The following is a 142,312-nucleotide window of genomic DNA, read 5'->3' as shown; positions in this document are numbered from 1 at the left end:
TCCTGAAGCTGTTCATCAGTTCGTGCGCAAGGCCTGGGAGCATTCTCAGACACGACCTACTCTTTTTCCAACATGCTCATGGAAACTCATCCAGAGATACCAATCTCTTTCTTAAATCAAAGCATCCTCCTTTGGATGGATCCCTTCCCAAAAGAAAGATACTGCGACCTTCTGCGGTTAGCTTTATAGGCGCTCTTTTGTCTTGTCAATCAGGTGGAGGGAGAGGGTCCATCAGAGCTCCTCTTCCACATGACCTGGAGAAGTCTTCCCTGTGGGTGTCCTAGCCCTTTGTTCCAGCTCCGTGTGGGTTAAGTCTCTGCTGTTGCAGTCACCTCTCCCATGTCAGTACTTACTGGACCATTGCCTGGTCTGGGAGCTGAGGTGCTTCCCTGAGACAAAGCTGACCATGATTCCAGCTCCCTTTCCGAACCTGTCAGGGCAAGGAGATGTAATCCAGCCAGTGGGTGTGGGGAAAGCCATTTTTCCAGAGGAAAAGATAATTTGTCTTACATGCCACGGGCCAGGTGGTGAATTTCAAGTTGGACACAAGAAGTATTTAACTGCTTTAGGGTCTGAACCATACCTCCCTTCTCCACATTTCTTGCTGGCTAGCTTAGGTTTAGATGGCTTTCTAGATCCCTCACTGAGTATTTAACCATTCATCTCCATTATGGCACTATGAAGGAACCTGTCTGCACGCCCTGGTCAGTACTGTGGATCTCCTGGCAGCAAAACACTGCCCACTTACTCTCCACCCCATAATAACACAAGCTACTTTAAGCCCAAATCCCAGTGCTTTTCACAGTGTTGAGCTCCAGTGTGATTACACACTGTAAATGGAGCCTAGCCTCCTACACCATTTAGACATACTTGAAAATATCCTCTCTGTTGCAGTGCTCCACCTCTAAAATGTCTCAGGTAGTTATGAGAAAGTCAATGAAATTATGAGGTGTGCAAATGCTGTGGTAAATAAATACATACCCAGTGAGGAGAAGAGCAAAAAAGTGTTTGAAATATACCAGGAACTTTGACATGTTTGAAGCCTGAGTAGCCCAGAGATGCCAGATGCCCTGATAAGACTGAGCAAGCAAACTGGTGTCCACCCATGGGTGGCATTTAGGGCAAAGCAGCTGTGGGTGTCTCCTGTAAACATCTACAATTTCCATGTGCCTGACCTTCCTGTGCGGTCTGAAGCTAAAAGCAAATCACTGGCACCTCACTGGACATTGGGAGTGTTTAAGTGAGTTTGTGCTCTTGCAGAGCCTTATATCAAACCCTGGTGGGGTCTGACATCCTCCCCAGCAGAGGTGTGCCCTGAGGGAGGCAGAGCAGGGTGATGCTGTGTGGCTGCTGTGGTCTGACATCTCAAGAGGTACCAGAGCCTGTGTGACACCCATCCCTGGGACTCGCGCTGGAGCAGTGGTGATGGCACTTCTCTCCATGAGCTGTTCATCCATGGAGGCTCAGCAATCACACTAATGCAACAGCCATGAGGTGATGCCATGAGCAATGCCAGTTAGGGGATAAATTTCAGAAATTAAATGGGATTTTACCAGTGGTTTCAAATGTAATTTAATAGGTTTGGGTGGGTTTTTTTCCTAAAATGTTTAATGCCAGACATTGTATCCCACTTCCTAGCAGTTTTCCCTTTCTTCCTACTGCAGGCAGCCAGCCTGCATACTCTCTCACCATAAACCTGTGACCTGAGGAAGGATCTGCTCTGCTCTGGCTGTTGGTTTATGGGCTCAGTCCTTAACAAACACAAGAGTTTAGCAGAACTTGGAGAGTATGAGTCTGATTTCCAGTCCTACCAAATCCATCTCTTGAGCACGTGCAACTATTGGCCTCAGAGTGGTGATTTTCAGAAACAGAGAGCAGTCTGTGGCTTCAAATTTGTTCCCTCGAAGCTGTATGTTATCCTGCAAAGGGCTGTCTCAGCTCCAGAGGTGCTTTGTGAAAATACACTTATGTTTTAACAGCTTGAAGCCATTAAGTAGGTAGTGTGAGCTGGGCTTTCATTGTTTTAAAGCAACACCTACACTGGGCCATTACTAAATCAGAAACTGGCACAGCGTGCTCCTCATCAAACCACCTAATTGGGACTCCTGCTACTGAGCTGGAAAGTAGGTTTTGACTTAGCCTAATGCTGGAAGGACATTCATGCCTGGATGTAAGGCAACAGGTTCTTCCAGTTTGTGTTCTGACAGAATAGATCCCTCAGCCGTTTATTGTTACTGGGATCCCTAGTGACCCTGTGAATAAGAACTGTGGGATCCTTTTTACAACAATCAAGTTCCATCACTGCTGAGATGAGATGTTGGTATGTTTTACAACTGTGTGGGTTTGGCACACTACATTAAAACCAGTGAAAAATCCTTTGAGCTTCAGCTTTAAGGACAGAGCTGTTTTCATGCCTTCTGGTCAGGTCTGTCACGTGAAGCTTCACTCAATAATTCCTGCATTCAGTTTGCCAATGCCAAAGTTTGGAAAAATTAACTTTACATAAAACCATCAACTGGTAGAGAATCCCTCATGTGAAAGTTAAACTGCTCCCACGATTAATCACTCTTACTGCCTTTTTTACAAGGAACCAGTATTTTACAGGCTTGCTGTATACTGTCCCTGCCTGGTGTTACTTTCTAAAGCTTTGGAGCAGAGTTCTTTCTCATATCTTGCAGGGTAGAGTCCAAGCTGTCTCCTTGAGAAGTGAAATCAAAAGTGTTCTCATCCAATATAAAAAAGCTGTGAGCAGCATAGGAAGCTTTTCAGTGAAAACAGCACGTAAAGGTGTCAGGCTCTTTTCTTCTGTAACCTCTTGAAGAAAGTACTGCTCTCAGGGGACTCTGGGCAATAGCTTTACCATTTCCTCTTCAAATGTCACTCTTGCTGTGTGCTTTTTGGTACTGTTTTCACTCCCTCTTCTGCATTACTTCACTGCTACTCAGAAAGGTGCCATGGATTTATTGCAGGAGTGAGGGTTAAGTATTGGGATTTGTTCCAGTCTTTGTCTCTGGAATGTTTTTGTACATTTTTATAGCACACCATCTCTGTTTGTTGCTGATGATAAACAGCCCCATATTTTGTCTATTCTAATCTCTCCTTGCCTTTTTCTCAGTCCCCTACTCTTAAAACGCTCAATAAACAAGCTGCCCAGCAGTTTGTGCTGCACTGTGTTCCACTGGTTTTGTGTTCCTAACCCGTGACCCACAGGCGCAATCTGAACTCCTGAACACATTAGTTTGGCCTGAAGTCTGTTCCTGGTTCTTCCATCCCAGGGGTGTTTTTGCTGCCCAGTGATCCCAGAGCAGGCGTCCTGTGTTACGTGATAAGAAATGTGAATGCTAATCACACAACAGAGCAGGCTTTGTGCGTTGCTGGGGCTGTTGTGGTGTAACCCTGTGATGAGGGTGCTGTCCTTGTCTGTCACATGGTAGACACGTGAAAATCGTGTGGCAGGGCATGGACTGTCTTGTACAGGCACCAGCTACAGAGTCTGCATGACCTAGCATGGGTGCAGGGTGAGGATGCATGTGCACAGTTGCTCTATTCCTCTGTGTAATAACCCAGCATGGTCTGTATCGTTCTCTGTCCACATTATGTGGCATCCCAGAATCACACCCTCCTGCCTTGCTGGCTCTGTTGCCTATTTTCATTAACAGTTTGGATGACAGAGTACAGAAAAGGCTTGACTACATTTGCAGAAGCATCAGAGGAGAGGATTAGGATTTGAAATGAACTGAAACCCAGAATGCTGGTCAGCAGTGATGAGCGCAAGGTGTGCTGGTCTTGAGCAAGGAAATAGAGCTGCAGCCCTGCGAGCCAGCACTGCTAGGGTGGGTGTGCTGGGAGGAACCTGGGGACTCAGGGAGATCACAAGCTGGATGTGAGCTTGTGTCATGCTGGGATGATGCACAGGAAGGTATGACCTGCAAGCAGAGGATACAATCTGCCTGCTCTACTGGCTCTAATGGGTCTCCTCTGTTTCTGGTCTTGGGCACTGCACTTTCAAAAACTGGGGAGTATTCAAAAGGTGAATGGAGCACGGTCTAAAAAGCATGACTTCTGAGAGAATTTAACCACCTTGAACTGTCTTTTCTTAGACAAAATGGGTGAGGTGTGTGCAAGGGTAATACATTTTTAAAATACCATAAGGCTAAGAGCAAAGGAGCAATCTTTTGCCGTTGTCCCTAGCACAAAGGTCAAAAGATTATTTCCTTTAAACTGCAGCTATAAATACTGAGATTAAGTGTCAGAAGTTTGTTCCCCACTCTTAACCATGCTAAGGCTAAAGGAGCATGGGACTGGGGAGACTTTCCTGGCAGGTAGGTATCTAAACTCCTCATGCTGACACAGGACCTGTGAAGCAGGAGGTCCCTACTAGTCCCATTCCTCACTCTTCATTCAGAATTCTTTATTCTTTGTCATCATTCAGACGGGGGGGATAATCTTGTGGACCCTCAATGTGCATCATCACATTTTCTGTTACACTTGACGTGTCAGATTAGCTCCTCACAGAGTATGAAAGGATACTGATGCTATGAGAATATACAGCTTCTGTGAGATACCATGGATACTGATGAACATCTTCATAGTTTGCATTTGTGCTTTCCTGATACATTTCATGTGAAGTCTTGTTTTCCTGACAACCAATTTATTAGTGAGTAAATTGAGGCTTGCATATTAAAAGACCTGCCAAGTATCACTTTGGGGCCAGAAAAGAGTCTAATAGAATTATAAAGTTGATTTAGCTATCTTATAAAGTAATTTTAATTATCCTCTAGGATGGAATCTTACAAGATCTATAACACTGAAATATCAAGAGAGTTTTACTAATTTATCTTCTGTCAAATTCTCTGTGACTCTACCATGGGGATGTAAGGATTTGTAAGACTCCTACCTGTTCTGATGTCTGTTGTGTTGAATCATACATTCAAACAATGTATTAGATGCTCAGCAATCCTGCTGTCCCTGATATTTTGAGCTGGGAAAAATCAGTTTCAGCCTCTTATCTATAAATCCAGGCTGTTGTATTGAAAGTGGTAGTATGTATGAGCTCTGACCTCTTTCTTTCTCTGAAGTCATTGTTATAAGCAGCTGTCAGTAACACTGTCCATACATACGCAAAAGCTGTTGTTTCAGACCTTTGTTGATAGCTAGGCAATTGCTTCCAATTCACCATTGGTCATTTCTGTGCTAAAGCAAAAATATTTTAGTGCATTTTAAATAGACTACACTGTCATTTGAGGTGATATTTGTATAGAGAATTAATGAGCACCACGCACTATGTATAGCAGTGTGTGCGGTGCAGTTCGTCCGTTGACTTTGCTTGGAAATCACAACTTCTTCAGCAGAAGAAACTTGGTGAAAATTGAGTGACCTTGTGACAATGAGTCTGCTGAGAATTATCCTAGCTTGCATACAACCTGCATAGGCATTGCAGTTGAGTACAACTGCGAGCAGTTTAGCTTAATTCTAAACTGATTTCTTTAAGTATTTCCTATGTAAAAGTTTAAAGTTTTAAATTACATTGCTTAATGGAAATCCTTTTGTTAAGAATATTTGAAAGGAGACTGGCACATGCTTGTACACTTAAAAGACCTTTTGGGGAGCTTTGGTTTTGGGGTTTTGGTTTTTAAAATCTATGAAACTGATCTCTACTAGTAAAAGTTAATTTCTATTTTAAACCTAAGTGCTCTGAAGTGGGAAGCCTGCACTGTCTTTTAGCATGTGAAACAGACAGTTTGATCGCCTACTTGAATTCTATTTTGCACAAAAATGGAGCTTTGGAAACACATCCGTGTGCTTTCGATTTCATAGAGCAGAAAAGTGGCTCAGAAGTGACTGTAACAGGGTTTGCGTTGACAGGAAGCTGGTCTTACTGTGAGTCATTCTGAAAGGGGGTTTCTGTGAATGAAATGACTGAATGTGTGTCTGTGTAACACAGAGAAAGAAATGATACAACACGTGCAGTGCAAGAGCTATCCAAATCTGTGCCTGTTAATGGGGTATGGCAAGTACTTCATTCAGTCCAGTGAACTCTGCCCATTTGCTAACAGAGTTTTTTCATCTCTAAGAGCACAAGATTGCGCAAATCAGAAATCTCATTTGGAAAGGTGCATTTCAACAGAAAATACCATCTGAACGGTGAGGGGTCTGAATGCTGCAGATGTGTGAAATGGAAAGTAACCACAGTGAGAAAAGCTTGTGGTGAAGGCGTGCATGAGAGCCACATCACCTCTGCATCCACTTGGCATTCCTCTGTGCTTTGGGATTGCTCGGTGAAAAGAATCATGCCTTTACAGGTAATATTTCAAGGTAGCTGTACATGAAGAATAGTGAAAGCAGTGTCATGAATCAGGTCATGCTTCCATTTGTGCTTCACTGTTTCTTAAAAACAAATTGTTATGTGGAGAGAATACTTGTCTCCTGCACATGGAAGGACAATTGGAAGACAGTCAGAAGTGGAAAACCATCTGGGTGCTTCCACCTCGCTAGGAAATGTGAGGCAGAAGAAAGGCATGTTGGGTTCGGAGGATTCAGAAAATCTCTGTTCTGCAGCTAGGCACAATAAGAAGGAGCTGGTAAGAGATTTAGCTGTGTGAGTGGTGCCAGACTGCTGGATAATGCTGAAAACATTCTTTCAAAAGTGTTCAGTACCTTTACTCCCATTTTAAAGAGAGAAAATAGGGAAATGACTATTAAAAACAGGAAAAAAAGCTGTGATTTCTTTCTTGCTTTAAAAAAACCCAAACCACCACCCACACATGTGAATGGTTTTGGAGTCTGCTGTGTTTGTGCTGAGTTTGAACATGTCTGTTGCAGTGGGATTCCTGTTCTCAACTGTTGCTTCTACAGTGACACAAGGACTCCACAACTGTGCTCTCTGCTTGTGTTTTGTATTAATTGCTTTGAATTACCGCTACATAAAAGCTGGCTTAAACCAATTAACACCCCCCCCCTCCCCGTAGAAAGTGCTCAGACCTGAGTTGTCTCCTCTTAAGCACTTGACAGTAAATGGAGAGGACAGCTCATCTGAAAGCAGGGCACCTTGGATGGTTGCTGTTCAACCTCCTTGGGGTACCGGGATGCGGGAGCTGCAGTGCGGGCTCAGGATGTGCCGGCAGATGGGAGCTGCCCGCAAGGCCCAGCTGGAAAGCTCTGGGAGCAGCTGAGGCGAATCTGTGCCTCTTTTCCCCTCCCATTCCCTCTCCGATATGTTTATTCTCCATGCTGGCAGCTGCTGCTTGAATCTGTGGCTTGACTCATTGCACATGCCTTGCCACTGGGATCTCCTCTACTTCTCCTGTGGGCTAAGGGACCTTTGCATCAATATTGTCTGTGTTTAATACTGGTATCGGGTATTGCAATGTGGTCCCCTTTGCTTTTGGAAGTGTGCAGGGAGCATCATGATGAGAAACAGCAATGTGTAAGCGTTTTGTTTTGTCTGTTCTTCTGCCAAAGGCAGCAGTTCCTTTGGTCCCCAGTACTTGCACAGTTCATACAGTGACTTGTGCAGAGTTATATGTGCTTTATGTTCCTGGAAGGACAGACATTCCTCTTCTAGGAAAAGAAGTAATCCTGACTAATGTGTACGCTTACTGCTACACCTTCATCCTAAACCATTTTTAAAAGATGATGTAAGCAAGATGAAAACTCAGATTTGATAATTAAGTTTCCATTCCAGACCTGCAGTCACCATCGGGGTCTCATGAATCAACACTGATCTGTAGTAATTCTTCATATATTTTTGTGCTCTTTTAAGCCAGAAACAAACCCTTTGCGTGTTCTGGTTTATGGATGAACTTTTCAGTATTACTGCCTGTGATGAATGTTCTTTTTAAGCAGATGTCTGAGTGATTACTTAACAAATTCAATGTCACCGCATTTTTAAGAGGCTAAGGAGAGATGCCTTCTGAGTTAGATATTGCTGAACTCAATCTGTGAAATCAGCTGCAGGGAATACAGACTTCAGTTGAGCCCCAGCTATTTGGCATTGAATTATGAAGGTATTTTGAAGTGAAACGGGAAAAGTTGTGCAACACCACAGGGAGGACGGTCTAAAGCAAGCTCCAGGTTTAAATTTTCTGGAATTTGATGTTTTGTTTGTTCTATATCCATGACTACGTAGCTGCTAGAAGCAGACTTTTTTCATCAGATGTGGCTCACATGGAACACTTGCAGTCGTCACAGTAATTCCTGGTCTGTTAGTCTCCCGGCCTGTGGATACCAGTCCTCTGGCCAGGCCTCCTTGCTTTCTAATGCTGCCCCACCAGTGTGCCTCGCCCTGTCCTTGAGGGAATCTCTTCAGCACAAGGCAGTGATTTGTCTTAGCTACAAAACAGTGAAGCCAGAGAATCAAGACTTGTTATTTTGGAATTCTGAAACGTGATGGATCATCAGACTCATTTCATAGGGCCGGAGAATGACCTTTTACTTTTGGAGTAATGAGCCCAATATGCTGAGGATACGGGTCACTCACCCAATTGCTTTCTGTAAGATTTTGTTTTAGAGGGTGCAAAACCCCTCCATAAAGTTACTCCTGTCACCATGTGTGTTCATTGCTTTTGCACCAAACTATACTTCTGATGTGTTTTGTATGTTTTACTTGATGTATGTGTGATAGCTTTAGGGAACCAACTTTCCTGCATTTTGGTGAAAACAGCGGTGCAAAACGACCTTCAGCATTATGCTAGAGTGTGTTGGATGTGGCTCCCGAATGGGAATGAAAAGTGGTGTTCAATCAGTTGTGAGTTATTTTGTGGAAGTGGAAGTGAACTTTAGGAAGGCATCAGTCTTGCTGAATTTGTGGCTTTCCTTGCCTGGTAATTCCCCAGAGCTTTCACACTGTCAGAGAGCATGGAGATGTCAGTCACTGTCTCTGCTGACCTGGTTCTCCTTTTTAACCTGGATACTCTGTGAACTCGAGTTGGTTTGGATGAGAAGTGACAGTTCAAACCTGAACTACACTTACACAGCAAGCCATTTGTGGATTAGGGGCATTTAATTTTGTGTAGGATGTGTTAGAGCAGAAATCTCACAGTGCTGTTGCAGGGATTTTTAGCGTTTTAAAGCCCTTGCAGTTGAAGGGCCGCAGTGTTTTGCATCCTGTTCCTCTGTGGGCTGGCTCAAGTTTGCTGGTTATGAAACAAGTGACATTGCTGGGTGATTTTCTCAGGAAATGGTGCTCCCTCTGTGCGCATACAGCATATTCTCTATTAGGCTGCAGCAGCTCTGGTGCTGGTGTCAGCTCAATTTCCTCCTCTTAACTGCACGCCAAGGGCTACATGCCAAAAGCTGGCAATGAAACAGCTCTGGGAAGAGCCTAGACCAGGAGCAAAAGAGGACGTGCGGAGGATGCCAAGGCTTACGGAAGCAAGAGACAGCAACTGCCAGGATGGCAACTGAGAAAGGACCCAGCACCGTTTTCCTTGGTCCAGTAGAGAGGGAAGAAGCTGTTAATGCTAGAGACAACTTTTAGTCTTTTTTTTCTGTAAATATTTCTGGGCTGTGTGCGTGTCTACCTGGGAAAAACCTAACCAAAACCCCAGACAAAACCCCTATGAAAACACCCTGTTCCACACATACTTTTAAGGGGAAAGAGACTGGGAAGATGAGTGGATACGAGAGGGTTGGTGGTGCAGTTCAGTGACTATAGAAGGGGTCTGTGTGTGTGTTTGTGACGATGTGGTGACATCCCACATAGCTCAGGTCCTACTACATGGGAGCAGGAGGCTTGAAACTTGTTTATGAAGAAAGAAGTGGTGGTTGAACAGGTCCTTCAGCCTATGACAGGAAAAGAGCTATATAAGTAGGTCTTTTTTTAAGTTATTTTAGAAACAGTGAGTGTGTGAGAGGATGGCAAAACCATCCTGAGCGCAGGTAAATCAGCACCTTGTGACAAGAAAGAAGTGTGGGCTTATATGTACGCCTTGGTTGACTTTTGATGTGTCATGCAGAAAGTCATACTGCATGCACTAGAAAAGCACGAGTTCTTAAAAACCAAGATGCTTCCTTCAGTGTAACGGCATTACAATTAAAATGACAGCAGCTCAAGATACTATTTGTCTTTCACATTGGAGCGTTTACTATGCTCCTGCATTGTACTTGTTAGGGTTTTTTGCTGCAGCTTTGGGGCAGGGGAACTTAATTAAAAACTGAAATGAAAGATTAATTTCTTATCACTGGCTGCCAAGGTCTGCCTCAGACTTGGTCCAGTGCTACCTGCTGCAGGTCACTGGGTCCCACTGTGCTTCCTAGCTGGTGCAGCATGAGGCTCCCCATTAGCTGTTGGTGAGGCTGCTGCGGAGTGCAGACTGGCCTGGCCTTGCAGCAAGGTTAACTCTGTGTACATCCCTTGTTTGATGCTTGCTGCCACGCAGTGACTCAGTTGGCAAGTGGATACCAAGTGCTCTCAGCCCCGTGTAGCGTGGAGCAGGGAGCCTGGGACCAGGTTTGGGCTCTGCTGGCAATGTGCTATGTGATTTCTAGTGAGTTTTGTGCCTTTGTTTCCTCAAACCTCAGCCTGTCCTGATTTTCATTTGTTTGGGACAGGAATATCAGGATTATCTCTTTCTCAACAACAAATGCCTCTTTGAAGTATACTAAGTTAATAAAAGAAAGAACTCTTCTCTCTTCGTTCCAGCCTTTACTTAAAATCAAAATCTTCCCAAAATGCTGCCTCTCACACAAATGATAATGCTGGCCTTGAATCCCTGTGAGCAAGCAGGCTGTGTTGTCATTTGTGTTACTGTTGAGGTTGCCAGTTAGATCTGACAGCAACATTTCGCACCGATTCTGGGCATATGGACAGCTGGCAGAGTGCTGGTGGATTCCTATTTTACACGGGTGTTTTACTCAGTCCCTCAGATTTTGGAGCTGTTGCATCCAGTGCACAACCCTGCAATGCCAGTGCTTTGTAACAGGGTTATGTCCTTACTGAAGAGAGATGTGTTTTTAAAGTGAGCATGAACTGGGGAAGATGGCTTTGCAGTGCTGTGAAATTCCATGTATACCATGTACTTCTTATTATCTTGTGACAAAATATCTTTTGTCCTGTTTTCTCCCTCAAGACATTAAGCGCCTATGGATCTGTATACATTTAAATAATAGCTAACGGATATACCACTGTCACTATAAAGCAGTTTTTTCATACTGCAGTGATTAGAGGAAGGTAGGAAAAGGCAGTATAGCAATATGATTGACATATGAGAAACCAGTGCCAAATCAGCACCAACACAGATTAGTGCAGCTTCTTCTCTGGAAAGCAGCCACAGCTATCCTGGGACATTCCTGGTCTTGTCTGAAAGGATTCACATGCACCTCCTTAGGTGGCACCACTTGAGGGACCGATCCAGCTCTGCTGGGGCAAAGCTGTGTCAGAGGACTGCGAGAACAGACCTGTGCTGCCAAACAAGCTGTTTCTCTGCCTACCTTCATGTTTCACAGGGCTGCAAAGGCAGCACAGTCAGTTGACACATGATGAGTTTAAAAAAAGGGAAAGAAGAAACCAAACATCAGGGTGTAACTGAACAACAGCGGGGCTGCTATTTTTGTCAGAACTTGCCTAGCCTTCCTGACCCAGTCCCACGCAGTTGCTGCAGCTCTAAGGAACACAGTGCTGCATCTTTGCATAGTGCAGCTCTCCAACTGGAGGAACCTGCTCAAATACAATTGCTTTTACTGCTGTTGTTAAAAATCCCTGCTCTCCTGGGTCTCCCTATTGTAAAAGCATCCCCAGCTTATCAATAGTGTATCTATTACGTGGCACTTGTCTTTGCTGTGAAGCTCTGCCAGCCACTGCCAGGCAGCCACTCATCACACAGTAATTCTGCTTTTAACTGTGTTGGAACAAAAGCCTAATGTAGTGTGCAAAATAGAAAGAGAGAGACAAAAGTGATAAAAGTCAAATTAGATTCACTATGCACACAATTTTCAAACCCGAAGCACAGTGATGCTGGCGGTAGAGGGAAGAAAACAGAGCTTTAACAACAAGGCAGAACAGCAGATTGCTGTCCTTGCTTCACTTCTGGAGTGGCTTTGCATTCCGCGAGCACAACCAGGGGACACCACAGCGGGGCTTAGGCAGATGTGCCCGCGGCTCATCAACTGTGGTGGTTTGGAATACAGCTGCCTCTCTTCACCAACTGCCTGTTCCCCTTCCCAAGGCAGGAACAGCATCCCCGTGGTGGTGAGCGCAGTGGGCTCTGTGAGCCCTGACCTATGCTATGCAGAGCCCTGCAGCTTGGCCTGAGCTGCAGCGTGTGTGAAGGTACCAGGATTTACAGTGAACTAAAAGGGGTCCTTGCAGCTGAGAGGGTCCGGTGGCCTTCTTCAGAGGGTGGTGCACATGGCTTGGTCTCGGTGACACCTTACAACCGCCCAGGCCCTACTGCAGACCCAGGAAGGGTGCCTGGCCAGTTCCAAGTGTGCTGATATAGCATCTATTAATAAGCAAAGTGCTGCTTTAGCCATTCCAGGAAAGCTGGATTTATGCTGCTACAGTAAATGGCCTTTCTTCTTGATGGGAAGGTGCATCTGCTGGGTTCAGGTTGTCCATTGGCAGGGCTGTACTTACAGGGCAGAGGAACAGAGCTAGCTGGCAGAAACAGTGCAGATTAGCCCTCTGCTTAAAGAGGGAGGATCAGGTGCTCTGGCCCCAAAGCAGCAGCTTTATTAGCACAAGAGAAGAAAACCTGTGCTTCTGCTTGCCCCAGTGCTTGTGGTGCAGTTTTTCTCGCCCTCCTTGTAGCCTGTTTTTGAAAGCAGCTGCCTTATCTGGTCAGAGCAGCAACTCTAACGCCGTTTAATTGTGAAGAAAACCTGTGTTCAGGTAACACTGAGGAGGGAAGAGCAGAGAGAACACAACTGAGAACTGCAGCGTCTCGCTGGGCTGTGGTCCAGGCTTGGCATGGATGCAGTTGCTGCCGCAGAGGCATTTCCTTGCTGGGCAGGAGCTCTCAGTAGCTATTACCTGTGAATGCTGTTTATTGTGGATGGAGGGAGAGTGCTCAGAAGTTTGCAGCTTGGTGGTGTGCTCAGAAAACACTCCTGGTCTTCTGAAGATCATGTTCTCCCCCTAGCAGGTTCGTCAGCTCCTGGTTGCACCTTCAGGATGTGCAGGTGTTAATGTCGGTCTGGTTTTGCTCCAGGGATGGAGTCACAGCCAAGTGGAAGGATTTGCAAAATGTGTTAAATGGGCCCAGTGTGAGAGTTCATAGTGAAATGCAAAGCGAGGGCTCTGGTACACCCTGGTTCCCTCCTCTTGCATGAGGGTGTGCTTGCTTGTGCCATGGCTGCAGGCTGGCACTGAGAGAGGCCATGCCTTCACCTGTGAATCAGGCCCGTGCCCACAGTGCAGTCAGTTACCTTCTGCCTTACCTCCGCCTCCCTTTTCTTCTTTCTTGCATTACTCCTCTACCCCTCTCCTTCTCCCCCCTTTCTCTTATCCATATTAAGCAAATCCAACACAAGGAGATTAATAGCTGTATAATAACAATAATGATTACCAGTGTTCTTCATCTTTTTTACCATGTCAAAATACAAGAGCATATGTACTGTTATATGTCTTGTACCAAGGGTTGGCTTTACCTTACCAAGCAACTCTGGGTGTAATTTGCACCTTAGCAGAAGGGAATGTCCAAGGAAACAAAACCTGCTGGAAACAACATGTAGTACTGGTGCAGACTAGACAGTTTTCTGCCTGCCTTTGCTGTAGAACCCCAGAGAGCCAGCCCATGAATACAGAGGCTGTTTCCCTCTTCATGCTGACACTTCAGCTCATATAGCTGGGATTATTTTAAGGTACTTTGCAGTCAACTGAGTTGGTGGAGGAAATCAGAAAATCCCTGTCTGATAAATTAATACTGAAGCCAAGATCTTGGGAAGCAACTTGTAATTGAAACTGTGTTAGTGCTTTCTTGTACGTGCTAGTCGCGGATAATCCATGGTATGAAACAGTCATAAATAACACACTGAACTGTGCCTAGCCTGAGTTCCTAAAACAAGCTCATTCCTCCAGGTGGGCTGTGACTAAGACCTCAGATACTACAATGAAACCTTCAGTCTCTTGGAGCTGCGGCAGTGCATGGGTTGGGCTGTTGGATCTCTGTGCCACCACGGTGCATGTTGGTGCTGCGGCTACTCACCGCCTGCACCCACATTGCCTGTTGAGCAAGCAGAGCTTGGGCAGTGGAGGAGAGAGCCTTTGCTGTGCAGAGCCATGTGTGAGAGGGGGAACTTCTGACTGGGCAGTGCGAGGAGCCTTAGTTTGCTCTAGCTGTGGGAAGAGTATTTCTCTGAGCACTGGGCTTGAGTGCATCTGTGCTGCAGAGGGGCACAGACAGGCTATCTGGGGCAATATTCACCTGACTGCAGCAGCAAAGACATTGACACAGGCTGCAAAACCTACCTGGGACTCAGCCAGACTTACTGGGGGTGGGGGAGGAGAGCTGTGGTTGTACCCTATTGGCATGACTGGAGCGATGGGAAGCTCTGGTGCAGCCCTTCCTTGAGGCCTTTCAGCTGCATCCTGCTCAGCATGCCAGCACCACTCATGGCCACGCTGCTCTGTGCGCACCGGGAGCTTAGTGCTGCATTGTGAATTGTGCAGAACAGCAGAGCTGCTGTGTCCTTTACTGTTTGGAACAACTTGCTTCCAAGCCTCTGGGACACATGAAGGTTTCCCGATTTGCTCTTGTTCCTGGATTCCGCTAACGCTGAGTTTTCTGCAGAAACTCCACTTGCACAAGCACATCTAGCAGCTCAGCATGGGGTTGTGTACAAAGAAGTGAATGCTGAAAGGATGAACACTTGTGTTCTGTTTCCTCAGTGTGCAATTGGCACAGTGTTTTAAATGGTGGCAGTCAGTAAAGATGTTTCCCTGATTGAAGACAGGAGGAGAAGCTGTCGCTCCCTTGGGAAGCAGCCAGAAGAGCCCCTTGCAGGATGTGGTGACAGGGTTAGCTCACCCTGGCAGGGAGCAGGCGGAGGCTGATAGGGAGGGTGCGGGATGCTGAAGCAGGATGTAGGATGGGAATATGGGATGTGGGATGCGAGCCCCCAGCCCTACCGCCCACTGAGCTCCTGTGTCAGCCCCGGGCTGGGCACCTGAAGTTCCTGTGCTGGGAGCCACTGCCTGCCTCCTCCTGGTTAAGACTCATTGCCATGCAGCGGCTCCACATGGCTTTGGCAGCCTCAGTGCTGGCTGACAGGGCAGTTTGAGGGGGACAGTATTCAGCCCTTGGACAAAGGGAGCAGATGCTGTGGAGGCAGGAGCACATCTGGTAACAGATGTGTGGCAGAGAGGTGAGAGCTTTATGTGAACTTGTGTGATTAGTTGTGCCAATGCAAGTGTGTTTACCCAACTTGTTATGGTGTTAGGTGGACAATAACACTGAAATTTCTCGTTTTGCTCTTCTCTTTGCTGCGCTTCTTTCTCATGTTTTCCTCTTTATCACTTTATCAGTGCTTTTCACTGTCCGAAGCAGCTCCGAAAACAAAACAAGAACATGGCCTCCTCTGTTTTAAGAGATGAAATTACTGTAATAATAATCAAACAGGTGAGCAAGATCCTCCGTGATTGTTCTTTCTCAAAAGCAGAAAACGCACTGACTGCTTTCCTGCCCGCTGCGCAGGTCTGGAGAGCTGTAAGGCTGAGCCATGAAGGAGGGGAAGGGCTTCCTCCTGAGGCATGTGTTCCTGAGAAGGGGTGCTTAGAAAAAACCCAAAACTTTCCACTCTGCTCCAGGAAATGACACTGTCGTGCTGGAATTTACAATGAAGTTGTGAATGTGGCTGAAGCCTGGGGCTTCTCCACGAGAAGGCCCCTTTGGCCAGCTGCATTCAGCTCTAATGAGAGGGCTAAATTCTCCCTGAAAGACGTGTTTTCCATTTGGCTCCTTTTCCTCCATCAATCGCTGTCACTTCAGACAGAAGGCCCCGCATGCAGCTTCCCTTCAGCCTGTGTGTGCCGCGCCGGGGCCGCGCTCGGAGGAGGACAGGCTGGCCTACTAAAACGCATCTCTGAGCCCCCCGAACAATAGCGCTTTGTGTGAGCAGCACAGTGCAGGCTCAGTTTCCCAGGCTTTTCCTTTTCTCCGCTCCCCTCTCCTGCTGGAAGCCCCCGGCGATGCGGGAGCGGGCTGAGGCTGCTCCCACCGGTAGCAAACAAAGAGGCGAGGGGCAGGGGAGTCCATGCATGGGACCGTTCCCTCCTCCCCACTGCCTGCTCCAACTGCAGGTACTTGCGGGTCATTTGCTTCAAGTACAACTGAGTCAGCAAGAGATGCAACCCGGGGTGCAAGCAGGGGCCAGCCATGCTCAAACATAGGCAGGCAGGGTGCTGTGCCCCAGGGACAGAGGGTGAAGGCAGCCTGGGGTCCCTTTGGAGAGGGCAGAGTGCTGCAGTGCCCTTATGGTCTGCTTCAGTGAGCTGCAGTGTGCTGGGCAGCTTGGTATCAGAGGCCTCTGTGGCTGCGGATATCCCTGCACTCCTGGTACAGGGACTTGCCACTCTGCAGCACTGTTCAGGATGGGTAAAGATGCTGGAGTGAGAAAAAACAGGGTGAAGTTTGAAAAACAACCTCTGCAGCAAGTTGATGTTGCTCATTAATACAGGCAGGCCAGCAGTGATATCTAGTCTGCACACAAGCTTTGCATCAACAGACATCGGAGGACACCGCAGAAGAAAGCAGGAATGCTAGCTCCATCTGAAAGCAAGGAAGCAGGGGTATGCTAAAGTTCCCTGTGCCCCAGATCAAACCCCATTTCTGTCCCAGTGGGCCCCCTGCCTGCCCTCCTCCTGCCAAATGATGGTTCTGTTTTGTTGCAGGGAGTTCAGGGACCATCACATCCAGACTGGGAAGGGGTCAGTGAAGGGGGTGTTTCACAGTAGCACACAGGCAGGCGTGCCCTGTCCCTGGGCAGAACTCCCATGACTGCCCTCTGACTGTGACCAAAGCAGGTCCAGGCTTCGGCCATCCTGCGCTTAAGAGTTCTGGATCTAAAAGTGCCTAAAAATGGGATCAGTGTGTTTCATGTTGCAGATGGAGAAACGGAGATCATGTGTGACTAAACTGATTGCAAACAATAAAGAGCAGTGACCCAAATGTCCAAAAGCCAGTCAGTGCACGACAGCCACTGGCACACTGCAACATTTCTTTGGCTTCAAATAGACCTGGCACACATGGCTCTGGAGGGGTCTGCTTGGGGAATGAGCCCCAGAACTGCCGCAGTCTGCAGCCCCATGCCAGTCCTCACCAGTTACCATATTGTCTGTGTTATCTGCAAAGAAAGCGGTAGGAAAAGCTGTTCCTTATTTATAGGGTAGTCACAAGCAGTCCTAATCTGCAAGGTGCAGAGCCACTGGTGATGTAAATGGATCGAGGAATAGCTTCATCTTGCATGTGATAAAAATGGGCTTAATCCTCCAAAAGAAAATTGCCATCATATAACCTACAGAGAGGAGCTGAGAACACAGTTCTTTGTGTGATAGGTTTAATATCTGCAGGATCTGGCCTTGTATCTGTAGTCATTGATACTGCTGGATGCGAATTCAGGGATGATAAAAATGTTGCTAAAAGAGCAGTAAGCTCCTCCTCTAATGCAAGTTCTTTTTTTGGTCTGTTGCTACAGCAACTCTACTAAGAACAAAGATGACAGAAAGATATTAAATTTTGCAGCAACTCAATTGACTCTTGATTTGCCTCCTTTTTTGCCTTCAGTAACTGAATCCTACCCCACTAATTGTGTTAGATTTCAGATAGAAATCATGCCTTCCTGTGACAAGAATTCCTGCGTTGCTTTTTCCTCCTTCCCCTTAGAGACCAATTAAATCAAATCAACTTATTTAAATCCAGTGGATGAATACAAACACTGGATTTCTTGGCCTTATTTCTTTTGCATTTGGACATCATGTATTTTACGCCACAACTCATATTCTGTACCAAAATCCCCAAAGCCTTAATATTCTTTCAAAAGAAGCAAACAGTTCTTGGCAAGTTTCAGTTTGGCAAAGTTCAATTTATGCCAGTGGTGTAGATGAGAACTGTAAAATCTAAATTACTGTAACAGAGGTCGTCTGAATTTATGAATGGTAAAATTGTTTTTAAGGCAATACTGCATTTGTGTTCCTTTTCCTCTACCCAATGGTCCTTATTTCTGATAGGCAGACTGGGAGAAGGCCGCTGAATGTGCGTCTCCAGGCTCGTCTCTGCACATGCAGAATCACCCAGTTATGGTAGAACAGTTTGACAAATGACTTGCCTCGCCTTTGGTGGGACTTCATCTTCAGAGCTCCAGCCTCAGCTGTTGGAGGTCAAGAACTTCAGCGTGGAGACAGTTACAGCCAAACCTTTGGAGCCACTGTCATCTGCGTGTGCGATAGCTCTGGACTGGGTTAACTGTGCTCATCACTGTGGAAAATGGGTGCAAAGGGAAGAAAGGCCAGTGAAGTTTGTCTAAGATGACACAAAACATGGACTGCTCTAAAACTGTGGTGATCTCCTGGGAGCAGATAACCAGGGGAGAAGCACAGTCCCCTATGAGCAAAGCATAGGTCAAATCGCATCCAAACTACACATTCGAGTGGAACAAATGATACAGGTTTGTACCGAAGCCTAGAAGGCCATGAGAAGCCAGGCAGGGGTGAGTGGGAGATGGCAACAGCTCAGGATTGTGCTGTGTAATAGAGCTGTTTCTGCCAGAGGTCAGGGTGAGGGAGAAAATAGGGGAAAATGGGGACAGAGAGCAACGACATATCAGGAATGGGGTTGACTGTCTCACAGGAAATATTAGATATTTAGCTTTACTCTGAATTAATAGGAGTATAAATAACAGTATAGTTCTAGCAGCTTCAGATTCAGCAGTGTGTAGAGGAGGGACTAGCCCCAGTGCAAGTCTGGGTCACTGTGGTCTTGTACAAGATTAAATCTAAGGAAGTAGACCATTGGAGCTAACCAGAAATAAGGTTCCTGTTGCTTTTCCCTCAAAGCTGTTACACAAAAGCACTTATTATTTGTGGACTTAAGTGGTACTAGGCAAAGGACTCCAACCTGTCCTATGGACAGGACTTAATTACTTGGATTTCAGATGCACATCTTGCACACCTTGGATATTCATATGTAAGTGGCAGCGTTGTGCAGGTGATGCCCTTCCTACATAGCCTGGCAGAGCAGACCCTTTGGCAGGGAAAGCTGTGAATATTCCTCTCCCAGAGGAAGGATGTGAGTGGGTTTGGAAGCTCCTGTGCGGAAGAAGCGTGTCTTTGAGCCACCTTCCAGCAGTGCCCAACTCCCTGTGCTCCCTCCTGTCAGATGTGCCCTCTCCTTGAAGCAGTGGCTGCGCAGGCACCAGCAGAACCTGCAGAGAAAGGACAGTGCAGCTTTGACCACACAGTCTTGGTAACCTTCCCAAGGAAATAAGAGGTAACAGATCTTTAGCAGGAAACTGCCAGCAAGAGACCTTTCACAACCGCTTAAGCAATGTGTGCCGCAACTTTGGCCTTGCAGAGTTACGTCAGATTCTGAGTGTGACTCAAATGCCTTTTACAGGAGAATTACAGTTACTGGGAAGAACTGCTGTTGCCGCGTTGTTTATCATAATACCTCGCGCTTCCAGTCACAAGTGAATATTCCCATTTCTTACAGTGATTTGAATTATTGACCAGCACAACACTAAATTCTGCTGTTACTACAAAGGCTTAAAAATGGTAACAGCGACAAAGACAGGTATCCAGATGGTATCTCATCTTTTTAGAGTGCTCTTTTTCTTCTCTGAATAGCAATGTCTTCAAAGATACTGAGCTCGTATTTTCTGAAGATAACCTTCTACTTACAACCGAGATGCTGGAAGCCAAACTAAATAAACATAAAAAAGCAAACTTCTGGGATGCTGAAAAGAAACATGTTGGTTTCCAAATTACATCCTCCCATGCAAACTCCTTGGGAGCAAAGAAACCCTATTCTATGACTCCCTCTTTGCTGAGAGTTCCCAGTAAAAACAGGCTCGTTACCCATGGACATTAGTGAAGGTAAACTGCAAATAATCTGGAGAATAGATAGTGGAAGCTGCTTACAGTGGATTTGCTGCCCCAAGTCTTGTTTGGTACTGTTCACAGCAGGGAACTTTTCCAAAAGATTCCCAACACAGCTGTGTTGGCTCAAGGCTGTTGTGGGATACATGGAGAACTCAGCAGCTTTATCACTACAGCTCATGGACAGCATCGCTTCCAGGACTGCTACAGGAGGGGCTCTGGATCAGATCACCTTATCCTTGTGGATCTGCATCAGAAGACTTGCATAGTATAATAGGCCATGGATGGAAGGGACAGCAATTGCTTCTAGTTACCTTATTTTTTACCCCCTTAACAATTAGAGCTTTTCTTTTCTCATCACTCCATGGAGACTGCTCTCTCCCGTGCTGTCTGAAGTGTGCTTTGCCTCTCAAAGATTGTGATGAGGCAGTTACAGGTTTGGGGTATTTTGCTGAGAAGGGCTATTTCCAGTCTCCTGGTGGGAAAGGGGAAGAGAAGTAATCCCCAGGTAGTGCTAGGAGTCAGGAGCCAGTGATGCAGAGCTGAGTGCAGTAGACAGGCTATCAAGATCCTGCTGCAGTTCCACCATGGAATGTGGGCAGAAAGGGGCTACTTTTTCCTAAACCTACTCTCTAGTTTGTTCCTGCAGCTCTGTAGCTGATGAAGGAACCATAGCTGTACCCTCCTAGAGAAAGGGGACGCAATTTTTATCTGAGCATCTCAAATAGTTCAAGAACATCTTAAGCCTTGAAGCCTCCCAGAGTTTTCACATGGAAAACCTAAGGCATACGGAAATCAAGATTTGTGTTTGGATGCAGTTCTTTTGAGTGCAGGATACATTGATATAGCAATGTCAGTGCCCAATTACAATGCACTTCACTACACACAGATAAAAAAGGGCACAGAGGGACAGCTAGGAATAGTTGCTATCACCAAGTAGGGGTCTATGGCAACTTCCCAAATAGGTTTCAAAGGGTCCTGCAACACATCAAAGGTGAAAGTCATCCTACTTCCCCAACTCCATCAAACCAAGGCATGGCATAGGGAATTCTATCTGTTGAAGATCTCAGAAAGACCAAGAAAGATCTGGGGTCATGTAGCATGAGCTGCCTTGCTCTGGGATGGGTAGCCAGCAGCAATGCTGCAGCTGTTAATACCTGTGTGAAGTTGTGAAGGGTTTTAACAAACAGCTGGATGTCCTCATCAGTCAAGGCTTGGCTTGCTCATCCAGCCCGTCTCCAGCCTACCTTTTCAATGCCTTACCTAAATGAGAGTTGGTATGGCCAGAGGGTCTGCCTGACTTAGGACAACAGTATGTAAGTATCCCTCTTGGAACAGTATTTGCATATACGTCTAAGGCAACTGGGTGTATGTTAAGCATATCATGAAACTCTTACAGTCTGAGGCTGGAAACAAAGAGTGCAAGACAGCTTCTGCCTAAAGAATTTTCCTTAATTTAGGAATTGCTTTAAGCAAGCATTACCTCTGCTTCCTGAGCACACACAAGGCTATTGCCCTGGAAATAATCTGCATTAGCCTTACTGGAGTGACCACGTTGCCATAGTTACTGTTGGTTTCCCTATATCTCAAGCTTGAAGTATTTATTATGATTAAATCCCATCCCATTCTTCATTGAAAAATTCTGTGTTGAAAGTGTCACAAAGTGAATTATAATGTACTCCTTCCTTTTAAATAGCTGTTTTAAGTAGAAATTCCAGGAATGATCTTAGACATTGATATTTATTAAAGATCATTAATTCATGATTGGATTATTTTTCTTCAGACATTTCTGCTTCTTTATTCTCAGTGATATCTGAATAGCAGAAAATCCTGATGCTATTATATAATTTCAGTATTGTTTGGGTCTTTTCTTTCACCACTACATTATGGACCATTCTGATGGACGATGCTTAACACCCCCAGATGCTTCACTTTGACCTCAGAGGCAGCCACACATGTTGGCACCAATCTGGCAAGAAAATCAAAATCTGTCCTATGACACAGCTTGTTATTAGAAAATGTTGGTACTTGCTCTCCTAACACTTGTGAGGGTTACAGGGAGAAGTAACCTCCATGGGGATTAATCTGTTACAAAATGGCCTGTGCTTCTCTTTTTCTATTCATTTTCTTCTTTGCAGAGAGTGAGCTCTGAATGATAAGTTCCCAACCACAGTGGTCTTTGATGCAAAGGAACACAACAGCATTATCCCTGTGCTTTACAAGCATGTACTTGTCATGTAAGTTAGCTTTCCTTGCTTTGGGAAATTACATATCATAGTTGCACACAACAGTTCTATTCTTGTTCCAGTGGCACCCTCTGTAGAGACCTGATATTCCTGTAGGATCATTCTCTGACACCTCTCAGCTTTCCTTGTCATCCCCTCTCCAGCCTGGTTCCAACTGTAGCCCTGGGCAGCCTTTCTTCCATGAGGCTAACCCCATGCCTGGGTATGACACACAGCATCCCAGCCCCTTCCTGGATTCCCCTGGCAGGGAAGGCAGCTGCGTTCATTGTTCCCAGAAACTCAGGTTTCTGCTCATCCATGGGTAGCACTGGAGCAGCCCTCTGCGGCGTGCGGAGCTTCCAGCAGCATGCGGACCCCAGCAAGCTCAGCAGCTCAGGACTGTCACTTGGCTTGCAGAATGCTTGTCATTATTCTTCTTTCCCACTGGAGTAGTTCTGCCAAAAACTGTGTTTCTATGTAGAGCAAGATTTACTACCAAACTCATGCTTTGGAGCAGCAGATAAACATCTAGTGTGAACGGTGCAGAGGAGCAGCCTGTTAATGGAGAATCTTCTCTGAGGCAGACTGAAGTTTATCTCCCAACCCTTTTGTTTGATAGGTGATTTATTATGGCCAGTAAAATGCTCCATTTTCTCCTTTCTTCAGTTACAACGTCCTATTATTTTCTTGGTTTTGTGCCTGCACCCGGACACCGAGGAATGAGCTCCCAGCCCTGCTCAGCCCTCTCCTCTCGAGGTCTGTCACAGATCTGATTTTCTGGACAGAATCCCTCTCAGTGAAGAATCTTGCCATGTTCCCATTCTGTACCAATTTGTGTTATTTTTCTATTTTCCTTTATCAGAGCCATTAGCAGTTTAACAGACCTCTGATCTCTCTTCCATTTCCCCATGTCAGCTGTTTTACTGCCCACCTCCAAGAATTCCAAACACAACCTAAGCAAAGTTTTGGAGATAAGTTAATCTTCCAGCCACCCCTCTGCATGCAGCATTTTGACTCACTCCTGTCTGCTTTCTGCATCTATTGTACCAAATGATAACGTGTTGTACTGCCAGCTGGCTCATCTGTCCTGTCCCACCAGTCTCTGCGCTGCAGAACTGCTTAGACTAAGCTAAATTGTGTTTCAAAGATATTTTAACACAAAACATTAAGGGTATTGGTGAGTGAAGCAAACAAAACCATAGAGGTAGGGCCAGCACGCTCCCAGCACTGCTGAGCGTGTGCAGCTGGTGGATAGACACATCTCTGGGCACAGATTGGGCACAGCGCCCTGGCTTCCCCATCACACACTAAGAGCTTTCTCCCCCTTGCCCCTTTTCTTCATCTCAGCTCAGCAATTGCTGTTTTCCAGACTTCCTAGTTGTTCTCCACTGAGGTGTCAACACTCCTTCGCTGATGCTTCTCTAATCCCACCCCACCCTCCTTGCTGAGACCAAGGAAGCATGTCCCGCACTCAGATCTGTCCTGCATCCTTTCAGCTCACCCAGGGGATTACTCACGGCCTCTTTCTTTCTCCATTTGTTTTCTCCTGCCACTTTTGTGCTGACTGCACCCAATCCTCCTCCTATCAGATCCTTCATTCTTATCCTTTCTCCCCACTTGTCTTCCATTCAAACGTGCCTGGCTCCGTTGGATCAGGGGTTTGCAGCCTGCACTGCTGCTTTACTGGGTGTGCTGGGGGCTCCCTGTGCCCTTCCCCTCCTGGCTCACCCTTCTACTTCTGCAGCTGCCGATTTGGGGTCCCTGGTTGTCCTGTGGGTCTACACTGGCACAAGGTGAATCCCACAGAGCAGCTTCACCGAATCCCTGCCACTTCATGCCTTGACGGTTGCTTGCTCACCTCCTAGAGAGGTTTGCTTCTGCAGACCCTGGGCTGTTGGAGCATTGCATTGCCCTGCATCATCCATGCAGCACATCTAGCTCTAGAGACCATCACTAACTCTGGCTGCTTCTGCCCCGCCACAAAAGTTGTCCCATGCTCATAGCCACCGTTCCAGCACCCTTTCTTACCCTGGGGTCCCTGTGACCGCCCTCCTCACCCTGTGCCCAGGTTTCTGCCCTCTGGGAAGGGTTCTGAGCTCCTCAGCCCCCACAGGCATTGGGAAGGGATGGCTGCTCAGCCCTGCAGCCCCGAGCCCTGGCACTCCGCAGGGGCTGCCGCTTCCCTAGCAGCTCTTTCTTTGTCTCCCTTCTCTTTGGGTCTTTTTATGGCTGCTGGAAATGCAGAATGCTCTTCTGTCTTGCTTGCTAGGGCTAGGTAAATTATTTGTTTAATAGGCTTGGTTTATTTTTTGTAAGCTGGCAGAATAATTGTGAATCATCAAATCTGCCTGAATTCACTCCACACAAGACACCAACAAAAGGATTCATTGTGCAGCGCAGTAATCGGAGTGTAGCTGGGGCTGGACAGGGGAAACACACAGTGGGCCTGGCTTCCCAAGAGGCTGTGCTCACAGGCATTGCCACATGGGCACTTGTACGTGCGGCTTTGAAAACTCTCTGCTGACAGAAGTGTAAGGGTCTTTTCATGACACAGGCTCCTAAATGATCTTTCTTACTCAAGCAGAAAACCCCTGGAAAAGAGCCTTAAATAGCATAGCTCTTTCTGATGGAATGAGCAGATTTTCCCTGTTTTTTCCCCCTTTTTTTCCTAGTTGGTAACAAAAAATGACAAATCTGCTCAAGTGCAGCCCCTCTCTCAAAACAGCTTCTGGATGAAATCCAAGCACCCTGAACTCCTTAAGGTCAGACCCTTAGTCTGCAAGGTGGGTTTCCCTCTCGCTTCCCAGTCCTCCATGTGTCACACCCCTATCTTGCAAGGGGGTCTGAACTGAACGTTTCTGTCGTTATTTGCAAGGCTCTGTTTCTGCACAAATGGTGCCCACACAGAAGAGATTTCCCAACATGTACACCCCTAATTTAGCTGCCCTGGATGCCAGCTTTCCCAGCCCAGAGAGAGGGGAGGCTGCTCTCATGGGTGCTGGGACTGCCGAGCCAGTGCCTGCCTGGTGAGAGGCTCCCATGGCCCACCCCTCAAGCTGCCTCTTCACTTGTAAATGTGTGCCTTTGGACAGCAGTGTAGTCAGATGCCACTTTGGTTTGCAGTTAATTCTGCCCCCTCAACACTCACAGTTCCAAACCCTGGGGGGGGATGTAGTGCTAGAAAACACACTTTCCAGGGGAGGACTGATGAGAAGCTGAAGCAGTACAGCAGTGCCTGGGGAGGCTGCCCCAAACATGGGGCACTTACAGAGCCCAGCCTTTTGTACTGTGGTTTTTCCAAACAGGATTTTTCCAAAACAAATGTACTTCTGTGATTGACCGAGGGCCAGCACTAATGTAGAGATGGATTACGGAAGGGAGAACGAAGCGCTACCTCCACAAGCCAGCTTACAGACGCACCACAAGGTGATGCTCTGTGTTACCCAAAGCAGGAGTTTCTCTCCTCAAAATGGCCTTTTATGTGTGTGATGGGCCTTCTCCTGGGGCTGGAAAACCAAAACCAAACTTGTGTTTGTCACTCTGAACAACAGGGCTTGCTGTGTTTTGGGACCTGCTGCTTTCCCAATGCAGTTTCAAAAGACAGCACCAGCCAAAAGATATTCCAGCTTGAGCCAAATGGCCTTTGAGTTTAATATGTGCCATAAACCTCTCCCTTGCCACTGTACTCATGTTTATTACTGCTTTTGTGCTGATACACCCATTGTGGCTGGATGTTGGCCTGTAGGTACGGCTTAGACGTGTGGTCATGGGGGCAAGGGGGAGCTGCAAGGGGTGCTGAGGACAAGGGTGCTGTGATGGCGCCCACCCGGGTACCTCAGCTGTCAAATCCACTATACGGGTTAACAGTGTGGTATCTGATACTTCAGCCTCGGAGAGCAGATTCCAGCCCGGTGCCCTGCCGCAGTACGGAAACTGACTCGTCGGCAGGCAGCGTGTGCCGCGGCTGCGAGAGGGCAGCTCTGGCGGGGCTGAAGAACGAGATCCCAGCCCTGCCCTTTGGGAAACGGGGAGATACAGAGGCCGCAGCAGATCCGTGCGGTGCCGGGGTCAGCGCGGCCGGGCCTCGCCACGGCGGGGAGCACCGCGCCTGGGGGCGGCGCAGGACCGTGTGCGCCGGTTAACGGAGCTGCGGGAACACAGCGGCGGTACGATCCGGGCCCTGCTGACCCGGGACCGGGGCTGAGGATGGGGAGGCGGCAGTTCCCTCCCTGCCTCCCTCCCACGACAGAGCCTTCTGCATCCCCCCTTCCCACCAGCGGCCCCTCCGCCAGGGGCACCGCGCCCACAAGGACCGGTCCCCGCCGGGAGGGACTGGAAGGGGCGCGGGGACGCGCGTCCCGTCCCGCCCCGCCCCGCCCCTTACGGCGGCCCCGCCTCGCCCAGCGCGCAACCTGAGCGCGGGATCGGCAGCAGGGCCCCGCCTCGCCTCGGCTGGCGGCGGAGCGCGGTTGGGTTCGGCTCGGTGCGGAGGCCGGTGGCGCCGCGGCTCCCGCCGGGCTGTGTGCGGCGCGCTGTGTCCCCGGCACCGCCAATGAAGGCAGCCGCGGGCGGCGGTGGGGCCGCGGGCGGGTGAAGCGGCGGGGCCGGCGGTGCGCGGAGCGGCGGAGCGCGGCGGGTGTCCCGGCGGAGCCCGGGCCCCCCCGCAAGATGTCATCGCAGGGCAGGTTCAAGAAGGACAAAGAGATCATCGCCGACTACGAGGCGCAAGTCAAAGGTGCGGAGTGCGGCCGCTGCATTGCGGGGCGGGCGGCGGGGCACGGATGCGGTGCCCGCCTTTGTGTGCGGGGCGGGGCGGGCGGTGGCTGGCCCTGTCTGCGGGGCCTGCACCGCCCTGACCTCCCTGGGCCGCTGCCCCTGGTGCCTTCCCTTCCTCGGGCACCTTCCCGTCGCGCCCGGTTCCGCGGAGGTAGCGAGCACGGCCGGTGCCATCGCCCTGCGGGAAGCTCGGCGTGCGGAGCGCCCGCGGTCGCTGATTGCTGAGCCCTAACCCGAGTCGGCTCCCGGTGAATGGGGAGGGAGGTGCGAGGCTGCGGCCGGCATCCACCTGGGCAGCGCCGGGGCTGCGGGCTGCGCGGCAGCTCGGGAGCGGTAGCGGGAGGGAACCTGCTGATGCCGGTGTCTGCAGAGTGAGCTCTGCCCGGGCCGCCCGGTAGGAAGCACATTGATCTTGCGGGTCTTACGTAAGGAACTTCGCCGCGCATCAGGCCCAGTGACTTCAAGGGACATAATCATTATTATGCAAGTCCCAGCGTTATTGCAGGATGAAGACCTTGGGAAGCAGACCGCCTTGTTAATAAATATTGGAGAAGAACATCATTAGTGGTTGTGTCTGTTGAGACTGCTAAGCATCACCCACCAGGCTCCGGATTAATTTTTATGACAGTTAGAGTCATTATGGAAAAGTTGGTACACTCTGAAACATCACAAATGCCTGCAGCCTGGTGAAAGGCCAAGTGTGTCAGAGTGTGTGTGGTCAGACGGGAACGAATCGGTCTGTGTAGCCATCCCTCTACTTCAAAAATGGGAGTTTTAGTATTGGTAGCAAACTGTATGAACTGATATTTTTTGGTAACTTCAGTTTGTAAATCTGTTCCTCATTGCAACAATTCCTCATCCTGTTAGTTGATGGCAATTCCTTTTCCCACTTTCAGCTGAAGGTACTTAACTGCTTACTGAATGCCTTCTCATTGAGTTGCCCCCTTCAAGTCCCTTTGCTGTTATATAAAATTGGCTCCAATCTCCCCTTGGAAGGCTGTTTTATACAGGTACACGATCACCATTTTGTTATGTTCAAGTCTCTGGTTAAGAGAGAGTTAATTAAAAAAATATACAATAGCTTTCCTGCAAGTTAACCCTTGAGTGTGCAAACAGAACAGGTTTCCTGCCTTCTCTAGAGGTCACTTGGCGTGTTGGATCCTGAGCTTGGCTGAATGATGTCTCATCATTTTGAAGAAGTAGCTGCTGAAATGCTACAGTGCAGTGCCAGATGGAGGGATTTGGGGAAGGGGCTGTCTGTTGATTTTGTGCCATTGTTTACTTTCGTGCATTTCAGTCTTTTGTAGTTGGCTTTGAAGAGTGAAGTAGCAGTCACAACATGCTCTGCTCAGTGCCAATTACCTTTCTGCTTGTGTGTAATTTGGGCAAATTGATGTTATTGCACCCAGTAGTTAAGCAGATGAAATATTCTTTTAGCCTGTGGTATTGTTCTGTTTTATGGGAGGGGATTTGCATTTATTCATGGAGCCTGCCCCACGTCTCCATCTTCTTGATGATGTGCTGGGCCACGCAGCTCCTGCTTCTTGGATGCTTGGGGCTGCAGAGGGGTAGCTGGAAGCAGGACAGGGTCTGATCTGTGCCAAAAGCTTTACTGCAGACATTGCCAGTGTTTTTTCTTGTTGTTGTTTGTAACTGGAATATTCATTTGCCATGATCATTCTTGGCCCGACTTCTGTAGCCTCATGGTTTCCATATGTTGGTTAATGCTGGGGCTATGTAGAAGGGTGTTTTATTGCACCACAGCAATCACGTTTTGGGCAGCTGTAACACAGAGTTTGCTAATGGACCAGTAATAATTTCCTTTATACTCTTCTGTACCTAATTATACCTCCAGAAGTGTCTGTTTTCTGGTTTTGGGTACTTGGTCTGTGTTTTCGTGTGAATAAAGGTTAATTCCCATGTGGCTGGGGATTAACTGTGCCTGAAGCTGGGGCAAGGCAAGCAGAGTCAGACCCCAGCGTCTGTGTGTGCTGCCTGCTCGCTACCTTTGAGGTGGTGGCAGCTCCATCCCGGAGGAGCATCAGCTCAGCCACAGGACCAAGGTGGTCTTGGGGTGACCTTGGTGAGGTGAAGGGGCTCTGGTGCTCGTGGCTGTGTCTTGACAGCTGTCACCCTCACTGTCACCTCCCTGCAGGGATCAGGGCAGCTCTGACCTTCCTGTGTTGCTAAAATGTTAGAGGACAGTTTAGCAACATCTGAGTCCAGAGGAATTGGCACAGAGGTCTGTTGTGCCCTGTGCTTCATTGCTAAATAGGAGAGGCGAAAGAAAATGTAACTGGGCAGAAATGTTTAGTGATATGTTGGTGGTTGGTGGGGACCCCAGTTGAACTGGCTGCGGAGGACACTCTGCAGAGGGAGTGGGGCTTTTTCTTTGGTTAGTTGTGTACTGCCTGTGCAAATACAACCTGTGTGTCCTTGGTATCAGCAAAACCCGACATGGGGAGAGTTCGTCATCATCTAGACCTTCTTCTGAGGCTGTGACAGTGACCATAAACACCCACCTCCACTTCTGCTCCCCTTCTGTGAAGCTTAGTCTCTCTTGGCTTGACCTAGGGATTTCATGTAGGCCACCTCATTATCCAAATACCCCATTTATTTCCTTCAGGGATTTAGTTGTTATCCTATTCATATCTAAACTCGTGCTAACTTGATGGAGACAGTTACCCAAATCTCCAGAGAAAGACTAAAATGGAAAAGAAATAGGGAGAAAGAAAAGGGGGAGTGGTGGCAAGTGAGACTAACAAAGAAAATGTTGCCAAGGAATACCTGAAGTAGGAAGATGATAGATGAAAATGTGAAGAAGTGGTGTCTTGTTACAGAGGGTGGGTTTGAAATCTGACTGCAGTACAGGGATGGACCCATGGTGTGGTCAAGAAGATAGCAGGGAGAAAGCTGGAAAACCCTGGATGTGAACTCCAGGGAACATGTTGGCATGGGCGGAAGAGTAATTCACAGCAGAGGTGTGTTTAAAATGCTTTTAAAAGATGGATGTTGGAGGTGACTGGAAGCGTTCAGGGTGCTGGCCAGCCTGATCCACTGGGCAGCTGGGAAGGTGTGAGGCGTCTGCTCCTGGGGCTCTCACAAAGCAGTAACCAATGTGCAGTGCCTGAAATGCATAAACACCCTCACTTGCCCAGGTATTACTAGAGAGTTACTCACAAACAGCTGGGAATAATGTGGTGGTGGTGGGGAGGAGAAATAAAAAGTGTTGCTTACGCTTGGTCTGTAGGAAGGTTTTGCTGAAAGCCCTCTTGCCCAGGCTGTTGGGAATAGAGCAAAGGCCCCGGATGGTTCAGGGGCAGCCTGTCAATAACTGAGCCCTGCCCCGACCTCCTGTGCTCCAGGGTGCTGCACCCTCAGTTAAAAAAATCGATGAGCCCACACTTTATGGGGGGTGCATGATTGGCGTAAGTGGAGTTTAACTGGTGAGTAATCTTTGTGCACAGGGGTGATCTGTCAGCCGTAACAGCTCTATCTTATTCCCTCCCTGGAGAATTGTGCCTGCTTTTCTCATGGTGGGAAGGAGTTGTCCTGGAAATGCTTTGAAGAGATAAAGGGTGTGTGCTGCGTGTGCGCAGGGCTGAGTGCGTGCTGCCGCTGCACACCCTCTTGCTGGATGTTGCAGAGGGCTGGGGGGGCTAATAGCTGGGGCATAGCTACACACTGTTGGTGGTGGTACAGGCTTTGGGTCGGTGCTGCTCCCACTCTGTTTCTAGGAGTGGAAATACCGAATCATTGCTGCCCGTGGCTGCTGCAGGCTGGCTGTCCTTGCGGCAATCCGCAGTGTTTGCCATCTGCCTGTGCATGGAGACCTCTCTCTTTCACCCCTCCTGAACACACGCATCGCTGACAGGCACCGTCCCATGGTGTGGTCTCTCCTGTCAGTTATCACACTGTGGGTCCGTCCTTGCCTTCTGCTTCTCATCTGCATCCTTCTTTAGCTGCCAGCAGAGAGTTGTCCCCAGGATTGCCAGCAGATGCTTGCTTGATGGTACCAGAAAGAAAATATTAAGGGCACATTTTAGGAGGCAGGTTTTCTTATTTGTCTGTCTGAGGTTTGCAGACAGGAATGGTCGCATTAAAAATAAATGGCCAAAGATGTGGCTGCGTATTTACAACTGCCACTTTAAAGCTACTTGTGGAATACAGAATACAGTAGATCCTTGGATGTACGATTTAAAGCGAATGTTTTCAGACATGCAATTTTAATTGGTTTATCTGGCCAGAAAAATAAACAAATGTCTTTTCCTCATTACTGTCAGGTGCATGACTTGATGCTTTAATGCACTAAAGCTAACCAATGTTAATTATGTAGATGCAGCCATCCAAGGGTCGAGGTTGTAAATCTTGCAGAAAATTGGGCATCATGTTAGTTGGCTGTTTAATTTCATATTGCTTCCTGAAGCTTTTCTTTAGCTCTGGCAAAAGCCGGGTCATTGTATGATCTGTTTGGTTATTGTTGGCAGGAAGACTGCTGTGAGTCAGTGGCATCTTTTGCTGTCAGATGGCTGGCTGGTGAAAAGCATCCCTGGTGATCTTAAAGACAGTAGTCTTTAAATGGTGCACCTGGCTGCATAGCGATGAAGGGATGATTTCTTGCACTTCTAGGACTCTTAGTTGCTGTGTAAATTGATAATAGAATTACAGTTTTGATGGATTTAGCATATAAAACCATTAAAAAGGCTTGCAAACCTGGGGCCACAGAAAACTAATGTGTGCTTACATTGATTTGTCATTAGTTTTTAGCTTCATTTTACTTTTTCTATTGCAGTAGCTGCATTCCTTCTTTTATGTCTGTTATCAACTGCTGCCTATTCCTCTCTTTCCACTTAGCTCAGAAATTCTTGGGATAATTCCCATACCAAATTATTTTCTGGGATTATGGCTTGCTCAGGAGGGAAGCAGGGCTCCCAATTGGAAGAGGCATCAAGGCTTGAAACTTGACAGCCCATTTAATAAAATGGTTCTGTGCAAAAGAGAAGTTCCACCTTTTTGGGAAACTGCTAAATATTAATCACGGAAAGGGATATAAAATTTCCATTGACTTAATTGTTTTGCTTAGCAAAATGTGGGGAAGTGTGACCTGAGGGCCAGCTGGCATGTCTTGGTGTAGCTGTCGGCATCAGTGGAGTCATTGGCAACAGATAGCAGAATAGATGAATCTGATCTAGTTTCTGCTGTGAGACTTCAGAGTAACTGCTCAGCACTGCTCCTTGTTCAGTTGATTCCCATGGTGATTTACTTGTTGCTATCTTCCTGTTATCTGTTGTGTTTCCTCAGTGGTGTCTGATAGTGTGGTCCTGGTTTTACATGAGACCTCAATGTGCAGGGACAGCCATATGCAAAGAATAGCAGAAAGTATGTATGTGATTCATAATAAAGATGAATTGGCAGTCTCTAATGGAAACAAATTGAATCTATTAGAGATGTTTCCTGCAAAGCTAACGTCCTGAGTGCTTTGATGGAGGCTGGGATGGTTCAACTGAAGCCAGCAGGCTCCTGCATGCAGCCAGCCATCAGTGGTTCTGTTCAGTTGCTGGTGGGATCGACCCTCCTAAAATGCCTTGGATTTGGGCCTCCTCTGTGGTCAGTGGGAAGGAGGAGCTGCCAGCTTGTGGTGACTGGTCAGAGATGTGTGTGCATGTGTGCTTGGATTCCTTGCTGTGGGTCAGACACAGCTGATGTGTGACCTGATGCTCTCAGCATCAGCTCTGTGTGGGTGCAGCACCAGGCACTGCCTCACCAGAGCCGGGCAGTTGGCCTCGTGGTGCTGGTGCAGGAGATTGAACTGGAGAGTGCCAAGGCACTGCGGTTGCTATTGCTTGTCTTTGGCCACTATTTGTCAATCTACCCTTTTCCCTGGTAACAGTAAAAACCTCTTACAACACTTACTCATGGCCTGTAGCTAGTCCTGGTTCCAGGTGAAGAGTTTTAAGGGCCCTAAGAGTGCAGCACTAAATGTGCTTCAGGTGCTTAACAGATATTTATAAGCCTCTGCAAGGTGTAGTATTTTAAGTTCTGCGCACACAGTTTCAGCACCTGTCAGGAGCAGGATTTACTCTCTCCTTCTACTGGCCCATTGAAGGTGGGGGGAAACCTTCCCCCTTGAGCTCTTAAGTTTTCTCTTTGCCTGAATTTGGCTTTGTTTCAGTAGCTGTTAAGCCACCACCCATGGCAGCAACAGCAGTCACCTCCTGAAATGCATTTACTGACTTTGGAGGCATCTGTACTCCTGACAGGCAGCTGGTGATGGAGCAGTTCAAGCCCGTAATGCCTGGCATCAGGCTCAAGGCAGGAGAGGGGCACAGCAGCGTGCACAGTTGTGTTCTTCATGGCACTTTCCAGTGACGCTACCATGAGGTAATCTCCCTTTCTTACAACCTGGGTGGCTTTTTAATCCAGAAAGTTGATTTAATCCCATGAGGCTTTTGCTGAGCTGCCAGCAAACCTTCCTCTTTAGAAAGATGAGTATTTCTTACTAACAGCTATTGTGTTGTGCCCCACCTCTGTATTTTATTGGTGTGTATCATAGCAGCAAGGGAGGACCCAGAAACAAGTAAACAGCATGAACCCACACAGTGACAGTGGTAATAAAGGTTTGTACTTGTCACTGATGACCTCCTTAGGGCTTCCAGTCCTCTCCTGGTGTTCCTGCTTTGTGCCTGCGGTTGTTCTATGTACTTTAAGTTGTTCACATCTCCAAGAACCTGCTTGTAAGGTTTTCTCTGAAAACCTGGCCTGAGATGACTCTATTTTGGTGTCTCTCCTCTGGAAGACAACTGCAGTGCTTTGGGAAGAGGCAGCTCCTGAACAGCTTATTGCAACATACAGTTTTAAGAGAGGAAGTGGAGTATTGACATTGAACTGAGGGAGTTTATGTAGTTGTTGTCAGCTTCCCTGGGCTGGGGTGGAGTTGGTGTGATAGTGCTGATGTGTTTCTCACTGCCACGATGCTGTGGGATTGCGTAGTGACAGTGAGCGGTCAGCAGCTTGGTTCAGAGTTGATGTGAAAAATGGCACTGTCGATAGCACAGCAGCCCTCGCATGCCAGGCTGGGGAATATACAGCCTTTTATTTGTCCCAGTGTTGTCATTACTCATCAATGAGGAGGCAGCTGTTAGGATCCTGTCCATGGCAGGGAGGGAAGAGGTTTTAAATCATCCTCTTTGTTTTAAATCATCCCTTTTGTGTTAACTTGTTCTCTTTGTTTTAAATCTTCCCCTTTGTTTTAAAAACAAAGATATGCAAAAAAGGTGTGGTGGGCTAATTCCAGAGTGGAAACTGGTGCTTCTGGCCCAGCCCTGGCCTCTTCTAGAAGGTGGGTCCCCAGATTTAGCTCTGAGGGGAACAGCAGTGCCTCATGGCTTGTGCTCATGTTCTTGTTCGAATGTGGCCTTGGAGTGGTGTGTCTGTACTGGTCTGAGTTCCCAGTTTGGAAACCCCTGGCCTGGGAGCGATGGGAGGGATCAGGGAGATGGAAACTGCGTGAAGGCTACATCTGTGAGGTTCTCTTGCTTACCCATCTTGTGCTGCTGAGCTGCCTTATACAGTGTGCCTTCCAGAATGACAGAGCTGTTTGCTAGCTTTACTGATGTCCTTTCCTGACCGCTGAAGCCCAGCTGACATTCAGGGGGAGGTTCTCCATGAAGATTTCTGGTGCTGCAGGCTGCTAGTCTGGCAGTGGGAGGGTTTGGGAAAGCTACGGGCCCCTCTGTGTCCAACAGCTCAGAGAAGAATTTGCGTTAGTGTCTATCGCTCTTTTCCTTCAGAACTGAAGAGTAGCTTTGAAGAAGGGGAAGAAAAAAGGTTTTACTTTCCTTTCTCACCGAGGCCTTTGGGAGGAACAGTCGTGTGGCAAGGGATTGCAGTCACTCTAATGCATCTTGCTTCTCAAAGTCGCTCTGTAAAATATTGCTCTGTCTTGTAGCAACAGCAGGTGTGCAGGAAAGCTCAGTAATCTGTTAGACTGACTGTGGAGTTAAATTGTCCACAGCTTCTTGCTTGTGTCTCTATCAGACAGATAGGGAAAGAGGTTGCTCCTTAGTTGAGCATCCCTGTTTTTTTTAGCTCTGTCTCTCCAGGACTCTGAGCCTCAGTGGCGTGTCTGTGAATTAGAGAAGAGGGGATGCTGCTCTTTGGGCGACTGCTAATCCTGCTGCTCTTGGGAATGCTTGGGGCTATGGCTTTAGGGCAAGGATTTCATCCATATGGCTCTTGCTTCGGTTATTATCCGGATAGCAAAGCTACGTCTAGTGATTAGGTGAGACTCGGTGGTGTTTTACTGTCTGGCTTGCATTGTGAGAGTAAATATTTGAAAATGAAAGTGGGATACAAAGCTGTAACTGACCAGAGATCAGGAGACAGAGGTCTGGCTTCAGTGATTCCCATTAAGGGAGAAGGGAGCCAGGTTTTTTCCACTGCCTTTCTCCATCTGTTGGACCAAATTCAGCTCTGAACTCCAACTTTGTTGAACACTGTCACGCACTGAAGGCCCACAACAGAAATCCCTGTCAGGGACCTTATGAAACAGTGGCTTCCCTTTCACCATGGAAGAGCCCCAAAGATTGTTTTCCTTTTAGATGTTATAGCATCGATTAACTTTATTTTGTTTGGATTGTTGTCTGTGGTCTTGAGGCTGGTCTGTGGTGTGGTTAGAGCCTGAGGCGATGGTCTGCTACATGGAACATCTGGTTTAGAGAAGACCTCCGGAGCAGGTTTCTTAGCTCAAGATCACCAGTTAGATAATGTTAGGTTGCTGGCCTTGTGTGTATCCAGCATATCTCTCTGTCAAATGCACTGGTTAATCAATAATTGTTTCATGGGAGTAAAGCCCCTTGCTGTGGAATGAAAATGCTTCCCCACTGCCCGAGGTGACTAGAATTCCTCCTTAAAACACAGTGGAAGGTGACATACTCAGATCAACTAAATGCTTTTCAGGAAAGCTTCTGTGTCAGTGTAGAGTCTGCCAGCGGCTGAGATCTGAGAGAACTCCCAGCAGTGAGTTATTCTTTATGTTGATGGTGATGTTCAAAGCTTCTGGGTCAGACAAGGCTCTACTGCAATAGGTGGGACTTTCTGTCCAGTGTTAGTGATCTAATGGCTTTAAGCAAACTAGGTTTTGGGTAGCAGCCTGCGTCCCCCCGCTTTTCTATTTACTTCATGGAAATTAAACTGATGCTATAATTTAATCACAGATTACAGAAGAACTCTTAAGAGAGTAAGAACTAGAGATCAAACTGTATGGCAGTCTAAAGCTTTTGTGTTGGCAAAGGCTCTAGAGACAGTTCAAGGTTTTCTTTGCGTGAAAAAAGGTTAATTGATATTTGGGAAGAGCCTGAATGATGTTTCAATCAAGACAGCTTGTTAGTGTGTGAAATCTTAAAGGTACAGGCTTTGATCTGTCATTTGACGGTATTGGCAGTGTGGCAGGATTAAAGCTGCAAGAGAGCTTGAAGATCAGAGTTGCATCGTTAGGCAGTGATGATCAGGAGGCGAAGCCTTGCGCAGGCAAGTCCAGTTTGGGATTTAGTCATGGAGTGGGAGCATAATGTGAAACAGGGGGCTGTGTGTAGCCTAGGACAAGATGGAAACAGTGCTATTGACCTTGTTGCAAGCTGCTTTGTGTCCTTAGTGGAAAGTGATACACTAAAGCTGTTTGGGAGTTATCAGAAGACACTGTGTTGAGCTGGTCAGTTAGGGAAGGAAGAAATACTGTCTCCAAGATTACCCTGCCATAAGCAGAGAGTATGTTTAGCTTTTTCTTAACTCCCCCCTCCCCATCTCTGTTCTTGTTTGCCCTCAAAAGCTGATTAGTTACTCCAGATTTACCCTGATGTTGCAGCAGGTGACCTGTGGTTGTTGTGAAGTTGTGTCTGCAGACCTTGTGAGCCAGACTGTGGACTACTAACCAGCAGTGACCTCCACTGGAAGGAGATAAGCTGCTGGTTGATGAAGAAGTTTTAGGCCTTCTTAGAAAACGTTATTGTAGGTTTTCGCTCCTCTGTTGCTTGGGACGATGTGCTAACTCCCTCGAAAGGACAGCGTGCACTAAATGACCATTAAGGAGTGGGAAAGTTCTGCTCTGGCCAAAAGATAGTTTTGTTTGAAAACAAGACTCTGCTGCTGTTGAGCACGGCACTGAGGGAAGGCCCTCTTGAATGGGTGAGATCTTCCATCGACTTTGGTGTGTAGTGCTTCATGCCTCTGAGATAATGTGCTAAAGTCCCTGCTTGCATGAGGAATCCCACAATGTATGTTGCAAGGTTAGAAAAGAGTCACAGTGAATCCTTCACCTTGCTTTTCATACCACAGTGACTGAAGCCTGTCTGTATTCACCCCTCTGAAACCAGCAGTGGTGGGACATCTGGCAAAGGCTCCTCCTTTGGTATGTCTCTTACTGTGGATAAAAGACCTGTTGGTTGTCACACTGAGTTACTTCAGCAGTGATGTAGTGTGCAAGAGGATGCTAACTACTTTGATAGGAAGTTATTTGCACATGATTGCTTAGTAGGGTTACACTTACCAAGTACAGGCTGGAATATCATGATGTGTTTTTGTTTTGCAGTGTTTCCTGATGATTGTTTCTTGTTGGAGATGGGCACATTTTCAAAAGGGCTGAGTACTTTTACAGTCAATACTATGTACAGTTAAGCATGCTGAGGTCAGCACAATCGAATATCGTGCCTCAGGGTGGAATGTGATTGCTAGAGAGATTAGAAACCAATTTCTATCCCCATGTAGAGCATTACACAATTGGCTGGATACATTATAGTTTCCCTTGCAGCATCAAAGCAGTGTTCAAAATGCTGGGTTAGGTAACTCTGGCATTTCTGTAAATACCCATATAATGGTTTCAAACTGTTTGAAATGATTTTATTTTCCCAGTGTTTCCAGAGGCAGGCAGGAACGTTCTGCCTGTTTGGCTGGCAGGGTGATGCAGAGGCATGGAGGCAAGAGGGCAGTAGTTAGGAGCAGGAACAAAAGTCAAGTGCTTGAACTCTGCATCTCACATGAGGACCAGAAACTGCTTTGGTTGGACATGTCCTCTGTGCTGCCACAGCGATTGGGTAGCATGTGTGCTGTGCAGTTCCCCTCTGTTTGAAGCCTCCTTGTGTTGTGAGGTCTGAAAAGCTGTGTGATCGGCTGATCTATGGTGATAAGTGTGGTCGAGGTCCCTGGCCACCTCCTGCCTGTTTGCTCAACTCAACTGCCGCTTCCTGTTTTCAAGTGAGGATGTCTGCTCCTCAGGGCAGGATGATGTCTTCCTCTGTCTGTGATGCAGAAATAGGTGGATCTTCACCACCATGGTACATGTAACGCATGACTTCACGTTTTGAAGATGTACTGTGGCTCCCAGAGAAAGCAAGATTGCATCCAGCATGGGTAGGAAAATGTGAGTTATTGAGGTGTTGTACAGAAATACTGTAACTTGGGACAGCTGCCCTTGCTCTGTGATGGAAACCAGTTCGTTTCACACCTTAGGGGAACTGATCTGTCTTAGGGCTAGGACTGAGTATGTGCATCAGCCAGAGTGAGATGGAGAAGACAAGACTTACTGCACAGGTCATTCTGCAGCAAACTGCTTGTAAGCACACTGTGAAGGCGTGAAGATGTTGAACATGCAGTGTTGCACACAGAGGAAACGGAAAGACTGACATCTCAGTCGGAGCTCTCTGAAATGGCTGCAGCAGTCAGATACAGAAACTCTGCAAGATTAACCTCTTGCTATGCCAGATTTTCCTTAAACCATTTGTCCTTTTAGTTTCCACTAAATACACTAAATGTTTTGTAGGGACTTTTGTTTTGCCTTGTTCTTTTTTACCACTCAAGTGAATGGGACTTCGACTGTTGTAATACATGAAACTGGAAATCAGGATCTCCACTGTAATTGTATTTTTTGGATAGTTCAAGAAGAACCCGAGGAGATATGGCAACAAACCAAGCAAAAATAAATAGCAGCATTGAACCAGTTTTAACTTGGACTATGTCAAGTGAGTTGGGAAGCAAAAGGTTCTTCCAAAGCAATTTTGTTTCTTTTAATATCCTTGCATGATGTCATGCTGAGTGATTCACTTCTTAAAAGCAGTTTTTCCTGCACAGTGCTTCTATGCTCTTGACCTATTCTTGCTAAAACCCCTAAAGAAACGGTAACTAAAGATACTGTAAGTGAAAATGTCATACTATAAACCCTTGAAAGTGAAACCATAACAAAAAGAGTTCTCCTGTAGTCATTGTTCTTGCAGGATGGCAGTTTGAGATACACTGTTGGAATAACAATGATCCGTTTCATATAAGAGGTCAGATCAGAACTAAGGGTGAGTGGGAAGAAGAGGAGAAAAGAAATGCTCGTTGTTTACCTCTCCTAATCATACAACATGTTCTGGTACATCTCATGGGTTGTGCTGTTGGTGTGGTTGCCGCCTGCTTTACAAACACTTCTTTTTGTGTGTGATGAGAAGACATCCGTGTCAGATGGGAGATGAGCATGTAGCAGATGGTGTACTTCTCCTGAGGCACCAGCTGGAAGGAGATAATTTTGCAGGTCACAAAGCCAGAGAATAACTTCTTCAGAATGAAACTTGCATTGGGGATTAAAATTGAATATTCAAGAAAATACCTTCAGGAACCTTTCTTGGAAGCTACTTCACAGAGCTAGATATGAATGTTTGTTTGCTGTTTTCTGTTTCCAGACCCAAACGTGCTCCCAGTCCCCTCAGAAGGTGTAACATCAGGGCTGTGACAGCTTGTGGCAAATGTCCCTTTTTACTCTATAACCGATGCAGAGTGTCCAGCTAGCTGTGCATCTTACTGCATCCAAACGCATCGCAGCTCTGGGTGCTGTGCACTGTGGAAACGTGGGGAGCAGCTTGCCTGGGGTATCTCCTTGATGTTGGAGGGAGCAGCAGGTACCCAGGTCTGCAGTTCTGACTCCTGCACCAGGCTTGAGAGCGGATTGGTGCTGGGGCTTTGAGTGGTGAGGCTTCTTCTCTCCAAAGCTTCTTCATCTGGAGAATGGGGTTAACAATGTTTTCTCTCAGTGGGTGGCATCTGAGATATTTCATAAGGAGGGGTAGTGGTTTGCAGGTTCAAGGCAGTGTATTAAAGATGATCACACCAGCAGAACTGGTTCTTTGGTCTGAATATGGTGAAATGGGCCCCTTGTTTATTAGCTGTAGGATGTTGTCATTGCGGAGGCAGTCCAGCTGCTCTGGACTGCAGTTAGTTTGCACAGAGCTTCGGTGGTAAGCTCCACATGAGAGTGGTGGTTGGTCATGGGAACAGTCACAGGTCTTATCCTCAGGAGTTCTGCAGCTGTGAGTGAGAGGCAGGCACGAACCCCGGCTATCCTCTTGGTTTCCAGCACTTGTAGTCTCATCAGTGTGCCAAGGACTTGTGAATGGTGGTCACATTGTCACTGGTGTTTGCTGCAGGGTCCTTGTCCATGGTGTACCTTACAGTGACAACAAAATAAGACACTTATGGACACCAAACTAACTACTGAGCTTGCAGAAATTCGTGGTGGCAATATGCCTTTGAAAGAAAGAAAATCGCCAATGACCTCTTCCTTATGTTTTCTGGGGGTCTTTACCAGGCTGCATGCGTGCACAGCTTGCTGGAAAGAACTCCTTATCCCCAGTAGCATCTCTGTGTGAAGACTCTCAGGTTTCCTGGTACCCTAACTGTTCCTTGTTTGCCTGCCATCCAGCTGACTTGCCAAGAGGGAAGGACAGCTGATCCTTGCAGGTTCTGAATTGCCAAAGTGTTTGCTGTGGCTCTAGTTGCAGCTTGAATGGTGGAGGTGGAAGAGGCACCCTGACAGTGGTGCTGGGTTGTCCCGTTCTCATAGGTGGCATCCTTAGGCCCACCAGGATGAAACTGTTTGTGTAGTATTGGTAGGACTTCCATTGCTCTCCTCTGCTTTTGCCCCTCTTCTAAAACCCCGTTCAGTGTTACATGCTGTGGGAGCTCTGTGCTCTTTAATTGTTTGTCATTGTGGGAATTGCTTGTTCTAAAACCAATTACAACCTGACAAAACTGATCTGCCTTATTTACAAATACATCCATCTGGTTGAGGACTGCCTGGTATCACTGCCAGAATAATATGAGGCCTTTATTGCTGCTGCTGAGTTATTGAAGGGCTCCTGTGCTGGCATTGTCTGGAGCTGCATGGTGGCTTTCTGCGCGTGTATTTGTATGCATGTCCTTTGTAGGACAGAGGGAATGAATGTTTAAAATAACAAATCCTATGTAAACCAGATAGAGATAAAATGTGTACTTGGTATCGGGCAGGGTGGAGCCTCGCAGCATGGTTGGAGTGTGTCATACGACGGAGGGTGCTAACGCAGTGGCTGGTTCTGATGCAGGCTGGTGGGTGAGCTCTCTGAAGGGCAGGTGTAGCTGTTGGTATTAGGAGCATGCAGGAGGGAGTACAAGAACGGGGTAGCAGAGAAACCTGGACAGTTTGGAAGGGCCAGAGGTAGATATCCATCTGATGTGTATTCCATGCTGTTTGGCTGCTGCGACAGCCATGGGAACCAGGATTGCTGGCCACCCTGGGAGAGGTCCAGCTGATTCTGAATCTTCCAGAAGATTCTTTGATAACTGAGGTAGGACTAGATTCCTCCTTGGGAGCTGCAGTCTCCTGGTGGGTTTCATGTAGAAAATAGGCAAGAGAAGTAGGCAGGCATCTGGGGTGCGAGACTGTGTTCCTGGAACTCGATTTTGAAAAGGCTCAGAAAAGGAGGAAAACAGATGAGTGGTATCAGGACATTGGAACTTAAACCCATCACAACTGGTAACCAGAGCTGCTTCAGACTATTTTAGTTTTTCTGTGAATGTTCAGTTGCAGCTTAAAAAAAGATCTGAGGCATTATGAATCAGTGCTGATTTCACCCCCAGGCCAGCAGTTCAAAGCTGAATATAGTGACTTTTAGAAGCATTCACTGAAAGCCTCTATTCCTTGTTTACTATGTGTGTTATCCACAAAGGGTAGAAAGCGGAGACATACGTACGGAAACAAATTTAGCATGAGGGAAACAAGGAAGAGCTGCCCCCTCCATTAAGCCATTAAAATTAGCATGACTAGGCTTTGACATATAACTGGAGGTGAATTAGTCATTATGAATATTATAGATGAGAAATTTCAAGCCTATTTTTGTTTGTGATTTATCTAGGAATGACCTTTAACTTTTAAATTCAGAAATAATCACTCAGTTTTTGCTGGCTGGCTGAATAGCTGAAAATTCATAAATCAGCATGAACTGGAAGTACAGAATGCTGCAATCTGCATATGAAAACCTGTGTTGATATGAATTTTCAGGGTGGTTTTTTAATTTTATTTCCCTGTTACCATAGTAACTGAACATTTTTCTATAATGGTGAACTACTCTTGCAATGTGAGTGTGAGATAGGACACTTTACTTCCAGGGGCTGAGATGGTGAACCAGATTGTTGGGGTGCCTGGTACTTGCTGGTCCCTTGACATGAGCTGTGAAAATAGGGTGTGTGGAGTCAAAGAGGGTATTTGGTAGCACTGTAATGAGTTGAACCCAAATCTTCCTCACCAAGGGCTGGTGCCTGGGTCTGTCAGTGGTAAATGTTCCACCCCTGGCAGTGTTCAAGGCCAGGTTCGATGGAGTCTTGAGCAACGTTGTTTAGTGTGAGATGTCCATGCCCATGGCAGGGGGCTAGAACTGGATGATCTTAAGGTCCTTTCCAACCCAAACCATTCCATGATTCTAAAATAATCTCCAGCCAATTCAAGGTCTGTTTGAGAAAATGCATTCCTGCCATCATTTTGTGGCAGAAATGCACTGTAACATGGTCCAGCCAGGCAGGAGTATGTGTGGGATGCGTGACCTGGCAGTTGCAGCCCTGCAGTGCCACTGATTCTTCTCCTGGCATGGTGGTCCTGGTCCACTGCGCTCCCCAGCTTGCTTTTAAGCAGGGTGAAGTTGCTCCATGGGTCCTTAGTGGCTGTGTGTCCAAAATGATGGAGAGCTGCCACGTGCTGTGAGCATTGTGGTTCTAGCCTGCGGCAGTCTGTGGCTTGAAGTGGCCAGATTGGCAGTTTTGGTGACAGATGTTCCCCAAATGGGTGGAAGCTTCTTGTGCCATGGCAGTGGTTGGAGCAGGATGGGATGGCAAGCTGTGTTGCTTGCAATAACGATGGTCATCTTTGAACTCCCTGTTTTAGCTCACATCTTTAGTATCCCACCAATGTGGGCTTTTGGTGTTAGGCTTTCTAAAACTGATAACTTCTGTCATCCCAAAACTAGTGTCTGTGTTATAACCCTTGGTTTCCCTGTCATTTTCAAGCAGTGCCTCTTTCCTGCTGCTGGCAGGACTGTTAACAGCTTTTTAATAAGAAATTTTCTGAAATTCGTTGGATACAAATAGAAACCCTTTGATTCTCCCCTCCTTTTCCCTCCTGTTTAACAAGCTGTAGTTTATTAATGAAAAGCGCAGATAATGATGTTCCATGGGGAAATTGTTTTGGACAAAATCATTCATGAAAATACAGTTTACAGTTTAGAGTGACAGTTTGCTGGTTAGTCTGTCAGCAGGGGCATGTTCTGCAGTCCCCCAGCCTCTCTTGCTCCTTTATAAAGATCAACTGAATAAGGACGTACCACTGAGTACAATGGATGGCTAAAAGGAGGAGGAAATGCAGAAGGAAAGCAGAATAGATACAAAAAGGAACCCGCATCATGTCTTGTAACATAAGCTTTCAGTGTGCATCAGGACTAAGCTCTCCTGGCCATTGCAGCTGTAAAATAATGCTGTGTTTTCTGTTCCTTCTCTCATATGAAATCAGTGTGGTGAAAGCGGCTATGTCCTACGGGCAGGGTGGAAGAGGCTGTAAGGTGGTGATGGAGATTCTGGCTAATGTCCTGTTTCTCTGTAGCTGATCAGCATGCTTTGGCTTCAGCTGAATCCCTGCAACCCTGCCAACGAATGTGTCTGCTTGTGCAGCTCCTCTTAAAGCAGGCCAGAAATGTGGAGATGCTCAAAAGGAGACTGAGATTGTACATGGTTATTGGCATGGGGGGTTGATTTTGTTCGCTAGTTTTAAATCCAAATAGAAAATCATACTTCCACAATGAAGATATTTTCCTTACAACATAATTATAGCTCTGTATAATGTAGCTGTTCTTTATGCCGTAGTTAATAAAATATCCTAGCTGGAGGCAACTTGCTGGATATAATTTATGTGTAAATGGATCTTGTGACATTTTTTGGTGGGAGAGGGGGAGAGAAAATAATCCATTAACGTTTACATTACAATTGTTAGGATAAACCCCATGTATTTAAAAAAAGTTAATTTTCTCACAATTATTAATTAAATTTATAGCTAAATTTACTTCAGTGTTTGCACATTGCTTAGTTTGGGCAATAAACCAGGACTGGACAACCTCACTGTCTTGTTTTACTCAGTTTCAGTGTTGGTTTGAGTCAAGGGCTCCTAAGTTAAGGGGAGATTTTTCACTGGCTTCAAGAGTTTGGAATTAATCCCTGCTGAGATACAGTCACATAACGTACAGCCTGACATTGTTTTGGGGAAATATTAATATGTAACCTTCAGTGAAAAGGTGGAAGCGATGGTATTTTTTATTCATCATTTACATTTTAAAGGCTTCCAATAAAAAATATAAATCTCAGTTTGGTCTGAAAATAACTTTACCAGTGTTGTTAGAAAAATAACATTATTTTTAAGGGTCTCAGATGTTTTCTTTCAGGCCCCCCCGATTGGTCTGTCCCTAGCCTGCTGCCTTGCGAAGCTCCAGCATATTTTACTTAATTAGTTCCCTAAAGGCCATTATGTGTGAATTTATTTATTTTTTTACCCAAAAAGGCAATGAACACAAGGTCATCAAAATGATAAAAGGCCTTGAGAGCTCCGGCTGCTGCTTTGTATGCTCAGATGAATGAGGCACCTCCTGCCCCTCCTTTCGAGAGGCAGCACACAACTCCTGGGAGAAGTTTCATGTTTATTTCACTAACACAGTATTAGCTGTACCATTTTTGTCATGATAACTTTAACTTCATGTGTTTGTGGAGGGAGTTGTGTGGGCTGCCAGGTTAGCAGCTGGTATGTGTCCTCAGCAGGTCTGGCTACCCCTGTGCTGGGGACAAGGAGGATGCTTTCGCTGTCTCCTGACTGTGTGGAAGAGGCTGTTTTCCCCCCCTCCCTTCAAACTAATGTTTTATCCATTGCCTTATTAAACTCTGTATTATTTCCCCCAAAAGTCTCTTCTCTATGTTTAGATTCTCCTGGCAGCATAGGCATCTTTGACAGATGCTCATCTAATCTGTTGATAAAAGCCTGCAGTGATGGGAGATCTGACATCCTCCCTGGTTAGTCTGTTAACTATTTCTGATTAGACTGCTTTTGTCCCACTATTTAAACTAAATATTGTGAAGAGAAGCTGACTTGTTTGTGTGTTTCCCTCGGTGCTTATGAGGACCAGTTGATCAGCCACCCTCGCACAACTCCTCGTGCAGGGGAAGGCTGTTACCATGTTTTCCTCCAGTTCTGTCTTTCCCAGCCTGAGCAACACTTCCCTCTTGAAAGCAGGCCGTGACACCAGTGCTGTTTCCACCATACTTTACTTCTACCAGTTAGGTACATGATGGATCCAAGCTAAACCTGTTTTCAACATTTCCTGTAAATCAGATTGACATCTGTACTGCCATGTGCTAAACTGAGTAGACATCCTTTGTAAAACCGAATAGTTATATGGGCTAACGTGTTATTACTTTGCTTAGCAAAGAACTTAGAAGGTGGCATAAATCTCCTTTTATACCCATTACTGCTCTGTGAACGAGAAGGAAATGTGGATTGTTTTTTCTGGACCCGATGAGTAAGTTTCAGCGTGATGGATGATGGGCGATGCTTTCACAACCCATCAGTCATGGAGGTGCGCAAATGGAAAAGCAGTGGTGCCTTGGCTCATTAGCATATGCATTTATCTTATTGTTTAAGGCAGCTTCATTAGCTGCATTGGCTGTTGTGCTCTGTGCTGTGGTGGCTTGGTAATAAGCAACGAGTGGCCTGGTCTCAGCAGCTGGAAATTGCCTTATAAAGAGCAACTGTCAGCTCTCAGTCTAAGCCTGAGCTTGAGCAGGAGGGGCAGCATAGGGAGCACCAAGACTCTAAGGAGAATACTGTTTCGGAGAAATCATAAAACTCTTCTTAGAGCCCAGTTTGAGGAAGCTGCTGTGTGTTAGGAAATGAGAGTGGTTGATAGACCAGGTGATTGTGTTGCTGTTGAGAAGGACCTCGACTGGCTGGAGAGATGGGCAACAGGAGTCTTGTGAGGTTCAGCAAAGGGAAGCACTAAGTCCTGCATGTTGGGAGGGACAGCCCCAGGCACCAGCACAGGCAGGGAGCGACCGGCTGGAGAGCATCTCTGTAGAGAAACATCTCAGGGTCCTGGTGGACATGAGGTGGGACATGAGCCAGCAATGCACCCTTGTGACAAAGCAGGCCAAGAGCATCCTGGCTGCGTTAAGGTCTTCTCCATCAGGTCAAGGCCTTTTAGTGTAATAAAACCAGAAGCATTAAATCTCTAAGTAAACACGCTTTAAGCTACAAAATTGGTTAAATGTGTGTGTAGGAGTATAGGTGGATCTCCCTGTGTAGCAGAATGCTGTTTTTATGCCTGCCACTGATAATCAGTTGTTATTTCCTAAAGAAAATAACTGCAGATTACAGATATAAACCACACTGAGATTGGCTTCCTGCTTGCAGGTTTAAAGCATGATTGAAATGGGGAGTGCAAATCAGTCTGCTCAGATCCAGACTAACTCGCACGTTTGCAGTTCTGTAGCAGAAGGTGTGTTTTGGGGAGAGGATTGTGAAGTTGGAGCCCTGTAGGTGGGTGGAAGCTCCAGGCAGCTTCTGAGACCTCAGGCTTAGAGAAGGTAAGTGCTGATTCTTAGGTTTTGGGAGTTGTGGGGCAAGGTTTGTGGAAGGGGGAGTGCTCGTTTTCGTACCTGGGTGGAAAAGAGGGAGCACCATCTAAGAGTGTTTCAACCTCTAATAAGTTTAGTAATTACAGTCTGCTTAAAAAACAACTTGTAGACAAACTTGAATCTCTTTCTCCATCCTGCTTCTTGCTAATGTGACTGCACCATGTTTATAATTATCTTTGATAGAGATATGCATAGCCATATCTCAGTGCAAATAGGATAGTTGTGTGTGTGGTTTTGAATTTTGTCTTTCTCCAAAAGATGGGTAAATAGCCCTTTTAAGACTCATTATACTGTGACATGCTAAACTTCTTTAAAAGCACTCCAATAAATTACGGTGGGCTGGACTCCAACTGGATTTAAAATGTTTCACGTGATTCACTAATGTCATTCCCATTATGATGCCAGAATGTTTGCTGTGACTTTGAGGAGGTAACAAATGCAACTTGCAGAGAATTCTAAACTATTTATTTTAGGCAGGATCTTACTTCTTACTTGTGGAGCTTCCTGCGCTTGCTGAGAAGGCACTTACATGTTCTTGTGTGCCATTTAATCCAATTAGTGTGCTGGAGGTGCCTCTAAATAGTGCTATGTGAAGCTATTCAGTTTAATAAAGTTTAATGGGCATTATAAATGTTAAATGCTTGCTTAGGGCAATGCGCGGGGCCGGCTGTGCAGTGCGGTGGTGGAATGGTGTGCCGTGGAGCACAGCCTGTGGTGTCACGTTTGGTGGCACTGCCGGAGCCGATTCGAGCAGTTCCTGTTCCTGGGCACTTGCCCTGGCCCTGCAGGTACCTGGTGCTCACTGGCACCGAACTCTTTGTGATCATCGGCCAAGCAGGGCGGTTAATGACAAGGATCTGTATGGGTAAAACCTTCCATTTTCTTCCTATTGCTGTCAGTATCTTTTCTTAGCAGCATCTTTGTCTTCCTCTTCTTGGTAGTATCTTCTTCCTCTTTTTGTACTATCATGTATCTTTAATAATACAGGTTCCTGTAGGATTTTGCTGAGAGAAAAACAGCCATTGTTTGGTAAGATCATGCTTTAGACAAAAAGCAGAAGCTATCCTTCTGTCATTCCTTGCCGTACAGAGCAACTCTGCTGTCACAGTGAGGATGCAGCTATTCTCCCTGTTCCTTTGTCAGTGTTCAGTAGGTGTCCTTTTACTGGGGTGGGTGTCATGAACAAGAACTGTCAGTGCTGGTAAAAGCAAAAAAATTTGTCCTATTTTGCATTTATTAGCATGCACTAATTATTCATAGGAATAATTACCCTTTACCAATTCACATTAATTTAGATCACTTTTGAAAAGCAATCAAGAGGAGGAAGGAATTATCATACATCAAAGTGAATAAGGATATGGCACAAAAGAAATATGGGGCATTTTTATGTAAGAGACCATGTCAAGTCACTGTCATTTTTTTCCCTTCAAATTGCTGTTATTTGAACTCAGTTTGATGGCTGGTGCTAAAGACCATCTGTTAAATGTGTCCCCCACCTCAAAAGTCCAGTCATACTCTTCTCACTTCTGTATCTCTTTAACATGGAAAAACATCCTCTTATGGGGCAGCAGTATGAAAATGGGCAAAGAGACATGCTAGGTCATCCTACCATTATAAAGGTTCTTGCCTGACCCTGAACAGGTAGGTTTAAATTCTCAAGTGCTTTATTACCAGGGAGCACATGCAGCTTGGTAATACAATAGATTCTTGTCTACCTTCTGCCACAGACATGGGCACTGAAATCATCTTCATTGCCATGGCCGATGTGTTTCTTCTGCTGTAGGGGTAAATGTTTTGACAGTGCAGTCAGATCTGGGTGCTGTTAAATGTTACTTTCTCTAGATTACCCTTGGTCTTTCCTGACATTGAGCTAGGCAATGAAGATGAAAATCCTGGTGTCACATGAAACACAGGGCCTAAAAATACTTACTAAGCTTCCTTGCACTGTGTTACAGTGGGTTAGATGCTGCTCTGAAAGCCAAATGTGATGTGATGAAATAAGAGTGCCTTGGTAGACAAAGATATTGAGTGAGTAATCGTTAGAGAAGGGCAAGAAAGGGCAAGATTAAGTTTAGGTCAGGGGACAGAGTGAGCAGTGGAGTGTAGATGGAGGCTTCATTGGTCATAAGCATATTGGAAAGGAAGAATAATGACCCTATATTGGTTTGGTGCTTGCTGTGCTTCAGCAGTTGAAACCTTGTTTTCTCAATTCAGTGAGAGAAATCTCCTGCTTTTCCAATGAGTTTGAAACTGCTTCTGTGCATGATTGCTCGGGTGTTTGATCAGCTGGTGCTGCTCTGCAGGAACAGCCTGATAGCTTCATGTGATACTGGTCAATATTGACTGTTGTAGCTAGCACAGATCATCTTTATTGTGAAAAGGAACGGTCCTTGCACAAAACCCAAATACCAGTGAGTTGTATTACATACAGTTCCTGGGTTATTTTGCTGACATTGACAAAATGTTAGTGGCTGAGCAGAAATCTCCATTCAGGAGTGTTTGTCAGGGTACTGGTTACACACTTTGTGTGCAGGGGAGGGTGGGTGTCAGTTTGATTAGTCTCAGATAATGTGCTGCGTCGGTACAGGCGGAGCTGGGATGCTGCTCAGGCTGGTCTTGTGTATTCTGCTGCACATCATTAATATGCTGTAGCACACTCCATGTTCATTATTGATGGCTAAGTGAGTGAGCCCCCCTAAGTTTATTTGTTCACTGCTTCATCTTTGTGCTGTCAAATTCCAATAAGGATACTCTGAATGTGTGTGCTGTATCAGGGCTTGCTCCCACCACAGGGACTTGCGTTAAAGGAAAAACACAGTTGTATGATTGTAGGCTTTGTTTATTCCTAGCACTGATGGCAGGATGTAAACTTAAAATCAGGAATTCACATGAGGAATGGTCACAGCAGGTTGCCACATTTATTTGTTTTAAAAAATTATATTTAAAAAAGTCTGTATCCGGCATAAGGATATGAGGAAAATAGTTTTCTACCACCATCACATGCCTAAACCAGGAAACAAGCAGTGTGCTCCTACAAGCTGCCTGCTCTGCTGGTGTTTGATATACCACAAAGAGAATCCTGTTAGCAATGGGACAGGAGGATGGACAGTGCCTTTGGGAGAGCTTGTGAGTGGGGGCAGGTGGCATGGCACCAGGGCTGTAGAAACCTTGAAAACAGTGAAAAGTCACTTTGGATGCTGTGCTGCTGCTGGTGGGTACATGTGTTTGATCCTGAGATATTGGCGTCTCTTTGCATGATGGAGACTGACAGCCCATCTCTGGCTGTCAGCAGTGGCTGGCAGCATTGAGGAGTTGCTCCTGCCTTACTCTCCCTGGTGCTGGGAGGGAATTGCTGCATTGCCAAGGATGCAGCATAGCTCATGTTTCTGGCTCTCTTGCTAGTTGGCTGCTAGTATACTGATCAGTTGGGAGAAACCTTAGATGGATAGAAATAAGTACAAAGCAAGTGGGTTTAAAAGGGCAGGTGGCTACTGCTGGTATGGAGAAGAACTCCCAGACTTAATTATTTTGATGTTTGGTACTGATCTTGGAGTCTGTGGTGCTTGCCTTTGCAGTAAAGCTGTAGTACCTTATAGCCAAGGGGTGATATGAAATAAAGAATTTTCTCTTCAGTATCCCTGAGATCCCATGGCATTCTGGGATAAAAATATGCAGGAGGCATTTTATACGGTAGCTGTATGTTGAGTGGGGAGATGAGGAGATTTAGGCTTTAGTTTAGGTCTAGCTGTTGAGTGAAGAGATGGTGCTAAGCATATTTCAGAATGTTGTCACCTTGAGCAAGCTGATGTATGGGAGAGAATGAGAATAACATGGAGCAAAGCAAGGAAAGAATGGCCTTAGGAGGAGCATGTAGGGTGCCCATTTCTTAAGAGAGTTAATCCAAGCGAGTGGTGATTGGTATCTTGGGGGCAGAGGTTAAAGGTCCTACTGAATGAGCTGTTGCATTTACCGTGAGAACAGGGACGATGTCTTTTGTGATGCTGCTCACCAGAATAAATGATGACAAAGTGATGCACAAAGGGAACTCTGCTCCAGGAAAGAGAAGAGCTGTAAGGTGGAGCCTGATGGCAGTCAGCTGCTTGCTGGCCAGGGAGGAGCACTCACAAAGAAGCTCTTGTGATGAATTCTGCAGTTTGAAGATGGGCAAAATTGTGGTTGATGGCTTCAAAACACAGAATGATTAGAGCAGAAAATATAGCATGTGTTTGGAATGCTACCAACGTATAACATATTGTGCACGTATTATAGGCTCAGGGAATTATGTTTAAAATAGAAGAGCCTACAGGCTACTTGGACAAAGCAAATATCAAGAACATTAAGTTGTCTGTTTTACTAAGCTTGACCTGCGCTTGTTATGAAGGTCATTTCTTTGTGTATTTTGATAGCCATCAGGTACTTGTCTAACAACTTGGTACTACTTTTACTTTTAGAAGGAAAACGTTTTGCCAGATTTCATCAAGCTGTCAATGAGGGGTTCATACGTGCAGGAGTGATGGATAAACACATTCCCAAGTAATTTCACTTCTCTTTCACTCTTAGGCTGACAAATCAGGAGAAGCAGCTTTTTCCTGTCATGCAGGTCAAGTAAAGAAAGAGAATGGTTTTCAGTGGACTACAAATGTGCTGCTTCATTAAAGGAGGCAAGAGCCTCCAATCAGTCCCTGTTGGGAGTGGACAGGGGAGGGTCCATTCCTTGTGTTTTCAAGGCTGTTCCAATGTCAAACCCTGTCCTAAAAATGCACTAGAAATTGACTGAGGATCTTGACCCCAAGAGGTAATCTTGGGGCCAAGGGAAGCTCAAGGCACTTGCCCATAGCGTGTCAAAACAGGGTTTTGGGAGAGCTTGGGAAAAAAGATTCCATGTGGAATATGGACTTATATATAACAGAAGCACATTAAAAAATAATGGTGCATGTAAGGCATGCTGCTACACCTGTATGGTTTAATGAAGTATTAATACCCATAAGTTCTAAATTGAGTTCCTGGCAGTTTCTGAATGGGAGCTAGTCTGTTAGGCAAAGGTCTTCTTCAAGGTTTGGGAATTATGCTCCAAAAAAGAAGTGTGGGTGTTTTATCCTGAGCAAGACTTAGTTGTTGAAGAAACATCGCTTCTGAACAGATAATTCTTTTATGATAAATACATATTAAGTATAAATACATAGATGAATTAAAAAAGTTGTATCTGTCAGTCAGTTGTAATTGTCCAACCTTCATCTCTCTTTGTAACACAGTTCTAATTGCTTTCTTTCATCTCTTTCCAGTTAGCCTAAGTTAGTGTTGGCCATGTTAGCGTAGTGTGATTGGGCATCCTAAAACCAGATGAAGAGATACACAGGGGAGAGGGTTAAGAAGAAGCTGTCCATTAGCTCAAGATAGAGAACAGCCACTCAGTGGCTTTTTGCATCTTTGCTCATAAATGCCCCCTGCGTCAAACCAGGCATGTTCCGAGCTGGCTGCCCCATGTGATCTCAGCTCGCTTGCCAAACTGGCAGTGTTTCTAACAGATTTATCAGGGTTCTGTTACTTTGATCTTCTGAAGTGGGGAGGAGGAAAGAAAGTGCACTGCAAGGAAATACCCGATACCCCCCACCCACCTACACAGAAAGAGGCAAAGGATGTCTCTATCAGTTTTGGAAGGGGAAAACATGGGTCAGAGTCCCATTTAGAGTGATAAATGTGATATTGTCAAAAGCAAATTTAGTTAAAGCAGCTTCTAAATAAGCAGGGAACAGTAGTGGATCAGCAAAGAGAGGGGATATAAATACCATAGCTGATGCAGCAGCTGCAGCTGGGATGGCAGTTGGGGGAGAAGTGAGCTAGGAGGTTCAGGGATGTGCTAAGAGATCTGCAGGGTATTTTGATATAGAAGAGATATAGATAGAAGAGAACCAGAACTGGTAATTACAAGGTGCTCTCAAGATGCATGATGCAGATTGAAATGGTTGATTTCCTTAGGTCCTCTTAGATTGATGAAAACACTGAAGTGGTGACTCAGACTTGTACTTCAGTTGTGCAGGTGGTGGAAGGGAGCTCTCGCAGATTCACGTGGACTTCACATGCACCAGTGCAGTGATAGTGTTGCTTTTACATCTAAATGTCCTGGATTATGGAGGGAGAGTTCACAGCAGTAAATAAGCCCTTAACTGAACAGTTTTAAGCCAGAAAATGTACAGTAACTAGCTATAGGTGCTGGTTGTGAGAGATGCGAAGGTTTAGGTCTGAGCATCTTCAGGATGTACTCGGCTGCACCCATGCTCACCCAGGCCCTAGCACCTAATGAGTAAGGCAGCAGAGGTCCAGGTAACTGTGGAATTGAAGAGATGCCCACAGGGCTGTTCCCTGCTGCAAGCATAACCTGAGTAAATAAAATGGCATGTGGAATCTTTTAATTATTCCTGACAAACAGATGAGGGTGAACAGGAGAGATGTCAGAGAAGACTGTGCTGGGTTCCAGCGAGTGTTGTTCGCTCAGCAGGATGCATGCCAGGGCAGCAGTGCTTGCAGCAGGTATTGGGAAACGGAGGAGAATGCAGGAGGGATTGCCAAACGGGGATGCAGAGGAGAGAGTGGGAAAGGCTGAACTCTGCTCTCAGAGGGAGGAAGGATGGGTTAAAGGCTTGATTCCTCAGTGCTGCCAGAGAGCAGTGACAAGACTGCCTATGTGAATGAAGGTGGCAGGATTGAGAATGGGTTATCTGTATCATTGCTGCAAGGTTCCTATGGAGAGCTGCGTTTTGGCCTTGTCTGTGGTCCCCAGTGTGTCACCTGTGTGGTGGGCTGTAGCTGGGGCAGCAGTGATGGGAAACATGCGTGAAAATCAAGAAGCAGCTTTAAAAAATAGGAATAATTACGCAAGAGATTGTGAGGGCAATCTTCCCAGTAAAACACAGTGAATGAGGAAGTGCACAGAACATGAGATAAATGGGAATGTTTTTGTCTAATCCTTAAGGCTTGGAATTTGTGTTTGCAGCAGGAGGGAACAGGGGGAAAGGAAGGGAGCTGTCTGGTCTCCTGGAAAAATTGACTTAAAACCAGTAATTCACAAGTTCCAAACAGCAGTAGGCTTCCTAATACTTGCCAGGACTACGGCAGCAGTAGGCTTCATGTTTTTTTTCCAGGGAGATCTGTGCTGGGGGAAGCCAGTGGCGTGAGGAGTGCAGTGACCACAGAGGTAGATAATGGTTTTCCCCTAGTGTACTGACTGGTTTAATTTCTAAGAACTTCCCTGAAGGAGACATTTGCCTTTCTGTTACCCTTGCTTTGCTGTGGGGCTTTTCTTCGTGGGGAAGCCATCTGCACTGTTTATTCTTTTGTTGTTGTTTTTTTCACCAACTAAAAGTGAAGAGTTGACAATAAAGATGCCTGTCCTTGTGTATGGGTAGGCAGAGAGAGAATTCACCTAGGCAGTGACAGAGGTCAGGGTGAGCATTGCTGGCCTTGTAAGTAAGGCAAGACAGTATTCTGCCATGGTATGGCCCCTTTCCTGTATGGATGCTCAAGCTTAGCATGAGTATTGTCAGCTTTCCCATGCATGTTAGATGGCGTGTACACCTGTGTGCCAAATCATGCATCCATCGTGTGTATTTGCCATGACTGTGCAGTAATGAGGTTATTTAAGCATGGGACTTGATTTATGTGTAGTCACTCTGTATTCACTGATCTGCAGGACCATGCATGCTTTTTGTGTAGCAGATGGTTTGGAAATAAAAGGCTTACAGGCTTCACATGTGAGTTTCCCCTACCTTGATGTGACAGCGAGTCTCTAGTCCGCGGGAGCATCACTGTGTTTGAATGTGAGACATTTTGATACCCTGCAGGGTGGTGAGTGGAGGAACTGGTGGTGTTCTTGTGTTTGAAAGCAGAGTCAAAGCAGTGATGGCTGGCAGGTGTCTTGGAGTGCTGTGCTTAGTGCTAAATGGTGGGGTGCGTTGACATTGTCACAGTCGCAGCTGACAGTTCACAAAGAAAGATTAAAGAGAAAATAATGTTTTGATGTGCTTTTGCCATTGAAGATTATCTGGTGATAAAGTCATGAACTGTGTTACACGAGATGTTTATTTGCTGGGAGATTTGTTTATGTAATTGCTTCCTTTTGCTCCTTGGAGCTGACATCTGCAGCCCCATTTGTTGCTGTTTTATTTTTTTAATGAATGGTAGTAACCAGGGACTGACAGGTTTAATTCATCCCCTCTTCTCCCACTGTTACAGGGTTATGCCCATGAAGCCGCTTCCCAGTGCTTTCCCTACTTTTGCTTGAGTAAGGCAGTGGTGTGATTTCTTTCACTTTCTGTTAGTCTTCTCTTTCAGTGCTTGGTTTAGGTAGAAATACATTGCTTTATGGGGAAGGGTCCTGGTGTGCCCCCTCCTCACTCTGTCCCCCCCTTATGGAGTTCCTCCCTTTGCTCTGTGTTGTTTTGTGGGGTCCCTGATGTTTCTCTTAAGAGAAACACATCTGAAGGCTGAGGGGTGTCTACACGGGGTGGCAGTGGCATAGCGAGTGGTGCTAGTGGCTGGCTTCATGCCTGCCTTCTCTGAAGTTTGGATTTCAGGTGGGCGGGCAGTTCATTAGTCTGTGCAGATTGCAGCCGAAGCTTATTTTAGAAGAGCAAAAATCAGGAGCAATCTGCTTCAGAAGGAAGCTATTAAGAAAGCAGACACCAGCTCTGTCGCATGCAAAGGGCTTGGGCTCCTCACTAACTTCCAGCCAGTATATCCCTATGGCAGCATATGGGGCTGTGTGGACATCAGTGCGACATTTATGTGCAAGCATCTCTGCTGACAGCCAGCATTTGAAATAAAGCAATTGCAAATGATTAATGTGGGAGCTCCCATGCTTGCTTTTGTTTTCTGAGGTGTTTTAGGTGTAGGGTGCAGTCCCACAGGCACAGCAGTGCTGTACAGGACACATAGATGTGTCTGTAGCCTGAGGTTCAAACGAGGCTGCAAAACCCCATGAGGGGAGCAGGCTGCTCGAGGATGACCCTCAGAGCTGCTTTACTTGTGTTGCTGGTGAAAGCCGAGGTGAGAATGTGGCATGTTCCAGTTCACCCTGTGTGGGAGCTTTGCACAAAGGTTAGGTTCTGCTTCTGGGTAGGCAGTCAAATAAATAAACAAATGAAAACCTTTATTTGCTTTGCCCTGCTAGGATGACGTTACTTCTTTAAGTGAATGCCATATCTCATTGGTACCTCAGTCAACCTGCAAGCCCCATATTTTTGCCATGTGTGAAGGCATATGAAGTCAAAGAATTGATGAGTTCTGCACATACGAATGCGAGCAGAAAAGAAGGAAGGTGTTTTGTTTAATTGATGCCTTAACAGAAGGCATGCTTACATCCAGATCTTCCTTGCATGCGTGATAGAAGGCAAGTGTGGCAGGAGAGCACTGCAGAAATTCTGGCTATGTGCATGCCAAGGGAATAAAGTAAAGTATTTGAGGGGTTATTTTCTAGCAGTGACAGACACCTGCAGGGACAGCTGATTTTAGCCAGAGCTGTAGCTGCGGGGAGCACGTTCTGCTCAGATGGTGCTTCAGGAAAGGCATGTACATTGGCGCACACTGATTGTATTTGCCTGCTGACTTGCTTCCTCTTGTGAGCTGCCCCAGTACCTTTGTAGCGCTAATGCCCTTTCTTATATTCTGGGTGGGAATTTCATACTCATGTACTGCAACAGGCTATTCTTGGGTTTTCATTTGTATTGTTTATTTATAACCACCTGGTTCTGTGCCCGCTAATAAATAAAGCCTGGGATGCTGGGGAAGAGGATGAGAGGAGACAATATGCTTTATGCTGATTTCCCCTCTTTTAGAAGGGAGTAATGTGATCACTTCATACCAGAGGATGTGATGACTCTCACAGAAATGAAGCAAATGAGGGTGATTATCTCTACTTTGTGGGTGGCAGCTGCACAATCCAATGATCCCAACACGATGTGTATTATTAGCCTCAAGTTGAGCTGTCGGCAGCCTGAAACATGCTCCGGGCCTGAGCAGATGATGAACTCCTGATGAGGTTGTGAAGAATTTGGCTGGATCCTGTCTGGTATGGAAAGCCCTTTGGAGACTGTCTCCCCACAGCTGTTGGTTCCTCTATCATATGCTCTTTACCTTCTGAATATCCACATGGTCCTTCTGCAGTGCAATAGTAAGATACAGCAGGTCTGTTTTCACCCTAAAACTGAGTTCAGTTAAAAATAGGCTCAGCATTTGCGAATGAGCACCCAAACCTGGCCCAATTTTGAGAGCAAAGCAGTCTCATCAAATATTAAACCACTCCAGAGTGCATCGCTGCAGTCTGTGCTGAATGCCTATTCTGGAGGGAATTCTTCCCTCTGTTTAAAGGGTCTGCTGATGTGGATGAAGAAAACTCATCAGTTGCCTCCTAACTGCATCTCTGTGATAGAGACTGTGATCAGCAGGCTGTATTTGATGTGTGAGATGTCCTTTGGCTGCCCCTCACCTGAATGGCTGCCCAGAGCTGCAGGGAGGATGTGAGGGGTCTCTGCTTTCACATGGCAGCCAGGAGGCTTGTCCCGGATCCGGCAGGGAGCACGCACTGCTGTCCTCTGTGCATGTGAACGTGTGATGTCCATACCTCTGGGATGAGGAGTGGATGAGGTTGGGGCCCCAGTCAAACCTGTGTTTCATTTAGGTTTTAAAGGCCCAAAACAGATCTCTTCCACCCCTCTCTTCCCTGTGCCAGAGCTGTCTGTGCTCGTCCAGTCTGAGACTGGCTTTGCAGCCATCAGGGAGAGTTATGCTGGTTATTGCCTCTCAGAGGCACCGAAAAGTGAAATTCCTCCTTATCTTTATCTTTATGCTTCCCCTCTGCGGTTCCCAAGCTGGCTGGATCCAAGGACAGACAATGTGCTTCCATTGGTCACGGCATAGTTTTCCTTTGCTGTTCCAACATTATGCGTTTCCAGGAAAGGAGGAGAGCAGTGGCAGCCTTGGGCTGACTTTTGGCTGATGCCTTCTGAGGCAGAGGCTCTGGAGGAAGCAGCACCATTGATTCCCTGGCAGCAGCTGAGGCTTTCCTGTCGTGTGCTGGTGAGGGCAGCAGGCAGAGCACACTCCGCGTGCCCTCAGCCTGTCTCTTCCATGCTGGAATTGCAAATGCACAGTGGGGATAATTAACAAAGGGGACATGGAAGAGCAGTGTTTGTAGGCAATCAGGATATGCTTCCAGTGAAGCACAACCAGCCCCTGCAAATGCACAGGATGTTTTTTGTCCGCAGGCATAACTTTCTCAAACATGGTGCTTGGTACCAGCCCATCACTGGCTCTCCCCTGTGCTCAGCAGTTACACTTCCAAGCGATTTGATTTAACCCTTTTCCTGACAGATACACCATTACCTTCATTTTTAATGAGTCCGTGTTACAAATCCACTGATTCAGGTGTTTCACTGGGAGGTTTTACATTCTAATTGGGATTCCTGCATAGCAGAGGCTGAGTGAGATAAGCACAGCCACCTCCTTTGGCTGAGGGAGGAGAGCATTGCTTTGTATTCAGAGTCACTGCTCTTAGCACTACTGTTCCTGCAGCCTTAGAGCACAGGGTTGTAGCTGGAGAGCCTTGGGGAGGTCTGGGGAGCTGCTGAGGGTGGGCATTGCTCCTTTTGGTGTCTCCTCCTTGGTGCAGGGGGGATCCCATGCTCTAGCAGGCTCAGGACATGAACTCAGCCGATCCTGCTTGTGGCCTTCAGCCCTTCATGGGTCATGGGATGTCAAAACTTTAAATGTGGAAATGCTTTTGGTGCCCTAGGAAAAGCTGTAATAACCTTTCTGGATCAGGATGAGCTGTGAGCTAATGCACAAGGCATCCATGCTGCCACAGACTGGAAAACAATTGGTCTCTTGTGCAGTTTGGTTAGTATTTATAAACAGAGCGTATGTGGGGTGTCTGTGTGTACTCTCATTCATTCTTTCACTTACAATGGGAAGTTTCGGGCTGCCTTGAATATATGTGGTACTCCACCCACTGGGAGTGAGGGATTGTATGGAGAGGCAAGTACATGGCATACGTAAGTTACCTTCCCACAAATTTCTTGTACCAGGACTCTGGAGTGCCCTGTTGGTTTGTTATACAGTCTGACAGCTTCCTCCTGGGCAGCCCTTCTAGGGCTTCTTATGCTTCAGAATTCCTTGAACCTCCCCTCTAACACTGTTTGTATGTTGGCTTTCCCTGTATTTCATCTCCCTCTTTTGCAGTGCGCTGTACTTCACTCAGCTTCTGCAATGGGATCGTCATATCCAGGCAGAGCAGCAGGACCAGAGGCTGCTTTCTGTCTGTTATGCTGCAGTGAGCTCTCCTCCTCATGCACAGCTTTGAGGCTATTGTCTGTGATTGTTTTTCTTTAGAAGTAATAAGCCTCTGCCCTAAAGAGCAGAAGCAGCTGATGCTAAAGTGGCCCCTGAACAAATGGTGCATGAGCTGCTGGGTGTCCTGGGGATGCCTGCAGAGAAGATGGTGTGTGCCTGCAGCGGCCAGCTCTGCTGCCCTTCCTGGGGTGTAGATGTACTCTGCAGCTGGAGGAGCTGTGCTGACTTGTGAGCTGAGCATCCTGCTGGTGCAGACCAGCCCACTGACTGCAGTGGGTATTAGCTGTGATGCGCTCGCCTTGAGCACATCTGCCCTTGGGTGCTCATGGCACCTCACAGGCCTTTCCTAGCTAGGATTGTCCTTGTCCTCTACTTGGCTTTCTCTGGGACAAGCTGGTCTTGCTTTGGTGGGGGCATTGGAAGAGGTAGGGTGGGCAGTTGGCAGAGACTGGCTGGGATGGAGGTCTCCCTCCATGGCCATTGAAAGGGATGTGACACTCACCTCACTGCCATTGAGCTGGCAGTGCTGGTGTTGCTGGGGAGAGCTGGGCACATCCATGCTGGGTGCAGTCTTCAGGGAGACTGTTGTCCATGATATTTTTAGGAATGTTAAATCAAGCAAATACAAGAAATTTGGCAACTGCTGTTTTCAGACATGCTGAAATCTACACTGTCCAAAATGCGAGTCTTCTGCAGTTTGTTTTTCCTTGTCATTTTTTGTGTCCTTCTCAGATTGTGAGCAGTTTGGAAGTTGAAGCTTGGCTCCACTACAGAATGGCATGATGGGGGACAGAACAATGGCTGAGAAGCCTGAGGAAAGACTTTTTTTAACCTATCTGTAAAATTAGTATAGTAATCCTTCCCTCTCTTAGAGATTTTGAGGCTTAAATGATTACAGTTTAGAGGATGCTTTGAGTTGTTAAATGAAAAGTCCTTTAAGGATTTATGTGTTTGTAATGCATGTAGAGGTGTAAAGCATTAGCCTGGAAGAGAATTGGTTCAGTGGATCCATGAATGCACACATTTTTCAGGCCAGAAGGCGCTGCTCGATAATTTGATCCTACTTCTGTGTATAGTATGTTATCCTGTTACTGCTGTATGAGAGGTTGGGTAGCTCGTGGGGATACCCAAGGCTAACTCATGTAACTAACTGTAAAGCTCTGCTCTCTTAATGATCTGTGAAATCTTTCCTTGTCTGGATTAAGGAATGTGAGGTGCTGGAGTGAACTGTTTAATGATCTGCTCCTTTATTCCATTTCAGTGGCTCAGGGCGTGATTCACATTCTTGTACAGCTCGCTCTTTCTCTGAGCTTGAATACATTCTCCTTTGCATCTTAATAGCCCCAAAACACAGTGCCCTAGTTACGGTTACGTCATTTAGGGGCATTCAGCATATAAAGATTTTCTCCATTGAACCCAGAGACACAATGCCCGGCACTGAATGCACTGTGATTTCTTGCTGGACAGAGCAGGCAGATGAAGGCTCTTGGAGATGATGCAGGCTGTGGTGGGAGGGCAGCCAGAAGATCTGTTTTCTTTGGGGGAAAAAAACCACCATCTGTTTTTGTGAAGCTTCCTTTTGCTGCTCTTAAATCTTGAACAAGCACAACAATGGATCAGTTTGGCTCTTTCTTCTTCATGCTTTAACAGCTTCTTACGGATTTCTTGCATCTTCCTTGTTTCCCTCACAAGAAAAAGTAGAGGAGGAACAAACCCAGCTAAGCCAGCTGTTTCACTTTCCCTCTTTCTTGTCCTGTTCTGCTTAGGGAGCAGTTGGGGACAGAGGTCACTTGCTCAGAATTCTTGGCTGAGGTGCACAAGGTGGAGGCAGGGATCCCCCAAAAGACATGAACAGCGGAGGATTGCCAGGAGTGTTTGGATGCTGGAGGCTTGGAATGGACCCGCTCAAAGTTTGGCTTCTTTAAAAACAACACAAAACATGGGGAAAAAACCCCAACCCCAAAACCCTGAGCCCCAAAATCTTGTGTGGGTATGTATTTCCTCAGGCTCACTCCACCTTCAGTCATGTAAATTATCCCTCCCAGTGTTTCAGCATAATCAGTACAGGGCCATGTAGCCTGGACAACGGGGTGTATCAGGGAGTCAACGAGATTTACTTCCTTGGTGTTGCTCAGTCAGACAGAAGTGGAGGCAGATGCAGCCAGTTCAGCCTGTGCACAACTCAGCTATAATTCACAGAGGATACTTGGGATGCTGATAGATGAATACACTCTGGGCATCTGTGGGTTTTAGTGCAGAATATCCCTTGGTGTCAGAGAATGCTTCTTCTCTGTAAAGTAGAAAGAGCAATGCCTTTTGCTGTGATCTGCACAGATTTCTCCTTAAAGCTGGGTGCCTAAACATCACAAAATCTAGGAAGAAGAGGATTAAAGGGAAGCAAATATGGGGAAATTGGGTGATTACAGGGATTGATTTCTTAAGTAAAGGAAAGACTTATACGTCCCTATGTCAATCAGGAATATCAAGAAAGTGTATGATTGGAATGGGTCATTAATGGTCTTGCTGATGACAGCAGGGGGGGCTTGGTTACTGTTCTGGCTGTGTTCAAAATTTAACTGACTTGCTGTGATAAGCCATACTCTTGTCAGTTGGACTTGGTCTTTGTTGCCTGTGCTTACAGGTTACCTTCTGGTGCAGCTCTGCTGACCTTGGGAGGTATGCAGGGGGGTTGCCCTGTCGTTCCCTCTGCCTGTGTAGGTCTGTGTGGTTCCTGGTCAGATCTGGGGCTTCTCTGCTTGTCCCCATGGACTTATGGGCCAGAAAGCCGTGACTAGGGGCAGACACTGCATGCTGACAGGTTTGCAGACTGTGGAGTCAGGATCAGCATCTCCTGCTGCATTGGGGTGAGAGGCTGCTCTTCATTGAGAAAGAAGTCCTGCAGTACATGGGCTTTGGCTTGATGCTTCGTCTTCTTCCTCTTCTTCCTCTCAGGCGACTCTCACTGAACTTCTATGCAATTGCACAATTTATCCTTCCTTTTTGCAGTAACTGTCAGTTGCAAAAGCTGGTGGCATTGGGGTTTGGTGAAGAATATGACCCTTCTTGGCCTGCTGGAGACTTCCTCTCCAAAGAACTTCCTTGGCTTGGGTAGAGATATGGATTGGGGTTGGAAATGGAAAAAGTAAGTCAAGGGAGTTTTATGTTTATTTCCATGCCACACCATTGTGAGAATCTCTCTGTTTTGTTTTTTTTTCGGGGTGTTGTGGCCAGTGATGCTGTTGGAGCTGCAAGAAACCCAAACCACCAAAAATCTGAATGTCCTGTTCTGAGCTCCCACCTTCATCTCTTCAATTTGGTATCAGGGTTGAGGTCCTTACATATTGCAATAAATTGTGTGTAATCTGTGGCTGTGGATTTTGATCATAGGATCATAGAGTCATAGAGTACTTAGGGTTGGAAAGGAGCTTAAGATCATCCAGTTCCAACCCCCCTGCCATGGGCAGGGACACCTCACACTAAACCATGTCACCCAAGGCTCTGTCCAACCTGACCTTGAGCACTGCTAGGGATGGAGCGTTCACAATTTCCTTGGGGAACCCATTCCAGTGCCTCAATTTTGATGATTGTGAGCCTGTGTTTTGAACCTGATTTTTCATTTAATTGCTTTCTGATTTTGCTGCAGACACCTGCAGTTGAGATGGGAAAAATAAGCTTTTGGGGTTTACTGACAGCGACTCTTTAGAAATCAAATAAATAGAAGAACAGAGAACTATAGTTTTATCTTCATAAAACATGTAAAAATATAGTACTGAGTGGAGACACCAGTCAAATGTGGCAGGCTGTCAGGCTTTTCATATCCCATTTGTTTTCCCAAAGGGCTGCAGCCTGTCTATGGTTCTGCATGCAGTTTTGGGTCTGGTTGGGAATCTGGGAGGTTCTGTGCCTGGTGGCCATGCAAAACAGAGCAGGATGCGTTGAAAGCTTCCACATTTACTCCTCCTCTGGCATGCCTGACCCTGCTGGTTTTCCCATTTAGCTACTTGGTTTTCATCTTCTGCTGTCTTAAAAGATCCCATGAAAGACTCTGTAAAGAGAAAATTAAATCTTTCTAATTGTAATCTACTTAATCTACTTAACTGCAACTGTAAATAACTTCAAGAAGATTGATGCTAGAATTTCAGATTAATGATGCTAACTTTTGTTTCATTTTTAATCAGATGTCTACGTACTGTTAGTGTAGGTGAAACAGCAGTGAAGGTTTTGATGTTTGATAGCAGCTTTTCATACAGAGTGGAGTGGCTGAAGGGGAAGTCAGCAGCAAACACAATGTGGTTACGTTTTCTGTGCCCATTCCCCCATTACAGTGCTTCTGGCGATGCCCGTGTGTTTTACTTTGATCCATTGTCCATAGGCTCTGGAATAGCTTCTTTAGCTCCCTTACTCATTTATTGTGGCTTTTCACGGCTGTTGTGTTCAGCTGTATCCATGCTGCCTGGCTGCAGGCAGTGCTCTTGTGGGAAGGATGTAGAGGGCATCCATGGTATTCCCATGAGGTACCTCAAATGTGGCTGTATCTCTGGGGTTATTCTATGCATCCTCTTTTGTATACAGCTTGGAGACAGAAGAGACTGTGTTTGGCAGGCATGTGGGGTTCACGTTGTGTGGCTCTAACTTGACTGAGAGCTGTGCTGCTCCTTCTCTGCTCTCGGGCAGCAGCATTGATGTCCAGCTCGTCCCTAGCGGGGCTCTGCAGACACTGCTATGAATTACAAGTGGCTGTGTCTCTGTTCACCAGCACACAAGAAGGTGCTGAGGGCTGGGGGGAAGAGGAGCATGAGGATGCCTTGTTTCCCCTTATTGCACAGCTGCTCTTGCTTGGGTCGGTGTTGGTGTCCCTGTGTTACATGGGGCTCAAGAGGAGGAAAGCCGTGAGGCTGTCAGAGGTGGGATGTGCAAGGACCAGGCTGTTGATATGAACTTTCCTTCAGCTGAAGCAGGCAATGGTTAAATGAAGCAAAGTGGTGGAGCAGACATTGAGCTGCCAGAGCTCCCAGGAGGTGGACTATGGATGAGACAACTTAATGTGCCTGTGCTTGCTGTGCTTTCCATTGCCCTGCTCTTTGCAGGTAGGCGCTTTTATTGCAGCCACGGGAGAGATCTGGCCTGAGGCTCACGGGGGCACCACAAGTGGAGCAGTTTCTGGTCATAACCTGCTTTGCTGCTGCTCTCCCAGGAATGCTAATCCTGCTTCTGGCTGGCCTTACGAAGCAGGAGAAAACGTGAAAATATGCATTTCTGCTGCCTAAATTTAGCCCCCAAAGCTTGTTTGGTCGCAGTGGCAGCTCATGTGATAAACCACAGGTTGAAAGTGAGGGTCAGCCACATCTCCAACATATCTCCAGCAAGGATGTGGGTAAATACCTGCTGCACAGACTCCGGCTGTGCACATACTCCTCTTCCTGGAAAGAGGAAGGAAAAAGAACCAGTTTGAGTTAATTTGTTTAGTTTCTGTGGTACAGAGTGAAATAAAACAGACCCTGTGCTGAGTGCCAGGCAGCTCCAGGAGTTACTCCAGGCTGTATCTGGGGAAGCTGCTCAGATACTGCTGATAAAGAGCCTGAAAAATGCAAGGCTCTGCTGAAAACCCGCTCTGTGCAAGCAGGTTCTGCTCTGTGGCTGCAGAGGTTTTTCTTGGCCAGAGCAGGCTCCGTGGACCTGGTCCCCCTGCCTGCGAACCGGGACTGGCCGGGTGCCTGCTGGCCACGCAGCGCCCGAGCTGGCCAGGGCATGGTTTCCAGCAGAGCTGCCATCCGCACAGAGCCCATGGGTTTGCTCAGCCTTAGCATGCCAGGGCTGATTCTACTTCTCATTCGGTTCCTCCTCGCCTTTGCCCATTTCCATTTAACCCATCACATCTCTGCTAATCTATGTTCCGTACTGCTTAGAGGCAGCTGTGAAAAAATAGGTGTCTTAAGAGACTGCTTAAATGTGTTCTTGCTGCAGTTCCTTTGGGCTGGATTCTACCTTCAGCAGCACTGGAGTAATCCTGGTGATGGTTTTAGGTGAACAGTATCACATTTTTCCTGGCTCTAAATTTTAGAGCTTCGCTAGTTGAAGTGATTGTTAAGGGACTTGGGGAGCTGAATTGCTTACACTGTGATTTTTACCTTGATTTCTGTTTTTAATACTTTCTACCAAATCTGTCAGGTTTGTTACCTGTGTCCTGTGTTTTCCTTGCTTCAACTGTGTCTCTCTGGGTTCTTCATCCACCATCATTGCCACTGTCCCTTGCACTGCTGTGAAACCAAAGGACATCTGTCATCCCCTGGAGGGGGGGGGGGGGGGGCTCCAGGGCAGCGGTCCCTGCCTTCTTGTGGACATCCTGAACTGTGTTCCATGTGCCCTGCAGCGTGCTCGTGGCTGGCTGTCAGGTATGGCTGTTCTGCAGCACTGCACGCACTGACCTTTCCTGTTACAGCGGGCACACTTCACTGACAGATCTGCCAATCCACTGCCTGTGCTGATGCTGCAGATCTGGTCTCTGTGCCCTATAGGGATCCCATGTTCTGCCTTCTTATTCCCATCCCTGGGAGAAAGGTCTCATGCTCATGTTCTGTTCTGGTGTCCTCAACATAAAAAGGACATGGAACTGTTGGAACACAGGGATGACCTGGGGAATTACAGAGCAGTGAGTGTCACCTCTGTGCCTGGCAAAATCTTGCAGCACATTCTCCTGGAAGGCATGCTAAGGCACATGAAAATCAACAAGGTGCTTGGTGACAGCCAGCATGGCTTCACTAAGGGGAAATCCTGCCTGACCAATTTGGTGGCCTTCTATGATGGGGCTACAGAACTGATGGACAGGGGTAGAGCAGTTGATGTCATCTACCTGGACTTGTGCAAAGCCTTCGACACTGTCCCACACGACATCCTTGTCTCTAAATTGGAGAGACATCAATTTGATGGATGGACCACTCGGTGAATAAAGAACTGGCTGGATGGCCGCACACAAAGAGTTGTGGTCAATGGCTCAGTGTCCGGCTGGAGACCAGTAACGAGTGGTGTCCCTCAGGGATTGGTGTTGGGTCCGGTCTTGTTTAACATCTTCATCGCTGACATGGACTCAGGATTGAGTGCGCCCTCAGCAAGTTTGCCGATGACACCAAGCTGTGTGGTTCAGTTGATACCCTGGAGGGAAGGAATGCCATCCAGAGGGACCTTGACACGCTTGTGGGCTGATGCCAACCTCATGAAGTTTAACCATGCCAAGTGCAAGGTCCTACACCTGGGTCAGAGCAATCCCAGGCACAGCTACAGGTTGGGCAGAGAAGAGATTCAGAGCAGCCCTGCGGAGAAGGACTTGGGGGTGTTGGTCGATGAGAAAATGAACATGAGCCGGCTTCAGTGAGCGCTTGCAGCCCAGAAAGCCAACCATATCCTGGGCCGCATCAAAAGGAGCGTGACCAGCAGGTCAAAGGAGGGGATCCTGCTCCTCTACTCTGCTCTTCTGAGACCTCACCTGGAGTATTGTGTGCAGTTCTGGTGTCCTCAACATAAAAAGGACATGGAACTGTTGGAACAAGTCCAGAGAAGGGCCACGAGGATGATCAGGGGACTGGAGCACCTCCCGTATGAAGACAGGCTGAGAAAGTTGGGGCTGTTCAGCGTGGAGAAGAGAAGACTGCGTGGAGACCTCATAGCAGCCTTCCAGTATCTGAAGGGGGGTATAGGGATGCTGGAGAGGGACTCTTCATTAGAGACTGTAGTGATAGGACAAGGGGTAACGGGTTAAAACTTAAACAGTGGAAGTTTAGATTGGATATAAGGAAGAAGTTCTTTCCTGTTAGGGTGGTGAGGCACTGGAATGGGTTGCCCAGGGAGGTTGTGAATGCTCCATCCCTGGCAGTGTTCAAGGTCAGGTTGGACAGAGCCTTGGGTGACATGGTTTAGTGTGAGGTGTCCCTGCCCATGGCAGGGGGGTTGGAACTTGATGATCTTAAGGTCTTTTCCAACCTTAACTATTCTATGATTCTATGTTCACACTCATACATGCACACACACTGACTCTCTCCTACTTCCTGCGTTACAGTCTGGTTTTGAGAGGTAGTTTCTATGCCAGAATTTTGTTGCAAAATGCTGAGTAATTTCTGGCTGACATGGCAATTTTTGTTAAGGAAGAAGGAAAATTACTCTCCAAAAAGAGTTCACTCTGAAAACCAGGAAACTTTTTCTACCTATATAATCCATGTCAGTGTTCTGACCACTTTTTTTTTTTTAGGTGTTACATGTTTGGCAATTCCCTGCTGTTCACAGAATCTTTGGCCAAAGCTTGTTAGAAACCACAATTGAAGACGAGCCCTTATGGTGAAGTTAAACTCATGTTACCATACAGATTTCAACTGCTCAGCTGCTGAAAATTGCTCTTTGAAGACTGGACCAGGAAGCATAAGTTCTGTCCATCAGTGTTACTGACAGGTGGAAGCTGAAGGTGGTGGTATTGGGATGCTGCTTTGTGGGCTGCTTTCCAAGCTGGAAGTTCACATATATATAACCTGCTCTTTCTTTGAGGGACTAGTAGAAACTCAGGATCCTGGCTAAGAACAAATCTAACCCCCAGACATTCCCAATGGGAAACTGGGATTCAGACATGTAGATTTGGCCATTCTTCCCAGTAGTCCTTCCTGAGTCATCATCCTGCCTCTGATGGAAGTGTCTGTAGTTATCTCAAGAAGGCAGGGATGTTTCTTCAGTTATTGGAAGATAGGGTATTAAATGTCCAAATTCTGCTTCATTTTTCCTCTTCTCTAATAATGCTGAATGTCTTGCCAAGTGCTTTAGAAACAGTGCAGTCATCAGCACGTTGAATTCATTAGGGGCTGGCATTTAGACACTGTGTGAGAGCAGCTGATGCCCCATGGAAAAAATTGCAATACATTTTCTTGAGGACCAGTTTTGCTTATGGATTTATCTGGCTCTTTTTTTGTCCACACTTGAATTTGTTTCTCGTATGAGGAAAAGATATTTTGGCTCTGGAGTTCAGCATTTTAATTTCTTTTTTAAAGAAATAATTCCCCTCGCTAAGTTTTATAGTGAGCAGGCAATACCTAAGGAGTGTTTTGTTTGTGATAATGCACAGAGGTCAGGTACTGGGAGCTCTACTGCTCCTGGCACCCCTCCTGCTTTCCAGCCTGCTTCCATGGCATGGTGACCTTTCCTCCTCTGAGTGGGGCTTTCTCCTGGAAGCAGGTTTGCCTTCTTGGCCTCGGAAGGGAAGGAAATGTCATCCCTGCACAACACCTTGTTTCACGCTGTGAGCACACAGGGAGGCGACCACTCTCTGCTGTGGTCAGTGTTCCCAAAGAGCAGGGAAGCTGTGGTTGATGCCATGAATGCCTGTTGGTGTCTGGTCCAGGCTCCCTTGGACACCAGGCTTACGCTTGCCATCTGGTGCATGCGAGGTTTGAAGTTCTATTTCCGTTTGTAAACTTAACATAGTTACAACACACCATTATACTTGTTGTCAGTCAGTCTTTATCCGTGGAAAGTTTTGGTCCTGAGGCTTGGCTGAAGTTAAGAATAAACACTTTGGGTTTTCTGTTGGTTTGGGTTTTGGTTTTCTTCCCTTTCCTGGACAAGGAGCACAGGTTGTTCTAGGAGGGTGGAGTTGTCTGAGTGTGGTGATGCCGAGTGCAAATGGAAGAAAACTGGGTGCTTTGCTTCACCCAAAACAGGTATTCCCTGCTGCTGGCACTGTCTCTTCATGAGCCAGGCTGGCCATTTCCATCTGCATCCAGAGTCAGTTTTTAACAGGGAATACACTGACAATGACTTCTGTAGCTTTGGATTGCAAAAGCTGATGACAAATGCCACCACCTCACCAGCTGAAGCTGTGGATGGGTTAGAAGGAGAGGGAAAGGGAGTGCATGAAGAGCAGTGTGAGATCCACTGTCGCAGTGGTTCTTGGCAGCAGGGCTTTAGTACCTTGTTCTTAAATACTTGCCCAGCTTATTTTTAACTATTTCAAAGTTTCATTGCTGCCATCTCAGCTTTGATCTTTGTTCTCAGGCATCAAGAAGCTGCCCTTATCTTCCCTTGCTCTCTGTGTAAGATGAGGGGCTGCTCAGGGGTCATCTGAGGAGGATCCTCCCCGGTAAACGTGGACTGAGCATCTCCAGTGCATTTCAGATGGGCCTGAAAAGAAGCATCAGTCTTGCTGCTGTTATTGGTGGAGTGCTGTTGTGATTGGGAAATAAGTCTTGAGCCCAATTTAGTGCTTTTGTGAGCATGGTGTCTGCTTAAACCAGGACTAACTTGATTTGAGAAGTTTCTCAGGGCAAAGGTTGATGCCATGAAATTTCAGTTGGAGGAAAGTCACCATTACATCTGTGTCATGGTTTTATTTCCTTTTGTTCATGGCACCAACTGATTCAAAAGCCACTGATGATTTTGATTACAGGTCCTACGCAGCAGTAAATGAGTGGGTAAGGCAAACCTTGTGCATGCAGTCTCCTGCCGTGGGAGCCTGTGCTGTCTTAGCAGTTGCACTTTGCCTGTAATCATTTTGTGGTATTAAGCTTGTTTGTCATCTAGGAAGATACTTTATGGTCTAGAAAGATAAGTGAAATCTGGTGTATCGCTTCTGGTGGGATGGAATTCCCCTCTCTGAAGTGCTGGTGAACAGCAAAATGGAAATCGATGCGTTAGCTCTAACCGGAGTATCAGAAGATCAGATTTGTTCTACAACTGCTTTTCTCATGAAGAATGCCTTGCTAACATAAGTTCTGCAAGTTTAAAAGCAAAAGAAAATGAGTTGGTTGCTTTATTTTTGAAATTTTATTACTCTTTCATTTGCATTTTGAATATCAATGGGGGGGGGGTGTAGGGGGAAATTACCAGTATCTTCTTAAATGTGGCCAAACCTGTTGCCCTTGATGCAATGGCTGCCTGAGAGGTGCTGGATGCTATAAGGTGATTGTCTGTGCTTCATTCAAAAGAAGAAAGGGATGAGAGAGTAGAGTTTCTCTCATATTTGGTGTGGAGCTGGGAGAGGCTGTTTCAGAGCAGAGCAACCACACTGATGGTGCAAGCTGGGAGAGCCACTTTGAAATGAGCTATTGCCATAAGTCTCAGGATCAGGTGGCCTGACCCATCGGGGTTCAGTGCACCTCCATGGAAGGTTTCTTCTCTGTCAGGTCCCATTTACATGCTGTGTTAAGGCCTTGAGTAGCTATATGCTGTGTTACACAGCTTGAGTCGTCCCTGCAGAGGGGTTGTATGCTGTGCTGGTGGAGGAGAGGAGGTGGGACAAACTCTTCTGCTCTGGCATCCACCTCCCTGTCTCTCCTCTAACCATATGGTTGCTTCTGACCAGGAGTCCTAGTGGCCTGGAGAGGAGGAGTGGGGAGTGAGGTGGCCATAAGCACTGTCTGGTGCTTCCTCCAGCTCTGGATGTTTTCCAGAGCACTGTGCTGGTACCTGCTCTGGCCTCCCCAGGTTCTTGGTCTGGCTCCTGCACTCTTGGGGAGGAGCGAGGGAAGAAGAGGATGACTTGGCTGGCAGGTCTTTTTCCATGGGTGACATGTTGGGGTGCCACAGCACTGGACCCTTCTGCTTGTGTTGTTTTGTGGAAAGCTGCTGTGTGTTGTCCCTGTACAAAGGCACTGGCTTCTTTGTCAGGGAAGGCAGGAGCACCTTGCTGCACCCTTCTGACCATTGGTTACTTATGGAGCTATAAAGCTTGTTCATACTGGGATATGGGAGCCAGCAGATTCCATGAAGAGAGTAATGCTTAGAATCACAGAATCAAAGCATCAACTAGGTTGGAAAAGACCTTTAAGTTCATCAAGTCCAACCAATTTGCTGCCCTTGCCTCAGATTCTGTGTGTTTGGCTGAGTTCCCTGGGGTCAGGAGGGTACCAGGACACCAGGGCACTGTTTCGGGAATGCAGTGCAGTAGATGGGATTTATTCTCCCTGGAGTGGCTGGAAAGCCTTATATAAACCCATTTTTACCCACACTCGACTTTGTGTCTCAAAGGGGATGCAAGCAGAGATCATTCCTGATATGATGGGCTGACCACAGTATTAAAATGTTAGTGGAAGAAGCCTAATGAAGGGCAGTGAAGCACTAAACAGTGCACCCTAATGCACACGTTCACCCTATGGTCTTTGTGTGCCTGTCTTGGCCAGCGCTGCTGTACCCAGGGAACAGGGCCAGCAGAAAGCAGCTGAACCCAGTTAGTTACTTGTTCACTTTTCTGTGGGTTTCAGGGGATTCTTGTTAGAAACCAAATCTGTTGGAGGGAGCAGGAGGGAGAAAAATCAGCTGTGAGCTGTAGTTAGCATGTTCCCACTGTGTCGCTGCCAAAGTCAGCAGGAGAAGGCTGTAACCTCCTGCCTGGCTGCTGTGCTGCTGGGAGGAGATGCTGCAAGGGTTTCTTTTGTCTTCCCCATGTGGCAGTGGCATGGGTGCTCGGGAAGCTGTTGGGATGGGATGGTAGGTGTTTAAGGGCTAGAACACGGCACCGATGTGACTTTGGGCACCAACCCTCTGGTATATCTGTGCCCTGCTCTCAAGGGTACCAGCGCAGTCGGTTCATTTCTATCATGCTTGGTTGGAGTTAATTTGAAGGAAAGGATGGCTTGTGTAAAACTGTTTATGCAAATATCCTCATAGAAGGGGAATTTTTCTTCACTGCTTGGTCACTTTCTTCCTGCAGGTGTAGTAGGGAGCCTGTTGTGCACCAGGGTGCTTGGTCCAGGCTTGCAGGAAACCTCAGGACCTGGCTGTGCCCCTTGCCAGGAGTGATAGTGAGCAAGCAGGAGCTTGGCGACGTCCAGAAGCCAGCTTGGCTCACAGTAAAGCAGAGGTGGTGTTTTCCCTGAGCTGCTACTTAGGGCTTCCATAATCCTGTGACCTTGGGGGATGCTGCCCCCAAGCCCATTGTGCTCCCTCCAGAGAAGTGGCTTTGCTGGGAGGGAGAAGATCTGATTTCTGATGCTTTCACTTCCCATTGTAGTAATTATGAAATCAGAGGTTACCTTACAGCCCAGCGAGTAATGGTGTGAGGGCACAAAGGCAAAACCAGAACTGCTGGGTGGAAATGCCTCTGGTTTGGTGCTGTGTCCGGGAGCCGGCTGGCTCCTGATGCAGTCCCCAGGACTGGGGATTAAAGACACACATGAAAAAAACTGTATGGAAAATGTGAATGCCACATGGATTGTTTTCAGGCTTGGGAAGTGTTTTCTTCTCTTCTAAATCCAAAACTTCTAGTTTTGGATGAAAGGCTTGTCTCACTCTTTGTTGTACTGAGAGCCAAATCTCTTGTCTTCCTAGACAGGGTTGTTTACAGTGACTTGTAAGAGAAGGGGGGAGGCTTGCTTTGAGCTGTTTTCTTGCTATGTTTTCTTTGCTGTTTGCTCTGTGCCTTCCCTGAAGCCTTATGTATTCATCACCACAAGGGCACCCTCAGGCTGGCAGGTTGAAGCTCTGTGTGGCAGGAAGAAGCGTGGCTGGCAGCTCTGTGTTCCAGGTGCTCCAGTCCATGGTCCCTGTCCCTCCTTGGCTGCTTAAGCTGAACAGTGTCACCTTTGGGACCTGCTGAAGCCTTGCCCTGGATTCAGCCATCACAAGATGGATGTTCTTTTGGCAGCACCATCCCTCGATTCCCTCTGCTGCTGAACCACATTGGTGGAGCTGGCTGTGGAGTGGGGTGAGACAGGCAGATGAGAAGGATGGTGCTGGGGAACAGGAGTGTCTGTCTTCAAACACACATAGCATTCCATGGAGTTTGAGTGCAGGTCCCCGAGCACCATGCCATGGGGTGTTCTGGCCACTCTGGGCCTGGAACAAGTGGCTCTGGTTGGTGCAAGAGCCAGCTTGGTGTTTTAATCATGAATCCAGACTAGTGTGTTTCTCCCAAGGGAAATGGTGCGTACTGTTGAAAAACAGGATGACAAAGCATTAGAAAATACATAAGAGGTAATTCTGGGGTTAAGAGGGCTCGGCTTTTAGTGAAGACAGCACACGAATAGACTGAAGCAGGGAGTAATAGAAATTGGATGTCAGATGGCCTTAGTGCATTCCATATTTGTAGAAGAATTGGATTCTCCTCGGAGTCCAACTTACCATGCTATATTTGCAATAAACTATTGGGTCTAATCCCAGTTGTGAGAAAAATAATGGCTTTTGTTGCCAAGCATATTTTCTCACTTGTCACAAATCAGTGGGGTGAAACATATGTTGGAGCAGCGGCTGTCCCAGGCTGCCCGTTTGGAGGATCAGCCGACAACACTGTTCTGGACAGATAACTCAGCATCCCCAGGCAGGGGTGGTGGATGGCCCTGGGCTGGAGCCCTCTGACAGCAGGGCTTGGTCCCGCTCTCCTGGCTCACGGAAGCATGCAGTGCTGCTGGAGAAGGAGGTCTCTGGAAGCTTTCATCCCAGCCAGCCCGTTGCTAGAGAAACCTCTGCTTTTGTCTGTCCCTGTCTGGGCAGCTGGAGCCTGACCCTGGGGGCTGTTGAGGGGGCAGCGTGCCAAACCCAGCATCCCCTTGAGGAGGAGGGTGCTGGCTTGCAGGGGGCCTAGCTGTGGGATGCAGCTGGTGGGGCTGGGGTGTGCGGGGCTCCCAGCTGATGGCTCTGCCAGCTGGAGCATCGCTGCATCTCCACAGCTTCAGGCTTTCCTGCGTGCTGGAGCACGCTTGGCTCCTGTGGTGTTTTGCATTTCAGTTCAGGCTGTGCACCTCTTAACTAACTGTATTTTTCCACTGCCTGTTTCTCATTGGTTTTTGCCCATGTAGAATTTGGTATATTTAATAAGGCCATCTTGCTTTTCCCACGTGTGGCCTGTATGTGAACATTGTAAGTCCAGGGGCTGGTCCTGGCTCCCACCACGGTCTTGCCTCTTCTGACAATGGGCTCTGCCGAGACCCAACTTTAGTTTCTGCTACTGGAGTAACTGTGTACGTTGTTAAAAGGCCGTGGTGTTGGGCTGTGAGCATTGTGTTGAAGGTGCAGCAGCAAAAAGTGCCGCTGTTCATCTCATGTGGCACTTTGACCTAAGATGGGACAAGCAAAAGTAAATGTAGCTGTGAAACATTGAACCTTCTGCTTGCGGTTGTTTCACTCAAACTCATTTTGATTTTTAAGGTGCTTTACTGTTTATGAAGAAAGTAATTTCTAAAGTAGCAGTACACCATGGATCAGCCAATGTACTTCTGCTGGTGTTGGTTTCCACTGTGGTGGATGCCAGTTAAGGAGCATGGCCCCTGTCAGCACTGAAGTAAGAAGTATTGGAGCCAGGGGTTACTGGAAGAAGGGGAGGCTTGCAAAATAACTGCTGGAGAACAAGATTGTCTCACTTGTTCCATTTGCTGCCAAAAGATGAAATCCTAGCTCCATTGAAACTGGTGGGAGTTCTGCCACAGCCTCAGCTGGGGCTAAGATTTCAACATGGTATTTGTTGAAATTCAGAGATTCTGCTGCCCAGGAGAATGTGAGCTGTGTGAAAACACAAGGAATAAGTGAATAATGATACTGAATAGCGCTGGTAGAGGTTGCATTGATCTTGTGACATTCATCTAGAGTTTGTTATATGTAAGAAATGAGACCATATGGAAAATATGCTTCAGCAAAGCTGAGGGTGGGACTAGCTGAAGCAGAAGCAGTGGCATGTTAATAATGAACTGGAGCTGAGTGTGTTGTCTTCATCTTGACCTCTTCATATAAGCATGTTAATTCTAATGTGAGCACTCAAATTGGCCACAGTTTGTCCCAAATAATTTCTTTCTTTGTAAAGCACTGCATCATCAGTGTTGTCAGAGGTATGCTATTTGGATGCGTGTGATTGTTCTCGGGCTCTGTGCATGCCTGCCAGCAGTGTCCTCCCTGGAGAATGGATGAAGTGAACAGCCTAGGAAAGTTAGAAATGAGACTTTACCCTGATCTGCTGGCCAAGATGTTAACATCAACCCCAACAACACTTCTGAAGTCTTGAAGAGGTTTGGGGAGTTGCCTTCGCTTTACTCTTTCACGAGCACACTGATGAGTATCAGTTTCCAACCCAAATGCTCTCCCAAGCTACAAGAGCTCTCCCAAGATACAAGAGTTGCTCCTGCCATGGTGGTGATCAGATGAACTCCAGCATTTCTGAAGGTCCATGTTTCCTGAGGTTTAACATTAAGTGCCCCTGAGAATCAGCTCATCTCAGGACCCCCTGTGAGCCGCTGTTGGTGATGCACTGCATGCTGTAAGCCTGGGGTGCTCATTGTTCTGCTACAACACCCCTGAGCCCTGAGGAGCAGAGCTCAGTGCAGCCGGTGGGCACGTGGGGCTGGGCACAGCGTTGCTGTCTTCCACTGATGCAGAGAGCTGCGGATGTCTGAGGCTGGAGAAGAGTCTTACATTAAGAAAGCAACCAAGAAACACCTTTCCATGGAGATCTTTCTGGTGCTTTGTGCAACAGCCTACTCTGTTGACATCTAACGCTGCCTTCATGTGCTGACGCCGCAGAGGCTGCTTCCTGATAGAAAATGATACCTGGGCGACTGTAAGTCTTCTTGTACTGGAGGAGGAACAGCACCTGACGTTACAAAACCCACATGGAAAGGATTGCTTCCTCTGTGTAGTTTTTTGCTGCAGAAGCACATCGTTCTGCTCCAAACTACGCACACAGAATTTCATCCAGGCTCAGTGTTGTAGCTGGGTTGTAGCTACCATAATGTCAAAACATGCCACCCCTAAGCCCCTTGCCCACCATAGGCTAGCAGAGCCATCGGGGACTGGCTGCCCAGCCATCCCACCTACCCGCTGGCCCTAAGCATCACTGTGTTATGTTCAGGGTGTTGGCCTGAGCTGGCTTTTGAATAGCTCTGTCAAGTTTCTGGGTGGGGTTTTGTGTGGTGCATTTTGCTAACGTTGCCATTCATTTACAGTCCTGCCCAAGGCGGGATGTGAGATGTTTTTCTTGTCTTTGTGCTGTCTCTAACACTCATGTACCACTTAGCTGCTGACAATGGGGCTGGTTGCGGTGGGTTTATCCCCACTCAGCCTGTGCCGTGATGGTCACATTTGCTTTCCTTCTGCATTCCCTGTCACAGTCCTTTCCCTGGCTTTCAGAGGGATGTAAGCATTCTTGGGGCACTTTGATGAGGGACTTGTGCCTCATTTGGGATCTTGGCAGTCTGTATTGATGCTGGGGCTCTGTGCTGGGCCATGTTAAACATGGTCCTGGAGGCAGGGGTGGCTGTCATCCCACCCTGCCAGGCTCCGGGGCTGGAACAAGTCTCCTTGGGATGTCGGATTGCTGCTGACATCCTGCATGGTTTAATAAGCAGGCATTGGCTGTGATACAGGCCAATTGACTTGAAAATATTTACCAAAGCCAGATCCCCAGATTTTCTGATTACAGATGTTCCCTCTCCCGGCTGGATTAGTGGTCCCACAGCCTGTCTTGAGCATTGCTGCTGTCCTTGGTTTGCCAAGGAATTTTGTTTTTTTCCACCATCTCTGCTGTTGTGTTCCAGAAGAGCTGAGGAAATCATATTTCTTGCATTTGCAACCTCTGATTCTGCATCTCAAACAGCAGGACTGCTCACACTGGAAACTCCTTTCTTATAATGAGAACCAAACAAAGTGGGAGGAAGAAAGCAGCAAATCTTGGAAGCCAGCTGGCCAGCAGAGTTCAAGGGGATTCAGGGTTTTTTAGCATCCTTGTTTACAGAATGGCTCACTTTCTTCTCCCTTGGTGCTGTTTGTGATTTCCTATACTGTGATGTAAAACATGGGAGCACTTTGGACAAACTACTTTTGGAAACAGCTCTGCAGTTATATTTAACATTCTGCTTTCTGGCAAATCTTTTCAGTTCTTCCTAAAGCAGTTTGGTAGTTTTCTGTGTATTGGTTTCTGCTAAAAGTTCCTGTAAATTCCAAGTTGGGAAACGTGGATTACGAGGTGGCGGTTTTCCTTGTGCGGATCTGCAGCATTTCTGTTTGCATCCTAATGGTGCTGTGCAGAAGCTGGAGTTGGAGAGTTTTCCTGGTGAGGTTTGCTCTTCATGGAAAGAAGTTTAAGTTGAATCTAGCAAGGACAGCTCTGAACATGGGATATTAAAAACCCCCATATGTACTAGTTGAACCAAGAAAGGGGCCTCGCCAGTTTGGGTCATTTCTTTGAGAAGCCTTTAGCTTTCACAGAATAACTTGTTAGTGATGCTTTCTGAGGTATCCCGTTCCCTTTTAGTTTGCCAGTTTATTTTTATTCCTTGTAAATAAGGACCCACCGCCATTATGTGAATTCCAGTTCTGCACTTGTTTCTTCAGCTGAGGAGGAGCAGTTCTATTGCTGCAATTTCATAGGAACCATTATGTGGAAGCATGCAACTGGGAAGGTGAGGCTGACCACAGGTTCCTGCAGCCAAAGAGCAGGAATGAAGGGGTTAATCCTCGAGTAATGATGGGCCCCCATCAGAGTTTTAACACTTTAGCTCTTTCCTTGCAGATGTTACTGTGGTCCAAGGAAGCATGAACTTTCCTGTACCCAACCGCCTGTGCTTTGGGCTTGTCTCATCCGTTCATTTGTAAAAGCCAGTTTCCACCACGTACATCAGTTGACTGCCTGAAGGTGAATCCCCTCCCTCCCGTTCCAGAAGCACCTCTTCCCATGAGCATCCTCTGCTTTCTAGCTCTGACTTCGAGTTTTAAGGTTTTGGGGTCAGACACTGAAAAGTTACTTGTCTAACATGGCAAACATAACTGGCACTCAGTTGAAGGTTATAATTAAAGCCTGTTAATCCCCCCATAATGGACAGGGCTGATGCAGCTCACGTTGATGCTGCTGGCCAGAAAACCGCTTGCAAACAGCACTGGTAAAGCCGGTGTGGGTTTTGGTTGGGATTGTTGGCTGGCACCCATCAGGGTGTCTGTCACCTTGGATGTTAGTAAGAGGCCTGAGGGGTTTGGGTTTGCTGGGGATCCACTTTCTCTCTCCCTGCTGCATGAGCGGGAGGCCAGGTTAGAGGGGAAGGATGGAGGGTGTCGGGGTCAAACAGCAAGTGATGGCTGCTCTGTCGGTGGGGCTGGTCTCCAGCTCCTCTGTGCAGGCAGGAGAAAATGCATGTCCTCTGAGTGCTCCTGCCCGTTCCCTAGGCAGCAGGCGTGAAGGGTGGAAAAAGGCTTTTCTGCCTGCCTGCTTTTCCTTTTTCATGATTATCTGAAAAGGCCATTTAGGAGCAAGTTCATTTTAATTGAATGGAGGATGCCTCTTAAATGCAGCAGCAAAGTAATGGTGGAAGCAGGGGAGCGACAATGCAGGCACTGTCGGGGGCCGTATTTGTGAGTGGCTGACTCAGAGACCTCCAGAGCACTGAAGAATGTTGTTTTCTGTGCTAGTGCTTCTGTCTTTGCATTACTGGTGCCAGCAGCCCTCAGTTTTGTTTTCTACTGCAAACCTTTTCCATTTAACATGCAGCAAGAGCTGCTGGGGTCGGTGGCTGTCTCCATTTGTTCGTCAGACTGCTTGAAGCTCAGTGGCTTTAGGGTCATGGCTAGCAGGTTCTCCATGTCAGGAGAGACTGCCCTTTGCGTGCTTAGATGGTGCTGGCCTGGCAGAACTTCTGCAAGGAAACTTGAAAGTGTGAAAGCAACACATTGCAGGAGTGCAGAAAACAGAGGAGCTCTGTTGACAAAGGTCAAAAGGTGCTTTGCTGATGCTGGGATGCCCAAAAGCATCCTTGCCTGCTGGTGGGACTGATGTGCCACTGTTGAGTCCTTGGTGCCAGGACTCTGGGATGAGCCAGCGCATGTGGGATGATGACGGAGAGGGAGCTGGGTCCTGCCTGCTCACTGGTGTGATGAGCCTCACCGAGCTTGTGGTGGAGCCTGTAGGCACAAACTGCACATTCCAGTTATTCAGAGCAGGGGGTGTTGAAAGCTACAAGAGCCTCAGCGAGTCTCTGTATGTGTTGCTGCTGTCTGAGTTGCCTTGAATGACCCTGTAAGAGTCAAGGAGAAGACTTCATGCAGATACAAAGATCAGATAAGCAGCAGTTGCTCAGATTCAGAATAAAAAGTGGGAGTAGATAGGAAATGGAAAAGGCTGGATAAACATTACAGATAATTCCTTGTATTTCTGTGCATTGTCAGGGTTATTAAGAGCTGTTCTGGAGACCACTTCAGGTTGTAATCCACTATGAAAAGAGTGAGCTAAAGATGAAATCTCTGTGGCTTTAAATAAAAATCTGTATCAAACTTGCTCAGGAAAGCAGAGTTCTATAACGCAAGTCCTGTGTTGGCACCAGCAGGAGTAGGAATGTAAAATCCATATGGGATGTAATGAAGTTTCCACTGACCTTGTGTGGGAAGGAAAATCTTGTTGGCAGGGGAATGTGAACATTTTAAAAAGGTTTTGTTATGAAACCGATACCTTTGTATCCTGTAGGAACACAGCAGTGGGTTTCTAAGGCTCAATTCAAAAGCGGTTTCACTTCTCTACCCTCAGCCCTGGTGAGCACCATCGCTAACTGCAGCAGCTGTGTAAGGGGAATGTGCCTTCAAAAGGGGTGCATGTGGAGCAGCGCTGCAGCGTGGTATGCATGCTGTATCCTGGGAAGCCGAGCTCAGCACCAGCTCCTCCCGCAGCCAGGCTCTGCTCGGGTGGAAAGTGAGGGAGCTGTCACAAGCCGTGGCTGTGTAGGTGTCCGTCTCCTGTTGGATCCCATAAGGCATCTCTGCTCGTGCACACACACAGTCCCTCAAGAGCAGTCCTCCCTCATGGAATCGAAGCTGCAATGCTGCATGCACGTGATCTCTCTGTAAAGCCATAGCTGGACTGGAGCAGCTTTCAGGTGTGGTGATTGAGGACTGCTTTCTGGAGGTTCACTCAGCTCCTCCTGGCATTCCTGTAGCATCTCTGTAGCAAACCCAGGCTAAATGGTGCTGTGTGGCATTAAAGCATCCTTCCTCTCTCTCCAGAGAAAGTGCCATTACAAGGGGAGTGGATCTATTTTCTGCGTATGAGCACAAATGTGAACAACAGGGGATGGAGAAGCGGCATTGTCTGCGGGTGTGAGGTGTGCAGCTCTGTTTTGGCATGGTGCTGGATATCACAGGGATAGGATACCACTTATTTTGATGCAAGAGTAAAGACCAAGACACTCTGACACTGGTCATCACTGCAGGGATGGTCACACAGTTTTTCAGGCATATTAAGGAATGGAAAATGGCTTTGCTTGTGGCTCAGTGCAGTGTGTCGAGTCTCTTGCCAAGACTGTCTATGAGCCTCAGATGCATCTTTATGAACAGTTGTGCTATCCTCTCATAAAGTATCAAGAGCATAAAGGAAGGGCTGTGAAAGCAGTGCCCATGGAGGATCCCCCATAAAGTGACTGATTAACTTAGAAGATTTCAGCATTTCTTATTTCCAAGGAGCTCTTGGTTTTTAGGTGACCTTCACGCAGCCTGCAGCCTCCAGTCCCATTACTGCTGTTGTTAAATTACCTAGTAATGAGCTTGCTGCAGGTGCCCTTGTTCCTGCAGCATTTTGGAGTTCACTTTTCAGGCTGTGAGTGGCTCAGTCTCGTGTGCAAGTTGTTATATGAAGAAATGTTGGAAAAGACCAGGCTGCCACGTTCCTATAATGGCAGTTTAAACCTCCTCCACATGGGATCTCACAAGTTTAAAGAGCTTGAAGTTGCCCATAAATCTTTTGTGATTTCAGTCAGTGCTTTGCATCATCATTACTTAATAATTTATTAATTCAGCATCCAATATGGAGAAATGACTCTGGATAGGAGCTTGCAAAGTTGTGGGACAGCTTGATGCTGGCAGGGAACTGGTAGGGCTAGTCTGCCTTGCATGCATAATACATATGTATATGTATACTGAAGATTATTTCAGTCACTGGAATGACACCACTCTACTGTCTCGGTTAGGTCATTGAGCTTCCCAGTTACAGTGCAGCCATTTCAGGCGCATGTGCTCAGGCAGTACAGATACTTCTAGTTTGCTGTGACTCTTGTGGGTAAGTTACTGTTTGTCATCTCACTATACTGCATCTGCAGAAGGAACCAAGGGTGAGGTGTAGCCCTCTTGCCAAAGAGCTCTAGCAACTTTAGGACTTTCTTCTTGGCACAGACTGAGTCCTGCTGTCACACAGACCACGACAGTTCATGTTTGCAGTCCGCTCCTGGTAATCCTTTTGGGTGGCCAAGCACCCCTTGCAATGTGGGAGGCAGGTGAGGGCTCTGCTCCTCTTGCAGGACATGCCCATGGTCCAGCAGTGCCGAGCATTCTAGGAGCCTGGAGCCTGCTATTCTGAACGGTCAGACCCTGAGCTGTATGGAGAAGCCTTTGAGCTGAACAAGCACACACAAATGCCTGGCATCCTCCTTCCTCTTGTTGTGTCCTTGCTCTCCTTGGCTGGTCATCGAGCCCGAGATGTACTGGGAAAGAGAACTTGGAGCTGGCCAGTTGAATAAGCCCTGATGTGCAACTTCTCCAGTAACCACAGGTTGTGTTACTCCTGTGTGCATGGTGGTGTGCATGTGCTTCATCTTATTTGGTGATGCACTGGGTTTGAAGTTAACTGTTAGTGTGTTGTAAGCTCATAAAGTGATAGAGGCAAAGCTGTGTCCTGGGGCCTGGGTCTGAGCTGGGAGTGATGCTAGTTGTAATAGTAAGCCTTGGTGCCACCAAAATAATGTTCTTTCCTGTTTCTGCTCTTGTCCTCTGTTGGCATTTACAGTGCCAGCTTCCTTCAGGTCATTGTCAGCCGTTTGGAAGGTATTGAGATGTTCATTTATCAAGAAAAGATGTATTTATCTGTAAAGAATACAGGACTTCAGGTAGTACTAGATAAATTGAAGTATCATTTTCTAGTTTCAAAGAGGCAATTGAAAAGCTCTGAGGGTTGGTCTCTGTGTACTGTACAGCGGTTTATTTTGACAAAGAGCAAGGTTTGAATACGAGACTGGTGAATGATGTTCTTCAGCTCTCGCTTGGAAAGAGATCTGTCAGCTTTATCAAGCCTTGAATTAAACCTGAGGCTTGCAGAGCTTGTGCAGTCGCTCTGGGACAGGAAGACAACCGTCCTGGCCAGTGCCTGTTGCTGATGTTGCATTTTCTTCTCCTCCTCTCTTGTGTCCATCCAGAAATTCGAACTCAGCTGGTGGAGCAGTTCAAATGCCTGGAGCAGCAGTCGGAGTCGCGCCTGCAACTGCTGCAGGACCTGCAGGAGTTCTTCCGCAGGAAGGCCGAGATCGAGCTGGAGTACTCCAGGAGCCTGGAGAAGCTGGCTGAGCGGTTCTCTTCCAAGATACGCAGCTCCAGAGAGCACCAGTTCAAGTAAGCAGGCGGTGCCGGGGACACAGTGGTACTGGGACTGGCTCGAGAGCGCTAGATGGATGCTTGCTTGTAGCTGCACAGCCTGAAAGAGCAGTAAGAAAAATACCATTGGTGACCTTGTCTGTGTTTTCACTGTGCAGGGTTCACAAAAGGAACTAGAAATGCCTTTTCCCAAGACTTTCAGCACAGCATTGCTGACCTGTGCTGCCTGAAAAGACCTGCTGTGCACTTCTTTGAGTATAATACAATAAATACAATGCAATAAAAACAGAAATGAAGGACTAGGAAGGAGTCAAGCCCCATGATATTTTTTTTAAAGAGTATTGAATTCAGCCACTGATTTGATGGTGCAAGTGATGGTAGGCCCATTTTATAAACCCTGGTTTCTCTATGTAGCCTATCCTTAGAGTGCTTCACATTGCACAGACCTGTTCACAGGCTCAGACTTGGAAGCAGTTTCTGGAAATCTGATTTATTTCAGTGTGTAAAAATGAAGTACGTATGTTTTCTGTGCAGGCACCCGTACAGTGTTGAAGCGAGGCACATCCACAGTGGAAATGTTTTGAAACAAAGCTTTGAAATAGGAAGCATGAACTGGATGCTGGAATTGTGTGAAACTCGAACTGATGATGAGAATGTGTGAATATGTGCAAGTGTTCAAAAGCAGCATCTTTTCAGTTTAACCACACACTCGAGAATGGCAGGAACAAAAAAGATCCAAAAAGACAACCCCAAACTGGAGGCAGAATTGAAGTCTGGAGGTGGCTGTGTTGTGCGGTGAGGGTACATACATAGCCTGTGCTGCTAGGTGGGATGGCTAGTGGCTTGACCTCAAGGTTCCTGTGAATGCTGCTGTCCTGTTGCTGGCACAGGAGCTGGTCCCTGCATGTCAGCTCAAGCTCCCCACCTTTACCTCTTTGTCTCAGTCGTCTTCTGACAGCAGTGTGCATGAAATAGTCTCTCAACTGGGATTATACCCTTTGCTCAAGGTGAAGCTAGTGTCATTCAATTCAATGCCAAAGACTACAGGCACTGTTTAGCTCTTTTCTTAGAAGATGGAGGGGTTTGCTGGTCTGATGCACTTAGCCTTGCTAGCCCCTGGCTCTTCACAGTCTTCTTCCTTCTCTAACCCATTGTGGGTTTGTTTTTTCCTGGTTCTGCTGCAAGAGCAGTGATTTCTACTGTTACGTTACTAAATCCTATTTATTCCGTATTACTAAATCCCATTTAATCTGTTTACTTGGTCTCTCTAGTGAGCAAAGCTTTACTGTTGTCTTATGGAGAGTCTGCTGAAAAGGAATTGCCATTCCAATGCTGTCTGTTCTTTTTGCATCTGACTGTTGCCTGTCAGTCATGTGATGCCAGGCTGGTGCTGCTGTACCATGATATCAGGGATAACTGTCCTGGGGGAGGTATTGCCCAGTATGGGCTGTTCAGAGGCAGAGCCCATGGAGGCTCAGGCTGTGTGTGTGTGCCTCTCCCATCAGCTGAGAGCGCTATTACAACCCTACCATTGCTTATTGTACCTACAGTACTGGGAGGATGCAGTTGTGCTGTATCTACAGGTGACCATTACCTGGGCACAAGTGCCCGTGATTTGTGATGGTATGGATAATGCTAATAGAGTCAGCTTGATTTCAGTGCTCACTTCTGCTGAGTCCTCACAGTCTCGCTCTGTGTTGACTCCCTTAATATGTTTTCCTTCTGGACTGCTTTCTACCTGCCCTTTGTCAGGTTCGTCTGCACTGCTTCCCCAGCTTGCTCATGAATGTCATTATTCTGATGAGGCTTTTGGCGCTCTTAAGAAATACAGCACCTTCAGCTCTTCCTTTGTCCCTGTGTAGCCATGTGCAGCAGGCTGTGGCCCAGCCCTTAATAGCAGTAATTGCTGCAGTGCTCCTGCTGGGCTGTTCATGGGGGTTCCAGAGGGTTGGCAGACTCATTCATGCTTTATATGTGGTTGTTTTGTCTATATGAGCACACACAGATTTGCTGGAGTTCCCCTCCACTCTTTGGCAGTGAAGTGGGCTGCAGCAGCCCCAGTACCATGGGTGAGAGCATCTTGGTTGAGGAGGAGTATGTGTGTGAAGGCTTTGGCTGCACATTGTAGCTGTAGCGAGCATGGGCTGGCTTTCTGGTTGCAGGACTTCTTGAGAAGGACACTCTTGTTTGAGCACAGGGGGGTCTGAGGCCCATCTCCATCATGGCCACGTTGCCAGTGCTGTTGATGCACACAGGTTGCTGAACCCGGGTGTGCAACAGATCTGTGTCCCCAGTGGATGCTCCCAGGCAGCTTTCACATGTTGATAGGTGTTGGGGAGGAAGAAGCCTCTGGGACTGGAATACATTCATTGAGCATGGCTGTTGGCACATAGGGATGGTGGCATGATAGGGATGGTGGCATGGGAGGTCTCTGCTAGACGGGACCAAATCTCTGGAACCAGCACATCTTATAGGAAAGTGTTGGTTTAACCAGAGAAAATTGTGTAGGTGAAACATTTGGAAAGTACAGCTTGGCTGCCTCATTTAGAGGATTTATCTCAAAGTGTTTCAGCTGGATGATGTGAAATGTTCTGTTTCAGTTGTATCATTTATGGAGATTTTGATTTGGTTTTGATTAGTTTGCCTTCAGTACTAAACACAGCGCACGGGGAGCAGTGCAGGTTTCTCTCAGTGTTGAGATGGAACGTGTCAGAATGAGTTAAACTCTAATCAAATGTGAAACGTTTGCTGAAATTTCCTTCAAGAGAGGTTTTCTGAGCCCCGCTGACTTCCAGACAAGTCAGGGGCTGGGGATGCCCCTGTGCAGGGTCTCACCCAGTGGAGCTGGGTGCGAATGAGCTTGCTCTGAGGATGTTGCCTGGCTCCTGGGGCTCTTCAAGTTGCCCACCCTGATGCGTGCTGCCGCTCACAGCAATCTCTGTTGTCTGCAGCATGAGCTGGATTAAGAGCTTCGTAAATATTCAGCAACCACGAATGTATTCATGTTGTGCACAGACACTTCATGATAATGTTGGATGCAAAACATTTTCCGCAGCAGTGTTTAGTGGACTAAATGCAGTACAACAGATTGTGTGGCAAGCGAACCTCTCCTGAAAAGGAAGTGACAGCTGTATTAATAGTGCAAAGTGGAAAAAAGAAGCAATCCCTTGGAAAGCATTGAAGAACTTAAAGGTCTTTTCCAACCTAGTTGATTCTATTCTATTCTATTCTGTTCTATGAAGGGGTTGCCAGGGGTGTTTCCTCTCCCGTACCATCTTCCAGCACCCAGTTTGGAAAGGGTTTAGTTGGGGTCAGATTAGGCATGTGTGCTCAAGTGCCACCAGACTTCCCTGTGGGAAACACTGAAAGGAACTCTGGGAGAGGTTCCTGTAAACTGGGGCACGGCCACAGATGGGATCCCTGCCCAGCTGGGGCAGGGGACCAGCTCTCCTGTTGTCTCCGTCTGATATGTGTTCAGGTCCCTCCGGCTGATATGTGTTCAGCTGTTGCCTGCAGCATCTGCACTGTATTACCATAATATTGCTGACTGACCTTTTTAAAGCATAGGTATGGAGCAGTAGACCGGAGAGTGCACTGGGTGCTTCCAAAAATTGAGTTAGGGCAGAAAAAACAAGCTGTAGGGCAGATTATATATGAAGATCCATCTATACCCCATCCCTAGCAGTGTTCAAGGCTAGGTTGGATGAGGCTTTGAGCAGCCCGGTCTAGTGGAAGGTGTCCCTGCCCGTGGCAGCAGGGTTAGAACTAGATGAGCTTTAAGGTTCCTTCCAACACAAACCAGTCTGATTTTGTTTTATATGTGTGTTGAATGAAGCAAAGGGCTGTGCGTGGGTCAGCATTAGAGCATCCATCTCCCCTGCACAGAAAGCTTCTGTCCTACCAACACCAGCTGTGGGAGGCTGGTAAATAGGATGAAGGTGTAGGAGAGAACATCCTGGGGCAAAGAATGGGAATTCCTTGGCCTCACTGAAACCCTTGTATGTAATATTTAGCCTGGGAGCTTTTGTGTTGGCAGAGAGATATTTAAGCATCTTTCTTGCACTGAAGAGGAGGTGCCACTGTGTCAGCTGGTGGGCAGGCAGCCGTGTGTCTGAGCATGGGCTGTCTGCCAGGCCACATTCCTGGCTGGGCAACAGCTCTGGGCCAGCACCCAGACCTGTTCCAATGACCCTGCAGTGTCTGCCACAAGGACATGGCTCTGGGCTGGTAGAGAGCCCATAGTGTACGGTTTCTGGGGATGGGAGGCAGCCCAGAGGAACTCACACACTTCTCTTTGGGGACACAATGGGTTCTAGGGGATGCGTGCAGGGAAGGAAGGCAATGTTAGTATGCTGTCAGCATTCATTTGGAGATTGTGCCTTTTTGACTCATTCACTTGACCTTTTTGATTTGTTTTTTTTTCCCCAATTCCCTAGGAAAGATCAGCACCTCCTTTCCCCTGTGAACTGCTGGTACCTGGTTCTGACACAGACCCGGCGAGAGAGCAGAGATCACGCCACCCTCAATGACATCTTCATGAACAATGTCATCGTTCGGCTGTCACAGATCAGTGAGGATGTCATCAGGCTCTTTAAAAAGGTAACCAAAGCAGTGATGGAGAGTTAGAATAGAATCATAGAATAGTTAGGGTTGGAAAGGACCTTAAGATCATCCAGTTCCAGCCCCCCTGCCATGGGCAGGGATACCTCACACTAAACCATGCCACCCAAGGCTCTGTCCAACCTGACCTTGAGTTCTGCTCAGTGAGGATCCGTCCTTGCATTTTGGTCAAAAATAGAAGCTTATTGTGGAATTCTACACGCCTGTGCCCTCCCAAAAGTCTAACGAGGTACAAAAACGGCCAAGATTAAAAAGCAGAGAAAGGCAATAGGGCTTTCTACAAAGTACATGCAACATCTTAATGAGAAAACTGGAGAGGAGTTCGGCAGTGAAAATGTAAAACCATATTAAGGCAGGCCAAGTAAAATTCTGAGAGACAATTTACTAAAGACACAGAGCTAACAAAAACTTCTCCAAAATCACAAGAAAGAAGCCTGCTGCAGGGTATGAAGGGGAATAGATGGTGAGGTGAAAAAAACACTATGCGGTAACAGCCAAAGGCTAGCTGGCTTCTTTTCATTCGGTACTTGTTATGGAAAAGCTTAGACTAGGATTTTCTGGGGAAGTGCTGGTGTTACCAACCTGAGGAACCTTATCCAACTGAATTGTCAGTAGATATTGCAGAGCAAATTTGTAAAAGGAACTATTGCTTATAAGTCTTTCCAGGTAATATTTATCCAAGTCTATTAAATAAACTGAGATATAAAATTGTCAAGTGGCTAGTAGTGAGGTGTGACCTGATTCTTAAACTGGTGTCAGTGCCAGAGACCAGATCAGCAATACAAATTTAAGAAGAGACATGTTGGGTGAAGCTTTAGTAAAGAGCAGAATGACAGGCTTGTAGGCAGATAGAGAGGATGGCTTTCTGAAGAGTCACACCTCAGAAATCTAGTGGAGGTATTTCTAGGAGCCAGTGATCTGTTGGCACGGTCCCTTCAGTGTCTTACAGGCTTCAGAAAAGGTCTTTTGCTGAAGTTCTTGAAGAAGCTGTTGAAGAATACGGAGTAGTGGTTTCCTGGATTAAGGAGTGGTTAAAAGACAGAGAAAAAAAAGGAAGAGAATTTCAGTGGAGTTCCTAATAAATTATTTGGAAAAAAAGATGAATAGGAAGATGACAAAGTCTGCTGATGATACAGAATTATTAATGATAAGCAAATTAAAAATGAACATCAGACTTGCAGGAATCACAGTCAGGTGGACCAGAACTCTTCAGCTGAAAATGAGGGCAGAGTGTGTAATGTGGTAAGAGCATGAAGACTCACAGCAGTTTGTAGGAAGTGAGTAGGAATGAGGACTTTGTTGTGCCTGCTTCCATAAGGCAAGGGAGGTCAGCAGGCACCGGACAGAAAGAGAAGGTAAAAAAGGAAGGCTTTTTAACATCATTAATACTGTATATATTTTATTATACTTACAATAGGAGGGCAGTGGTACGTGTTTGTAACCTCAGTCCTCAGGCAGTCAGACAGATGTGGAGGGGTAGTTCCCCAGCAGCAGCTGCTGGCAGAGCTTTGGGATTGGGAATCATGGCCCTACAGCTCATCACATGGTGAATGTACTCGGTGGCATCACTGGACCTTTTCTTGTGCTTCTGGGCATTTGCTGATGGCCATCTTTAGGGATGCTGTTTTGGGCTAGACAGAACTTTCACTTGGCTCTATGGCTTTTATGTTTTTCCTTATTTTTTATTGCTTGTTTTCAACAGGGGTAGCTGCAGAACTGTGGTTAGTGAGCAGGGTGAGCCTGCTGGGCTGCTTGCCTCTCCAAACAGGAGAAGGGCTCTCAAGTCACTGCTTATCTTGAAATTTTAACCTGACCAGGGAGTAAATTTAATGTAATATTTTTATGACCAGTTTCCTCCAGTTTATAGATGTAACCTAGAAGTTATACCGCAAGGTCAGGTTTGGATTTGCTGATCTAATGTGAAATATCACCCCTTTTCCTGTGCTTCTGGCCTCCAGAAATGGGACAGGTTTGGGATATATTGGTTAGGTCAGTTCTAAGTCTGTCTCAAAATCTACTTTGAGTTTGCACTTTACATCTGAACCCATTTTTGAGATGTAAAGTAAAACTGTGCTTTTTATTTGTTCTGCTTTGAGTATGATTGTGCGGCTGTTCCATCCCTGCCAGTGTTTGAGGGCAGGTTGGATGGGGCTTGGAGCCACCTGGTCTAGTGGAAGGTGTCCCTGCCTGTGGCAGAGGTTGGAACTGGATGAGCGTTAAGGCCCCTTTCAACCCAAGGCATTCTGTGATTCTATGATGAATGAAGTGCTTGTGGCACTCCTCCTGGGGAGACGGTGCTATAGAGGACCATTGGGCAAATAATCCAGCTCCAGAAGGGTTAAAGGCATCTGCAGTTGTGGTTCAGCTGCTTGGTTTTGTTGTAGATTGCTCTTTGGTGGTAAATTAGAGTAACATTTTTTCCCAGAGATGTCAGTTTTAATTTCTCCCATCTAGAATTCATTAATGGGTTGTGACATGCTGTGGGTACACGGAGGAACTGGAAGGTTTTATGTTTTGTGTGTTTATTATGTAAATGTAAACAGTCTCAGCAAAAAAAGCAGGGACATAATATCAGGGGTATGAGGATGTGCATAACTAAGAAGCAATTGATCAGTGTGGTGGAAAGATGCTGGGTGCTGAGCTGCTTCTCCCCTCAGCCTCCCTGGATATGCTTTGCAGCAGTGAGGTCGTTCATCAGTAAATTGGAGTGCTGTGTTTTGTTATCTCCACTGAAGTGTTTTGTCCTCCCACTGACCAGCAATGTACGATCCCTGGTGTTCAGCTGTGCATCACTCAGGAGTGCCAGGGCTTACCCAAACCCAAAAGAGGGGGAAAGTAGGAGCCACTGGGGACTGAGATGGTAGTGTCTGAGTTGGAGACATTTAACTGAACCAACTCCATGTTTGACCTCATCTCAGCTGGGGTCAGGGGCAGCTTGGACTGTACTTACCAGCAGGGCTTACAAGAATTAGAGGTTGACTATTAGAGATGAAGGAGAAATTAGATGACATTTGTTGAATCATTGGCAAGTCTGGTTTTGTAGGCTGGATTTCTGGCTGTGTCTGCGTTCAGTGACAGGACAGTTTTGCAGGGTGCTGGTGAGCTGCAGTGGTACCTCGAGGCTGGTGGTTATGCTCCCAGGGAAGCTGCAGTCTTGGCATCGCTGGTGTTCAAGTCCAGTGATAGATGTCAGTTAAGCCATCCACAGCCCTCTTGTTGGCCTTTCAGGTACTTCTGAACCGCATCCGAAGGAATACCAATTGTAGCTGTAGAAACTTGCCTCCTTCTTGAAGACCTGCAGGAAAAGGGTACTGAGCTGTGGGGTTCGTGCAAAGGTGGTCTTGAGGCAGAGTGTGGAGATGCTTGTAGCTGATATTTGTTAAGGCAGGAACCATGCGCAAAATGTGAGTCCAGTCTGGATTTAGACTCTGATAGTTCTTTTGTCACAAAATGTGTAGTTGTTCCTGTCCAGTGATTTTTCTTTCTTCCTGTTCCTTTTTTCCCCTTCCCAGATGTGGAATATAGGAATTCCTGTCTCTGGTGACCTGGTTCCATGAGGGTATGATTTGGCTTGCCCTCTGAACTCGATTTGTTCAGCTGAAACTCTGCACACTGAAGCGGTGCAGTTTTACACAGTTAGAATCCAACCCTCCACTTACACTTTTACCCCAGCAGTTGAACAAACTGTGCAATCCTGGCAGTGCTTCAGAATCCAGTATTTAGCTTACTGGTATAATGGAGATCTTCAGCTGCATCCCATCGGTGTGGATGATGAGGGCAGGAATAGCAGTGTAGATCGGGGGTTCTCCTGACACCTGGCCCTGTTTCTGCAACCCTCTAATCTGAAGCAGTGATAGATACAGCTGTATATATATGGTAGTTTCCATAGTGGGAGTTTGCTGGAGCCTAGAGACCCAAGGCCAACATCTCTCAATGGCGATAGCGGGGGCTGGAGGCTCTGCTCCTGATGTCTGTCACAGTGAAGGAGGAGCCCATGGGGATATTAGACATGTCCTAACATTTTTGTTAAAAGGCCCACTAATGACATCATTTACTTGTTGCACTGAGTGGTTATGGTGGCAGTGACGAAGGACACTTGTCATCTAGTGGGTATGGCTTCTTGTTGCATGATAGTTGATGCCTGAGATGTTTTACATCAGAAAAGCATCCTCGAGTGCTGGGACTGGCAGACCAAGCCAGAGGAGGCTTTCTGAGCTCAGACTGCTGTGGAGAGCCCAGTGGCTGAATGCAGATCAGAGCAGCTCTGGGCAGTTTTGTTTTGGCAGTGGCTCAGCCTGCAGCTTCTCCTTGCAGTCTCTTCTGGTGTCATGGCTGCAGTGGGGACCTGAAGATGGGTCAGGCAGTGTAGAGGACAAGCATCCTCTGTCCCAGCATCCCTGTCCTGAAGCTTAGCATGTGGAATTGGAATGAACAGGCAGCCTCCCAGCCTGCTCCAGCAGACAGGCAAGCCCTGCTAATGAGGAAAATAGAAGAAAACTCAATTGGGCAAATTTCCCTGGAGTTTCCAGCATGAGTCACATTCCTGGTACAGGAGGAGGTTATCAAGACAAGTGTGTCAATGTTGCTGATAGGCAAGCAATAAATGGAGATGCTAAGATATGTCAGTGCAGAGGTCTGACTTGATCTATTGTTGTAGAGAGTCTCCATCACCATGAAATCCCACAGCACATCCTCCTGCAAAGGCAAACCCTGGGTGAGGGTCACACTGCTGGTGTTTTCTGCCTTTTCCTCTCCTGCCAAGGCTGAAGGAAAGAAGTTTGCTGCTTCTTCTAAGTATGGAATACAGGAAATTATACATTTGGGACAGAGCATTGCTATGTCCGAAATAACCATGCTGCATTATTCCCCAGTGTGAGATTTAATTACGTTCCGTGACAGTGAATTTAATTACGCCCTATACTGCAGTGTCCTGGATGGAGATTTAATGAAGAAGTGGTGTCTGTCTGGGAGGGAGTTGTTTTCTTTGTCTAAAATAGGCATTCTTCCTTGCCAGTAGTCTGTGTTGCTGCTTCCCCTCACTTCATCTGCAGCTGCAGGAATGTTAATAAACCACCTAACTGAAACCATTGCTACCCCAGCAAGCAGCATTGTTTTTTTTGGTAGGAATGGAAGGCATAAAGCAAGTGTCTAAATTGGAGCTGAGTTTTGCAGATGGTACCAGGGAATTGGAATGACATTTTGATGTTGTCTTCCATAAACACACAAATGTAATTTCTCTGTTGTAAAAGGGGAGGCAGCAAGCTCAGAGGAGAGGTGAGTCCTTCAGCTTCATTCCTGCCTGTCTCTGGAAGAGGCTTCAGCATCCCGAGGCTGGACACCACCCTCTTGGATGCTGGGAGACTTGTGATGATGCCAGAGACCGCTTTGGTCTTCAGGAACAGGATGCAGGATGTAAGCAAATGGGTCTTTAAATGTAGTAGCCACCTGTGGTCCCCCCTCATCAGATGGGATGGCACACTGCTGACTACTGAGCTGGTTTTTGGTGCTCTATTTAGGAGTCTAAAATTAGGTTTGAAAATTACGGCTTTGTGGACTTCCCCTTTACCACAGAGGAAGTCTGGGGCAGAGGCAAGAACTGCAGCTGACCTGGGGACAGGGCTCCTACCGCAAGTCTCTCCTCCTCCTTTTGCTTTGGGAACACTCCAACTCCTAACAGCACGATCAGCCAGAAGGGTTATGTGTGATGCTGAACTCCTGCAGGCTTGGACCCTATGGGCTGCAGAATCCGTGTTTGTAGACCCTGACTTCAGTACCAGATTCTGGATGTATCTGGGAGGGGTGCATACTTTTAATAGCTCTGTTGCTTCTTAGCAAGCCACAGTGAGATTTTTGAGAGCAGCCAGTGACTGCTGGCGTTGGCAGGGAGAGAAGAGGCACTGGGGTTTCCAGCAGAAGAGGTTTCCACAGAGTATTTATCACGCCCCTCGTGATTGGCATCTTCCTGGCACTTTATGCATCTAAGGAAGCACACTGACATGGTGCACATGTAAGTGTGCATCAGTTGTGCTTCTGAGGATGAGACTTCTCCTAATACCATGATGTTAACTCACAGATAAACTGTAATTATTGGATATTCCCTGAATGCAGAGGGCTTTTACTCTTCATATTCCTTGCTTCCCTCTTTGTATTCAATTCTAACTTTTAATCACCTAAGATTAAACTTCTCAAGTCTGAAGGTTGTTCACTTAGCTGTAGTTAGACCTTTCTGTGCCATAGGCTTCTTTAGCCACCCAGCCAAGAAGCTGATGGGATGTTGTTTTGCCTGACAGCATGCACAAAAATGGAGTTATTTGAGGAAATCTGAAAGAAACTGCTTGTTGTTTCGATTCGGTTTTTGGCGGGGGGAAGGAGGGTGTCTATACTTAGTTTAAATACGTCTCCAAGCTATAATAAATGTTTCCTAGCCAAAAAGATTCCACACTGATCTGGGGTGTAATTACAAGGCGGACAGGAAAGCAGTGCATGAACATCTCCAGGAGCATCCAACCGCTGGCTTTCTGAGTAGGAGTTGACTTGATCTGCAGCCAAGCTAAAACGTTCTGTGGCTCCCAAGGTTGTGGCCTCTCCTGTGAAATGCTGTGTTGATGCTGTAGGAGGTCAGTGACTGGATCTGCTTCATCCTGCCTGACAAGAAGAGTGAAAATACAGGCTGATAATAGGATTTCAGCAGACGAGGGTGGAGGGAGGAAGATGCTGGGAGTTCTTATACTCTGTGGGCTTTGTCCTGAGCTTGCTGAACTCCAGTTGTGAAATTGGAAGCTTTATTATATAACTGTGGTGTAGCTATTTCATAATAAAATATCCTTTTTGAGAGAAAGTTTGGTTCATGTGGGACAGAATAGTGAAAATGAGCCACTGAAGACAAATGGGGAGGGTGGTCAAAGTAAAACCTGAAATGCCTGGGCTAGGAAGCCATGGTAATCCCCATTCTGAAATGCCAGTTGATTAGGAATTGCAAGTCCAGCAGCAGGTGTCATTAATGAATCTATCAAATCAAGATAGATTGACAGATGATACTGTATGACTGGAGAATGTGTATCTAAGTGATTTGTGTACCCACAAATGCTTACTGTGCAGTTTAACTTACACAGGGGAGTTAATGTAGCCCGAACACAGCCAGCTCAGTGCGGAGAACGCAACAGCCACTTACCCACATCCAGTAATACAGGTTTTGCTGAAGAACAGGCAAAGTCAAGCTGTAAGACACTTCTGGCTATAGAGCAGGCACAGCTTTTGTGCCCTCTGCCAGTCTTAATGTGAAACAAGTGCACAAAATGAGGGAGGGTGTTATGTGTTATACCCATGCAGTGATTTGGCTGTGGGCTGGAGGCAAATAGTGCCAGTGGAAGGACAAAGCGATATGGTCTGTAGTTCCAGATTCATCCTGTTTGTTTGAAGGATAAATAAATTGCGTGATGGTCTCTGGTGTGATGGTTGAGTGATCCATGGGCAAACATCATCCTCAAATGAGAATGCAGCAATTCTGAAGTAGCATGAGGGTTTGCTGTACTGTATGTGTTCATGTTTATAATCACACATTTCATTTTGCTAAAGATTTGTAGTAAATATAAAGAAATCGAAATACCAGTTTACTTCTAAACTCACTGTTGCAGGTAGATTGGAAGAGGAGGCCATCTATATTTGGGCTTTAATATTTAGAAATGGAAAAAACCAAGCCCAGGTATGGATTGGCAGCCCTGTTGATGATGTCTTCCCAGCTCCTGGAGCAAGAAGGATGTTAGACAGGGTTTCTGAAGTGGTGTGAATACAGCCCCTGGTGCATTTCTCATGCTGCCGGGGCTGGTTTGTTTTCTAAAACAATATCTAGACTTAAAAGGTGCATGGCTTTAACTCCACTAGAGCGCAAAACACATCAAGTCTTGTGTTTGGTGGGGCAGAGGGCAGATCTCCACGGGAGCAGAAGGTATTTAAGATAAGGGCATCACTAGAAGCCAGCCAGTTGTGCTGCCAAGGTCCACCTGCCCCATTGTCAGCTGAGAGAAGGAAATTAAAACCCTACAGGCATGAGAGGGGTTGCTGCAGTATTGTTCTCTGTGGGATGGGTGTCAAAGCCTTTTCTGGGGACCAACAGGATCTACTTGGGCACAGGGGTGGAAGGGCTGGGAAGAAGTACTGCCTTCATCAGGAATCAGGTTGGTCACTTGCTTTAAGAAAAGAGGAGAACAATTCACTGCTTCCCTGTCCTACCAGCTCAGCAGTGTCCCAGACGTTGTTGCTCCTGCTGGTGCCATGGTGTCCTGTATCAGTACTCCAGCAGCACTGGAGACCCTCAGTGTACTTTTGATCAGCCAGTTAGGAACAAACCCATCACCTCAATTCCTCTTCCTGAGTTTGAACTGGGCATTTGTAGGGATCCCATTCCTCCTTTCCGTGCCTCCTCTCTGTCTTCTGAGTGTGACATGGAGCTGTGGTGTGCTGGAGCGTTCAGAGTGAGGGCTGAGTGTCTGTTTGCTGCTGTTGGCACTTAACCTGTGCAGGGCCTTAAGGGCAACGCACTTCTGCTGCTGACCATAGCTGAGGATGTGCCACAGTACTGCCCACAGTGTGGGCAGACAGCTCTGGCGAATGCAGCTTGGGGGTAGGATGAAGATGCACACGCAGAGAGTATTTGGAGGTCACACAATTTTACTCTTCCCTCCAAAATGTATTTTCCTTTCAGAAATGCATATTGTGAGCATAACAGTCTCGACTCTTCTTCTTCCTGTCTTCCAGAGTAAGGAGATTGGCTTACAGATGCATGAAGAGCTTCTGAAAGTCACCAACGAGCTCTACACGGTGAGTAATGAGCTGACCCTACCTATGCCTACCCTGTGCTGCGTAGGCAATGTGATTTGTTAGAACAAAATGTCCAATGTTTCAGTGGCTTGAGGAGCCTCCCTCCTGCCGTACAGCCCATCGGTTCCTCTTGCAGTTGTTAGGAGTGTTTCACTCCTCACTGGTTTTGATGGCTGCAGAGGAGGATTTCCCAGCGGTCCTCCCATGAATTGCTTCTGCAGCCGCATCAGGCAGTGGATCATGCCACCTAACTGCTTCACTTAAGCATAAATGGAGATGTTGTAGGCAAGATCCAGTGTGGTCCCTGGTGTCTGTAATGCTATCACCTGCCAGGCCTTCTACACCATGTTGTTGCCTTTAGGCCCCTTTCAGTTTTCACTGGGTTGGTGGTTGCTGCTAGTAGGTACTAATGACTCAGCAGTTGACAGTGCTGGCTTGTGGCTGAGAGCTGACCTGCTCATCCGAGTCTCATGGCCTGTGGATGATGTCTGATCACAGCCTTCCGCTGAGGAACACTTAAGACTTGTGTGTTTTCAGCTGCATCTCCCTGCTGCCAGGAGCACTTGGGTTTTGGAGCTGTCTCTGTGCCTCCAGGTGAAATTGTATGCTGTTATTCAGGACATTGCTCTTCAAGCAGGTTTTCATAATAGGGCAGTGGAAATCTTTGTGTTGCTTCTGTCTCTTGCCCTGTAGCAGTTGGTTTTGTTTGTTTTATTTATTTTATTTGTGGTTTAGGATCAACAAAGCAATATAAAGTCTGTCTTGTGTTGGAAAATTGAGATGATGTATTTGCTTTCTTTGGTTGTATCTGTTACTGGTACATAAATAACGCTGCAGTAGGTTTATTCCCAAACAATCATTTTATTCCATCTTTTTGAAAAATAGGCCTAAACAACACCAGAGCACGAATGGTATTATTTGAAATTTCTGCCATAAATCTTCTCTAAACAGGTTTGTTTCTGCATTGGTAGTTGGAGGATTCGGTTTTTCTGAGACCTGCAGTGTGGGTGGACAGCCAGATTGGATCCAAAAGCCTGTGTGAGATTTGGGAGTGCGTTGTTGATGGCTGAATGTCACAAGCTGTGGTGGTGATCAATTAAGATTAATTACAACAGCAGCGTGACTGTTGTAATTAAACAGATGCAAAACAAGGAAAGGCTAAGGTTGGGCTGACCTGAATACCTATGGGCCAGTGTACTGAGAACCCAAACATGGGATAGAGCATCACCTGAGGGACATGGTTAGGTCAGCATCAGGATCAGAAGTGTGCTGAGGTCCAGAGTGTGTGCAGTTGGTTAAGGAAGAGCATAGAGAATAGTTTTGCTCCCACTGAATCTGTGGCAAATTTCATCTTTGCTGGAGCTGAGATTTCCCCCCCACACACCCCCACCCCTTCACTGCTTTGCTCCCACATGCTAAGCAGAATGTGTTTGAATGGTGAAACAGGCTGGAACAGCTGGAAGAGCTTTGTGTTTTCTTTGAACTGACCTTGAGATAACAAACCGATTGTGTCATCTGGCTGAGAGGGAGCAGGGGAGAGACATGCTTATTTCAGAAACTGTGATGAAATGTGAAGAAAAAGTAGGCTGTGTTGGGCAAGCAAGATCATGTTAAACCTGCTCAATGCAAAGCAGCTCCCCTCCAGTCAGTAGTTTTCTGTCCTTGAGACATCAGGTGGAACAGGCTTGGTCTGCAGGCTGATCTGGCATGCTGGGGATGTTTTTCGGGACTGGCATGATGTTGATGTGTTCATTGCCATATACTGGCTACCCAAGAGCAGCACATTCAGTAGCAGTGGCTGCTGACAAAATCAGGTATAGAATAAGGGTCCCTGGCTCAAAGGACACAAAGCTGTTGCTTGTAAAATGTCATTTGTCTGCTGTCAATGCAAGGAAGTCGTCCGTCTTGCCTGTGGCTAAGCCTTGTAACCCTAGTACATCTGTGCTCTGGCTAGGCTGCTTTTTAAGAGGGAAATTCTGTGCACTGTATGGAAATGATACATTTTTTACAGCCTTCTCAGGCGTTTGCTGTCTCAAACCAAAATAACTAAATTGATTTTAATCCAGCCTTGTCGCTGCTCTGATGCGAGTCACCCTGTGGACTCGTGGAAAAAACTAGACCCAAAACCCATGCTGATTTTAATTAAAAAGGAAGTAGATGACTTTCATTCTGAAGTAGGAGTTGCTTGTGAACAGCTTTACACAGAAATAATTCAGCTGTGAACTAAAGCCAGCCTCATTCTTTTGATTCCTGCTTACTGACTCCAGCAGACAGATATCAAGTTGAAGTCTGTAGAGGCTGGAGGTTCTTTGTTCCTCTGCTCACGTGTCCCCTTTCGTATTGTATGCATTCCTACCTAAGGAAGTCAGGCCAGAATTAGGGTAAGAAAAGCAGTAACCCCATAACACTGTTCTGGTTGTATTTTCTGTAGGCTCAGGTGATGATGTACCACTTGGGGTATGGCACTAGCCATGAGTTACTTGATGTATGGGCTTTGTGTGCCATAATGCAGGGACATGGCTATAGCTGAAGGCAGAAGCGTGTTGAAGTCCTTAGAAGTACTGTCATGTGAACCGGTGTGATTCTTTGTCACAAAGTGTTATGGAAGAGGAGTAATAACTGTGAAATGAATTGTATTAATTACAGTAAGATCTACAGATACATTACCCTCATTAAAAGTAATAAATAAGAGTCATCATTCCCTGTGTAGGAGGTCATGAATTGGAAGTTTTCCCTTTCCATTGCAAGTGCAGCAATGGGGAAGGCAATACCTTTGTGGCTTACAGATGTTTTCTGTCAGTGTCATGCTGTAGAAATCATTGACTGTATGGCATGGTGGAAATGTTGCTCTGTGTCACGCCATAGAAATCCTATGAAAGGGACATGTTTGCTCCCATGTTCCCAGGGAGAGGGAGGTCAGTGTGCATTGGTCTGATGGATTTCTCCCTTTCTTAGACCTTATGCCCTGAGTGTCCCTGAGGTTGTGCCATAGGCTCCATGCAAAGAAGAAAGGGCTTGGGTCTTCTGCAGGCTTCCACCTATGGCCCTGCTTATCTCTGCTTCACCCGATGTGCTGAGTTTGTGTTTTGGTTTCCTCAACTTCAGGAGGGTCTGAGCCTGTGCTTACACAGGTCACCCTGTTTCTGATCTGGCTCCTCTGCTGGGTCAGAGCCTTAATCACCAGCTCTTTAGGAATATAAAGCACTTCTAGCTGAAGGCAGCAAACAGTGCCATTTGTGGATGGCATTTTGGCAATGGCCTTTACCCAGAACATGTTATTAATATTGGAAAACACAACTTGTGTTGTTAAATAACCAATGAATATCGGAACATGTTTTTCTCCCTCCGCTGCAGCTAATTAACTTATTTACAGAAAAGATCCCAGGGACGCAGCTGTGGCAGTTTTTCTCTATGGCACAATAGTGTAAGACAGGGACAGAGTGACTTGATTGATTGCAAGTGATGAGAAGGCACGAGGGAATTGCGGATCAAAGGGCTGATTGCTGCAGTGCAGGTAATCCCCATTCAAAATTAAGGCAGATATTAAAACAGAAGTATCCCCCAAATTTCTAAGTGTGAGCTGGGTGGCACAGCAGTTGATGAGGAGAATGGTTTGCACAGTGAGCTGTTTAAGGCATCTGTTTTCAGCTACATGGATGCTGGCGGAAGTACTTTAACGGCTGTTAGGTTCTTTGCACTTTGTTAAAGAGACTTTTGCAGGACTTTTAAACCTGGGTCTCATGTTACCTTTCCAGGTTTAAGCAGGGAGAAAACATGGAGAGGGAGAAAAAGGGCCCTTGTTAAGGAAGGTTTTTCCGGTCATTAGCAGATAGATCAATCAGAGCCTGTGCAAAGGTACCAGATAGCAGTGGGGCTCGGACCCCCTTGCACAATGGAGGCCTGCCTTGCGCTCCTTCTTCCAACATTCCTCTTGCCTCACAAGAGCCACTGAAGTCCATGGAAGAGGGGTTACAGCAGCGTGTCCCAAGGCCTGCAGCAGTGGTGTAGCCCTGGGTGAGCAGAGACCACCAGTGAAATGTGCTCAAGTTTTGCTGATTAGGTTACAGTCTCATAACCTTTAGATTTCACAAAACCCATGCAATTTGGACCACTAATTGTTGTGCTTTCTGTTGCGTTGTGCTTTCTGTTGCATTGTGTTTGGGCATCTCTGGCTGCTGGAGAAACCTCTTTCATGACTGCCCATGCAGTCATGCTGCAGGGCAGGACTTTTCTTTCTCCCTTTCCTCTGAGTTTTTCACAGAAAGATGGAGACAGCAAAGATGGGGAGGGCTCAGTGAAGCCTTCTAGGCTTCTCCTTAGGAAGACCCCAGAAATCATCTGGTTTGTGTGTGTCCTGTGACATTCGCTTTGGAAACTGCAATTTGGGTTTAGAATTTGCAGGATTTTGGAATAAGGCAGCTCAGAAACAGGGAGCACACCTTGGCTTGTGATTCCTTGCAGTTGCCTAAAATTATAACTGCCAGTGATGGCACATTTGTGCAGGCTTCGATGCGGCATTTGGAGCTCATTTGCAGCTGACGTTTGTGCTTGGCAAGAGGAGACATCATATGTTTCAGCGCAGCCTCATCCAAGTTAAACACTCCTGGTTCCTGCTGACAGCCGCAGCTGAGGAAAACTCTGTATTTTCTTCATTAAAGCTTGTGCAAAGATACTCTGCTTTTGTGGGTTCCTGCTCCTTTTTGCTTCATGGACCTCAGCCAGCCTGTCCCAGGGCCACTCCAGTGGTGCCCAGGCTCTGTGTGAGGCTCATCTTCAGCAGGAAGTCAGGCATCTCAAGCCTTGTCAAGGCAATGTGAAGTACAACATCCAAATCCTGAGGGGAGATGATAAAAGGGGACAACGTGACTAAAGGCGTAAAGAGAGAAGAGCAGATGTGTTCCTCTTGCCAGCTCCATTAAAATGATCGCAATGTGCCCTTTGGGCTTTTGTATCTGAAAGAAAAGGCTGTGGTAGCAGTTTTGCCTGCAGGAGTTTTCTTGGCAGTAGATCAGCATCGTCTATCCAGAGACACTGATGGTGATCTTGAATTTAAAGGACTAGGTGTTGCTGCAGTCCACACTGGCGCTAATTCTGTTTCCTGGCAGCAGCAAGAGGAGAATTAAGTGGTGATAAGAGACAAACAGCATTTCTGCTTGGGAAGTGTAACTTCAATATGGGATCTACTGTTAGCATGGTAGAGCAGGGGTTATGTCAATGGGTTGGCTTAGCAAGTTCAAGTGCAGGAATAGAGGGGTTGGGTCGAAAGTGACTTCAGGTTGACTTTGGTCTCCTTACAGTCTCTTGTCATGGAGACCGTTTATCCCAGCTGCAGAGCACTGGTTGTTATTTCTCATTTCCCTGTAGGTAGATGCACATTACTCTTTGAACTCCGGTATGTGCAAAGAGGCACATCTCAGCCTGCCCCTGCAATGGGGACTGAGCAGGGATAGTGATTCTTACACCAGCCCTCTGCCATTTTGAAATACGGCTAGTTATGGGGTTAATTTTGTGTGAGTTTCCTTCCCAGCTTATTGTTTCTTACTGCCACAGTGGCCTCAGGCAGCCCAGGCACGACTGAGGCTGTTCTATGCTGCCCATGACTGTCATCCTCTCATGCACTGGTGCTTTGTGTGCCTGTTGGGCAGGTGACTCTCAGACTTCTGTTTCCTCAGGTGATGAAGACCTACCACATGTATCATGCAGAAAGCATCAGCGCTGAGAGCAAGCTGAAGGAGGCAGAGAAGCAGGAGGAGAAGCAGTTCAACAAGTCCGGGGACATCAGTGTGAACCTGCTGCGGCACGAGGACAGGCCTCAGCGGCGGAGCTCTGTCAAGAAGATTGAGAAGATGAAGGAGAAGGTGGGCGAGAGGCAAGGATGGGGGAGCCAGGCTGGGTGAGGGCTCCTGGCAGGCAGGAGGGCTTGGCTCCAGCCCTATCCATTTCCATGCAGCCATTCCAGTGTCTGTGGGAAGGGTTAGGGGGGATGTCAACCCATGTGTCAAAGACTGGTGGTCAAGGTGCTTGTGCATGGCTGGTACCCAGGGGGCTGTGTGGAAGGCTGAGGAGAGCAGCACACTGGTGTGTCTGGCTGGGCGCAGTGATGCTTTCAGAGCTGGACACGGGACCCTGCTATGAGGGTCTATGGTTTGCTCATGGCTTGCTTTGTAAAAGAAGCACTTTTAACAGTGGACAACAGCTGTCCCAGGGTTCCTGCAGTCAGAGACTTGTGGCAGGCAGAAAAAGGGTGCGATATGTAGAATATCAGGGTTTCTTCCTCTGCAAACTGTCTGGGAGTTTAAGTGCAATATTCGCTGGCTTTGCTAGTCAAAACACTAAACTCCATTCTGGCTTCAGCAAATCCCCCAGGTCTCAGGATCTCCAAAACTGAAATTTTTCTACCAGTTTTGGAGGAAAAAGCAGTAGCTTCCCCAGTTAGGAGGAGTTTGCTCACACACCGAGCCAGCACTGGGACATTGTCTAGCAGCGCTTCTTTGAAAGGTTACTGTTCTGTGCTGAAGTGGTGTGCCTGAGCGAATGCCCCAGCTCTGGAGCACATCTGCTGTCCTACAGTTTTGAATTCTGGGTCCTGTTCTAAATTCTGTAGCTTGGGCCTCTGGGCCAGATTCCGCTTTGATACAGCTGCATGAATGGAGCAAGTCCAAATGTATGTCAGTGTTTCTGGGAGGGAGATTTGGCCCTCTAATTTTGATTGATGCCAAAACCTCCATAAATGCACAGCTGAAGGAGGAACAGCTGTGCTCGGGATGCACTGGGTGCAGCTGAGCAGAAAGCACTCGTTGTGCATTGGCTGACGGTGCCAGGGATGTTCAGATGTGATCTCCTCCATCCTGGAAAGGGTGCCTGTTTTCATAGCTGATAACAAATTAACATGTCACACCCAGGCTGCAGGGCGCTCTGGGGCCCTGCAGCAAGAGAAGCTGTGAAAGTAGCATCCTGTTTGTGCTCTGACAGCGCATTTTGCTTTTTCAGAGACAAGCCAAATACTCTGAAAACAAGCTGAAGTGTACTAAAGCCAGGAACGACTACCTGCTGAACCTAGCAGCCACCAATGCCGCTGTCAGTAAATACTACATCCACGACGTCTCTGACCTCATTGATGTAAGTGCTTCCTCCCTCTGTGTGCATCCTGCCCGTTTTCCACTGATAAGTGCACAGCTGAATCTTAGGGTCCTTAAATGAGCTCTCATGTGGTGGTAATGAAGAGGGTGATTGTTGGGGCTTTAAAATATGCTCAACTGGGGCCTGAAAATGTGCTTTAAAGTTGAATTTTTTTTGTTTTTCTCCGCGATGGTGCGTTTTCTTTCCAGCTGAACACACACATTTGACTTTCCCCTCAGTTGATGTAGGCATATATGAGCAGAGCCAGAGTTGCCATGACATGGGAGTCATAGAATCATAGATTGATTTGGGTTGGAAGGGACTTTAAAGCTCCTCCAGCTCCAACCCCTGCCATGGGCAGGTACACCTTCCACTAGAGCAGCTTGCTCCAAGCCCTGTCCAGCCAACCTGGCCTTGAGCACTGCCAGGGATGGGGCAGCCACAGCTTCTCTGGGCACCACTCATATTCAGCCTTCTCTGAACTTTATGGTGGCCACATGATCATGCAGCAGAGTAATTGATTCGTATTCATGCTACGTACAACTGCTTTCATCAGTGCCTGGAAATAAGGTGGACGTTCTCATTGTAACTGCAGGGTGTTGAACCAACCCGAGCCAAACGCTTTGCTGAGTGCATAAGCAGGGGAGTCTGGATTGAACTTCGTGGTTCAGGCAACCTCCTTTACAAACTAGATATTGCTTGTGTATTTTCTGCACCTTCCATGTTGTATTATGAGCATGTTGAGGTCCTGTTACCAGTATATTCGGTTCTGCCGTCAGAACCGTGCAGACATGGAGGGACCGTGTTAATTCCTTCATCTGCTGATTCCCACAGAGCAGGGTGTCCTGGGGCTGGAGCTTCTCAAAGTCTAGGGCCTTTGATGGAGAGTTTGCCTTGGGGCGAGCCAGGTGGGCCTGAGGTTTCCTCCTGGCCCATCGATTAGTCTGCATTTGAAACAGATAAACTCTTATGAAGACCAGATACATCCTTGGTTTTGTTGTTGAAACAGTATTTCTTCTCTCTACCACATGCATCTGCAGTTTCTATGAGGATGAGCAGGCACGTAGCTCTCCTCAACTTTGGTGGCATCAAGCACATGCAGGCAGTTAAGCACACGTGGAAGTGCTTTTCTAGCTAGGGAGGAGCTTGCTGAGTTGTACCTTAAGTGCTCTTTGCACAAAATAGCCTCAAGGCAGGAGCTGCTGAAAGCAGGTTTCTAGTGATGGCAGGAATTGTTTCTGTATCAGTGACTCCTATGAGCTGCTCTTAAATGACTCGAGAGAAGGGATTTCCATTTCTTTCTTTAATAGGCATCTTCATAGTGGCATAGAGTGCATGATGCAGTTTCTTCCTGCTAGAGTCGCTTCAATGAGCACATAAATAACTGATCTGTAAGTACCGAGTTAGTCTGCTGGTTTCATTGTTACCCAGCTGTATAATTTAAAATGTTCCGGAGTGTTTATCTCATTTCCTAACTCAGTTACATTACTCTTCTAAGCATTAATTAAAGTAAATCTGATACAAAACCCCTGATGACTTCAAGATTTCGAGATAAAATATTTTTAGCATATTCTTTGTTCTCTTTAAGATGTATTTAGCCATATAAAAAAACTACTAACTTGATGATAGAGACGTTTGAACAGCAAGGTATGATAATACCTTGATCAGTCTGTGGAGCTTCTGCTTTTATGTTCTCTTTCTCATTTATTTTTTAAGCTAGAATGACTTTTATTAATGGAGTTTTGGGGACTTGGACTTCTTGGAGAGCTGCCGAGTTCCATTTTAGTCCTGGCTGTTTGTATTGCTCCTCCCAACTTTATTTGCTTGCTGACACTTCCACTGGAGTCAGCAGATGGCTTTTCTTCCGCACTTCAGGAATCCCTTCAGGGGACTTTAACTAAAGCATCTTCAACTCTGTGCAGTTAAATTCCCTTAGTTATATACATTCTGTTCACCAAAGAAAACAAAATCTTGACTGTGGGAGCTGCTCGCAGGTGTCCTAATTTTAAATCCTCAAAGGAAGAGCAGATTATTTGAGCAGACTTTTGTACAGATTCAGTGTATTGTGCACATGCATGGCGGGGAGAGTTTCAGCACAGATTCCACTCACTGTATCCCACTAGTACTGAAAGAACAGGCAGTCATCAGATCCAGCAGCATTGGGCTTCCTATAGGTTTGTAATCCACATAAAGGAAAATAAAGAAAAGAGATTGTTTTGAAATGAAGAAAACAGATATTTTTAGATGTAGTTTTAGAGTTAGAATTTTCATCTTAGTACGTTTAACCATGATAAGAAGATGGTGCTATTTGCAAGCACCAGGTCTGTACCATGGCGATATGCAGGATACAGGTCCTCTGTCCCTTGGGGTAGCCCTGCTGTTTAATAGGACACAGCAGAGGGGCTCTGAGCACAGAAGGTGAATTTTACCATTGATCAAGAGCCAGCAGAGCCCTTGGCTGCAGCAGTGTGAGCAGAGTAGGCAATGCAGGGCCCTCGGTGTCTGTGCAGGGGGAGTGCGTCTGCAGGACATGAGTGCAGAGGGGCTTCATGGTAGGAACAGAGTTCTGGTTTAGCTCAGAACTTGGCTGACTGTGCTTTAATGGGATCCCACCAGCGCCCGTGTACTGCAGTTATGGAAGTGCTCCTGGCTTCTCCACCCTGTGTCACCAAGGGGGATGATTAACGATGTAGCAGGCAGTCTTTCCAGGACACAGGAGGGTTGATGGTGCTCTCGCACACCCTTCGTATCAAGCACAAATTGCCATGTGCAGGTTTTGATTTGCAGGCAAATCTGAACCGTCAGGATGCTGGAGCAGCTAATTTAGCACCATTTCCCCCAAATCCCACCTGGCTCAGTCTCACCCATTAGGCAGAGCCTTGACATATCTTGTGCCCTCGGCATCGCTGCAGCGCAGTGACTTCTATAACAAAGCCATTCTGCTAATCTCCTGCTCTGGCGAGAAAGGAGGTCCCAGCTGCTCCGGGAAAGGGTGGAGAGTCCTCCTGGGGCTGTGGTTTTAATGAGAAATGTAAAACTCGATCAGAGGAGCCGTGAAGTGGCACAGAGCGTGTCTGCCCTCCCTCCGTCTCCAGTGGCCTTTGTTTTGTCCTTCAGAGAGGAAGAGAAGAAAGCAGAGACAGATCCAATTAGACTTGGACCCAAAGAGCTGTGCCTCTTCCCTCGAAAGAAGCCTGTGTTTATATTAAAACGCCTGGGTTCATCTCTCATTTCTGTCATTAGCTGTGTGACCAAGTTAATCTCTTTGGCCCCATATGTGAAGTGGAGATAAAGCTGCTTATCCATCCCTCTGGAGTTCTGTGTGAAATGGCTGTGAAATATTTTGAAATGGTCACATGAAAGATATCACTAGATTTAGTGGGGTAAAACGTAACGGTCGGTGTCAGTACGTCCTGAGCCACCAGAACTTGTTCAGCCTCCTGTAAATCCTTTTAAACCAGCAGCTTGCTTCTCTATGGATTAGTGTGTTTGGCATATCTGAGGCAAACAAGCAAGTAAAAGAGGGGAATTGTGAGCAATTTAATATTGTTACTGCCAAATGATTCAGTCCCTAGGAAACTGAGCTGATGGCGTTGTCGTTTTTCACATGGTCAAGTGATGCTTATTGAAGTTATGGAACAGAAATGGCAGTCAAAGTTGTTCTGCCAAAGATCTTCAGTTGCCTTTACTTACTGCAGTTTTGAAGCAGTGTCAAGAGAGTAGAGGCCAGAAAAAATATATATATAAGTGTATAATACATCTTTAAAGAAGGACTAAAGAAAAAATGAGGAAGAAAGGGAACAGAGCAGAGCAAATAAGAGCTATTTGTTTCCAGCTAGCACTGGGTACTGTGCAGGACTAGGAGTTAAGCTGCTGTTACCTGGTAAGTAGGGTGATCGATGGCAGACTAGCAGGGATGCTCAGGTTTTAATCTGGGACTTTCCACTTGCACCAGTGAGGCACAGGGTCCAGCGCCGTGCCAACAGCCTTGGCAGTGGGACTGGCTGAGCTGGGCTGTCAGACACCACGGCTGTATTCCATGTGTGGGGCTCAGCCTGCCAGATAAGAGGGAGACTCAAAGGTGTGGAAGCCACACACCGCTTTATTAGGATCTATTTTTAGGCATCTCCTGCAGCTCATGTCACGGTTGTTTCTGTCGGTGGCTAATGCCTGGGCATGTCTGTGCCTGCAGAGCTTTGCTTTGTGCAGCACTTTCCCCGTGTGACTGCACAGGGATGTTCCCCTGGTCTGAGCAGCTCTGCATGATGCCACTTGCTTTAATGAAGAGATACTGATTTATACAAGCAGCGGGTCTCTTGTGGGGGTTTACTCTCTTGTTTGAAGTGATTTTTTTCCAGCATAAAGAGCTTTCCAGTTCCACAAAGGCACAGAGGTTCCTCCCACCCTGTCCTTTGGCTGGGCTCTCTGCCAGATACCAGGCTTCTGCCAACCCCGAGAGCCAGGTATGTTTTATCATGGAGACTCCATGCAAAGCATCGTCATCACCACACTGTCCTGCAGAGCAACATCTGTAACTCAAAACCTGAGCTCTTCCAGGAGGAGTGTTTGTACAGCAGCTTACCACGTGTGCAGCTGCAGCTAGGAGACTTGGCTTCAGGGTATTTCAAATAAAGTCAACAGTGCAGCAATAAAAAGAATAAACAGCTTCCACCAAGAGGAATTAGGCTCTCTCAAGAGGCTCAGTGCCTTTTACTCCACGGCTCCTGTGTCCCCCTTACCCAGTTTACCGCAGGGGCAGCAGTTTGGGAATGACACCACAGCCCACAGCTGTCCCTGTGGCCAGGGAGGGAGCTCTGGAAAACAGAAAATAGGTGTTTTTAGGAGGTGCTGTCAGTGACTTTGCAGAGAGCAGTGAGATGGGGAGCTACACAGACACATGAGTGACAGCGCTTCCCAGTGGGAGGCTGCAGTGGATGCCAGCGATTGTCCATGACTGCACATGCAGGGGATGCTGTGCTGCCCTGGGGGTGGAGAACAAAGCCCTCAGCTGCTGTGGCTGCAGAGCTAACCCTTGAGCTTTAACAGTGGGGCAACAAAACACACCTGAGCTTACAGGGAGCCCCAGGCAGTAGTCCTGGTGTGTGAATTGCCAGGGCAGGGCAGAGGTTGTCAGTGGAAATGGGTAATAAAACCAGAACTATCCATATGCCTTTAAATGCTTTATGCATTTCAAGAGAATTAATGGGGTAAAAAGGGTTAGATATGTATGACTTCTTTCAACACAGAGCTGCTGTGGATGCAGGAGAGGAGGGGAAGGAGCTGCATTTATTTACTTGATTTCCTTTCAGGAATTTCATAGGATCATAGAATTTTACATAAAATTTCACATAATTTTTTCATCTACCACTACCCCAGTTTAGTAAACTTACATTACTCTTCTGTATGCAACTAATAATTAATAATAGCTCCCTGTTTGTAAGCAGGAACCATAAATCATCATACTCTAATAACTAAGCTGTTCTCACAGTACTATATTAAACTGCAAGAATTGAAGCAATACCCACTTCTTAAATTTTGCCAGGCCTGGATTTTAATAATATGGCAAACCTATGTTTTTTTGCCAAAGTTTGCATGTAGCAAACAATTTATTCCTCACGTGGATACCACAGACATTGGACGTAGCTTGCTAAGTTAATTAAGCCCATGTGCTGATTGTTTTATGATTTAGAAGTGTCATGCAGGCTGTAAATCTTACTGTCTGAAGACTATGATCAGTCTTTGTCTGATAGACCTTGTTAGACTGGTACAAAAAAGCCACAGTACTTTCCTTTAGAGAGCAGATTTTCTTCTTGATGCTTCGGGTTGTTTTTCCCAGTGGCTTGAAAGAATAGCCTTGAAGTTTTCATGTCCTTAAGAGATCGATTTACCAATGCATTCATCTGAAAAACAAAACCAAACCACCACCCCCTCAAACCCAAACAAGCAAAAACCCTCATCCCCAAAATCCAACCCACCAAACAACCGCAAACGCCATCGAAAAGCTTCCAGAAAATCCACATGGGAGAGGGTATAGGTTAAAAACCCTCCAGAAAGAAGCCTGCTCGGGGGACCATAGAGTTAATTAACAAGAGTTAAATTCAAAAAGGACTACGTAATATTTGGCTCTGTAATACTTACAGTTAAGGAACCTTTGATTAGAGATAATCAAATCTCATGCTTCAGGGCGCGAGTTGATTACTGCAAGGGTCAGGGAGGATCCTGTCCTTCCCCTGCCGTACCCACACATCATTCCCTGTTTGGCTAAAAATAAATCAGTTGTTCAGGAGTTTTTATGTCTTGGTTGCTGCCTCAGGCAAAACACTGAACTTGATGGACTGTTCCTCTGGAAGAGATTTATGGCGACTGTCAAACACTGCAAGCCAGGCTGTGGCGTGCATGGGGGACCCTTCACTCAGTTCAGGAAACACCTTAAAAACATGTACTTGTTACTGGGTATAGGAGAAAGCCTGCCTGGCAGCATACATCACATCCACCTAGTGTTATGGCATGGGCTTCCCCATTCCTGGCCTCAGACCACAGAAACCTAATAGCTCCCCGTTTAATGTGTTACGACAGCTGATGTACTGTGTTGTGATACAGGCATGGTTTTGTTGTGAGTCAGATATACAGGAACTCACAGTGGGAATCCAGGGTAGTTTGGTCCCGTGCTGTGCCAGATGTGCAGGTCACACCTTCACCCCATGCAGCTGATGTCTGGGGTGTGAGCTGCGTCGAGCCCCTCCATGTGGGTGGTGTCTGGGGGGTGATGCCAGCATTGGCATTTTGTGGGCAGGGGAAGGATTTTGCCATGTGGTGCTGGGCTGCAGCACACCTCTGCATGGCGAAGGGACCTGCCTGCAGGTTGGTTTCAGGTTCTTTCAGCTCCCTCTTTGCCAGAAGAGCTGCTTATTAGATTTGGATAGGCTTCAAATTGCTAAAACTTTAAAGATAGGGTCTTTCATTGCCTCTCTATTTAAGAAGTGCACTTTCTAGGAATGCACCCGCTTCCCAATGCTGAGAAGTTCAGCAGCCCTTGAACCCCCTGGTGCAGTGTGGTGAGTGCCTCCAGCACTGCATCTCCTCTCCTTGGTGCTGCCATGCGCTTCAGCATCCCCAGCAGTGACATCAAACCTGCAGGGGAATGAATGTTAGGGGTGATATTCATCAAAGGGAGAAAGCACTTGCATTTGCTTGCTTCTTCCCATCTTTTCTGAGAAATTAATTGTGGTCGCTGATGCGTTTCAGCCCTTTCTGCCTTCTCCTGGTGTGGTTTAATTTCCTTTGCTGTCTGGATGCGTCTTATAGCGCAGCCTGTTTGGTGTGGTGCAGCATTGCTTTTTCACAAGCATTTCTCATACCTTGGCTACAATACCTTTCATAGCAGGGTTTGTTTCGATGCTACTCTGCTTTGAGGGAAGTGCAGTGATTGCAGGGTGCAGAGATGTGACTGTTTTCTGTATATTTAACACCCAGCAAATAAATGTTCTACATAAAAATGAACGAGAACAGCCTGTTTGTATTCTCTTTGAACATTCTTCCTAAGATCTGAAGGTAAAGGTGTGAGTTAGGCTCTCACATAGCACCCAGCATTGTCATGGCCAAGCACAAACATCATTCTGTTAAAACATTATTTCATGTTTGTGACAGACACATCAAATATCTTTTAATTATTTAACCAGCGAGGAACCTTTTAGTGTTTCCACTCCTATGTCTAAAATGGAGTTACTGGCACTGGGATTCACAGCCAGCAGTGGTCTTCTGCAGCCCCTGGCACCACCTCTGGTGCAGCTCCAGGGTGAGCAGTGGGACACACACACACGCATATATTTGGCTGCTTCCACAGTGTTTTGGCCCAAACCAGCTTGCTTGAGCTCTGGGGTGTCGGTTTATTTCTCGACTTGAACACTGTAATATTTCCACCCCTTGCAGGGGTGTTACCAGACTTAATGAATTAATATACTTAGAGCTTTGAGCTCTCCAGATGAAAGGCACTGCAGAAGGGCTAAGGATTATTATTTGTGGTTCTAATTTATTTTCCATCAAAGGGATGAGAGGGGTGAGAAAATGCCATTTGTTCTGGAGCTGGGAGCAGGAGCTTGAAGTCTTTTTATTCTTTCTTTTTCTTTTCCCCTCCCCTTTGTGTGTTTCTCTGAGAATTTCATGGAAGTCCCTGAGCTGTCTTTTCTTCTCTGGGCACCAGTGTGTGAAGCAGCCGGCACAGTGTTAATCACCAGGGACTTCAAGGGCTGTAGCATGTTAGGGAACTGCCTGCCCTGGTTTTCAGTAGCAACTGATTTCCGGGCATTGCAAATAACTGCTAGCTTCAGCGTGAGTTCCGCATCAAAGTAAAGGGAAGATTTCACATGGAATTCTTTCTCAAAAGCATCTGGCAACACCCTGAGCCCCATCTCCTCGGGTTCTGTGGCATTCAGTGATTTTCCTTTGTAACAGCTCAGTTTTGTATGCTTTGGGAATTCCCACCCTCAAACAGCAGCAGATACTTTTTCCTGTTATTTTCTTTCTGTCAATCAGCAGTACTTTCCAGGGGATGGGAGAATGACAGCGAGGGGATGGGAGATGCACTGGGAAATGTGCGCAGTCCTGTTTTCAGGATGCAGAACTGCAGTCGACTGGTCATGGAAGGAGAGTAGGGTCTTCTCCAGCATTGACATGGGGGTCTCAGCCTCAAACAGGCTGTGGGGGCCAGGTCCACGCCCGTGCTCCAAGCACAGAGCTCACCTCTCGTCTCCTGAGGCTCCTGGCTTGCAGGGTGCTGAGGACAGCAGGGCAGCTGGAGTGCTGTGTTGCCTTGACTCATCGGTTTCTGTGTGCAACCCTGGAGCGCTCATACAGACATTCATGCAAAGATTATTTCCTGGGAGAGACTCGTGGCGCTAGAATGAGGTTTTGCCCCAAGTGGTGAAGAGAAATTTGCCCTGTTTTCTTGGTTTTTATGTTGTTTGGTGATTTATTAAGGCAGAGCTGTACCAGTCCTTAACTGCCTGTGTTTTCAACTAATAAGATTAGAAGCTAAATAGAAGCAGGATAAGTGGTGGATTATGACCGTTCGATAGCTCCTGTAAAAATCCTCATTATTGGATGTGTGGTTTCACTGCCTTAAAAGACTAGATGGGGATAGGCAGGCTGTTGTGTATCTGTGAGCAGGAATCAGCCCACTGTGGTTTTACTGCTGCTTTAGCACAGACTAAATCAAATACAGCTCTGCCTATGACTTGATCTGAGCTGAGGGTTGTCTCTTCGGATCGGCAGACGGCACAAGATGACTTCTTTGTGCTTGTGGCACCAGCTGAGTTTTCAGATTTCCCATTTTGAGTTTATCAATACTGATATTCTGATGCAGAATCACTTTTTGTGCCTTTCTGCACCGGTTCAGTTAATGCCTGTGGGTGCTGTAAAGCTGGAGAAGGTGCCTCTGAAATGACAGCTCCCAGCAGGAGCTGCTGTGGAAAGCTTGGTCTTGTTTTGGGTCCTCCTGGCTGTGGCTTTGGTGGGGATACATTGGAATTGAAACCACTCACTGTAAGCCTGCTAATGCTGTGCTGGGGGGGCTGTGTTACAGCTCAGACAGTGAGAACTTCCTACTCATTCCTTAATCTGTGTAGCAGATTATTATTCTGCCATATAAATTGTCCTGTGATAGTTTTCAAGTAATAAGATGTTGCTAGCCACGGTTAGTTTGGTGCTGCATGCCATGGAAGGTATTTCTCATGGCTTCCCTCTGTTTCTCTCACGGAGGTGCCTGGGCACATCTCTGTAGACTGCAGTGTTTGCGTGTAGAGGTACCTGAACAGCTTCAGACCAGGAGTGTGCCACAGCTGTACCTGTGCTGTGCCAGGAGACAGGAAGGAATGCACTGGGGATGTGTGATTATGAAATGCTTTGCAGAGGATAAAGCCATAATCGTCTAACTTTATGTCCTCTATCAGGAACTCCAGCCCTCTGTTACATCCCAGAAGTACATGTGCTTGTTTTGGACTGCAGCCCTTCTGTTCCACTGCAGTCTCTTACAGCCCCACAGCATGGCTCAGGCTGATGTGTTGCACTCCTCCTGCTTCCAGCATCCTCTGTCCTGCCTTTTCCTGCAGAGCAACATCTGATAACCTCTGGATTTTGGGTGCTGCTTTGGTGTTTATCCTTGCCTCACTCAGGACAGAGCCAGCTAGTCAGACCACAGCCCTGCAGAGATTTGCTCTGTCAAGGCTCCCATCAGGGATGGGAGGAGGGTTGCTGAGAGTTGCTTTGTAGCTCAGCTGTGATTAAGCATTCGTAGCAGCAAATCCCTATGCTGTTGCTATACTTAACATGCCAAACTCAATTATATTGAGAAGAGAGTTTAAAAACAGGCTTTTCTCTAATGTACAGTAGTTTGGCAGCAATTAGCTCCGAGTTTTATCATTTTCCCCAAGGTGAACATGAGAATGATCAGTTATGCAGAAAAAGCTGCTCCATCATGAGAGAGGAAGGCAACTTCAGAGCGAGGATAAAAGCGTTTGCACATACTGCAGGGCATGTTTCTCAGGGCCACCTTCCTCGAATGTCCATCTGTGTTTGATAACTTTGGGAAAGGGTTTCTTTGTGTAAAAAGTGCTTGCAGGGCAGTTCACAAGGTGAGAAGGGAAGCCCTGGGGGCAGGCAGTGGCACAGGACCTCTGGGCACTTCTTTCCTGGGGGTCTCTGTAGGGGTTGCCTTCAGTTGGGCCTCTCTGCTCACAGTAGCCCTGGGGCTGAGCCAGCAGCCAGGAGAGCTGTGCTTTTGGATGATTATTTTCCTCTGTCCTGTCTGAAAAGCTTCTGTGCCCTTCCCAGTCAAGTGAAGGGTATGAAAGCATGGTGTGTTGTCAAGGTCCAGTGTGGGGTCGCTGTACTGCCTGGCTGTTTGCTCCCTGGTACCTCTTCTCCTTCAGTCCTTTTTCCTTCTTGCTTTTTCATATGGTATTGAGTACACTGTTAAATGTGCCCTATTGCAACAGGGCTAGTGTTTCTCTGGGACACAGAGTACTTCTGTGGGTGTTTAATGTACGCATGACCCTCCAGAGCAAGGGTGGGAGTGTTTGTGTCACCATACCCTTCCTTGGTGTTCCAGTGCTGCGATCTGGGATTCCACGCCAGCCTCGCTCGGACCTTCAGGACATACCTGTCTGCTGAGTACAACCTCGAAACCTCCCGCCACGAGGGCCTGGACATCATTGAGAACGCTGTGGACAACCTGGATGCACGGAGCGACAAGCACACCATCATGGACATGTGCAACCAGGTCTTCTGCCCTCCGCTGAAGTTCGAGTTCCAGCCTCACATGGGGGATGAGGTATTGTACTCACCCAAGGGGCTGCAGAGCCCTCGCAGCCTGGCTTGGGCCGGGTTTCTCTTCTTAACCATCACTGTTATTTCTGACTCCTTATCCCTCTGTGCTGTCTTCACACACTGCTATTCGTGTTTCCTTTCTTAATGAGACACTTTGCTCATTAGAGCTCCTCCTTTCAATCTGCCTCTTACTCTGTATCTCTGCCAATTAGAATGCCTGTGGTTTGATTCTCAGCTGAACTGCCCAACAGATTTGTAAAGCAGAGCTTTGATTTACCTGCTGTAATTGGAACATTTCAGAGGGCTGCTTTCAGATGCTGGGTAGAAAATGCTTTGTGCTGGCCCAAGCCCAGGGCACTGTTGATGGGAAACTGGGTGATATAGCCTCCCTGAAGGCAGTGAGGAGCTTGTGGGTGCTGGAGGGAATCATTTGGGTATTTAAATGTGTATGTATGATCAGTGCATAACCCACTGAATGCTCTCCTGTCTCAGGTGTGTCAGGTCAGTGCCCAGCAGCCTGTGCAGACCGAGTTGCTGATGCGGTACCACCAGCTGCAGTCACGACTAGCCACCCTCAAGATAGAGAATGAAGAGGTAAGAAGTTGCTCTGGGTCTTGTGTTGGCCTCATGGGCAGCATTGAGCCTTTGCCTGTTATGCAGGGGGTTTCTTGGGGTGCTCAGGTGTGGAGTCTGTCTAGCAACGATGCTGAGAGCACCCACTGACTGCAGCGAGGGCAAGCACAATCCTGATGCTTAGGAGCTGTGTGTTGGCCGTTTGTTTTGGCTCAGAATATGTCACTTTCCCAGTCTGCTTCAAAACCCTGCTTCTTTTTCTGATAGGTACGAAAAACTCTGGATGCCACAATGCAGACTTTGCAGGACATGCTGACAGTGGAAGATTTTGATGTTTCAGATGCCTTCCAGCATAGTCGCTCCACTGAGTCAGTCAAATCGGCTGCATCAGAGACGTACATGAGCAAAATAAACATCGCCAAGAGGAGAGCCAACCAGCAGGAAACTGAAATGTTCTATTTTACAGTGAGTCTCATCTCATGCGATAGAGGACACAAAGCATTAATTGCTAGGGCTGAGTACAATTTAAGTGCTCATTAGGAAAGAGCAAGAACCAATTCAGTCTCTTTAAGTATTTGTCTTCTGTCTGATTTGGGTTTGGAATGCGTTCTTCAGTGGTAGGGTAATGCATAGGGAATGACAATCCAGGGTCTGCCTTGTTCTATTTGAAGGAACAACCGGAGCAACCGGTTGTGACTGATAACTTAGAGATCTCAGTGCGAGTGGCTCAGAGCAGGGCAGCGGGCTCCAGCCAGCCTCGCACTATGTCACCATTCAGTGCCTGCTCCTAGAAGCCTTTACAGTTTTGAACCATCAGTGAAGCCCTTCCTTTTTTGACTCACACAGCTAAAATTTGCCTTGATCCATGGGGTGAACTGAAGTATTTGCATCTGATGCTGGATGTTGGAGGCTTTGTGACAGCTTGGGTTTTTGTGCACTGGATAGAGGCAGATCTAGGGTACTCTGTTACAGTGCTTGAATATAAGTAATAAGCCATTAGTTCAGCAAAAATAGCCCTCATTTAAGCATGGTTAATAGGCTAAAGATAATAGCATCTTGTGACATATTACATATGTACAGAAAAGCTTCTACTTTCTCTTAACAGTATTATTATTCCAATTCGGGGGGGGGGGGGGGGGAGGAAATTGCAATTTTTGTTAGAGTTGGGCTTGGGGGTTTTTTTTAATGCTTTTTGTAAGAATTTGATCTTTCCCATTCTCTTTCCTGTTCTATCTCCTTCTCTCTCATTCCTCTTATCTGTAAAATTACTTCTCCTGAGTGTTACTGGGTGTCAAACAGTCTCACAATGAGACGAGTTGTGCTGCACAGTTAGTGTTGCCCAGCACATAAAGCGCCTGTCCTGGGGAGGTCTCATGCGCTGAGAGTTCTCACTCTGTAGCACTTTTTTTGCACAAAGGCAGTGGAGGGAAAGCCTCTTTTGATTTTCCGGGCCGTTCCCAGAAGGCTGACAAAAGAAAGCTTGCTTTGAACTCTTTGGACCTCCTTGCGTTCCCAGGCAGGAGGTGCAGCACCAAGGAGACCAGGCTAATAAGATCATCAGGACTGTGGCTGGAGCAGTGAGAAGTGATTAGACCGCGCTCGGCCCTGCGGCGCATCTGATGTCTGGGTTGTTAGAGCCTGTCAGCCTCGCCGAGCCCCCTTCCAGCAGCCCCCCGGGCAAACGTGTACATCAATGACAGGCTGTTTTTTGCCAAGAGTCTTTACCCACCTTGTTTGTTTTATTTCTAATTCCAGAAATTTAAAGAGTATTTGAATGGCAGTAACCTTATCACGAAGCTCCAGGCTAAACACGACTTGCTGAAGCAGACTCTTGGAGAAGGTGAGTCGCGGGGCTAGGTCCAGGGAGGAACCTTCTCACCACAGGAGACAGTTTTAAGCCAGGCGTCATCTTTGTGTTACCTGTGTCTGTGTTTTCCTGAGTGACTGATGGCTTCTGCGGTTGGCTGCTACTACTAAGATTAACTGGTGACATGCTAAAATCATTATTTCCTTGGAATATTACTCTTTTCCCACCTTTCTTTGGGAGTGCACTTACAGAGATTTGTTTGAATCTTTGTGTGTCCTAAAGTGCTGTGTTACTTCTCCAGCAGCAAGGAGATTTCCCACCCGCTCCAGCCCTCTGCCTTTTTCTTTCTCTCTCCCTTTTCCCCCCTCTTAGTGCAGCCCTGAACATGTCCATTTTCTTGTCCTTGATGCTGTGTTTCTATGTTACAGATTTGACAGCAGGAAATGTCCCCCCTGAACACAGGTTTTTGACTTGCTCTAAACTAGAACTGCAAAATCATCCTTGTTTTTAAACTAGTTTTTTCCATAGGAGGCTTTTATTACCCACATTATTACATACACACAAACAAGCTTCATACAACAGAGGGGTAGTACCTCCTGGGGGAGGCAGGAGCAAATGGCTCTAGGTGGGTTAAATTGCTGCTGGGGTAGTGATGTGCAACCATATCCCTTGGAGAAGCTGTGAGTGCTTTCAAAGGGCTTTAAAAAATTGCATGATTTCCAGTGTAAAGAAGATAGATGTGAGTTGTGTCCCAATGCTCCAAGCGGAGAGAATGTATTTAAATTAAGATACACAAATGGTCCATGGTCTTGTTTTAATGATACAGAAATTGGACTCCTCATTGCAGAGTTAATAAAAAAAAAAAAGGAATAGCTTTTTTTTTTCTGTTTTGCCAAACGTTTTCTCTGCCAAATTTATTTCACCTTAAAATCCTTCTTCTAGTTAGATCCTGCGGTATGATCCACTCAGTGAACACTGAGCCAAGTCAAGGCACAATATGTAAACACAAAGCAGGCTGCAAGGGTAGACACTAACGCACTTGCTTTCCCCAGGAGTCTCAGAACACCATGTAGCACCTTAGCCCCTCATCACCCTGCAGCAGCAGGTCAATGCCAGCCCTTCTGCATCCTCCTCCAGTGTGGGTCTGAGTTCAGGCTTTGACTTCAGCAAAGGGGATGCAGCACGTGCTGCACAGAGATTGGACCCATATAAACTCTCCCCCAGGATCCCAGATCTTGATGCAGAAAAGAGCTCCATTGATTGGAGACAGTGCCAAGACTCCTGTGGATTGGTGCAGATGAATCTGTTGAAGGTCAATTTGATCACCATCCTGCTCTCTCACACAAGAGCCATAATTAGGAGGAAGAGTGCAAGGTCAGGTGTTTGAATTCTCTAGAGTTGTACAAAAAGCCCCCATGGAAGACTTTCACATGAAAGCTGTCTGAATTTCTCCCAGGCCATGGGATCATCTTGCCGTGTAGGCGTTCAGCAAATATTTAGCCCAGAAATACCAAATGCTGCGTTTCAGCATGAGCTGATTCTCATTAAGAAGAAGTCTGGATTTGCAAAATACTTGTGTGGAATTCATTGCTTTTTCAGTGAGGAATTGGCTGCAAGCTTGCTTTCCGCAGATGCCAAGGGAGAGCAGGAAGGAGGCATGTGCAGCCAAATGCTTCCTTTTATGTGTGTAGAAAGAAGAAGAATAAATCAGGTTTCCTGGCCTTGGGAGAAAGGCACAAACGGAACGTGAAACTAGTTCAGATTTTTTCAGTGGATTGACAAATGCGCTTAAAAAATGAACAGATTTTATCAGTGGTGATAGCTGCCATTTATTTGAGATCCAAGCACTAAAAATACACGAAGGGAATGAGAATATTGACAGCCAGAATAGAGTCTGCCTGATGGTGATTAGATAGGCTGTTATCTCCCAGGGAAAGCTGGGGAATTGAATACTCTGCTGCATCCAGGTGCTATTAGTGGTCCTCCATGAGGCAGTTGGATAATCTCAGGGGCCTCCCTGGGGGCTTCAGCCCTTATCAGACTGCCCCTTTTCCATTTGGCTTGGCCAATCCCCAGCTGGTGTAACTGAGCACTTATTGCAGAGGACCCGCAGTGCATCTGGTTATTTACAAGATGGGCTTCCTATTGCAAATAAACCTTTAATATCAGTGGGATTTGAAGACATTTTCCCTCTCTTGTGGCTGAATCCTGAATTTCCAACATGTCTTTTAGTGGTGGGGGCTTGTATAGCAGCCAGCTCGGCATCTCCCCAGTCTGCAGGGCATGTTCAGCTGCTTCTTGCCAGAAGCCTTTAACCTAGGGCTCACAGAACCAGGAGTGAGTGTGTGAGTGTGTTTTAACAGTCATTTGGTGGTGACTAATGTGGAGACATGATAGAGACTTGTGTTTCTTACAGGTGAAAGAGCTGAATGCGGAACAACCAGGTGAGCGGTTTCTTCCACTTCATCTGCTGCTGGGAAGGGCTCGCTCTGGCAGGAAGGGGGTGGCTGTGGGAAGGGTTGTTTGCTTTGCTACTGACACAGCTTGGCAGGGCTCACATTTAACCAGGTGCCCTGGGCTGGCAGGCTGGAGGGCAGGCGATCCCAGGCTCCCCACATCACTGCCCTGCTCCTCAGCCGCATTGCCTGGAGTGCGTTAATTAGGGTGATGACAAACAGGCCCTTGTTTTTGCTGCAGTGTAATTTCTAGCTGGCTGGTTTCGAAGTGCTTGGAAGCTCTGTGTCAGCACGGTGCAGTGCCTTGTAGCATAGCTGGGTTGTGTTCACATAGTGCGACACTGGGTGCCTACCTGCTCCCTACTGCCCCTGTTCATTTGAGGACTTTGATAAGTCTCTGCAAGCCTTTCCCAGCTCTGGCTTCCTTGCCTAGTAGTGCAGTGCATGCCTGTATTCAGACCTTCATCCCTGTAGCAGGAGGTAGTGTTGGGGTTGGATATAACAGGGAGGAGACTTTGATCTGTGTCCAGTCCATAAAGCATCTCCACAGCTTGCCATGAGTTTTCTGACAGTAAGATGTGGGCCAGCAAACGTCTCCCCAGAACATGTACAGTCTTTCTGTGTTATCTTCTTACAGCCCTGTTTCAGTTTTTAATGAAATACCATACCAGCAAAAAAAAACCCCAGAAACAACATCCCATGTCAGAAATGTTGCAGCAGATGGCAAAGCCTGGGCTGCTTTTCCAGGCAGGAAAGAGGCTGCCTTAGCACAGGGCGGCAGGACAGCAGGATGCCTTCTGGCCGGAGGGAACTGCGCTGCTGGCGCCAGGCTGAGTGGCGTCAACACTGGGCACCCACTGGGGTGGCAGAGCAGGGCAGCAAGGTGCTGTGAGGACAAAGAAGGGCCTTTCCTGCCTCACATCACTGCACTGATGTGCTCCGAGGAGCTGCCCTTTACTGTGCTCCCAGGTCCCCTTTGCATCAGCACCCCTGCTGCATCCTTTCCCTGTGGGTCCTAGTGCTGCTCTGCAGCACCCTGATGCCCTTGGTGCCCCTGGTGTGTTTGCAAGCACAGGGCTGGTGGGGCTGCACACAGCCTGGGAGGTGAGCACCTTGGGGTGTGCCAGCAGGGCTCTGCAGAGCTGGTTGAGGAAAGCACAGCTATAGGGCTGTGTAAGCTCACAGGGAGAGTTTGCTCTGGAGTTCTTTGTTTATCAGGAGTGAGTACCCATGGGGTAGTGGTGTTGCAGGCCAGAGCAATCAAAGGAATGAATAGCAGCCTCCTACATGAAGGATGATGGCACAACTCCCTGCTGCTTCTGTTTGCTTGTGCTTCAGCAGTTGTTTTTCCTTCACAAAGGAAAACAAACAAGAGACAATCTCCTTGTGTGAGGCAGTGATGCAAATGTAGGCAGAACAACCTTCCCACCAGGTAGAGCCCGAGGCCAGGCTGCCCTGGCCACCTTGCACTAGGGCATCACCCAGGAGAGGAGATTACATAGCAGCAAACCACGCTGGGGCTGTTGTCTGCAGCACAGGCCTGCTCAGGTGATGTGCACTATAAGGGACAGTGGTCATTTCTGCTCCTCGGTTACCAGTTGGAGGAGTGGTTAGAAGCTATAGGAGCATTGAGTCCAATTTCCTAATTACAGGCATCTGATTAAGGGACCAGCCTATCACAACTGTCACCTTTGCATCGTAGCTCTGTGTAAATCATACATGCCCATTTGACTTTGCTCTGTGAGAACTTTTGCATGAAGGCTCCTAGCACTCATTTTGTTTGCATTTGCAGTCATGATCTCTCCTCTACAGACATCAATACAGCTTGAGGGTATAGGACAGATCAGAAATTGGTTGGAGATAGAGATTTTATGCTGTTTTTCTCCCTTTATTAGATCCAGGCATTTCGTTTTTAATGTCCTTCATTATCAGAAGAAGAAATAAAAATGTGAATAGCATTAATGAAAGCAGCTCTCATCACTGGACTAAAATAAGTTACACGTTTCCATGGCCTCATTTCCAGAAGTAATAGGTGTCTGTTACCCTTCCTGAAGTCAACAGGGTCTTTAAGGTCTCTTCTGCACTGATGAGCACTCTCAGTCACTGGCTATTAGGGGGAGGGTCAGGCCACTTCCAAGTGCTCATGCCTACCTTTTCTGTTCTTATAGAGGTGCTGGTGGGTTTGCTTATCTGTGGTGACTGGGCTCACCTTTTTGTTTGGTGGCTTTCGTCTTGGGAATGTCTGCTGGAAAGATGAAAACCCATTCACGTCCCTGTGAATCCCAAACAGAAGTTAGCTACAGGGAGGTTGAGATGTTCCCACTTTCCTATTTCAGGCTGTCTGTTCCATTTAGGAGACCTCATAGCAGCCTTTCAGTATCTGAAGGGGGGCTATAGGGATGCTGGGGATGGACTGTTCATTAGGGACTGTAGTGATAGCACAAGGGGTAATGGGTTCAAACTTAAACAGGGGCAATTTAGATTGGATATAAGGAAGAAGTTCTTTACTGTAAGGATGCTGAGGCACTGGAATGGGTTGCCCAGGGAAGTTGTGAATGCTCCATCCCTGGCAGTGTTCAAGGCCGGGTCGGACAGAGCCTTGGGTGAGATGGTTTAGTGTGAGGTGTCCCTGCCCATGGCAGGGGGTGTTGGAACTGGATGATCTTAAGGGCCTTTCCAACCCTAACCATTCTATGATTCTATAAACAGAACACCCTAGAGTTTTCCAGGGATAGCTGTGGTTTATTCAGATATATCAAGGAATATATAGGAACTCTTCAGCTGCTCTCAGTGCTTTTTCAGGCTGATGGAGCACTGAACTGGTGGAGGTAGGAGGCAGGTGTTAACAATCCTGCTGAGCACCAGAGCCTTCATTTTACGATGACATTTTACAGTGTCATCCCTGGCACTAGCACAAGCACTGAGCAGCAGTTTTGATACTTGGCATCTCGGAGAGAGAGAATTGTAGCTGCAGATTGTGGGTACCCAAGACAGTTAGGACCAGCTGTGTTTAGCAGCTTTGCTACTCTCTGGCTTGAATGAAGCAAGTCCTGTATGAAGAGTGTTCCTGGCCACCCGTTGTTCATTCAGGCTGTGGTTCCTGGTGTAGTTACTGCTCTGTCACTGTCTTACTTCTGGAGACAACTGTTTTCCACCATAGGAACTAGGGCTCCAGGAAGCCTGCAGCAACAGCTAGTTAGATTGCTGTATGTGGCTGCGGCTCAAGTGTGTCTGACATGGAAATACTGGAAGAATATGTGGATGAAAAGTGGTTGGATGGATAGTAGCTTGGCTTATTGCTGTTAAGTGCTTCTATTATCAAGATTAACTTGAATTTATGACTTAAATAAAGGCTATGGTCTTGACCTTGACTTAAAATAGTGAACAGCTCTGATTTTGTGCCAGGCAGCCTACAGGTTGGCTCTGCTACTCTTCAGATACCCGCCAGCTGCACCCGGGCTCAGCCTCACCTTTGGGACCTGCAGAAGTGAGGCCATCGTGGCGTGGGCTCCAAAATGAGTTAGCTAAGTTAGTGCTCGAGTAGCACTGTATGATGTGGCGGTGCGGAGCCCAGTGCTTTGCAGGTCCCCTGATCCTGGGGGAGCCATGTCCATGCTGGAGATGCTGAAGCGTGAGCGGCTGCAGAGTGCATGGAGCCACATGTCGAGTCCTCACAGAGGGATTTTTCTGTTTGATTTATTTCTTATTCTTGGTCATAACCTTTGAGATCTCACCCTGTCATTGCACTTACATTGGTGTTTTGTTGATTTATTTTGTTCCATTTTCTCCCAGGCCCCCATGTCTTCCCCCTAAGCCACAGAAAATGAGGAGACCTAGGCCTCTCTCAGTCTATAATCATAAACTCTTTAACGGCAATATGGAAACGTTCATTAAGGTACTCGCTGGCTGACAGTAGGAGTTTATGAACGCTCTGAATGTAATGGTGGCTTTCCTGTCCTAACTGCTGGCTGCTTTCCTTCCTCGGGGGTGTCTCTGGTCTGCCCTGCACCCAGCTGACGTGGCCAGTACAAGCTTAGCCTCAGTGACAATTTCTCTCCATAGCTGTCCTCATTTATTCCTTGCATTTCTCATCCTGTCACCAGCACAGAGGCAAGGTAGCAGTGAGGACCCTCGTGGCTGGTGGTCATGCTGGCAGGCGGTGTAGCACAAAACACTCATCATCCTGTGCTGTTTCCACCCATGCTGGGAAGGAAGATCAGACTGCCCCTCAAAGGATCAGCAGTGCCTCCCACCTCCCCCTTTTCCACCCATTTTTCGTGGTCATTTCCCCTGTAGCTGAGGCAGACAAAATAACTCAAGCTCCTAGAAAGTGCTTCCCGTTTGTAAGCCTTGAATTGAAATACTACACATATGGCTGGCTGTGTGGGAGGGTAGACATGCTATCCTTATCCTTAAATAAAATACATTGATAATAACCAGCCCAGCTGGCTCATCTCTGTGCCAATGGCTGATCAGTGGCTGGTGCCATCTCGTACAGCTCGGCACTTACTGGGAGTCTGAAGGCTCCTTCCGCAGCCCCAGCAGGAGGGAAAGCCGGCAGCGAGGGCAGGCAAGAGCCATGGCAGTGTGGAGCTGTTTGCTGCTCCCATGGGAGCTCTGCAAGCACCAGGAGAGGTGACACTGCAGCTTGCACTGCAACCCTTGCCGGCACTCAGCCAGGGCCCCAGACTCAGCTTCCAGTGCTGGAGCAAAGCGATTCCTAAGCGGCTGTGAATGGTCTCCTCCAATCCTCCAGTCTCCTCCTCCTCCTCCTCCATCACTGATAATGTGCAGCCTTCATAAATGTGGGCTAGAGTATTTTCTTCATTTAAACTGGGATGAACCCAGATGAACTCAATATCAGTGCAGTCCCAATGGAAGGGGCCCTGCCTGTCCCAAGAAATTACCCAGAAGAAGTGATTTGAGGAGAAAAATGAAGAGCTGTGGATGTGGGATTTGTCCCAAAGGACACCTCCAGCTATCTATCTGCTAATCCTCCAAAATCCAGCACTTTGCTATTGCTTGGCTGCTGGAAAGATTTCCAAAGGAAGTAATGCAGTTCCAGTTGCTTAGAGTGTTTAAATCCTGCTCTGAAGAAAGCTTTAGTGAAAACACTGTAGGAAGCACTCATGACAAACTGCTGGATTAGGTAAACTAATGGGCATTGTACATCTCAGATTTATTCTCTTAGGCTCTTTTAGTGCAACCATAAGCCTAAGGGTGAAGTTTATAAACAGTGCACAGTCACAAGTAATATACAGACCTGACTGACAAAGCCAGTAATCCCTTTAATACTTGTGATTATTCCTTCCTTAAACTGATTTTTATGTCCAGCCTGTCTAGGGCTGTGGAGGAGGAATTATCTGCAGTGGAAATTCATCTGAGCAGACGGGTGTCCTGTGCCAGCACGGACTTCTTACTGACAGTGCTGTGCTGCTGGGGTTGTCCTCGAGTCTGGGACACAGGGTCCCTCACACCAGAGTAGCTCTCCCCAGAGCTTTGCCTGCAGCCCGGGCAGCATCCCTGGGCTCTGAGAGTGCCGCAGCATCAGGGAGGGAGGAAATCCAAGAGGCTGTTTCTGCAGGTCGCTGAGGCTTGGGTGCAGTGTGCCAAATGGGGTTTGGAAGGGAGGGTGCACAGCCTGAAGGCTCGGGTTGGACTTTGCTAAGCTGCCATTGCATTTGAGCGTTCATGGCCTCCGAAAGAGGTGCTCACCTCTAACTGAACTTATCCTTGCTTAATCTTTTCTTTTTCTCCCGCTCTGCTGCTTTTTTGTGTTCTCAGAGGAAGGAGGAATGCGCGAACAAGAAATCAGGTATTTACCGGAGGCCCGTCTATGAGACGAAGTAAATTAACCAGAGACATGCAACCATGCTCTAATGGAAAAAAAACAACCAAACGAAGCCCCTGAGGAAAATAAATGTCCACTTAGGCAGTCAGACACGGCTCACGTTTCTCCTTGAGCTCCTTCCACAAGGGGCCTGGAGAGAAGCAGCTTTGAAACACAAGCCAAAGCTCACCACAGGTTCAGATACCAGCAGTTCATTTCATGCCCTGTGGTGTTTTGGTGTTTGGGTTTCTTTAGCGGCTGCTGACAATGGCTTTTTAGGTGAAAATAATGTTATAAACTCTGTTATTGGAAGCCTGTTTCATCAGATATGGCACAAGTTTTATTTCGGCTCAGCATTACACCTTTGAAATTCAGTAGCTGTGATCCTGTTGCATCAGTCCCCGGTTTCCACCAGATAGTGAGCAGCAGCCTTTCACGCACTGATGAAAGCTTTTTTAGTGCATAGCTGACTGCACATAGTATACTCAGAACTTTTTGATGGCTTAATGTGCGTAACACCTCCTTTTCTTACCTGTCCTCTTACTAAACTCCATGACACTGAATTTCACATCTCTGGTTTTGCGATCTTTAATGCATTTCCCGTGTTTTGTTATCAATAAACCAGTAACTTTTAACTTTCTCCTTTCCTTTCATGAAGGATTCAGGACAGGCTATTCCACTTGTAGTAGAAAGCTGCATTCGTTACATCAATTTGTATGGTAAGTTGATTCAGTAATTCTCACAAACTTTGTGCAAAGGAAATTAAGTATTTGTGGTTAGCAGTGAAATACAGTAGAGATGCCTACAGCCCTTGATACACGGGCTCATGTAATAATTACAGTGCCATTGCCTGTGATGTAGCATTGATGGCTGGCAAATATTTAGGTGGTGTTAGCACTTACTCAGGTTAAATGATTCTCTCATGCCCCAAGCCAATGGGAGCCCTTTCAACACTTTGATCTGGGGGGCCTTGATTGGAGAATACAAGCAGGAATGAATTGTAACAGGCCTTCTTGTTCTGAGCTTTTCCAGGTGCGTGGACTCATGGTTTCTCCTGTTCAGTACCAGAAAGCACCACATAGACAGTTACAGAAATCTCATCTAAACCATTGTTCTTTTCCAGGCCTTCAGCAGCAGGGCATTTTCAGAGTCCCTGGCTCCCAGGTGGAAGTCAACGACATCAAGAATTCATTTGAGAGAGGTGTGTTGCCAGCATGTGCAGCTACAGCTGGGATGCTCTGCTGGGAGCAGAGATGGTCGTTGGGAGTTTCAGTGTGTGGTGGGTGCATTAGACATTGTGTAAAGCCTGTGCTGAAGGCTTTTCTGCTGAGACACAAGGAGCTTTTATCCCCTTCTAGCTATCTCAGTGTTGTATCTCCAGCAGTAGTGAAGAATCACTTAGGGAAAGAGTATGAGAAGTAGGGGTAGGTGCAGAGTTCTTTTCCACTGTCATTAATGAGGAGCATGAGAGTCATAAAATAGTTTGTTGGGATCCATTTTCCTCCTTCTTGCAGTGGTTTGTCAAGGGAGGAGCAGCATTGCTGTGTGTACCTGGGAACAGTATTGGTTGTGGAGTTGCGGTGATTCTGTTGAGAAAATCACATTGAAGGTGCAAGGCAAGATAGGGCAGAGCAGTCCTGCTGTCAGCAAGTGAAGGTGGAACTGTGAAAGGGACAGTCTAGATGGGAGTAATGGCCTACGTGGCATTAATCTTTGAGAGCATTGGAAGGCTCAGGGTGAACGTGGCCAGGAATAAGGCAGTGATGGGATTCTCAAAGGCTGGAGGATCCAACTCCTTTAGGCATTGAAAGCCTTTTATAGATGTAAGTCACTACAATGCTATCCAGAACCGTTCAGTCTGTTCCAGAGGCATAATGGCACCCTCCAGTTAAGCCTGTCTTCTCGGGCTTTCACTCACCATCATTTATCTCTGCTCAGCTCTCTGTGCTATTGCTTTAAATGCAAAAAGCACTGGGCTGGAAACTGTGAAGGAAAACTGATTAATAACATCCTCAATTTCAGGAAAGGTTCAAAATACCCACAGTAAGCAGGTTTTTAGTAGGTAGGGCTATAGCATGTCTCAGCAGGATGCTGTATAAGAATACCTTATTAAGCTCTTCTCTTGCTGGGAAAATGCAGAGCGTTACCACACAGAGGAGGGTTTTCTGTCTGTGGGAAAGTCAGAGTTTCCTCTAAGCTAGCTAAAAACCACATATCAAGTCCCACTCAGTAGTAATGCTGGAAATGAAAACTCTTCTCTGGGCAGGCGAAGATCCCCTTGCTGATGATCAGAATGAACGGGACATTAATTCAGTGGCTGGAGTCTTGAAGCTGTATTTCCGAGGACTGGAAAACCCCCTCTTTCCTAAGGAAAGGTTTCAAGATTTGATATCTACTATAAGTAAGTACATGTGACAGCTCCGGGGAGAACAAGTACAAGTAAATGGGGGTCATTAATTGCTTGAACAGGGTCAGCTGTGGTCCGGCCTGCACAGATCTGCGGGTAACAATGGTTCCTGTGCCTGCCCATCACGTGTCACACAGTTGTGGCTCCTGGGACCCAAAGGAGTTTTGCTGCTTTAGCTCAGTGTCTTGTAGTAAACATAGTGAAGATGAGTAACTCCTGGCTGCTCACAAACCTTCTCCAGCCCCTGGATCTACAGAGTTGGTTTCAAGCTCACTCCATCAGCTATTCTCCAAGTGTTTGCTATGTGGATTCCCCATACCAAAGGGAGCCAGAAAGTGCTCTGAGATGTGAGGGGTTTTAGTCACAAAGGTCTGGGATTCCTGCCAGGGAAAGCCCAGTTACTTCTGTCCTGTCCTGAATTCTCCTCCCAGCTCCACTTGTTCTGGTGTAACTGAAGAAACAGATATCCCAGCTGGGGTTTATTTCTCTCAGTACCTTGTAGTAATGACATACATTTATTGGCAAGTCATGGCAATTACTCCCTGGGGGAAAAGAAGAAAGCAGAATGAATCTGATGTTTCGGAGATGATGGAGGAGGGTGTTGCATGCTTTGGCTACAGGATGACTTTATTTTACAGGCATCAGGCTTGTTTTGGGGTTCGAGTGTCTCAGTACATGGGTAGCTTCAGGGGGAATGACTGGCAAATATGTACTGATGTCCTGCATTTGGCTTTCACTGCTCATGGCTCCTTCCCCCCTTCTTAATGTGCATTAGTGCTAGAGATTTAGTGATGTCAAGACAGACAGATGATATCTAGAGGGGAATGATGCAGGGATGGGCTTGTTCCAGAAGGAGAAGAATGTGTTTTATTTGTCAAGAACAGTTGTTTTGTACATTAGCTTTAGGAAATTCACTGTTGCCTTTCTGTTTTATGTGTAAAACAGGAAACACATCTGTAACATGGCAAAAGGAGCTGTTTCTGCACCAGTTTTATGCCCCAGACAGGGATTTTTAGCCTGGCTTGCAGTGCTTGCCCCAGCTGCCCTCCCCAGGGGGCTTGCAGCAGCAGAGTGCAGAGCCTGTGAGGGCACAGCCTGCAAAGAAGGGGCTGGATCCCCTTCAGTGCCAGGAAATGTGCTTGGTGATGTGATCTGTGCTTGCTGATAGGCTTGTGCTTTGGAACCATCCCTATTTAATGCCAGTTTGCACAGTTTATTAAGCTTTTGGTTTTTTTTTTGTTGCAAACATCATCTGTTAATTTTCTGAACAGTATCCTCTTTTCTCTGTTTTTTCTCATCTTAACAAGAATTTTCCTTTTTCTCATCTTTCTTTTCCTGCTGCTGTTGCTACCTTGCAATTAAGGATGGAGTTTAAATGAATTAAAGTGCCTTGTTCCCATTAAAAATCTGACCTTAAGCGCATCTGACTTTCTGCCACATAAATAGAGGCTGTGTAATTGGTGTCACAATCCAAACAGATTGAGGAAGCCTTCCTTCTTTGAGAGCCGCTGCTCAGTAAAACGCCACCCTCGCCGTAAGAGCTTCTGCCTCATTTTGTCATTATGGTGGAAAGGTTAAATGCAGCCCTGTGGTTTGGGGTCCCCAGTACAGTGCATCACAGAGCCACCCTGATTCCCTGGGCTCCTGATAAGGTTATTCTGAGCGAGCTTTTGCAGCAAGTGCTGCTTCATAAGTCTGAGGGCCTCTAAGTGTCCGCGGAAGCTGCCACGCTGATGTGATGGGGAAGCCAGGCTTGCTGGTGGCAGAGGAAAGGCTGGTTTTCCTTTTGCTTATGGGGGACTGAGAGTTTGTATGGATGTGTTTCTCAAATGCACATGAGAAATAGATGGATTTGCAAAGATTCATTCAGAGGTGTGCCAGTGTCGTACAGTGATTGATGATTGCTCTAGTTCCTCTGAATTCCAGGCAGTTGAAACATTTTGCTAAGTGACAAAGGCGAGTGCTTTGAGACAATGTGTTCCTCTGGGTTTCAGAACAGATATCTATTGCTGCGGCTTTCTATCCAGTTTCTATTTGTTTATTGTTTTTTTAACAAATGTCCTTTTAAGTAAGAGCAAGCTGAAGAAGTACAGAACGCAGCAAGCAATAACAAGGGATAAATGTGTTCCTCAAAAGGAAGAATTGCCAAAACGAAATACTATAAAGATTCCCATCTTCATACTGAAGCCAAATTTCGCTTGGAATTTTGAACAAATGGCAGCCCAGCCACATGCTGTCAGTGGATTTTGTTATGGCTAGCAAATGTCAGAGTTTGAGCCAGCACAGTAAAGTAAGCATCTCTTCCACACGTCTGAGGCTGACTGCTCTCAGAAAGCTTTGGTACTGTTTGTCTGCCTTCTATACAGTAAAAGCCAAAGGACTGATTAACTACATAATACACTAAGCAGCTTAAAAAAGCAGTACCTTGGGGGCTGCAATGTGCTGCCAGCTGCTGCAGGACGGCGCTGAGCCCCCTCAGTGGGTTGGTGCTGGAGCTCTGCAGGTGAAGGAGGCTCCTGAGCAGGGGCTTTCACATCCTCCTCATGTGGGGCTTCAGGATGATGAGGGTGCAGCACTGGGGTCCCAGGTGAGTGAGCTGGCACTGGGAGCAAGATGGCTCTAAGTCACCTTCCTTCCTGCAGGAAGAAGCTGGTTTGTGATAGCAGCTATGGGCTTTGTGCACTGCTGTGGGGAGAAGTGAATCTTGAAGTGCTGACACAGAATCAGTTCCAATTAAATTCCTAGTGGGAATTTAATCAATGAGAGACTGGAGCAGAAAGGCTCAGAAGGACCTGATGCCTAACCCGTGAGAGTAACGTGAATAAGAACCTCATTTAAAGATCTGCACTAGAAATGCAGTGCTCCATTTTCCAGTGCCGTGGTGACTCAAGCTTTTGAAGAACAGAGTAGTTGTTGAGGAATGAACTAAATAATTCATAAACATTTTAAAAGTGAAACTGTGGAGATGTCTTTATTTGCTGTTGAACTGAATCTGAATGTGTGTGTGAATCCACCCACGGAAGAGTGCTGTGCCTGATTCTCTGCTTGCACCTTAGTGCCAAACCAGTGGATTGAATCCGGAAACAGGCTCTTTTCCTTGCACAGTGGGCTACTAGATCTGGAACAAGTCCCTCTGGTGCTGTATTGCCTGGTCCTGAGAAGGTTTAAAGATGTGTTTTCTATCCATGTGTTCCAGAAATCGAGAACCCAACCGAGAGAGTGCACCAGATCCAGCAAATCATCATCACTCTGCCTCGGGCTGTCATCGTTGTCATGAGATACCTTTTTGCTTTCCTTAATCAGTGAGTTTGGGTTTTGTTTTCCTCTTTCACCAAGTTTCTCTTTGCCTCCCTTTTTTTTTTTTTGAGGGCTCCCCTGTCTTTGTTGCTCAAGTCCTTCCTGGTATTGCCATGGAGAGTTGTATTTTGCTTCTACATGGGCCTTGCCTAGTCACAGCTGTATGTCTGGGGAAGGTGAACAGCTCAGTGATGATCACTTTCTTGGTGGTAGGGGTTTAGTGGTGGTGGTGCTGGGAGGTTATTCTGAGAGAGCAGAGGAAGTCAGCACCATGCCTCCCTAACGCTTGTGCTTGCAGCTTGTCACAGTACAGCGATGAGAACATGATGGATCCCTACAACCTGGCCATCTGCTTTGGGCCCACTCTGATGCACATTCCAGATGGGCAGGATCCGGTGTCCTGCCAAGCCCATGTCAATGAGGTCATCAAAACCATCATCATCAACCACGAGGGCATCTTCCCCAGCCACAGAGAACTGGAAGGACCTGTCTATGAGAAGTGCATGACTGGAGGGGAGGAGTACTGGTAAGGAGCGGGGACAGGACTTCATTGGTTGGAGAACTTAAAGCTAGATCCCCTGCTGGGGTTATCTTCTGGCATTGTACATCAAGAGTGAGCCTGTGACAAAATGCAGAGCTTTGGCTTGATTCCTGGCAGACAGAGAGCTGAACCCAGCTCACATGAGTGTAGGAGAAGGGATCTCGGGAGCAGATCCCTAAGAGGATGGGGTGTGAGGAGAGCTTTAGGGACATTTAGACTTAGTCTTCAGGGCAGCCCTGCACAGTGCAGGAGTGAATTTGTCCCTCTGCAGAAGGGGCATGCCTTTTCGCATTTATTCCTGTTAACATTATGAATTAGGGGTGCAAGTGACATATATTTGATATGCTTGTGCAGTTTTACACTGGTTAAGAATCTTACTCCATACAAGGCTGTCTGCATGGTTCATAGTTATAACTCCCTTCATTAAAACTAAAGAGGATTTTGCATACCTGACCAGTTAGTCTCTACTTAGATGTATCAGTTTTACTTTTGATGTTAGCTTTGCTAGTTAAAACAGAGTAGGCGGTTTCAATGAGTATTTCTTTTTTCTTATGCTGACTCAGGAGAAACTCCCTAAACAAGCTCTCACATTAGAAGTGGTTAATGTGGTATTAACACTAAGTTATTGATGATGATTTTAACATTGATATTACACAGTTGTCTGGAGGATGCTGAAATTCTAAACTGACACCCTGATCTGAGTTTCAACAAACCTGTATTTATAACAGACTTGAACTGATTTGTGTACAAGTTTTACACATTTCTGAGACCTAATCTTCCCTGACACCAATCACCTACCACCATCCCTACTGATGCAAGCGGAGAATAAAATGCTAAAACCAAAAGTGAATGAATGAATGGAACATTTTAACTTGGTATCACTTTCTGTATGTTTCGCCAAATATGAGTAAGATGCTTGAGCAACAGAACGTGGTGTTCTGGGCCTGAAGATTGTGGTGCGAGTGTCTGCTGTTCTCAAAGCAATTTCAGAGATCTACTGTGATTTACAATGACCATCAGTCCTATGAAAACTAAAGCCATAACTCTCTCAAGTATCACTGTGGCCAGAATTTCCCCCAACAGCTTGCTTTCATTAAGTGCCTTAGGAACAGAATCTCCTTCTTTCTTTGAAAGCACGGTGTATTTCATTTCAGTGACAGCCCGCACAGCGAGCCGGGCACTATTGATGAGGTTGACCATGACAACGGCACAGAGCCACACACCAGTGATGATGGTGAGTATAAATGTGAGCAGCAGAAAATTGGGTCTGTTTTAGGAGAGCTGTGCCTGCAGGAGGGCAGTGTGCGCTTCAGTCCTGATCAGAATAGAGGCTGGAAGAGTGTCTGGCACTCTGGTGGGAGACAGTGGTTTTATGTGCTTAAGTAATGAAAATGAATATTAAAAGAAGTTGCATAGGATGCACATGGACCTTTGCAATGGTCTGCTTCCATGGTGGCATACAAGGATTAGTTTTCTGGAGCTGTTCAATGAGATTCCATTAATCTGCTATTTCCTGCCCTGACAAAATGCTGAAGCTTTCCAAGGCTGACAGGGTGGTGGAGGGCTTGCTGGATGCAGGGAGGAGGGGAAGGACACAGCTGGGCCGGACAGCTCAGGACCTGCTTTCAGCTACAGACTGGAGACAACAGGACTAGATGATGAAGGCGAGCAAGCTGCCACTTAGTCAATTTTATGCTTGCATGGTCACATTAATAGCTGTGATTGGAGTTTCTGGGTGATTAACCATGGTGCAAGTGTAGAGAAGAGGAGCAGCTTTATTTCGTGAAGTTACATATCCCTTCTTCCCCTCTCTCTTGCCCCACACACCCTCCCTGATGGGAAACTCAACATTTCATCAGGGCTGTGAGAGCCCTCCTGGCTGCTTCCCCTGTATGTTTCCTTCAGGGCATTCCCCGTTGATTCCAAACACCCTGCCACCCTATTGATGTGGATGTGTATTTTAAGGTGGTCAAAATCAGCCTGCTGAAGTGACCTCTCCTATCTCGCATGAGGTGGGGAATGAGGCAGGGGTCTCATGCAGCATCTCCCATGTCCTCCTCCATTGTCTCCCCCTTTGTGTGGGTTTTGTCGCTGAGTAGAGTGACAGATCACATCCTGATTGCCGCTGATGCCAAGCCTGCGGTTAGTGATAGCACAGACAGCGCTGAGCCAGTTTCCGTACTTTAATGAGAACATGACAGATCATCAGGGACTGGTGGATTTGCCCTATTTTAGCTTTTTCATCGCCTGTCTGCCCGTCTCCAGGTGCGGTTTAAAATGATCTGGAGTCTCAAATAATCAAGGTACATTAACTGCTTGCTTGCCGGCTCCAATAGAGGTAGCTGGGTGGTAGCAGCCTGCTTTTTCACCCTTGTCTTGGAGCAAGGAGAGACAGAGTGCAGGACAGGGACTTCTGCCAATGCAGAGAGAAACACTGCCACTGCCTTGTGATTGCTGCAGTGCTTTCCCTGGGATTCAGTGCTCCCAGCTGGAAACAGACTTGCAGAAGAGCTGGGCTTCTCCACAGGCTCCCGAATACCAGCAGGCTCCTCTCTGGTTGCACCACCAGCTCCCACTGTGATGCCCATGGCCAGGGGCTCAGAGGTTCCTGATGTGCTCACAACCTCCCAAAGTGAAGTCCTCCTGCAGCCCACTTGAATTTCAGGCCCTGAACTCCCAGTTTGTGAATCCCTGGTGTTTGGTAGAGTTTCAATTAGAAGAGGTGGAGAAGTGGTGAGATAGAGTGCTGGAAGGTCTGCAGGTGTATTAGAGTGATGCAGAGCAGCTGCCTCGCCAGAGCCGGTATCGGCGTTTCTGTGGGCATTCCCAGAGGGGGATTCGTTACTCATCAATAATTCAGCCAAACTGTCTCCAGGATTAGGAAAGGAAGAGAAGGTAGGTGGGGCTTTGATCACAGTATCTGACAGAGCTTGACAGGATCCCAGTCTGGAGGATAATGGGGTTCTGTAACTAAAGATATCACTTTATAGGTAGAAAATGGGAATGTGGGTGGTGATGCCATATGCACACAGGGAAATTTCAACTACTCCCCATCTGGTTTGTAGCTTTTTGTAATTGCTGGTAGTTTGTGAGTCTGTGAGAAATCCTGGGAAGGCTGGAAGAACACAAAGGCTTGATCAATCTAAAAATAAGATGGTTTGTACTCATTGAAAGATGCTCTTGGGAAGCTAGGGCAGCAGCATTACTGCCATGCTGGTGAGATGTCTCTAGATTTACTGTGCTCTGGGGACTGTTGAATTAAGTTCTTCTCTGTCTGTGCTTCTTTCCTTGTCAGAAGTGGAGCAGATTGAAGCCATAGCAAAGTTTGACTACATTGGACGATCTCCACGAGAGCTCTCCTTTAAGAAAGGGGCCTCACTCCTCCTGTACCATCGGGCATCAGAAGACTGGTGGGAAGGGAGACACAATGGTGTGGATGGCCTCATACCCCACCAGTACATTGTGGTACAAGACATGTGAGTACAGTGGCATGTGTTGATCCGGGATGTTAAAATCACATGTCTTCACAAGGTTCACTTTAGCCACCTGAAATAGGTGGTCAGATTTCCCAAGGTTTAATGACTTTGGTGAGAAGTCTCGATCTGTGAGAAATCTGTTTCCTCAAGCTGATAAAGCCAAGCACTAAATACTGTACTTCAGTGTGCCTGAACCCCATCTGTCATTGACCCCCAGCTTAATACTGGCCTTGCCCCATGTGTACATTGATCTGGCACTGTTTAGTGTCCACCTGGCCTGTAGGCACATCCTAGGGTCCTTTACGGATGCCTCTCCTACTGCAAGTACTGTGTCTGGATAAATTAAAGTGGCAACAACAGTGCAGGGGGATATGGTGACATGATGTTTGCTCTTTCCAAGCTCTGGGTGCTGTCTGAAGTGATGGCCTTGGTCCAGGCCTTTGTTAACAATCTCTAGAGCTGCTGGAGTGGTGATGTTCAGGTCTGTGTTGTGGCTGGGCCCTAGCCTGTCTCCTGGGGCAGAGCCCTGTTACTGATGGAGGTCTCCTTTTCCTAGGGATGATGCATTCTCCGACAGCCTGAGCCAGAAGGCAGACAGCGAGGCGAGCAGTGGACCACTGCTGGATGATAAAGCCTCCTCCAAGAACGACATCCAGTCTCCAACAGATCATATTGTGGACTATGGCTTTGGGGGAGTCATGGGCAGGTAGGGAAACTCTTCTTCCTATGAACAGAGATGTGGTTACTGTTGTGTGGGGAGAGTCAGTGTGTGGTGCAGGGCAAGGCAGACGGGAAGGCTCCAGTAAGCACTGCAGAATCATACAAGCATGGAGGGGGTTTTCAGGTGCATTGCTAATGTAGTTCTTAACAGGTAAAGAAGGTACAATGCTGCCCCTTTCTTGGCACTGGCTAAAATGTCTGTCTTCCCTCTTACCTCAGTCTTGTAGAGCTGAAAGGCTGGAGTTTGGTTTGATCTGAGCTCTCAGAGCTGAGCAATTGTCTTACAGCATGCAACCAAATGCTTTTGACCTGACGGACGGTGACCTTAGTCTTGTGATGGATTCTTTGCAGAGTGAGATTGAGGTCTGACGGTGCAGCTATCCCTCGCCGTCGAAGCGGGGGGGACACCCACAGCCCGCCCCGAGGGATGGGTCCTGGCATAGACACTCCTCCTCGAGCAGCGGCCTGCCCTAGCAGCCCCCACAAAATACCTCTAAACAGGGGCAGGATTGACAGTCCCGAAAAGCGCAGAATGGCGACATTCGGCAGCGCAGGCAGCATCAATTTCCCAGACAGAAAGGCCTTGTCTGATGGCCACCCGCTGAGATCGACCTGTGGATCGACTAGACACAGTAGTCTCGGAGATCAGAAATCTCTAGAAGCAGAAGCGCTTGCTGAGGTAAGAGGGTTGTGAAGTGGCTCTCGGTGCCCAGGGATCCAGAGGTTAAAGTGTAAGTCACTGGGGTAGTGCCGCAGAGCCCCTTCAACACACTCCACAATTACAGTGCTGTTGAGGCTGCAGTGTTTTAAAGATAAAGATGAGCAGCCGACAGCTTGCCTGCTTTTCCAACTCTATCGGTTGGTCTAATAAAAGATGCTGCCTCCTTCCACAAACCGTGTTTGTTCAAAGCAATAGGCAGAAACATTCGATCCACCACTGAAATGCGCTGGCAGCAATTACCTCCCGCAGGGAAGGAAGCGCATTATCTTCATCTGGCTCTCCATGAGGAGCTTTAAGAGGAGAAAACTGGATTTGCCAAATCAGAATTTGACTGATGATCAGTGTTTGGAGAAAAGGCTTCACGTTTGTTACGGGCTGTTGTAGCTACGACCTCAGAATTGTTAGACTGATCCCAACATGATGCCTCCAGCCACACAACATCATCAGTGTCACATTAAGCCATCGGTTCCACACTGCTCATTAAATACATGTTACCTTCAGCATAGCGTGCAGCCCTTCTCTCTAGCACTGGCAGGAGGCCCCCGGCCAGCCATGGGTTATACCAAACCTGTTAACATCTCAGAGAATGGTCCTTTCAGGGAGCAGGTTTCAGAACTCCCAGCCTCTCAGGGACCACCTAGTTCAGGCACAGTCCCCACCAATGTGTGTGTTAGGGCCCTGGGTGCTGGCAGTGCTGTGGATGGGCTGTTCAGTGTCCCCAGTTTCAGCAGTTTGCTTCATGCCATCCTCAGGCAGGAGCAGCAGCAGCTGTGGGATGGTCACTGATGTAGCAGCTTGTGTGCCATGGGGTTAGGCAGGCTGTTGTGTGTAGAATCAGCTTCTTTTGGTGGGATAAGTAATGATGGTTGCAGAGATGAAGCACTCTGGCTGTCCTGTTTGCTTTTCCACCAGCCACGCTCCTTGTTTTCTTGCTCTGCAGCACGCTATCCAGCTTTTCTGACCATCAAGAGCTTGCGTTTGGCGTGATCCATTTACAGGTTACGGTTGTGGTGCAGTATGTGCCCTGAGGGTTGGCTCAGCTGGGGACCACGTCCACCTTGGGATGGGATAGCAGCACCCATGAAGTCCCCAGCAGCAGTGCAGGGCTGTGGAGCCTCCAGAGGGATGGGTGAATGCTGAGGATGGAGCACAATAGGCACAATTTTCTTGGGTTTTGGGGGGTTGTTTTTAAGCCTTGTGAAGGATTCTGACTCAGCTGATGTAAATGAACACTTACCTTGAGTCTGCAGGACTGCTGGACTTGGTAGTTCTGTGGCTTAGCTCTCAGAGGATATTTTCATTCGTTACCTGACCAGCCTAAAAGAATTAATTGGAGTAAACTTGATCATTATTTCCTTTCTGCTGAGCCTCTGAATGCTCTCTGAGGCTCACCAAGCATTTTGTATGCATTCTAAAATTAAGGACTTATCTATCCTAGGAGAATGAAAAGAATTAACTACACCTGCTTTTTAAACACTTGATTCAGTTGCCGTAAATCACTTTGAGATGGTCTGAGTCAGTGGCCTTAACTGAGTTAAGGCAGATTTAAGTGAAGCCGAACTGGAGCCTCTCTATTTCTGAATGAGACCATCAGTACTGCAGTTGTAGGCAGTTTAGCTGATTTACTTTAAAGGGACACGTCTAGCTGAGCTGGGTTCACCTTCTGGAGGGTCTCTGTGGACCAGACCCATGGAGGCCATATGCTAGAGACACAATGAGGGGCTGGGGCTGGTCTCACCCTGCTGCTTCCCTGCGTGCAGGGAGAATTCTTACTCTTCTATTTAGAGCAAGCTGCCATTGTGCTGCTTACTCCTCGTACATCTGTGTGGGTTTCTACAGTTGCACAGGGGCAGCAGAGGTCCTGTACATCTAATGGAGGCTGCAGGGCCTTCTTTTCTGGGGGGAAAAACCAGCCTCAGTGCTGTGGGGGAGTGTAGAGATGCCCTGTCTTGTGAGATGTGGAGAGGCTGGTGTTCACCCCATCACTCGTGGTGCTTGGGGTTTGCTGCCTTTCAGCTGGCAATAAAACTCCTCCTGACTTGAGAGACATGGGACACCTTTGTGCAGGCGGAGATGGGGCTTTACATCTTGTTCCAAGGCTCCTGCTTTGCCTGGAGGCTCTGCCATACAGACACACATGCCGTGATGGGGTTGCCTCTCCACAGAGCGGGGTGCAGGAGAGCAGGGTGGTGCTGTGGCTTGGTGCTGACATCCCTTTGTCGATGGTGTTCGCAGGACATCGAGAAGACCATGAGCACAGCACTGAACGAGCTGCGGGAGCTGGAGAGGCAGAACACAGCCAAGCAGGCTCCCGACGTGGTCCTGGACACACTGGAGCCCATGAAGAACCCCCCGATGGGCGCCGCCAACTCAGAGCCTGCCAGCCCCCTGCACACCATCCTCATCCGGGACCCCGATGCCGCCATGCGGCGCAGCAGCAGCTCCACCACGGAGATGATGACCACCTTCAAGCCGGCACTGTCAGCCCGGCTGGCCGGGGCTCAGCTGCGGCCGCCTCCGATGCGGCCGGTGCGGCCGGTGGTGCAGCACCGCTCCAGCAGCAGCAGCAGCTCAGGGGTGGGCAGCCCCGCCGTCACCCCCACCGAGAAGCTGTTCCCCAGCAGCTCGGCGGATAAATCGGGCACCATGTAGGCTGGGGCTGGGAATGCCAGCGCCTGGATGGTGGGAGCAGGGCCAGCAGCTCGGCAAAGCCTCGCTCTGCCAAGCGGGAAGTCACATCCGTCACATCCGTGCTCAAGAGGAACCTCTCCTGAATGGGAACAAGTGCGTAGCCTAGGCCTGGTGGTTGATTGTACATACATGTGTGTGTGTGTGTGTGTGTGTGTATGTACATATGTGTGCACACACACCTCCCCATCCATACAGAAACACTTCCCAAGCTTGCAGCCCGACAGCAGGAGGAGGCGGTGGGTGTACGTGTTGGCACTGGAGAATACACGCTCTATGTAGAAGTATATATTAAAAAACAAAGTGTACAGAATTCAGTGACTTTTTAAAAAACGTAGATTTACCTCAGAAACTGGCTCTGAAATGTCCTCTAGAGATGCTGGGTTGAGTTGAGTTTTCCCCAAGGCTATTCGTGTGCGTGTGTGTGCGTGGAGGTACGTAGCAGCTGTGCGTCGAGCAATACAAGCCAATCCTGGAGTTTACTTTCTGCATCTCTTAGCATTTACAAAATGGGGGGGGGGGGGGAAATACAGTGGATGTTGTTCACTGGAGGCCTATGGAGAAGAGCTGGAAGTTCACAATTGACAGTGTGTGTCAGGCCGGCTGGAGCGTCTGCTCAAGTGGGATCCTGAGACACCTTCATGTGCGCCGTGATGCCCTGGCCGGGAGCAGGGACACAAAGCGAGGCGTGCTCCATTGCTTCACACAGGGAGGAGGATGCTGCTGCTGCACTGGGGTACAGTGCTGTCCTGCCTACGCAGTGGGGTCCAGAGGACTCTGGATTTCAGAATGAACAAGGACTAGTGACAAACCTGTGGTAAAGCAGAGTCGCTTACACAGTTTTGAGATGCTTCATTTCCCTTTCCCCACACATTTGTTTCTTTATTTTTAAACCTAATAGTATCTCAACAGATGGGACTAAGTGGGCAAGAGGAGGCTTTGGTACAATAATGTTCCTTTATTTGAAGTTGCACAGCAGCACATGAGGGTCTTGATTCAGATTGCATCTTCTTGCATGAAAAGCATGAGCCATATTTGACCATATCAGATGCAGAACTGATCTGATGGGGTGGTATTTTGCACTTTCTGTACTGTACTATATAATACAACAGTTTGAATTTATGCAAAAGAATCTACATTTTCTTTTCCGTCTGAACATTTAACCCAGAGAAAAAAAATATGCAGAAAGAGCTGGGGGTTGCATGGTACTTTGATAATCAAGTCTCCTGTAAGCGCTGAATTCAAGACACTCTGTGCTTCTCCTGCAGTTTTTTCTTCTACAGATTTCCATGCAATGACCCATGGTTTATTTGGTCACTTGCACATGAGCATGTACTAACGGCTCCTCCATGTCCATCCTTTCTTCCTGCTATCTCTGATTTCTGCTGTTGTCTTGTGCCTGGCCAAAGCAGCTAGCGAGCCTCATCCAACAGTCGCTGCCCATGGTGGGTTTTTGTTCCCCTCCTCATCTTGCTCTTCTCTCGAGCACCACTGCAGCACCCAGCTTGCCCATGGCCAGAGGAGCAGCCTGGCTTCAGGAAGGCAGCGATGGCTGAGCCCATGGGTCCTGCTGCATCTCGTGTCTCAGCCGGGAGCTCGCCCTATGTTCCTCCCATGTGCCAGACCCATCACAACCCCGGCGGGACCAGCCCGGTGGTGTCCCCATGCCAGTGCATAAGCATGTGTCCCTTCCTCCCTGCCCGGCTCTGTATATATTGCTGTACTTGCTTAAATGCTGGAAAGTAACTGTTAACATGTAAACTGTACAAAAAAATAGGCTAAGATTAGATGAAAGCCACTCACCAAATCTTTGCACTTAGTAGGTAGCTCAATGTAAAAATAAAACCCAGTAATAATAATAATGGTAATAATAAAAAGAAGTGAAAAACAAAGCCGCAAAGCTAACCTTTCAGTGTACAGTGGGGGAGAAGTACTGTATGTAGTGATTCTGTCATTGTTCCTCCGTATAATGCTGTGAGGGGAAATGGTGTTTATGTACTTGTCTGTTAACATTGTTGACATTTGTAATTACCACAATTGGTTCGTACTGATGTTTATTTTTTCCTCATGATTTTCCCCCTTCTCCTGACTTAGGCTAACCCAGAGGTCAACGCCTCTGTCATTTCGGGCAGCAGATGTTCAAACAGGCTGTCAGTCTGGTCTGGTAATGAACCAGCAAATGTGCTTCTAGGGGGTGGGAAGAAACCCATTTGGCACGAGAGCTGTCTGTTCGTTGCCAGCAATTCTATTTCTTTCTTTTCCATTTAGTTCCTGGAGAACATTCACTTTGCCAGTGTTCTGGTTTTTTTATATACTTTGAAAGATGACTTGATAGCAAAACCATGTTTATGAGGTTGGGGTTTTTGTTTCCTCCCTTCTTACTTTTGAAGATGCGGTACGAGTTCCAGTGTCTTTCTATTAAATTATTGCCTTTCGTTTTCCTTTGGTTTGTTTTGTTGTGGGTTTTTAATGCAGTTGTTTTCTTATCTTTAAGTGCCTTTTTGAGCACCAGAACAAATGCTTGGAGTTTAACGTCCTAGGAGCTGTACACATCGAGATTTCCTTTGTACAGTTGCGTTGTGCTGGGGTGATTGCTTTTAGAGTCCTTTTTTATTTGATTTGATTTCTTTTTAAAGACAAGAAAACCAGGACGTTTTGTTGGAGAATAAACTACCCCTTTTTAACATGCTATTCCAATTGTAGTTTTAACTACTGTAAATTTAAGGGAAGAAATGTATTTTTCTGTAAGCTAACTTGGCACAAAATCGAAACATGTTACCTTGTAGGAGTATCATAACTGGAACCTGCTCATGTTCTATGAGTGACTGTACCCCGATCCTTGATACCTCTCTAAAGGTGTAAAGACTGTAGGCTTCAGAGAGCTCACAGAGCTTTCACTGTGACAACCTCCGGCCGCGCCGCTGCCGGGAGCGGGTGGTGGGATCCGGGGCAACCAAGAGCAGGGTGTTCATGGAGCAGCTGTTTCTCTGCTGTGCAGAGCAAGTGCTGGCCTCCAGTTCGGCTCCTGCAGACCTTCCCCATCCCATGCCAAGGGGCTCCTTGGTGCTTGCCCACCCTCCCCGGGGCTCAGCATCGCCTTCGATGGTGCTGACTCGAGAGCAGCGGCACCCATGGTGGCCTCTTCTGTGTACAGACTCTTCAGCAACGCGTGCAAGTGTGTCGGTCCCCGGGTGGTGGTGACAGTGCACTTTCTTCCTTAGGCTGAAGTACCCCGGTAGGTCCTTTTTGTACACCCTGGGCTGTG

The 142,312-nt window shown here is 47.0% G+C and overlaps 1 protein-coding gene across 4 annotated transcripts; it reads left to right on the top strand.

Annotated features, from left to right (window-relative positions):
- The first annotated feature begins 26,726 nt into the window (after positions 1-26,726).
- On the top strand, positions 26,727-139,096 carry SRGAP3 (SLIT-ROBO Rho GTPase activating protein 3). 4 transcript variants are annotated; one of them, XM_057417730.1, is made up of 22 exons: positions 26,727-26,989; positions 82,479-82,671; positions 87,090-87,252; positions 96,028-96,090; positions 101,763-101,948; positions 103,081-103,209; positions 114,314-114,535; positions 115,024-115,125; positions 115,372-115,569; positions 116,860-116,944; positions 119,328-119,355; positions 125,152-125,182; positions 125,856-125,916; positions 126,321-126,398; positions 127,464-127,598; positions 130,801-130,906; positions 131,200-131,427; positions 132,597-132,676; positions 134,738-134,918; positions 135,475-135,624; positions 135,990-136,317; positions 138,595-139,096. In XM_057417730.1, exons 1-22 carry the CDS (start codon positions 26,923-26,925, stop codon positions 139,009-139,011), a joined length of 3,231 nt encoding a protein of 1,076 aa, XP_057273713.1. In that variant the 5' UTR covers positions 26,727-26,922; the 3' UTR covers positions 139,012-139,096. The 4 variants fall into 4 exon arrangements, with proteins under 4 accessions (XP_057273713.1, XP_057273714.1, XP_057273715.1 ...); XM_057417729.1 differs by lacking the exon at positions 125,152-125,182 and adding an exon at positions 123,160-123,262 and having other exon boundaries at positions 26,845-26,989; XM_057417731.1 differs by lacking the exons at positions 125,152-125,182; positions 135,990-136,317 and adding an exon at positions 123,160-123,262 and having other exon boundaries at positions 138,595-138,746.
- The last annotated feature ends 3,216 nt before the right edge of the window (positions 139,097-142,312 follow it).

The sequence above is a fragment of the Pezoporus wallicus genome, unplaced genomic scaffold, assembly GCF_028554395.1.
Source record: "Pezoporus wallicus isolate ANWC-B61680 ecotype Strahan unplaced genomic scaffold, APGP_CSIRO_Pwel_v1 contig_8542, whole genome shotgun sequence".
Taxonomy (NCBI): domain Eukaryota; kingdom Metazoa; phylum Chordata; class Aves; order Psittaciformes; family Psittacidae; genus Pezoporus; species Pezoporus wallicus.
The sequence above is the reverse complement of the archived record's forward strand: the minus strand, read 5'-3'. Positions and strand labels throughout refer to the sequence as shown.

What these genes read in the sequence shown, in the direction of transcription:
- SRGAP3 (XM_057417729.1), top strand. Translation starts at nt 26,923, where the DNA reads ATGTCATCGCAGGGCAGGTTCAAGAAGGACAAAGAGATCATCGCCGAC. An exon ending in AGATTTGATATCTACTATAA is followed by an intron (nt 127,599 to 130,800) that starts GTAAGTACATGT and finishes CATGTGTTCCAG; the next exon opens with AAATCGAGAACCCAACCGAG. An exon ending in TACATTGTGGTACAAGACAT is followed by an intron (nt 134,919 to 135,474) that starts GTGAGTACAGTG and finishes TCCTTTTCCTAG; the next exon opens with GGATGATGCATTCTCCGACA.